The sequence below is a fragment of the Manis javanica genome, chromosome 2 (genome assembly GCF_040802235.1).
Source record: "Manis javanica isolate MJ-LG chromosome 2, MJ_LKY, whole genome shotgun sequence".
Classification (NCBI taxonomy): domain Eukaryota; kingdom Metazoa; phylum Chordata; class Mammalia; order Pholidota; family Manidae; genus Manis; species Manis javanica.
This window is the reverse complement of record NC_133157.1, coordinates 139,769,182-139,907,028: the sequence shown is the minus strand read 5'-3', so window position 1 is coordinate 139,907,028 and position 137,847 is coordinate 139,769,182. Positions and strand designations below refer to the sequence as shown.

At 38.2% G+C, this 137,847-nt stretch overlaps 2 protein-coding genes, 2 long non-coding RNA genes and 2 pseudogenes across 4 annotated transcripts; 4 read left to right on the top strand and 2 right to left on the bottom strand.

Annotated features, from left to right (window-relative positions):
- The first annotated feature begins 20,681 nt into the window (after positions 1–20,681).
- Positions 20,682–22,483, top strand: LOC140845642 (leucine-rich repeat-containing G-protein coupled receptor 6 pseudogene; annotated as a pseudogene).
- Positions 22,484–53,982: 31,499 nt separating this feature from the next.
- Positions 53,983–80,276, top strand: LOC140845640 (ankyrin repeat domain-containing protein 26-like). The gene is made up of 5 exons (XM_073220296.1): positions 53,983–54,112; positions 61,196–61,264; positions 76,103–76,171; positions 78,790–78,854; positions 79,539–80,276. The coding sequence occupies exons 1-5, from the start codon at positions 53,983–53,985 to the stop codon at positions 80,274–80,276; spliced, it is 1,071 nt and encodes a 356-aa protein (XP_073076397.1).
- A 2,080-nt stretch (positions 80,277–82,356) lies between these two features.
- On the bottom strand, positions 82,357–86,612 carry LOC140847896 (uncharacterized). The gene is made up of 3 exons (XR_012128162.1): positions 85,288–86,612; positions 84,757–84,989; positions 82,357–83,965 (listed from the first exon to the last, which is right to left on the bottom strand). It is a non-coding gene; the product is annotated as an uncharacterized lncRNA (long non-coding RNA).
- A 293-nt stretch (positions 86,613–86,905) lies between these two features.
- LOC140847895 (uncharacterized) lies at positions 86,906–114,519 on the bottom strand. The gene is made up of 4 exons (XR_012128161.1): positions 114,416–114,519; positions 88,395–88,560; positions 87,686–87,817; positions 86,906–87,039 (listed from the first exon to the last, which is right to left on the bottom strand). It is a non-coding gene; the product is annotated as an uncharacterized lncRNA (long non-coding RNA).
- On the top strand, positions 87,766–102,270 carry LOC140847894 (ankyrin repeat domain-containing protein 26-like). Its single transcript, XM_073229506.1, has 5 exons — positions 87,766–87,879; positions 88,428–88,636; positions 95,777–95,846; positions 96,885–96,930; positions 98,017–102,270. The coding sequence occupies exons 1-5, from the start codon at positions 87,766–87,768 to the stop codon at positions 98,151–98,153; spliced, it is 576 nt and encodes a 191-aa protein (XP_073085607.1). The 3' UTR covers positions 98,154–102,270.
- A 21,818-nt stretch (positions 114,520–136,337) lies between the features above and the next one.
- The window catches only part of LOC140845639 (leucine-rich repeat-containing G-protein coupled receptor 6 pseudogene), a 1,802-nt pseudogene continuing 292 nt past the window's right edge, over positions 136,338–137,847 (top strand).

Genomic DNA, 137,847 nt, shown 5'->3' with positions numbered 1-137,847 from the left:
AGTCCCCTTCTTCCTCCCCTGAGGTGTACCGGACCTCTGCTTCTTTCCATAGTTGTGACCATATCCAACAGGTTGGCGTGTCCGTTCAAGCTGCTGCCAAAGAACCCATCCATAACCATCTTCGGTTACATGAACATCTAGTTCACAGGGCCTTGGTGAGTCCATTACATTCAAGTTCTGTACGACCTTGACTGCCCACTTGGCAGCACTAAAAGCAGCTGCATGTGTCTCATCCCAGTCCCACCTGATGTCCTTCCGTACCAACTGGTATAAGGGCCTCAGAATTTGCACCAAGTGCTGGATAAACCCTTTTCAGTAGCCCAAAAGACCCCAAAACTCTTGTAATATTGCCACAGTTCTAACAAGATTCTATTGGGCTGCCCATTGAATTTTTCTTTCAGGTCCTGGAGACCTTCACAGGGCCTTGTGCACTTCTCCTTTCAGTCGTAGCCCATACTTTGCTCCATGCCCTTATTGTTTCAACCTCCCGCACATCTGCTAAAGTACAAGTAGCCTCACTTATGGGTTGCCCTAGGTGGGGGGCATTTCCTAGTTCATGTTGTATGTCAACTGAATCCTCAAAAGTATGACAATAACACATTAACTGTGTTTATACTCAGGTTAAATAAAATTATTAGCCTGTGAAATATAGCAGTTTTAGTTGCAAGTTTTATGCAGAATAGCCTAAAAAAGAAAGGAAAAGGCTTTTATTAGAACCTGTTGTGTTATTGATGAGAACGTAAGAGCGATTGGCCTGCCAATATTTCTGGAAAGCAGCAACTGTATTCTACAAAACATTGATGGGCTAAACAAGCTATTAATAACAGTTGCTTTTAACACTTTAAATGGTCAGGCTGTGTTGCCTAACCACAAGGACAAGTAGGTCATCACTCTCAAACATTATGCAATATAAGAAACATAAATGAGACCTCTGTGCAGAGAAAAAACCCACAGCTATGGCTCTAGAGTTCTTTTGCTATTCAACTTTAACAGAAAGCATCCCACTTAAAGTTATAAACATGTGTAACCCTTTTTTACTAAAAGATTTATCACCACTTATTTAATTATCTACCTAAGGCTGAACAAGGTATTATTAGTCCTACTGTCCAGCTCCAGCCCTAAAATACACAACCTAATATCTGGAACCAAAATTAAGAAAAAAATTGTCTCTTTGTTATTCTTACACTGTGAGATGAATAAATTTCTGCCCCCCTACAAACCTGCAGAGTGTCCATCTCTCTGGGTTTATGAACACCTAACCAATCATTCATAAGTTGCCGAACCACATTCAGTAAATACATGGGGAAATATCTAGATTTTTCATCAGATGAAGAAGGCCTTGTTCATTGGCCGCCTGTCTTTCAAGTCAATGACTTTCAATGCACTCTTCTTCCTGGTAGTCACTGGACTGCGAGCATTAACCTCACTTAGGATAAATTTTAAAAAAGAAAATCTAGAATCAGATATTTAAAAAATAAAAACAGAAATGGAAGGGAAAAGATTTCATAAATGAAGAATAAATAATTAGGAGTCCAAGGAAAATATATTTGAATGAAAATTTAATAAGAAATACTGAGTAAAACCAAGAAAACTGAAGGAATAAAAACAAAGTAGGTACAATAGCAAAGAGAGAGAGAGAGAAAGGAACTGAAACAGAAGATAAGCAAAGAAAGATTATACATATACCAGAATTTAAATATATAATTAGAATCCTTGAAGAAAACAAAACAATGGAACAGAACCAATACCACAATCCAAGAAAATTATTGCTAGAAATGAGAAAAGTTAAGTGTACATATGAAGAAACCTAGAAAAATTAGCCAGAAATGATCAACCTTGAGAACTATCCTAGTAAAACTCGAACAATGGAAAATATGTCAATGCTTCAAGGCAAAAAAATGAGGGTAAGAAAATAGCCTTGCACCAGTGATATCAAGAGCAGAATAATATTTTCAAGAAAGTCAAGAAAAAAAAAAACTGTAAGCCAAGGATTTTAGTCAAGCTGTCATTCAAGGGGCCAGACTATAGAAAAACTTCTTAGAATGTGCAAGATCTGTGCCTGTACTGTACACCTGAGCTTTTCTTGAGGAATATACAGGTGGATGAGTTTTATGCAAATGGGAGATCAATGGGGAAATATCAGCAAAAGAACTAATGACAAATATCTAACATATTTAATTTTAGAGTTGATGTGAAAACAAGATGACAGCTTGAGTGGAAGAACAGTATATAAACATTGCATATTTAAACAAAGTAGCAAGAATGAAACAAGAATAAATGGGAAGAAAAGGAAAGTAAAATAGGATTGTTGGCTGTAATAAAGGTAACAATGGAATCAAAGGATGTCAGTTAAAAGGTTATGTATGGGAGGGGAGGAGCCAAGATGGCAGCATGAGTAGGACAGAAGAAATCTCCTCCCAAAAACATATATATTTTTGAAAATACAAAAAATTCAACTATTCCTAAAAGAGAGACCAGAAGATACAGGACAACAGCCAGGCTACATCTACACATGTGAGAACTCAGCACCTCATGAAAGGAGTAAGATACAAGCTGCGGCCCGGCAGGACCTAAGTGCCCCTCACTCCAGCTCCTGGCAGGAGGAGAGGAGTTGGAGCGGGGAGGGAGAGGGAGTCCAGGGCTGCTAAATACCCAGCCCTAGCCATCCGCACCAGAGCGCAGACACACAGTGCGTAGGTTGCTGGATACTAGGGGAACAAGACAGTAAAACCTGCGAGCAGGTCCCCGCAGCTGGGGCACCTCGGAAAAAAGAAAAGCGAATGCTTTTTGAAAGTCTTAAAGGGACAGGGACCTCACAGCTGGACGGCAGCATCCCGGCACAGTCAGACCAGCAGCTGGGAATCCCGGGGCACTCCAGGTGCCCTAACCCCCTGGGCGGCAGCACAGCTCTTAGGCCCCTAACGGCGATAAACAGCCTTCTGACCATTCCTCTCTGGCGCGGCACCACCAGAGCGGAGCAGCAGCCTGAAGGCAGCCATGCCCACAGCAACCACAGAGCTTACTCAACAGTGGCCGGGAAAGAATCAGACCCCATCTGTATGCAGCTGCCCAGCACAAGCCGCTAAGGGTTGCCATTCTCCCAGGAAAGGAAGGCCAGGAGCAAGTGGAAAGGGACTCAGTTTTCCCAGCCCACACACGCACCAAGTGCCTACGACTACCTCCATTGCCATGAAAAGGCAGAAGAATTTGATACAGACCAGACTAACCCAGACATCCTCCCCTGAGAGGGAATCAGAGGAGATACATTAGGCCACTTTTCCTGAAAAAGTATTCAAAATAAAGGTCATAACCATGCTGATGGAGCAGCAGAGAAATATGCAAGAGTTAAGGAGGGAGAATACAGAAATAAAACAATCTCTGGAAGGACGTAAAAGCAGAATGGACAAGGTGCAAGAGGCCATTAATGGAATAGAAATCAGAGAACAGGAATGCAGACAAGCTGACGCAGACACAGATAAAAGGATCTCCAGGAATGAAAGAACATTAAGAGAACTTGGTGTCTCCAATCCAAACGGAACAATATCCACATTATAGGGGTAGCAGAAGAAGAAGAAGAGAGAAAAAGGGATAGAGAGTGTCTTTGAAGAAATTATTGCTGAAACTTCCCCAAACTGGGGGAAGAAATAGCCTCTCAGACCACAGAGGCACAAAGAACTCCCAACACAAGGGACCCAAGGATGACAACACCAAGACACATAATAATTAAAATGGCAAAAATCAAAGACAGGGACAGAGTATTAAAGGCAGCCAAAGAGAGAAGAAAGGTCACCTACAAAGGAACATCCATCAGGTTATCATAAGACTTAATAGAGACCTAACAGGACAGAAGAGAATGGCATACTATATTTAATGCAATGAAACAGAAGGGCCTTGAACAAAGGATACTGTGTACAGCACAATTTTCATTTAAATATGAAGGAACAATTAAACAATCCACAGACAAGTAAAAGTTGAGGGAATTTGCCTCCCGCAAACTACCTCTACAAGGTATTTTAGAGGGACTGCTCTAGATGGAAGCACTCCTAAGGCTAAATAGATGTCACTAGAGAAAATAAAATCAGAGCAAAGAAAGTGGAACAATCAAATGCTAACTAAAGGCAAAAAATGAAATCAACTACTCACAAAAGCAGTCAAAGGAAACTTAAAAGAGCACACACACACACACACACACACACACACACACACACACACAACCACCTAACATACAAAGAATGAAGGAGGAGGAATAAGAAGGGAGACACACAAAAAGAGACTCAAATAAAGAATCATCAGATGGTGTTTATAATAGCTCAATAAGTGAGTGAAGTTAGACACTAAGACACTAAACTTGAACCTTTGGTAACCACGAACCTAAAGCCTGCAATGGCAAAAAGTACATATCTTTCAATAATCACCCTAAAGGTAAATGAACTGAATGCACCAATCAAAAGACACAGAGTAATGGAATGGATAAAAAAGCAAGACCCATCTATATGCTGCTTACAAGAGACTCACCTCAAATGCAAAGACATGCACAGACTAAAAGTCAATGGATGGAAAAAGATATTTCATGCAAACAACATGGACAAAAAAACAGGTGTTGCAGTACTAGTATCAGAAAAAATAGACTTCAAACAAAGAAAGTCACAAGAGATAAAGAAGGACATTACATAATGATAAAGGGGTCAATCCAACAAGAGGATATAACCATTATAAATATATATGCACCCAATTCAGGAGCAACAACATATGTGAAACAAATACTAACAGAATTAAAGGAGGAAATAGAAAGCAATGCATTCATTTTAGGAGACTTCAACACACAACTCACTCCAAAGGACAGATCCAGCAGACAGAAAATAAGTAAGGACACAGAGGCACTAGAACAGATGGATCTAATAGACATCTATAGAACTCTATACCCAAAAGCAACAGGATGCACATTCTTCTCAAGTGCACATGGAACATTCTCCTGTACTAGGCCACAAAAAGAGCCTCAGTAAGTTCAAAAAGATTGACATTCTATCAACCAACATCTCACATCACAAAGGTATAAAACTAGAAATAAATTGTACAAAAAAGGAAAAAGGCTCATAAACACATGGAGGCTTAACAACCTGCTCCGAAATAATCAATGTATCGATGAACAAATCAAAATAGAGATCAAGCAGTAGATGGAAACAAATGAGAACAAAAATACAAAGCCCCAACTTCTCTGGGATACAGCGAAAGCAGCCTTAAGAGGACAGTATATAGCAATCCAGGCATATTTAAAGAAGGAAGATCAATCCCAAATGAATAGTCTAAAGACACAATTATCAAACTTGGAAAAAGAAGAACAAATGAGGCCTGAAGTCTGCAGAAGGAGGGCCATAATAAAGACCAGAGAAGAAATAAATAAAATTGAGAAGAAAAAAACAACAAAAAATATCAATGAAACCAAGAGCTGGTTCTTTGAGAAAATAAACAAAATATATAAGCCCCTAGCCAGACTTATTAAGAGAAAAAGAGAATCAACACACATCAACAGAATCAGAAACGAGAAAGGAAAAATTACAATGGACCCCACAGAAATACAAAGAATTATTAAAGAATACTATGAAAACCTATATGCTACCAAGCTGGAAAACCTAGAAGAAAAGGACAACTTCCGAGAAAAATACAACCATCCAAGACTGACCAAGGAAGAAACACAAAATCTAAACACACCAATTACCACCAAAGAAATTGAATCGGTAATCAAAAAACTACCCAAGAACAAAACCCCTGGGCCAGATGGATTTGCCTCAGAGTTTTATCAGACATACAGAGAAGACATAATACCTATGATCCTTAAAGTTTTCCAAAGAGTAGAAGAGGAGGGAATACTCCCAAACTCATTCTATTAAGCCAACTTCACCTTAATACCGAAACCAGGCAAAGACCCCACTGAAAAAGAAAATTACAGACAAATATCCCTGATGAATGTAGATACAAAAATACTCAACAAAATATTAGCCAACCGAATTCAAAAATAAATATCCCTGATGAATGTAGATACAAAAATACTCAACAAAATATTAGCCAACTGATTTCAAAAATACATCAAAAGGACCATACACCATGACCAAGTGGGATTTATCCCAGGGATGCAAGGATGGTACAACATTCGAAAATCCATCAACATCATCCACCACATAAACAAAAAGAAAGACAAAAACCACATGTTCATCTCCATAGATGCTGAAAAAGCATTTGACAAAATTCAACATCCATTCATGATAACAACTCTCAACAAAATGGATATAGAGGGCAAGTACCTCAACATAATAAAGGCCATGTTTGATAAACCCACAGCCAACATCATACTTAACAGCGAGAAGTTGAAAGCTTTTCCTCTGAGATCGGGTACAAAACAGGGATGTCCACTCTCCCCACTGTTATTCAACATAGTACTGGATGTCCTAGCCACGGTAATTAGACAAAACAGAGAAATACAAGGCATCCAGATTGTTAAAAAAGACGTCAAACTGTCACTATTTGCAGATGATATGATATTGTACATAAAAAACTCTGAGGACTCCAATCCAAAACGACGAGAACTGATATCTGAATATAGCAAATTTGCAGGATACACAATTAATACACAGAAATCTGTGGCTTTCCTATACATTAACAATGAACTAAAGAAAGAGAAATCAGGAAAACAATTCCATTCACAATAGCATCAAACAAAATAAAATACTTAGGAATAAACCTAACCAAGGAAGTGAAAGACCTATACCCTGAAAACTACAAGACACTCAAGAGAAATTAAAGAAGACGCTAACAAATGGAAACTCATCCCATGCTATGGCTACGAAGAATTAATACAGTCAAAATGGCCACCCTGCCCAAAGCAATTCAATGCAATCCCTATCAAATTACCAACAGCATTCTTCAACGAACTGGAACAAATAGTTCTAAAATTCATATGGAGCCACCAAAGACCCCCAAATAGCCAAAGCAATCCTGAGAAGGAAGAATAACATGGGGTGGATCTTGCTCCCCAACTTCAAGCTCTACTACAAAGCCACAGTAATCAAGACAGTTTGGTACTGCACAAGAACAGAGCCACAGACCAGTAATTATGGAAATCTTCCTGTTTGTACCAAATCAAATAAAACAATACTGAAACCAAATGAATAATAAAAAAGGTTAGCTTAATTTACCGTAAAACTACGAAACATTAAAGAAGTCAAAATTACCATGACATAAAAGTGAGAGTTAATATTACCAAAAACATTTTCTGTTAACATGTTACATTTAATGTGCTTTTAAGAATCTGTGAACAACTTATATGCTATTTGTACACTTTAGAATTTGTCTGAAAGAATATTTACATATATATGATCTCAGTTTTCTTGTTACTTTTTCTTCCTTTAATACCTACACACTTGCTGGTTTCTTATTAACACAGAAATGGCATGTCAAGTTTAAGGAAATGACCCAGCATCAAGGGATAATTATGTGAGGCTATAGATTAGGTATTGGTTGAAACAATAATCATTGAAAGATACCTTATATTTGCATGTGACATACAGTTTTCAAAATACTTTGCATGCCTTTTTTTATTGGACAATCATATTTGATAACCACATCAGTCCTGAACTATATGCTGAGCAAACTTTATGTCTGTTTTATGAAAGTGTCAGCAGATATCAAAGAGGTGGTGTACAACTCCTCATGCTTGCCAATTTTATACAACCATAACAGCAAAACTATTATTTTATAACTAGAATACAAGTAAAATGATCAAACAAATAAAATTCAGATTGATGTGTTAAATAATGCTTTCCTGAAGTTTAATATCACTTCCCAAGTTCTGTCTGGCTCAATGAACAGCATTTTGGGTTGTGGCTACCACTATGTGCAGTGTGAAAACGCAATGCTAGCACACAACTTTTTTCTAAATAGACCTTTGGTAGCATATTGTGCACGCAGGTGCCCAGGTCCAGTGACAATAATTGTCTTAAAAAGAACCCACGATTCATGGCACTTTCTACACTTGAGGTTCACAAGTGAAGCATCCCTTCACTTTCAGTCTGTGTTTGTCTTTAGGTCTGAAATGAGTCTCTTGTAGGCAGCATATAGATGGGTCTTGTTTCTTTATCCATTCTGTAATCCTGTGTCTTTTGATTGGTGCATTCAGCCATTTACATTTAAGGTAGCTATTGACAGATATGTTTTTATTGCTATTTTACTGGTTGTTTCCCTAGTTCCTCTCTGTTCTTTTCTTCTTCTCTTACACTCTTCTTTTGTTATTTGATGGTTTTCTTTAGTGTTGTGATTGGATTACTTTTTTGTTAAACTTTTTTGGTATCTATTATAAGCTTGAGGCTTGTGGTTACCTTAAGATTTTTTATAGTTTCCTAAATATACAACAGTCTATATTTGGTTGCTCTTTTTCGAACACAAACTGAAAGTGCTTCTTTTATATTTTTCTTCCTCCTCTACACTTTATGTATTAGATGTCATAATCTGTACTTTTTGTATAGTTAATTTTACTACTTTTGTTTTTAACTTCATACTTCCTTGTAAGTAATTGGTCTACCACCTTTACTATGAGTTTATTTTCACTGATGAAAAATATTTAGCCTTATGAATATTTCCATTTACAGAAAGACCCTTTAATTTATCCCATAAGGCCAGTACAGTGGTGGTGAATTCATTTAACTTTTGTTTATCTGGAAAACTTTTAACCTCTCCTTCAATTCTGAATGACAACCATGCTGGGATAAGATTCTTGGGTGTAGGTGCTTCCCTTTCAATACATTAATTATTCCATGCCATTCCCTCTGCCTGTAAAGTTTATCCTGAAAAGTCTGCTAGTAGCCTGACGGGTTTCTCTTGTATGTAATTTTTTGCCTCTCTCTGGCTGCCTTCAGTACTCTCCTTATCTTTAATCTTTGTCATTTTAGTTATTACATGTCTTGTTGTTTTCTTGGGGTTCCTTTTGTTAGGGGATTTCTGTACTTTCAGGTCTGGGTATCTATTTTCTTCCCCAGATTGGGGAAGTTTTCAGCAATTATTTCTTTAAAGAGACTTTCTATTCCTTTGTCTCTCTCTCTCTCTTCTCTCTCTGGGACCCATATTTTGTGGATATTGTTTCATTTGGAGTTGTCACACAGCTCTGTTATCATCCTCTCATTTCTGGAGATCTTTTTTTCTTTCTGTTCCTCAGCTTCTCAGTGTTCCTCTTGTCTAACTTCCATCTCATTGATTGTCTCCTCTCCTTCCATCTATTATTCATTCCCTCCATTGTATTTTTAATTTCAGTTACTGTATTCTTCAGCTCTGAGTGACTCTTTTTCAACTCTTCCATCTCTATTTTGAAGTCCTCCTCAGCACTGTCAGTACTGTTCCACAGATCAGTGAGCATATTTCTAACTGTTACTTTGAAATCTTTCTTCAGAAGATTGGTGATTTCCTTTTCATTTACCCTCTTTCTGGTGTCTTATTCTGTTCTTTTGTTTAGAGCTTCTTCCTCTGCCTCCTCATTTTATCTGGGTTTCTGTGTTTTTTCCTTTGTATCAGATAGATCTGCTATGCTTCCTGGTCTAGAAAATAATAGTTTATGAAGAACGCATCCTGTGGTTCCCAGAGCTCAAGCTTTGTGCTCACTTCTGCTTGGTTCTCATTTGTGGTGGAGCTGCAATTCCTGTTGGTGGGCTGTGGGTGGGGCCACGTTTACTCCCATCTAACAGCAGTGGTTGATCTCTGCCAGCAGAGTCCCTTTATGATTATGTAGGGGAACCTCAGCTGGGATCATTGTAGGTAAGGCCACCCCTCTGCCCATCTGCCAGCAGTGGCTGATCTCAGTCTAATAGCTTAACTCAGCAGGCCCTTTGTTAGCCAAGCAGAAGTGAGCAGGGATGGTTGTGGGCAGGGCCACCCTCTGCCTGCCTTGCAGTGATGGAAGCCCAGCAGGGTGAGCAGCCTGGACAGGCATGTAGGTGTGCAGAGAAACACCTTGGGACTGAGCTGCCAGTGAAGTGAAAGGGTTGGAGCACTGAGGGTGGCTCCTATGAGCACCTGACCAGTTGGGCTGTGGGAGGGCTGGGGAAGTAACCACCGGCCCTTTCTATGGCAGAGAGTTCATCCAACTTCCACCCCTCTGGTACCCTTCCCATTCCTGGTAACTCTTTCAGGCTGCTCCCTCTGTGTTGGGTCTCAGCAGAACCAATAGAGCATGCCTGTCCTCAATGAGTGTCAGGTGTCTCAGTCCCCCAGAGTGCTCTAACTCTCCCTGGTGCCAAGCCCTGAAATCATCAAAGCCCAGCACAATGTGGACTCATGGTCCTGGAACAGTTCTCCAGGGACAGGGGTGCAGAGTTCCTGAGTGCTTATTCCATCCCCACTCTGTTCCTCTCTCTCCCACTAATGGGCTAGTATGGCAGAAGGACTTGGGTCCTGATTGATTACAGCTCTGCCACTTGACTCTTCTCTGTGTAGTCTTTTCTTCTTCACTGGGTGTAGGTGGTCTGTTCTGCAGTCTTCGGACCATTTTCAGGGTTAGCTGATTTTGTTGTAGTTGCTTTCTTGGAGTGAAGTGGGAGGAGGTTTCTGCCTTACCTTCCTCCTCTGTTGTGTTTTTTTATCCCCTCTCCAATGACATTAATTTTAAATTAAATTTTTGAGGTGGTTTCAGTATTTACTCTTGTTTTCAATAGTACTGAAAAGTTGTTTTGTCTATGTCACATAAATTGTTATTACAATTTTAATAGTCTCAAAAATGAACTCAATAATATGTTGATTATTTTTCTATGGGTTTTAAATATTTACTCATGATCATTTTTATGAAACATTTTTTTTCACTTTAAAGTTAAACTTCAGAAACCATCATCTGGAAAATAATTATATGTTGAAGATTATCAATTCTAAGTGAAAAGCTTCCTTTTCTACAATATTGAATTTCACAGAATTCTCACACATCAAAGAGCTATAGAAACAGCATGAATTATTTTTCACTGAAATTTTGAGTTCAATTCTTACTTTAAGAAATCTCTATAGGGATGTGATAATATTTACTTCATTTTAATGTTTAATATTAAAGCAAGGTGGCTGAAGAGATGACAAAGTGCTAACACACTTGAGTCTTATTTGAACCACTGTTGTAAAAATGAAAATATTTCATGTGGCTTTACTAGATTTGGGAATGTTTTCATTCCCTGAATAATGCTCTTATTGCTGTTGGAAGCTTTGCCTCAGGATAATGACCTATTTCTCTGCAATGGACAGTATCATATGGACACTGTATAATATTTTTATTGTCTTAGAAGTTTTTGTAATGCCATTTATATGACATCATTCCTAACTTCAAGGTCTTTTTGATACTTTTAATAATGAAATTGATTTCTGAAACAATACAGCGTGGATGAGCTGGCAATGCCTTTGTTGAGTCATCCATTCCTGATGCTGTGCAGAAAGTTGACAGTGCAATTAACTCCACACAAAGACATTTGTTTTCAAAGTAAGAATTTATTTTATTTTGATTGCAAAATTATTTTCACTTCAGTTCTACTTAGTTTTTGCAATCTCCATGAATTGCAACAGGGATAGAACATACGATTGCCAAAGCTTATTTTCTTTATGTGCATGTAACAACTCTCTGGGTGAGCCATAACTATCAGTTCTACCTCAAGGAAAAGGAAACTTGCTCCCCTTATATATACATGGTATAAACTTATGTCAACGACCCACTCTAAAGGGTCTCACAAGAGGTATCAGGCAATGGGCTTTGTGATGCCAGCATCCACCCGTCAAACCCAGTGCCTCCACCAGTCTTTGATTTGAGAGTGATTGTCAGGTTAAACATGTCTTGTCATAAACTGGTAGTCCACAAGTGAATATTTTGGTTGGGATTTGTGGTGCTTGATTTATTTTACCTTGGATCAGAATGTCTTTATACAAGCACAGCCTCCTGGTCCTATAAACTCCCTATCAGACCCTAGGAAGCACCTGGGATGTTTTGTAACATTTGAATGTGTTAAAGAAAATGATTGCTGTCTTCAGAATCAATAGATTATATACTCAGTCTTTGCAGTTGTTGGTCATAAAGGAATGCCTTTCAATGCCATAATCAGGTATTGCTCGGCTCCCTGCTTAGCCACAAACAGCATGGCCTATGATCAGGGCTGGGGTTCTAGAGACATACAGTCTATTTACAGTCCTACAGCAATTCTCCAATAAAATGGGTGTGGAAGGAACATACCTCAACCTAATAAAGGCCATATATGACAAACCCACAGCCAACATCATACTCAGTAGAAAAACCTGAAAGCTTTTCCTCTAAGATCTGCATAAGGACATGAATGCGCACTCTCACTACTTTTATTCAACATAGTACCAGAAATCCTAGTCATGGGAATCAGACAAGAAAAAGAAATGAAAGGCATCCAAACTGGTAAGAACTAAAGCTATCACTATTTATAGATGACATGGTACTATATACAGAAAACACTGAAGACTCCATCAAAAAACTGTTAGAACTAACAAATGAATTCAGCAAAGTTGCAGGATAATAAATCAGTACACAGAAATCTATTGCATTTCTGTATACAAATGACGAACTAGCAGTAAAAGAAATCAGGAAAACAATTCCATCTGCAGTTGGTTCAAAAATAATAAAATATCTCGGAATAAACCTATTCCAGGAGGTGAAAGACCTATACTCTGGAAACTATAGTATATTAATGGAAAAAAAAAGGGCACAAATCAATGGAAATCTATCCTATGCTGAAGTATGGGAAGACAATATTTTCAAATGGCTAATCTACCCAAAGTAATTTACAGATTCAATTAAACCCTTATCAAAGTACCAATGACATTTTTCAATGAACTTGAGCAAATAATCCTAAAATTTATATGGAACTATATAAAAGACCCCAAATAGCCAAAGCCATCTTGAGAAAAAACAGAGCTGGGGATAACATGCAACCTGATTTCAAGCCATACTACAAAGATACAGTGATTAAGATAGATGGTACTGGCACAAGAAAAGTCCCATAGGTTAATTGAACATAATTAATAGAAAGCCCACAAATAAACCTATGCATATGTGGTCAACTAATATATGATGGAGAAGTCATGAATATACAATGGGGAAAACAAAGTCTCTTCAGTAAATGGTCTTGGAAAAACTGGATAGCTACATGTAAGAGAATGATCGCTACCTTAAACTACACAAAAATAAAGTCAAAATGGATGAAGACCTAAATATAAGAAATGAAACCATAAAACTCTTAGAAGAAAACATCTCATGTTAGTTGTAGGAATAGAAGTACAACGTAGAGAATATAAGCAATAATACTGTAATATCTTGGTATGGTAATGGGGTTACTGCATTTATGGCAAGCTAGTAGTAATGTATATAATTATTGAATCACAATTTTATATATGTGAAACCAATATAAGATTATATATCATTTTTACTCCAACCAAACAAAAAGAAGTACAAACATCAGTATTTTTATTTAGAATATTACCTATTCATCCTTAAGACTTTCCTTTTATGGTTTTTCCATTTGGTTTTCTCAGTACTTAACCTCTGATCTTTGCTTCTCTTTTTAAACTATCTTTTATTCTGTTAATATATTTCAAAATGTGATCATTTATTCATTTATTTATTTCAAATAGCAGTTATTATATATATATATATATATATATTTGTGTGTGTGTGTGTTTTTCCCTTTTACCCTGTCATTTGCGAGTCAAATAAACTACAAACTGTATTTATCTATTTGCATTATTTTCTTTAGATTTAGGTGTTCAAAAAAATTATATACATATGTAAATAACAGTTAAGAAATTATTCTAGCCTAAATGCAGAATTAATATTTTAATGTATACCATTTACTCATTTGTCTATTTATTTATTTGTTTAATTATTGCCAGAACAATTCCAGCCAACAATATAACTATTCACATAAATATGTAAACATGTATTTTACCTTCAGTTAAGTAATCACTGCTGGCACACAGTGGATGTTTTGTAGTTAGAATTATTAATGAAAAGCTTTACTACCTCAAGTAGAGATAATGAAGGAACAGTGTGTATTAGACAATTGAAAAGGCATTAATCCACGTAGTTAAGGCTCCTTATAGATGCTCCTGAATTTCACTGTACTCAGAACACATGGAGCTGTATTTCAGTGTTTCCTTCCAAAAAGCTTATCTTTTAAAACTTGACTGAAGGGTAACAAAATGTCCTTTTTGGTCAGAAAACACTAAAATACTCTAACTTGTGCTCTTAGACGTTGAGGCCAGTTGGCCGTGCTCCACACTGCTGACAAGCATTGGCTCCCAAGACCCTCCTGCCACTGTGCCTGTGGTACCTGGTAGTAAAATCCTCAGGTCTCCCATGGGGAGGTCAGTGCTACAAAGGTCTGTAGGCAGTATCACTGACAGGCTCCTTGTACAGCATCCGTTTTAATGCTTTATTTACTAACATGCCCCAGTGCTGCAGACTGTGGGCAGCATGGTGTCCCTGGAGCATTAAGCCTCTATGTTCCCTGTCCATGGACACCATTCCTACTCCAATACACCCTCTTCTGGCTGATTCTCCTGTAGGGGTTGTGAATAAAATGAGCTTTTACCTCCTTTTATTTTCTCTACCTTACTAATGTGACCATGTTGAAACTTCTGGAACAAAAATGTGTAGGTGGCTTAGACGTTGAGGCATTACATGCCTCTCCAGTTCAACTCTAGGTCTTTGATTTGATGTCTTTAAAGTCCAAATGGTAGATATGATGTAGTATACACTGAAGATGATTCCCATTTCAAATTTTCCTAAAATTCCAAAAAATAAAAGGAAAACAAATTAAATAAAAATGAGAGAAATATTTTATTAGATTTAACTCTTTTAAGATATTTTAAGATTTAAATAAATTTTTATCCATTTTCTTTTAAAGTTTTGTTGACTTCTCCTCTAACAATTGTTTTTTTTCACCTTGAGAACATTTTCCATTTGCATTACTGGGACAGTCTTATAGGATCTAAGACTCTCCTTTGGAAAGCATCATTGTTATTTTTTTAGATCATGTTTGAAGATGCTAGACCATCAGTTTGGAACACAGTGAGTCATCCAAAAAGTTTTGGCATCAATTACATGGAAAGTTAACATAAGAATCACCTTTAGATTCTTAAAATCCCATCTTTTTATAGCAAGAGTGTTTTACCATTAAGAGGTAGAGACCAATATTACCTAAATATCCCTGTTAATTCTAAATAAGGAAACACACACACACACACACACACACACACACCATAGCACGCATACACACAGTACACCAGGCCCAGCCGTCTGCTGTCCTTAAGTGACTTCTTATCTGCGAGCCCCTAGTCTGATCACAGTCATACTTAAAATAGGGGAAATGCCAGCCAAGCTTTCTGGCCAGAAACACAGGAGCCGCTGCTAGGGCTCTTCACTCTGTTCTCACTCCTGCTCTTTGTTTTCCAGGAAGCCTTGTTCTTTCCTGCAAGCTGTTTTTACTCCTGTGTTGTTTTTTAGAGACATCCCCATATGTGCAACAATTTGTATCTTTTTTATTGACCATTCTTTCGGATTTTTCTTGGCTGTAGTTATTCTATTTTTCTTGATTAATACATCCCTCAGGAGTCACAGAGTTCTGTGTTTTTTCTGTGATTTAGTTTCTGTTTTTGTTTGCCCCTCAGTAAAATGTTAAGGTTTTCTATTTACATTTTTAAATTTCCAAAAAAAATCATTGTCCAAAAACTGATAAAGAATCACTAACCTTTGCACTTGTAATCACATATTTTTCTCTGTTCTTAAGCTGAAACTGCTTCCCGTTGTCAAAGGTTCAGAAGTAATGGAAATAAAACCAATGCACACCAAACTAGTAATTTAATAGTTTATACACACACCAGAGACAGTTTGCAAACTGGTAGCACTGAAAACAAAAGATGGGATGTGGCTGAGGGGTACATGGTTCTAATGCAGTTTATACAGTAGATTCTTCACTTACATAATAGATTCTTTATATAGTAGACTGTTTATCCTATTTGAATTTCCTTAAGTGATAGGGATTGGTTAAGGGTTACCTCATATTAACCTTGGGAAACAGTTCAAGTTTTGCTTATGTTTCCCAGAGACAAAAACAAGAAGTCACTCAGGTCAAGTTATCTTTGCAAAATAAGCGAAATTAAGCCGTTTTGCTTGCCTAAGCTGTTTTTGCCTTCCCAGGGAATTTTCATGGTTGGTCTCCATTGGTTTTTCATTGTAACTCTGTGAAGCTCTCAGATTCACCAGGCTTGCTTGACTTCCCGTGCACACTGATCTTCCCCGCAGCCTTCAGGCCCTGACTAAGTTTTCTGTGAGCTGCACCACCAGTCTGTGGGCACTTTCTGGCTACCATCAAAGATGCCTTATATTATGATAATCAACTTAAAGCCCCTACCAGCTTGACTTTATAAGACTTCTATCATCTGTACTTTTTAAAATACAATACTGTACATTTACATGTTATTAAATCATGCTTCTTATCATTTTTTTTAAAGATCACCTTTTAGAGAAAGGGAGTTTTGAATGTTATTACTAGAAAATTGTTTTAAGGGGTATTTTCCAACAGACACAGCATTTCTAACATAAACAGTAAGTTACCCATGTCCATTTACAAAATGTTTACAATTAAAGACAATTTCTATATGGAAACTTTAACTTTGCAGTAGCCAAAATTATAACTATAACTACCATTCAAATCTTATCATTAAGAAACAATAATTGCTAATATTTATTAACTGCTCTAAGAAACAATAATTGCTAATATTCATTAACTGCTCTTTAAGTACCAGATTCTGAACTAAATACTTTATATTGTGTTTCATTTGGCCTTGAGTATCCAGCAAAGAAGATCAAGCAAACAATTTTTTAGTATCAGGGCTAAATATTACTTATATCAAATTTACCAAACAAGAATTGTGCCTTCATACTAGACATAATAAAGTTCTGTCTTTTATTTTATTAGTGAATTCAGGGTAAAAGTCTTCATCAACCTTTGATGTAACTCTCCTGTGATGAAAGTGCTATACTTATTCTCTACATGACATTTTATTTCTTAATGCACTTTTTTGATTTTTCAACTATTGCTTTCAACCTTCCCAACTCTGTGATATTGAAACAGACTTTCTATGCCATTATTTCAGGGATTTATTTTCTTTTTTTCTGCATATGCTTGGCTTACGTGTTTTTCTGTTTTTTTATATATCTTATTTGGTCAATTAAGCAAACCACTACTACATTATTTTTGCCAAATCACTTAATTCTGTTAATTGTTTAGTGTGTGCTTTTTCACAGAGAGGAATCTAATACTAATTAAGGTAATGCAGATGATCACTTCCCCACCATGCACATGCACACTCTCAATTTTTGTGTCAATTTGTGCAGACAAAGTTTCCTCCAGTCACTTAGCATCCAAAGGGGTCTGTGCTTGGCAAAGAGCAACTTAGCCAGAAAATGGATTATCTGGTTAATCCATTTAATGGAATACTTGATTATCTGGTGTTTGGAACCTTAAACGAGAATTTCTGCAATTGGCAACACTGCTGCGTGTTGAAGGGAATGCCTATTTAAGGCATGACCGAGCTTCATTTGAAAAATGAAAACTTTCAAAATCAATTGCTATTAGTTATTGGATGTCATAGTGAAATTCTAACCAGATGGAAAAATTTCTTCAGAGTGTTATCTACTTAGTAGAGGAATTTCATAAGTTCATTTAAATTCTGTCTGCTATCCATTAACATACTATTCATAACCTGTATTATTTCCTAACTAATATCTAGCTGTAGTGTTTTTTTTTTATATGATATAAAGCACAGTATATGATTTTCTCTTTTTAGGGGGGAGCAGAACATAACATTCCAGTTGTCATTTCAAAAATCTCCAAGGAGCAAAGAGGTAAAGTGTTAAGAGAATTATATAGAAGCCATTCCTTTGTAAATCATGATTATTGAAAAATAAGATGAACTTTAAGAATGATACATTAGCATATGGCCGACTAGCTCCAGGGTCCCCTAGACCAGGCAGTAAGTGGCCGAGTCTGATTCCTTAATCTGTGCCCTTTATTACTCCAGGGGGAGGCTTTTCTCACAGGAAAGCAACAAGGAAAAATAAAGAGCATGTGACTGTGAGTGAACTAGGAACTGCATAACTTTCCAATTGTTTCATTAAAACAACATGTAGACAAATGTAATGATAACAAGTCATGTCAAATATAGGCAACTGCAAATATATATTTTTTTCAGTTTTTATATGCAACTTAACTCAGCCTATCTCATGAAATTTCACTAGGGAATAACTGCAGATGCAAACAACTGTTGCACTGACTGAAGTCAGTAAGACAAATAATGTTTTAAAAAGTTCTTGTAGCTGCTTCCATAGGTTTTGGATTGAAGGTCTAGTTCTCAACCTCTTCACAGACACCTTAAAGTCATATGTACATGGGAAAATTTATCCATTCATCCAGAAGAGTGACTGATTTTTGGCAACTGTTAGATCTGAAACCATAGAATTTAAATAGAAACGTCTCAGCATGTATGTTAATATCAATGCTGAATCATGTGATTGTTTTTGTTCCATTACTTGTTCTTTTAAGATGTGATTTGTATAAAGCATTTAATTTTCTGGACCAGTTTTGACTTTATTTAGTTAAAAAAACTTTTACCTGTGTGAATAAAGTAGCCCATACATAATCAGTTGTCCTTGTCATTATAGCGGAACTTTCAGGACTGCTTTTTATTGGAGACGTGATTCTACAGGTATGTAATTTATCATTTTTCTCTATGTGCAAGCAAAACATAAGGCCAATTCACAATATGCCATGTTAAGCTTTGCTTTTCTTTCACTGCAGATAAATGGAATTAATGTGAGAAAATGCAGACATAAAGAAATGGTGAGTTCTCTTTACTTTTCTCTAATATCACAATTTTTCCCATATGCAAACAAGGTTGCATTGATAAAAATTGTTCATTTTATTAATTAAGAAATTAGGACATTGCTCAAGTATGCTATCAGATTTTCAAATGATCTTAATTTTTTTTAATGTTAGAAACAGATCCATAGCACCACCCAGGATGAAATGTAATTCAAATAAATACCTACAGAGGTCACCTACTATGATTTTTCAGTTTTTCTGTTAATCCCTACCCGTTAATATCCAAGTATATGTCTAGGTAAAAACTATGTCTGAATCATTACAAATATTTAAAACCTTATAAATGGTAACATTTATATACGTAAAATCTCAGTAGCAAGGACATTTGGAAGAGCATGTAAAGACTGTGTGCGTGCGTGTGTGTGTGTGCGCACGCGTGCACGCACGAGACAGAGAGACAGAATTCAGAGGAGCTTGATTTCTAAATTTTGTTTTGGCACTAGGCAGAATTTTACCAGTTTTTAGTGTGGCATTTGCTTGGATGTCAGTAAATGTGCAGATCTGAAGCCCCAGCCTCAGATATGTTAATTTAATCAGTTTACTTGAGCCCAGGAATTTTTAACAACCACTCCACGTGGCTTCTTTGTAGGTAACCTCTAAACTGCACTCTGGGAGAAACTGGAAAGTTGAGGAGCTTCCACTGGGGATGGTGAGATGATGGAAGAAATAGCACAGAAAGGAACAGAACCGTGATTAGTGTTTTGGGAAACATTTGTTATGGTTGATTAACCCCACTGAATTTCTGTATCAGCTTACATAGGAAGGGATAGAGAAGTTACATTTAATAGTTTATATTCAAGGGTCAGACAAGGTGAAAAATACTGTAAACCTTTTGCCTATCGCAACTCTAGTTTATTTGGTTTTTGAATACATTACTCCTCTGTTAAGAGCTATTTGTAGAAAACTTCTGATATGTTTCCACATTTCAAACCTCAAAGAGGCAATCTCAAGTGTCTATAAAAAGTCCTATTCCACAGGTAGTGACAAGAGAGGGTTCTCTGTTGTGAGCCCTCAGAATAACTAATCAAGGTTTGTTACTATTGATGACCTGTCTTTGCTTATCAAGAATCTTACTTAGGCCACCCTATTGCCACTCTGGTGAACATGATATAAAAAATAAGAATTTCAGGTCTCAAGATTGCTACATATATGTACCAAGAAAAGTCATACTTTTGAACAGGTTTCTAGAGAAATGAACAAACAGAAGGACACAGAGCTCCCTGTTCAGCAGACTTGCGTAGATTTGAAATAGAGCCCTGAAAGCAAAGATATTTTAAATTAAGAGTTTTTTTTTTCAAAAGTACAAAGTAATTTTAAGCTCATTATACAGGGAGCAAAACAGTGCATTGTCTTTTAAAGCCACGTGCTGTTAGATGGGTTCAGGTTTGCAGCTGGCCCTTCAAAGGCAGGCAGCATGCTCAGACAAACTGTGATGAAGTTTTGATTAAACAGATCAGTGTGGCATCAAAGATTTGAATGTGCAAATAATGACACTTCTTAATGGTGTTCATCCTGATTCAAAGGAATTTAGGATCGTATGGCAAATAATGTGTAGCCCTTCACGGTAAATTTATTTTTCTGACAGGCTTAATGTTATCAACTTTCAAACATAGGTACTGATATTCTTATTTAGTTCCAACATTTAATTTTCCGATGCTTTAGTCCTCACTGCTAATAATCTAAACAAATAGACTTACTTCCACCTCAGTAGGACCGAGATATTAATTAAGAGTTCAACTTTGACTCACATGGGCAGAAAAAGGCACAAGCTAAGAGGATGTGGGTGACCTTAGAGCATGCTGACTTCCCACAGTCCTTATTCCAAGTCAGTGATTCCCATAGAGCTGTAAATTCAAAAACAATTGGGTACGTGTGACAGAATGTTGATTGTGCATGTAACTTTTCCGTTATTCACCTACACTATTCATTGACAGTGTTAGAAATTATGCATTTGGCCTGATCAGCTTCACTCACAGGATGCCTGCAATGGTATAGTTATAATGTCCATGTTGGAGTTACAAGGTTTGATCTATGTAGAAGGGGGAACCCATGCTGTCCACTGTGGGCACTCTGTAGAATTATTAATGGGGTTCTCAGCCAAAAGCCTAGAATTAGATGATCACAGCCTTTGTGTCTATCAGTTTCTCATATTAACAGTCTGAGTGTGCAGTCAGCCAGTGCTGGGCTTCACCCACCCCACCCAGAGCATTCTTCTCACCAGAGGCTTGCTATGGAAGAGATACTCCCAAAGTTTCCTTATTGAAAAAGACTAGAACAGTGTTGTTTTTCATGTGACATGGTGGGGGACACAGCAGGATAATGAGTGTAGATGGCTCACCAGCTCAGAAACAATTGTATACAAATCCTAGCTCAACCACTCACTAACATGATAATTTCAGGCAAAAGAACTAAACCTCTTCTTTCACCACCAAGACCAGGGCCCCAAGCTACTTTCCTGTCCCCCCTCTCAGATGACCTGGACCTGGACGAGCTCCAGCTAGGGATGGAGGATGCAAAGCCAAAGCCTAGTGTCCAGGGTAGCCCTACTCCAGGCTCCTTCAAGCCCTGTGAGCACCTCTTTGAGAGCTGGGGCATCCGCCTGGCTGTGTGGGCCATCATGCTGCTCTCTGTGCTCTGTAACGGGCTGGTGCTGCTGAGTGTGTTTGCCAGTGGGCCTGGCCCCCTGGCCCCCGTCAAATTCGTGGTGGGTGCAATTCCAGGGACCAGCACCTTGACTGGCATTTCCTGTGGCCTCCTAGCCTCGGTGGACACCTTGACCTTCGGCCAATAAAGTTTGCGGAGTACGGAGCCCGCTGGGAGGTGGGGCTGGGCTGCCAGGCCATGGGCTTCCTGGCCATCCTGGGGTCCGAGGCCTCCGTCCTGCTGCTCACCCTGGCTGCGGTGCAGTGCAGCATCTCCATCACCTGCGTCCAGGCCTACAGGAAGGACCCCTCCCTGGGCAGCGTTCAAGCAGGGGCCCTGGGCTGCCTGACACTGGCAGGGCTGGCGGCGGCCCTGTCCCCCACCTCAGTGGGAGAATACAGGGCCTCCCTGCTCTGCCTACCCTATGCCTCACCGAGGGCCGGCCAGCAGCCCTGGGCTTTGCAGTGGCCCTGGTGATGATGAACTCCCTCTGCTTCCTGGTAGTGGCTGGTGCCTACATCAAACTCTACTCTGACCTGCCGAGGGGCGACTTTGAGGCTGTGTGGGACTGTGCCATGGTGAGGCATGTGGCCTGGCTCATCTTCGCCGACGGGCTCCTCTACTGTCCCGTGGCCTTCCTCAACTTCTCCTCCATGCTGGGCCTCTTTCCCGTCATCCCTGAGGCTGTCAAGTCTGTTCTGCTCATAGTACTGCCCCTGCCTGCCTGTCTCAACCATCTGCTCTACCTGCTCTTCAACCCCCACTTCCGGGATGACCTTACGGTGGCTCTGGTCCTAGTCAAGCTGAGCAGGTTTCTTCAGGAGCCATCTGGGGTGTTGCTGGTTGGTGACGCTGCTGAACAAGTTTGGTGACTGTTCTAAGCACACTGGTTTGACCCTGTTCCCATGGCCCCCTCCGTCCCCACCACCCGGAGTAGGTAGCATGCAAGGAGGAGGCTTGTACACTTTGCTGCAGGCACTGAGGGAACTGAGTTGGCTCTGACAGCCCCAGAATCTTCTGAGGAACTAAAGGAAACCGGGTGAGCCTCGGAAATCTGCTCAGCCCACGGTGGGGGTTGCTTGGCTGCTTTCCTGTACCTTTTTTAACCAAAATAAAGATGTCCCTCTTCTTGCCATAAAAAAAAAATTCAGTAGACACTAGAGAAGAGGAATACAAAGAAGCTGAGGCACAGAGATAAAAAAGGATCTCTAAGAATGAAAGAATACTGAGAGAACAGTGCGACCTATCCAAAAGGAACAATATTTGCATTATAGGGGTACCAGAGGAAAGAGAGAAGAGGATAGAAAGTGTCTTTGAAGAGGTAACTGGTGAAAACTTCCCCAATCTGGGGAAGGAGATAGTCTCTCAGGCCATGGAGGTGCACAGATCTCCCAGCACAAGGGAACAAAGGAAGATAACACCAAGACATATAGTAAATAAAATGGCAAAGATCAAGGATAAGGACAGACTTTTAAAGCAGCCAGAGAGAGAAATAAGATCACATACAAAGGAAAGCCCATCAGGATAACATCACACTTCTCAGCAGAAACCTTACAGGCCAGAAGGGAGTGGCATGATGTATTGATGTATTTAATGCAATGAAGCAGAATGGCCTGGAACCAAGATTACATTATCTGGCAAGATTATCATTTAAATTTGAAGGAGGGATTAAACAATTTCCAGATAAGCAAAAGCTGAGAGAATTCACCTCCCACAAACCATCTCAACACACTGTTTTGGAGAGACTACTATAGATGGAAGTGTTCTTACGGTTTAATAGCTGTCACCAGAGGTAATAAAACCACCGTAAAGAAAGTAGAACAGCTAACTACTAAGCATGTGTAAAATTAAATATTCCCAAAGTCAATCAAGGGATAGACAAAGAGTACAGAATATAATACCTAATATATAAAGAATGGAGGAGAAAGAAAAAGGATGAGAAAAAGAAAAGAACCCTTAGATTGTGTTTGTAATGGCATATTAAGTGAGTTAAGTTAGACTCTTAGATAGTAAGGGTGATAACCTTGAACCTTTGGTAACGATGAATCTAAAGCCTGCAATGACAATAAGTGCATACCTATCAATAATCACCCTAAAAGTAAATGGACTGAATGCACCAATCAAAAGACATAGAGTCACTGAGTGGATAAAAAAGCAAGACACATCTACATGCTGCCTACAAGAGACTCACTTTAAACCCAAAGACATAAACAGACTAAAGGTGAAGGGATGAAAAATAATATTTCATGCAATGAATAGAGAGAAAAAAGCATGAGTTGCATTACTTGTATCAGACAAAATTGACTTCAAAACAAAGGAAGTCACAAGAGGCAAAGGAGGACATCACATAATGATAAAGGGGTTAATCCAGCAAGAAGATATAACCATTATAAATATCTATGCTCCCAACACAGGAACAACTACATATGTGAAACAAATACTCACTGGATTAAAAGGGGAAATAGAATGCAATGCATTCATTCTAGGAGACTTCAACACTCCCTTCACTCTGAAGGACAGATCAACCAGACAGAAAATAAGTAAAGACAGAAAGGCACTGAACAACACAGTAGAACAAATGACCTAACAGACATCTACAGAACCCTACACCCAAAAGCAGCAGAGTAGACATTCTTCTCAAGTGCACATGGAACATTTTCAAGAATAGATCATATACTAGGCCACAAAAAGAGCCTTAGTAAATTCAAAAAGATTGAAATTGTATCAACCAGTTTCTCTGACCACAAAGATATGAAACTAGAAATAAATTAGGCAAAGAAAATGAAAAATCCCACAAACACATGGAGGCTTCACAACATGCTCCTAAATAACCAACGGATCAATGACCAAATAAAAACAGAGATCAAGCAATATATGGAGACAAATGACAACAATAATTCAACACTGCAAAATCTGTGGAGCACAGCCAAAGCCATACTAACAGGAAAGTATATTGCAATACAGGCCTACCTCAAGAAAGAAGAACAATCCCATACAAGCCGTCTAAACTCACAATTAATGAAACTAGAAAAAGAAGAACAAATGAGGCCCAAAGTCAGTAGGAGGAGGGGCCAAATAAAGATTAGAGCAGAAATAAGTAAAATCGAGAAGAATAAAACAATATGAAGAATCAATGAAAGCAAGAGCTGGTTCTTTGAGAACATAAACAAAATAGATAAACCCCTAGCCAGACTTATCAAGAAAAAAAGAGAGTCCACACACATAAACAGAATCAGAAGTGAGAAACGTAAAATCACTATGGACACCACAGAAATACAAAGAATTATTAGAGATTACTATGAAAAATTATATGCTAACAGACCAGATAACCTAGTAGAAATGGACAACTTTCTACAAAAATACAACCTTCCAAGGCTGACCAAGGCAGAAACAGAAAATCTAAACAGACCAATTACCAGCAACGAAATTGAACTGGTAATCAAAAGACCACCTAGGAACAAAATTCCTCTACCAGATGGCTTTACCACTGAATTTTATAAAACATGTAGTGAAGACCTAATACCCATCCTCCTTAAAGTATTCTAAAAAGTAGAAGAGGAGGGAATACTTCCTAACTCATTCTAGGAGGCCAGCATCACTCTAATACCAAAACCAGGCAAAGACACCACAAAAAAAGAAAATTACAGCCCAATATCCCTGATGAACATAGTTGCAAATTTACTCAACAAGAGTAGCAATCCAAATTCAAAAATACATCAAAAATATCATCTATCATGATTAAGTAGGATTTATTCCAGGGATGGAACGATGGTACAATATTTGAAAATCCATCAACATCATCCACCACATAAATAAAAAGAAGGATAAAAACCACACGATCATCTCCATAGATACTGAAAAAGCATTTGACAAAATTTAACATCCATTCATGATAAAAACTCTCAGTCAAATGGGTATAGAGGCCTAGTGCCTCAACATAATAAAGGCCATATATGACAAACCCACAGCCAGCATTATACTTAACAATAAGAAGCTGAAAGCTTTTCCTTCAAGTTTGGGAACAAGACAAGTATTGCCACTTTCCCCACTTCCATTCAACACAGAACTGGAAGTACTAGCCACGGCAATCAGACAGCACAAAGAAATAAAAGGCCTCCAGATTGGCAAGGAACAAGTTCAACTTTCCCTGTTTTCAGATGACATGATATTGTACATGAAAAAACCTAAAGAATCCACTCCAAAACTACTAGATGTAATATCTGAATTCAGAAAAGTTACAGGATACAAAATTAATACACAGAAATCTGTTGCATTCCTATACACTAACAATGAACTAGCAGAGAGAGTAATCAGAAAAACAATTCCATTCACAATTGTATCAGAAATAATAAAATACCTAGGAATAAACCTAACCAAGGAAGTGAAAGACCTATACTCTGGAAACTACAAGACACTCATGAGAGAAATTAAAGACAATACCAATAAATGGAAACACATCCCATGCTCATGGGTAGGAAGGATTAATATTGTCACTGTGGCCATCCTGCTTTAAGCTATCTATACATTCAATGCAATTCCTATCAAAATTCCAACAGCATTCTTCAACGAACTAGAGCATTCATCCTAAAATTCATATGGAACCACAAAAGACCCTGAATAGCCAAAGCAATCCTGAGAAGGAGGAATAAAGCAGGGGGAATTATGCTCCCTAACTTCAAGATCTACTACAAAGCTCCAGTAATCAAGACAATTTGGTACTGGCACAAGAGCAGACCCATAGACCCATAGAACAGACTAGAGCTCTGATGTAAACCCAACCATATATAGTCAATTAATATATGATAAAGGAGCCATGGACATACAATGGGGAAATGACAGCCTCTTCAACAGCTGATGTTGGCAAAACTGGACAGCTACATGCAAGAAAATGAAACAGCTACATGCAAGAGAACAGCTGGTGTTGGCAAAACTGGACAGCTACATGCAAGAGAATGAAACTGGATTAACCCCATACACAAAAGTAAACACGAAATGGATTAAAGACTTGAATGTAAGTCATGAAACCATAGAAGACAACATAGGCAAACATCTCCTGAATATAAGCATGAGTAACCTCTTCCTGAACCTTGAGCAAGGGAAACAAAAGCAGAAATGAACTCATGGGACTACATCACACTGAAAAGTTTCTGTATGGCAAAGGACAACATCAACAGAACATAAAGGCATCCTACAATACGGGAGAATATATTTGTAAATGACATATCCGATAAGGGGTTAACATCCAAAATATATAAAGAAATTAGATACCTCAACACCCAAAAAGCAAATAATCCTATCCACAAATGGGCAGTGGATATGAAGAGACAGTTCTCCAAAGAAGAAATTCAGATGGCCAACAGGCACAAGAAAAGATGCTCCACATCACTAATTATCAGGGAAATGAAAATTGAAACCACAATGAGATATCACCTCACATCAGTTAGGATGGTCAACATCAAAAAGACTAGGAACAACAAGTGTTTGCAAGGATGCAGAGAAAGGGAAACCCTCTTACACTGCTGGTGGGAATATAAACTAGTACAACCATTGTGGAAAGCAGTATGGAGGTTCCTCAAAAAAACTATAAATGGAAATACAATTTGACCTAGGAATTCCACTCCTAGGAATTTACCCATAGAAAACAACTTCTCAGATTCAAAAAGACATATGCACCCCTTTGTTTATTGCAGCACTATTTACAATAGCCAAGATAGGGAAACAACCTAAGTGTCCATCAGTAGATGAATGGATAAAGATGATGTGGTTCATATACATAATAGAATACTACTCAGCCATAGGAAAGAAAAAAATCCTACCATTTGCAACAACATGGATGGAGCTAGAAGGTATCATGCTCAGTGAAATAGGTCAGGCAGAGAAAGACAAATACCAAATGATTTCCCTCATTTGTGGAGTATAACAATGAAGCAAAACTGAAGGAGCAAAATAGCAGCAGACTCACAGACTCCAAATGGGTCTAGGAGTTATCAAAGGAGAGGGGTGGAGGAGAGCCGGTGGGGAGGTAGTGAGAAGGGAATTGTAGGGTATCATGATTAGTGCACACGGTGTGTGGTGTCACAGGGTAGACAGTACAGCACAGAGAAGACAAGTAGGGACTCTGTGGCATCTTACTACCCTGATGGACAGTGACTGCATTGGGGTATGGGGTGGGACTTGATAATAAGGGTGAATGCAGTAACCACACTGTTTTTCTTGTGAAACCTTCAGAAGAGTGCACGTCAATGATACCTTAAAAAAGAAAGAATAAGCTGGGACTTCTAGCAGACTAAGGTAAAAAAAAATAAGGAACTTGGAACATTCTGGCCCTTTAACTGATGTTGAAACATTTGTAATTTTTCGTTTTTCCAGTTGCAATCTATATTATGTGCCTTAATCTACAAGCCATTAATAAATGGCAGTATTGATTTGTTTACTGTATGTGAGGTTGCACATCTTTGTTATCTGAGACCTGAAAGGCACTTTTTTGGATGGATTGTTGATAAAACTGGATACACTGAATTAAAATAAATGTCTAGTACTAACTACACCATTAAGTACCTATGATTTTGGCCAAAAATCAGTTCCCTCATCTTTAGAAGAGACAGAGGAAGCAGATAAAATGTGAGGCTGTCTTTCAGCTAGTGTTTCATGAATCCAACCTTCCCAGTCAGTCTTTACCACCACACCACTGAAATAAATCATCATTGGCAAACAGGATTTCACCGGACACTTCTACTAAGGTTACCTACTAAACATGAAGGGATCTCCTCTTCTCTTCTAAAGTCCTTCATGAATATACCCTACACTTGCATTTCCTTTATAGAAATGAAGTGTGTTACTTGAAATGTATTACTGGTGTGTGTGTGTATGTGTAAAGAGAATTATATATAAATAGAGAAATATCTATGTATATGAATGATTCTGTCCTAAAAGGTTCATTGAAAATTAGTGTAATCTTAAAGAAGAATGTGTGATTACATATTTAGAAAAGTGATATTGTTTAATTTTCAAATGTTTATGGATCTTCCCTATTTCTTTCTGTTTTTCATTTCTAATTTAATATTGACTTAGTCGAAGAATATATTTCACGTGATTCCAGATCTTTAAATTTCATTGAGGTTTATGTTACGGTTTATCCTGGAATATATCACATGTGTGTTTATAAAGAATATGGATATACTCTGTTATTTTGGGGTAGACAATGATTTTCAAGTCTCAGGTATGTAAAACTGGTTGATAGTACTATTTAGAACTTCTTTATTTCTACAGACTTTTAATTGTCATATCAATTATTATGATAGTAATATCTAAATCTCTGTCATTAAGAAAATATTTTTCTTTTAGTTCTGTTATTTGCTCCATTATATATTAGGTTTCTTTTGTTAAGTGTATATACATTTATAACTTAAATATTCATAAGATATGGACATTTTTATCATCATGAGATGTCTGTTTTTTCTCTCTATAACATTTCTTGGCTTAAAGTCTATTTTCTCTAATGTTAATATTGCTGCTCCACCTCTCTTATGGTTCCTATATCCAGTCTGACAATATCTACATTTGATTAAATTCTTCCACACAATCACGTTTAAAATATATATTGATGTGCTTGGATGTACATCTGACATTTTGTTGCTTCTTTTGTAGGGGGTTCATGTCTTTTTATTCTGTTTCTTTTAATTGCCTTACTTATGCTAATCAAGTATTTTTAATGTAGTATTTTAACACCTATGTTGATTTTTTTTAACTGTACACTTTTATTTTTGTTTTTATTTTTTAGAATTTGCTCTTGGGATTGAATTAGGCATCTTTAAATTAATACAGTCCACTTTAACTTTATACTGACTTAATTTTGGTATTATTTAGAAACTTTCCCTCATTTTAATATAGATCCATTTCAACCTCCTTTCTTTCCGCTCTTTCTGTCAGATATACATTACATATATGTTATAAATTGAAAAATACAGCATTATATTTATTGTTTAAGTAGTCATATTATTTCATAAGTTACTGAAAGAAGAAGGGTTTATAATTGCCAACATATTTACTATTTATGGTGCTTTTTAGTCTTTACTATGGAACCAGGTTTCTGTCTGATAGCATTTTTGTCCATATTGTAGGATTTCTTTGAATCTTTCATGGATGGAAGGTCTGTTGGTAGCCATGAATTCTCTCTCACTTCTTGCTTATCTGGGAAACGTTTTTTTGTTGTTGTTTTTTTTGTCCCCTCCCCTGCTCCCACCCCCTTCCTGGGAAAGTTTTTATTTTGTCTTTACTTTGAAGGATAGTTTTGTAGAAATGTTGTTTGACCTTTTTTACCTTTTTTGTTTGTATCTTTTAACACTTTGAATACGTCACTCCACAGTCATTTGACATCATTTCTGATATAAAGTTAGCTCCTAAGCATGCTGATGATTTTTAGTGAAAGTTTTGAGGCTTTTAATATTTTTTCTTATATTTGTCTTTCAGAAGTTTGACTTATGATGTATCTGGGCATAAATCTCTTTGTGTTTATTCTATTTAAGATTGTTGAATTTCTTGAATAATAGGTTAATGTTTTCTTTGAATTTTTTTAAGTTTTCAGCCTTTATTTCCTAGAATAATGTCATCCCTTTCTCTTCTGTCCTTCTTGAACTTTCACCACTTATGTCACTACGCTAATCATTGTCACACAGGCCTCCATATCCTTTTAATTTTCTTCAATAATAATTTTTTTGATAAATTCTATTCATCTATGAGTCTATTTCTTTCTTATTAATTCTGTTTTCAGTTCTTCTCAACTTTTCAAATTCCATCTGGCTCTTTCATTCTAATTTAAATTTCTCTATGGAGGTTACCTATTTGTTGAGATACTGCCATATTTTCCTTAAGAAAGAATTTGAACATATTATAATAGCTTCTTAATTTTTTGTTAACTAAATATATCAACAACTTTGTTCATTCAGAGTCAGTTTCAGTGGACTGCTCCCTGACTGGAATGGGCCATATTTTCCTTTGTGTGTGTGTATGTGTGTGTGTGTGTCTTATAATTTTTGGTTGATAATTAGACACTTTAGATAATTCATTTTATCAGCTCTGGATTTTTTTTTTCTGACGGTTTATTTGTTTTATTTTTTTCCAATATGCCTGGCTGCAGAATCTGTCTGCCCTATGCTGAGCAGTCACTGATATCTTTGTTCAGTTATTTCCTTAATTCTTATTTTTATTTTTTGCCTCACTTCTAAGGGATAACTTCTATATCTTTGTATCTTAATGGCTAGCGAATGATTTGGGAAGAGATTGTGTGAAGACGTCTCAAACCCATAGGCTTCCACTATACCCTGATTATTCTGTTTAGGTTGGAAAAATAGTCGAAATTCAGCCTCCTCTCAAGTTCCCTAGGCTTTTCTTCCACTTCATTTTGGTGGGTCTTCCTTGTCCACAGTTTCCCAGTTAGCCAGGGATGTATGGAGAGCTGATTTAACTATCTCCTTTCCAGGGTCAATCTGTTAAATCTGTCAATTTGACAATTTCCTCAACAGATATCACGATGTCATACTGGCAAACTATGACATCCACCCATTTGTATTTTACCAAGTTTGCTAGTTTAGCTGTCAATGCCAGAAGTTATGCTACCAGCCCCAGTTGATTCTAAGCTTCTGGTATCAAAGATACTGGGTTTAATTTCCAGGCCTACCTGACTAAGGTAATTATTTTCACTGATCACTGAGGATGGAGTTGGAGGATGGAAGCACTGAGGCAGCAATCCCACAGATGCCCAAAATTCTAGCAGGCTTTGAAGAATACCATTTTTCAGTTTTTTATCTGTCTTCAATCTCTAGAGACCTGAAATGGTTGTTTTTGACAACCGTTTCCAGTTTTAGACTTGTTTGATCTAATTATCACTTGTTAACCTTTTCAAAAATCAGTAGTATTAAATGTTTTTTTGTATCATGCACAATTTTGGTAGATGTTATGGTAAAAAATAAAACTTGAAATTTGAGGTATTAAAGCTAAATAAACTATTCACAAAAACATAAGGCTGATTTTGAGAACCTAAAAGGCATGTAGTATATGTACGCTATACCTGGGCCTGAAGAGGCATGAGAAGGACACTTTATACGCATAAGGATGCCTGACAAAGACGTGCTTTGGCAGCCGGTCTTGGTGAACCCTTAGCAGCCTCTGCCAGGACAGGGCTGGGAAATATACACAATCACCTGGTATACTTTCTGCCCTCTTTTCTTTTATTAGTTTCTCTCACAGAACAAAGCAAGAGGGCAAGAGAGTATGTTCATGGAGTAAGTCAGCCTTCCAGTCACAGAACATACTGCAGAAGGATGGAAATTAGGCCTTATCAGGGAAACTGTAGATATACAGCATACTTTTTAAGCAGCTTCCTATCTGACTGGTTTCCATCTAGCATGATAATCAATTTTTTGGAAAATTTATTAGAAGAAAGGCATAAAATAAATGACTATGGTATTCCATTTTACACCATACTAAATGTATTTCTTTTACTTTTGGGCTACCTTTAAATTTCTAAAGCACAAATGAAAACATAATGGGCATTGTAGAAAGTTTACAATGGAAATAAACGCTTAATATTGTATTTTGAAATCATCACATAGAGCTTTGTGCCTTTTAGTAGTTTTAGTAGAATCGGAAAGACAGAGGGATTAATTTAAACTTTGTATTATATGCATGTTTCAATTCTCTATTATGCAGATTCTTTATTACTGAGCTCTAATGAGAGCACTACGGTGCTCTCACTAATAACACTCCAATAAACATCATGGCTCATACAAATTGTTCAGTGTTTCAGATATGAATTTAAATGTATTTTAGAAATGGATTTTTATTTTCACATATGAATATTATCAGTTCTTTTGATAGTAATAGTAAAACTGGGTCCCAAAAAGGATGTTGCAGTCTTACAATTCAGGAGGGTCTCTCTCTGCCTTCATCTCGCGACCAGTATAAGACACATGGCTCACAGTGGGCAGTTCCTTGGGCGGTTGACATTGACTAAACTCCCATTTATCTTTTTCTTTTCATGGGCCCTGGAATTAACCCTTTCCTACTTGAACTGTAGTGACTCATACTCATCAGCCTCCCTTCTAGGTATGTCTGTAGAAATGTAGTATGGTTGTATTAGTTTTCTATTGCTGCCATAGGAAATTGATGCAAAGTTAGCTGCTTAAATATACAGATATATTATCTCACATTTCTGGAGGTGAGCAGTCTCACATGGTCTCATTGACTAAAGCTCAGGAAGAGAATTTGTTTCCTTCTCCAACTTTTCCAAGGTGTAGGCGGAGGACAGTTCCTGCAGTCAAAGATCCGAGATCCCCTGCTCCTTGCTAGCTGTCCAGATTGCTGTATTACTTGTCTGTCTTCCTACATATTCAAAACTCGGAATGGTGGCTTGAGGCCCCTCTCATGCTTTGAATCTCTGTTCTTTCTTGTGCTACATTATTCTGATGGGCTCTTCAGCCTCCATTTGCCACTGTGAAGGATGTATGTGATTAGATTGAGGCCACCTAGATAATCCAGGATAATGTGTGCTCTGAGGCATGAATAATTGTTTTCCTGATTTCTCTCTCTGCTAGTTCATTTTTAGTGTATAGGAATGCCACAGATTTCTTTCTATTAATTTTATATCCTGCAACTTTGCTCAATTCCAATATTAGGTCTAGTTTTGTGGGGAGGAGGCTTTCACCATCCTGAAGTTTCACGCTGCTCTTGCCCCCATACACAGCTTTTCTGTATGGACTAGTCTACCTTCTGCCAATTTCCCAACTCAGCCACACACACACACACACACACACCGCCGCCCAATACTCCTCTCAAGCATCAGCCGAAATGAGCCTTGTCTGGGCCCAGCACATACACTCTCCACACCCTTGGTCTCTGAGTGCCCTGCCCTGTGATGTCATCTGGGCGGGGCACTTGTGTTGCCTGGAGTTATTGTGTGCTAACTGCTGACAGGGGTCTGGGCTGTTGTGGCCCCTAGGTTGGCTTATACAGCACTAGTGCTGTGGAGCGGACGGCAGCAGGGGAGCTGAGGTCTCCTGAAGCCCGAGGCTTTGTTATGATGGAGAGGATATTTGGATCCCAGGGCCTGAAGTGTTGGCCATCTTTGCGCTCCTTCAGAAACCATTCCACTAACACAGAGGTTGACTGCTGGGGAGTCAACTTTCAGGCCCAGTACCATATCCGAAGCAAAGATGTCAGAAAGATCCACATGGCTGCCAGTAAGGGCAAAGTAGCCAGAGTGCAGCAGATTCTGTTTATGGGGAAAAATGGCTTGAATGACACGGACAAGAAGAATAGGTAAGAGGGGCCGGGAGGCCAGAGGCGGTCTGGGAGGAGGTGGGTGGACCTGGGAAAGCGCTCACCTTCCAGGCTCACCTGGGGAGCCGTGCCTCCTGGCACCAAGGCCCCACAGGACCTGGGTCCCGGAAGCCTGACAAAGGGTACCTGGTGCCCATGCCCACAGTATGAGAAGAAGAGACAAAAACAAGCGATTTCAGACTAACTCATAATTATTACAGAGCACTTATGGACAGTTTGGCAGTCATTTAACTAAACATCACTAATAGGAAAACGGAGTATAGATAGCATTTTATTTTTAATGTATACATTTTCATACCATAATATTAGATATTACAGAAAAGTGCATAATGAAATAAAAGTGCCTAACAATACTGCCTAAAAGCACATAATACATAATGAGAAAAATGAAAACTTTTATTTGTCAACTTGTAAAAATTCTTTGGGTAAAATGCAATATCCATTTTATATGGGTGCACACCTATGTATATATCTGCTTTTTACTGATGGACCTGGGAAAGGAATTTTGAAGTGGGAAAATCTATCTGTTAAACAGGAAGATTCATTTTCTCAAAATGTGTGCTCTTCTTATATTTATTAATTTCACATAAACCAAATAAAAAATAATCACACTTTTAAAAATTGGAGGTTTCTTATGCTGTCCCTCTTTTATTGTGATGAAATTTAGGAAAGTCTTGTATATTAAACAAAGGTTTGCCCTTCTAGATATCAAAATGTGCTATAAATTATCAGAGTGTTGAGTTATTAACAACTGAAAAGACAGATAAATGAATGGAACAGAATGGAAAGTGACCTAGAGGCCCAAATAACATTTTCCTATCAGTAGGAAGAGGTGAATCATTTATAAATGGTGGAGAGATACCTGCTAATTATGTGGAGATAAGTGGTCAGATTTTTATCCCACAAAAAATTGTTCCAGGTGGAATTTGTAGTACCAGTGTATTTTTCTTTTTCTTTTTGAAAAATCTGAGTTCTGCAACAAGGAGCAGCATCTATCTCAGAATGAGCCTACTGGGAAAAAAAACAGATAACTTATTTACAGATACAGATTTAAAATCCACTGTGAACTATTCTGCCAATAAATCTCTTTCTATGGAAAAACCAAGATCAGAAAAAAGAAAAAAATTGATGATTTGGTCATAGAAAATGCAGTATTGGAACAGTTATTCAAGAACACATAGCCAGAGTTAGAAATTGCAGTGAAAGTTCCAAAACAAGAGGATGGTGTCAATGTTAGAAAAAGGCCAAGATTGGAAATAGAAACAAATGGCATTTTTAATGATGAAGTAAAAGCAGAAAGTAACAAAGTATCTGAAGAAGATGGAATTGGGAAGAAATGGGAGCTCAAGAAAGATTCACTATGGTCAACTAAAGAACTCTCTAACAATGATGAACTTCTGGATGATGCTCAGATGCTTCCAAGGAAGGTGTTACTGAGTTTACATCACTGGTGGTCAATAACTCTACCTCCAGAAATGCATCTGGTGGAAGTGATGATTATGGTCAACTAAAGAACTTCAAGAAATTCAGAAAGGTCACATTTCCTGGAGCAGGAAAACTTCCACACATCATTGGAGGATCAGATCTAATAGCCCATCATACTCGGAAGAATAGTGAATTAGAAGAGTGGTTAAAGCAGGAAATGGAGGTGCAAAATCAACATGCAAAAGAAGAATCTCTTGCTGATGATCTCTTTAGATATAATCCTGACGTAAAAAGGAGAAGATAACTGAGGATTTTATAAAGAAGCCATGGAAAGACATTCCTATCAAGCATTTACTTCAGGTTTCTTTGATACATGCACATAGTATATAGTTTTAAGTTACAAATATTATGGCCTAAATTGTTAAATAAAACACACAAAACTCCAAAAAAAATACTTAATTCTCCAACAGCAAACAAATTCTACTCAGGATTCTTTCCTTCTTAAAAACTTCATGTTTCCCATGTGAACAAGATGAAAATTTTTAAGTTGAAGTGTTAGGATCTAATCTCAACTGAAGCTTTTCCTACTCTTTCAAACAAAAGCACTTCTGATCATACAAAATTGTAAAAGATAATGTTTGCCTGCCTTCTAGAATGTTTATAATAGTATTCAGTCCTAAGTTGATCATCGCACATATCTAATTTTCTTACAACCTGTAAATGTAAATATTGAATAAAACCAGCTATCCTTATCACTGAATCCTGAATTTCCTTTGGCTTAAAGTTTCATGAAAATCAAAATACTTATTTTTTTTAAATTTCTGCTTCTGTTTTGATATTTCAGAAGAACCACTATTTCATAATGCTTTTTTTATTAGTTTTATTTTGGTATCATTAATCTACAATTACATGAAGGACATTATGTTTACTAGGCTCCCCGCTTCACCAAGTTCCCCCCACATACCCATTCACAGTCACTGTCCGTCGACATATTATGATGCTGTAAAATCACTACTTGTCTTCTCTGTGTTGCACAGCCCTCCTCACGCCCCCCCCACCCCCACACTATACGTATTAATAGTAATGCCCCCTTTCTTTTTTCCCGGCCTTATCCCTCCCTTCCCACCCGTCCTCCCCAGTCCCTTTCCCTTTGGTAACTGTTAGTCCATTCTTGGGTTCTGTGCTTCTGCTGCTGTTTTGTTCCTTCAGTTTTCTTTTGTTCTTAGACTCCACATATGAGTGAAATCATTTGCTACTTGTCTTTCTCTACCTGGCTTATTTCACTCAGCATAATATCCTCTAGCTCCATCCATGTTGTTGCAAATGGTAGAATCTGTTTTTTTCTTATAGCTGAGTAATATTCCATTGTGTATATGTACCACATCTTCTTTATCCATTCATCTACTGATGGACATTGAGGTTGCTTCCATATCTTGGCTATTGTAAATAGTGCAGCGATGAACATAGGGGTGTATCTGTCTTTTTCAAACTGGGGTGCTGCATTCTTAGGGTAAATACCTAAAAGTAGAATTCCTGGGTCAAATGGTATGTCTATTTTGAGCATTTTGAGGAACCTCCATAGTGCTTTCCACAATGGTTGAACTAATTTACATTCCTACCAGTAGTGTAGGAGGGTTTCCCTTTCTCCACAACCTCGCCAACATTTGTTGTTGTTTGTCTTTTGGATGGTAGCCATCCTTACTGGTGTGAGATGATATCTCATTGTGGTTTTAATTTGCATTTCTCTGATGACAAGCGATGTGGAGCATCTTTTCATGTGTCTGTTGGCCATCTGAATTTCTTCTTTAGAGAACTGTCTATTCAGCTCCTCTGCCCATTTTTTAATCATATTATTTGCTTTTTGTTTGTTGAGGTGTGTGAGCTCTTTATATATTTTGGATGTCAACCCTTTATCAGATCTGTCATTTATGAATATCATAATGCTTTTGAGAACTAAAATTTATTTAAATCCAAGTATGTGAACTGCAGTAGATCTGTTGTGTATACCATTATTTCATTTAATGTAATTCAGTGGATTGTCTGATGCTGTACTATTTTATGCACCAATAAGAAACTTTTTAAATGCTGCCAATTAGTTATCAGGCGTTATGAATTATAGTTGCATTCCAATGTGAGATGTTAAAATGTGAGGGAATGAGAATCTTAAAATGATTCAAACACAATGCTCTAATTAAAACATTTTTGTAAAGTAGGCACAATTATATCATTTTACCAAATTGGATTCCCTTTATAAAGGAGTAGTAATAGTAATAATTATAACAATAGTGTAATAATTGCTGACCTGCTGTTTGTGCTAGGAACTGTTCTAAAGCATTTAGCATAGATTCTTATTTAAATATAACAGTAGTATCCCATGAGATAACTTATTTTTATCCCCATTATGTTGATGAGGAAATTGAGGCACCAAAATGCCAACTGATCTCTAAGGTGTAAGATTCAAACCTAAGATGAGCTGAATCCCCAGGTCATGCTATTTCTATCAAGTAGTCTGCACTTTCATTAATGTGGTGAGTAATAAGGCTGATAAATATTGTACCTTCTCCAGAAAAAGTAGATTTGTTTTGAAGACTTAGCTCTTTAATGTTCACAATTACATGAATAATTGTATGTTTTGAGAAGAGTGCATTGTTCCTAACAAGTCCACTCACTTTCCTAGGACTGCTCTGCATTTGGCCTGTGCCAACGGCCATGCAGAAGTGGTAACTGTTCTGCTACAGAGAAAATGTGAGCTTAACCTCCGTGACAACCTAGAGAGGACACCCCTGATCAAGGTATGTAGGAGCTGTCGATGCCAGCCTGAGATGGATTTGATGTAATAGCTGAGAAGATAAATCAATTTCTCTCATTTAAATATAACTCACTGGTGAAACCTGTAGAGTGTCTACTTTGAAATCCTAGAATTTATACTGTGTTTCTTTGTGTAATACCTACAGGCCGTGCAATGCCAGCAAGAGAAATGCGCACATATTCTTTTAAACCATGGTGCCGATCCCAATGTAAGTGACATCTATGGCAACACAGCTTTACACTATGCAGCTTGTGGAGAGTGTGAAACAACAGTGGCACAGCTCCTTTCGCACAACGCAGACCTTGAGGCAAACAATGAGGTATGCACCCACCACCTTTATCTACAAAAATTTGAATAACATGTTTTTAATTTCTTTACTAGCCATTGATGTATAAAATTCTTTTACATATACATCTGTATGTGTGTGTATATGTAGACACATACATATACTGCATACTCGACATCGGGCCCTGTCACCATGGAAACACCTCCAAAGCCAAGTCAGGGAGGGCTAGAGAAAGGATGCCCATACAAAGGGCAGAACTCCTGGCCCTGCTTTCCCCGAGGAGGAGGACCTTCCCTTGACTGCCTGGGAGGGGGTGGTAGGCTCAGAGCCCACAAAGGACTGAAGGCTGAGGGGCTGTGAGGTGATGGTGGAGGCTGACTGCTCTGCAGAGCCTTAGGAAATGGGTGCTGCTGGGGATGGGTGGGAGGAGAGGTGGAGAACTGGTACCAGGCCAGAGGAGCTGGGTGAGTGCATGTGGGATGTGGAAGCGGCACACCACAGGACCTGGGCACTCTGGGACCCCAGGGCTCTGAAGATCCAGTGAGGGGTTTGGGTCACATCTTGACATCAGCAGGGCAATTCCCTTGTACTGGCAGCTGCTCTGCCAGCCGTGTACCACCTTAGGGTTTTCATATCACAAAGTAGCTCCTGCTCAGCCTCATGCAGCTCCTCACCAGCTTATAGCTGCATGTAGGGAACAGGTGATGGTGAAGCTGATCTGCCTGCTGTTTCTTCTGGACGTACGTTACCTCCCATGCGGCAGCCCCAACAGGTTAATATAGTTAGGATCAATTTTACATATTTGGAAAATCAAGCATTTCCTGACTGAAAATATTTTAAAATAACTAAGATTTCACTCAAAATAATGGCTCTTCTAAGAAAGCACTAGAGTACAGCTTTGTTACATGCGTTCATGGCAGATGTTTGTGAAAACACTGAATTTGCTGAAGTACAGCTTTTCTTTCAAATATTTTTTCCGCACCCAAGTTTTTTTCTAATTGGTGTCAAGCAACACAGGAAAGCCAAGTTTGCTTTGGAAATAGGCTTTATCTAAAAAGAAAACAAAAGAAATGCATTTTATAATCTGAAATTGTGGCTACTCTTGACGAGTTTCTATTTTATTAAAAAAACTGACTTACGTAAAAGCGATTCCTCTTTCACTGGCTAAAGTTTCAGAGGCAAAAAGGAAAGGGAAAAGGAGAGAGAGTGCAATCAGAAATATGGAGGCCAATTTGGAATTTGGGCACATGAAGGGAAAGAACAAGACGAGGTTTTTTGTGTTTGCTTTGTCCTTCTTGCTTTTCTCTGTTTAGGCAAGATGTCTTCAGCCTTGAGGGAAAATAATTGTTTGTTTGGGAAAGAGGATGAATGGGTTGTAAACTTGCTTAGAGATCAACATTAGGAGGACTCTGAGGAACCAGACTGGCAGGGAGCAGTTGGTGATGAGGTGGGAAACGAGGGAAGATGATGTAATGAACTGATATATCCCGTTCTCTCAGAAACAGCCACGTAGACGGGAGCTAAACTCTGCCTTCAGATCTAGAACATCTTGATGGGAAGGGAGGAGTTTATGAATAACGAAATCAAGTTACATTTTGGGTTTCCTTACAAGTCCCTGTTCTGCCCCCACCGAGAAAAATTAAATTCAGTTTTGCTAAGTGACTCATCTCTTGTGCTTTCCTTTCTTTGATAAAATCCTCTAGTGATAGCAGGAATTGACCACATATGTGAGAGATGAGAATGACGTGATTGTCCAGTGCACCAGTGCTCAGCTAGGGTTGTGCTGGTTAATCGAATTGCCTGGGAAACTTTAAAAAACCAAGTCCAGTAAGGCCTGGATATGTATGTATATTTGGAAATATTTCCTTGAGGTACTGATACAGCTCTTGCTTAACAACTACTGAATGGATAAGTGTAATATATAAATTTGCAGATCTCACAAACTTAAGAAATCCCTAGAAGAGTTGGAGTTTGATAGGTTACTACTTCCTTCAGCTCTCTCCTTTCTGACAATTTTAGCCTGACTTCCATCTGGCCCTACCTCTGTGACTGAGAAGTTTAAAAAGAATATTACTGGCGATATCTGTTGGCCTAAACAAAACATGTTTTTCCTTCCGGCCATCAGTTATTCCCTAGCACTCAAAGAGTCCTTAGTAATTTGCTTCTGGATAGTCTTAATAAGTAGAGGCTGACCCTTGAAGGATTTTGCATCTTTTGGTATCATTAACGTCATTAGGCCAACAAATTGGTTATCACAAGCAGGGTTCTCCGATGGCAATAGTAGTAAGTCATGGACCTTCTTTTTAGCTGAAGCCGTGTGATAGAGTGTCTCAGTATGTCTGTTAAATTCATAGATCCCTGGCATAATTAGAATTGCAATTTTAAATATCGAAATCCATGTAGTTAGTGACAAAAGTGATGGGAATTTTTTTAATAGTTTAGGTTCAGCAGTCCTAAGAACTAGTTATCCATTTGATTAACAATCTGGGAGAATTAAATAAAAATAGATTGTAGCTTTCATAATCATTGGAAAAATTCTTTGAGGTGGTATTATGAATCATTTTTGGTTTTTATCAAATGTACAGCACGATGGTTCTATAGTACCCCTCCTCCTCCCTCCAACATCCCTGCCTAGTTTGCTCCCCCTTCGTAACCACTAGACGCTTCTCAGTGTCTGTGAGTCTAATACTGTTTTGTTCTTTTTCTTTTTCTTCTTTTTATATTCCACAAATAAGTGAAATCATATGGTATTTGTCTTTCTGCACCTGGCTTATCTCCCTGATCATAATACCCTCAAGATGCATTCATGTTGTTGCAAGTGGCAGGATTTCCTTTTCAGAGCAAAATAATATTCCATTGTATATGTACCACATCTTTATCCAGTCATCTACTGATGGATGCTTAGGTTGCTTCCACATTTTGGCTATTGTAAACGGTGTGACAATAAACATAGGGGTGCATATGTTTTTGAAGCAGGGATTTTGTTTTCTTCAGGCAAATTTCCAGGAGTGGAATTCCTGGGTCAAACGGTATTTCTATTTTTAGTCTTTTGAGGAACCTCCATACTGCTTTCCACAGTGGTTGTACCAATTTGCAGTCCCACCAACAGTGTAGGAGTGATCCTATTTCTGGGTATTATGAATCTTAATAGCAATTTTTATTACATGTTGGGGCCCAGTGTTTTGGTAAACCATATGATACTAAAAAAAGGGAAGATTTTTGCATACACCGATTTGTTTTATACACAACCACTGGGAAATGTGAAAAATGTAAAACAAGTGAACTATAGACTAACTGTGGCCCCTGAATACATTTAATTTGCCCCAATAAATTGAGTCAATATTTAAAATGAAGGGGACTCATGTAGAAATCTGGGCTTCAGGCTTCTCTTAAAGGATCATATCTGCAACGTGGAGCCATGCCTACTCTGAGGTGTGGTGCTGTGCAGAGGGCTTCCCCTTTTTCTGTTCCCCTGTCCCCACCTGGGGTCTTTACTTCCTTGAGTCACCTACTTTGCCTCTATAAACACTGGAGGTTACAATTTGACGTTAGACTATTTTATAGTATTTTTTGATAAATATTCAAGATTTTTGAGATGGTTTGTATTAATTTACAATGTAGAGTTTACGTCATATATTAATCTCAGGAATAGGCTTGACTTAAATTAGAATTTATAAGAGGTTTATATTTACTTATTCCCTTTTTATTTGCTTATTTTTATTTATTCATTCATTTATTTATTGATACATCATTAACATACACCTACATGAACAACATTGTGGTTACTAGATTCCCCCCATTATCAAGTCCCCACCACATACCCCATTAAGGTCACTGTCCACTAGTGTAGTAAGATGTTATAGAATCACTACTTATCTGTGTTAAACTGCCTTTCCCGCGTCGTTCCACCCCCACACACATTATGTATGCTAATCATAATGCCCCTTTTTCCGCTTATCCCTCCCTTCCCACCCGTCCTCCTCAGTCCGTTTCCCTTTGGTAACTGTGACGCCATTCGTGGGTTCTGTGAGTCTGCTGCTGTTTTGTTCCTTAACTTTTGCTTTGATCTTACACTCCACAGATGAGTGAAATCATCTGACACTTGTCTTTCTCTGCCTGGCTTATTTCACTGAGCATAATACCCTCTAGCTCCATCCACGTTGTTGCAAATGGTAGGATTTGTTTTCTTCTTATGGCTGAATAGTGTTCCATTGTGTATATGTACCACATCTTCTTTATCCATTCATCTACTGAGGGACCCTTAGATTGCTTCCATTTCTTGGCTATTGTAAATAGTGCTGCCAAAAACATAGGGGTGCACCTATGTCTTTTTCAAACTGGGTTCCTGCATCCTTAGGGTAAATTCCCAGGAGTGGAATTCCTGGGTCAAATGGTATTTCTATTTTTAGTTTTCTGAGGAACCTCCATACTACTTTCCACAATGGTTGAACTAATTTACATTCCCATCAGCAGTGTAGGAGGGTTTCCTTTCCTCCACAACCTCACCATCATTTGTTGTTGTTTTGTCCTTTCAATGTTGGCCATCCTAACTGGTGTGAGGTGATATCTCACTGAGGTTTTAATTTGCATTTCTCTGATTTGTGTGATGTGGAGCATCTTTTCACATGCCAGTTGGGCATCTGAATTTCTTCTTTAGAGAAGTGTCTGTTCAGATCCTGTGCCCACATTTTAATTGGGTTATTTCCTTTTTGTTTGATGAGGTGCCTGAGCTCTTTCTGTATTTTGGAGGTCAACCCATTATTGGATCTGTCATTTATGAATATATTCTCCCATACGGAAGGATGCCTTTTTGTTAATCTGATGGTGTCCTTTGCTGTACAGAAGCTTTTTAGTTTGATATAGTCCCACTTGTTCATTTTTGCTTTTGTTTCCCTTGCCTGTGGAGATATGTTCATGAAGAAGTTGCTTATGTCTAAGAGTTTTATAGTTTCATGACTTCCATTCAGGTCTTTGATCCATTTCAAATTTACTTTTGTGTATGGAGCTACACAATAATCCTGTTTCATTCTCTTACATTTAGCTGTCCAGTTTTTCCAACATCAGCTGTTGAAGAGGCTGTCATTTCCCCATTGTATATCAATGGCTCCTCTATCATACATTAATTGACCACATATGCATGGGTTAATATCTGGACTCTCTATTCTGTTCCATTGGTCTATGGCTCTGTTCTTGTGCCAGTACCAAATTGTCTTGATTACTGTGGTTTGAGGTAGAGCTTGAGGTTGGGAAGCGCGGTCCCCCTGCTTTATTCTTCCTTCTCAGGATTGCTTTGTCTATTCGGGTTCTTTTGTGGTTCCATATCAATTTTAGAACTCTTCCAGTTCATTGAAGAATGCTGTCGGTATTTTGTTAGGGATTGTGTTAAATCTGTAGATTCAATTAGGCACGATGGCGATTTTAACAATATTAATTCTTCCTCTCCAAGAGCGTGGGATGATTTTCCATTTATAGGTATCCTCTTTAATTTCCCTTAGGAGATTCTTGTAGTTTTCAGAGTATAGGTCTTTCACTTCCTTGGTTAGGTTTATTCCTAGGTATTTTATTCTTTTTGCTGCTTTTGTGAATGGAATTGTTTTCCTTATTTCTCTTTCTGCTAGTTCATCATTACCGTATAGGAATGCAACAGATTTCTCTGTATTCATTTTGTATCCTGCAACTTTGCTGAATTCAGATATTAGTTCTAGTAGTTTTGGAATGGAGTCCTTAGGGTTCTTTACATACAATATCATGTCATCTGCAAACAGTGACAGTTTCAATTCTTCTTTACCAATCTGGATGCAGTTTCTTTCTTTGGGTTGTGTGATTGCTGTGGCTAGGACCTCCAGTACTATGTTGAATAAAAGCACGGAGAGTGGGAATCCTTGTCTTGTTCCCAATCTTAGAGGAAAAGCTTTCAGCTTCTTGCTGTTAAGTATGATGTTGGCTGTGGTTTTGTCAGATATGGCCTTTATTATATTGAGGAACTCGCCCTCCTATACCCATTTTCTTGAAAGTTTTTATCATGAATGGATGTTGAATACTGTTAAATCCTTTTTCAGCATCTACAGAAAGATCGTATGGTTTTGGTCCCTCTTTTTGTTAATTTGGTGGATGATGATGATGGATTTTCTAATGTAGTACTGTCCTTGCATTCCTGAGATGAATCCCACTTGATCATGGTGTATGATCCTCTTGATGTATCTTTGAATTCACTTTCCTAATATCTTGCTATGTATTTTTGCATCTGTGTTCATCAGGGATATTGGTCTGTAGTTTTCTCTCTTTTTTTTTTTGTGGTGTCTTTGCCTTGTTTTGGTATTAGAGTGATGCTGGCTTCATAGAATGAGTTAGGAAGTATTCCCTCCTCTTCTATTTTTTGGAAAACTTTAAGGAGAAAATGGGTATTATGTCTTCTCTAAATGTCTGATAAAATTCAGCAATGAATCCCTCTGGTATGGGGCTTTTGTTCTGGGGTAGTATTTTGATCACCAATTCAATTTCATTGCTGGCAATTGATTTGTTTAGATTTTCTGTTTCTTCCTGGGTCAGTCTTGGCAGGTTGTATTTTTTTAGAAAGTTGTCCATTTCTTCTAGGTTATCCAGTTTGTTAGCATACAGATTTTCATAGCATTCTCTGATAATTCTTTGTATTTCTGTGGGGTCTGTAGTGATTTTTCCTTCCTCATTTCTGATTCTGTTTATTTGTGTAGATTCTCTTTTTTTCTTAATAAGTCTTGCTAGGGGTTTATCAGCTTTGTTTACTTTTCAATGAACCAGCTAGTGGTTTCATTAATTTTTTCTATTGTTTTATTCTCCTCAGTTTTATTTATTTCTTCTCTGATCTTTATTATGTCCCTCCTGTTACTGATTTTGGGACTCATTTGTTCTTTTAACAGTTTCAATAATTGTGAATTTAGACAATTCATCTTGGATTGTTCTACCTTCTTTAAATAGGCCTGAATTGCTATATACTTCCCTTTTAGAACTGCTTTCACTGCATCCCACAGAAGTAGTTGCGTTGTGGTGGTGTTTTCATTTGTCTCCATATATTGCTTGATCTCTGCTTTACTTTAGTCATTGATCCATTGATTGATTAGGAGCATGTTGTTAAACCTCCATGTATTTGTGAGCCTTTTAGTTTTCTTTGTACAGTTTGTTTCTAGTTTTATACCCTTATGATATGAAAAGTTGGTTGGCACAATTTCTATCTTTTTTAATTTACTGAGTCTCTTTTTGTGGCCTAGTATGTGGTCTATTCTGGAAAATGTTCCATGTGCACTTGAAAACAATGTGTGTCCTGCTGCTTTTGGGTGTAGAGTAGTGTAGATGTCCATTAGGTCCATCTATTCTAATGTTTTATTCATGCCTCTGTGTCCTTACTTACTTTCTGTCTGATTAATCTGTCCTTCAGAGTGAGTGGTGTGTTGAAGTCGCCTAGAATGAATGCATTGCATTCTATTTTCCCTTTTAATTCAGTTAGTATTTCTTTCACATATGTAGGTGCTTCTGTGTTCAGAGCATAGATATTTATAATGGTTATATATTGTTGTTGGATTGATCCCTTTATCATTATGTAATGTCCTTCTTTTTTCTTGTGACTTTCTTTAAAGTCTATTTTGTCTGATACTAGTACTACAACACCTGATTTTTTCTCCCTATTAGTTGCATGAACTACCTTTTTCCATCCCTTCACATTTAGTCTGTGCATGTCTTTGATTTTGAAGTGAGTCTCTTGTAGGCAGCATATAAATGGGTCTTTTTTTTTTTCCGTTCAGTGACTATGTCTTTTGATTCGTGCTTTCAGACCATTTTCTTTAAGGGTGATTATCAATAGGTATGTACTTATTGCCATTGCAGGGTTTAGATCTGTGTTTACCAAATGTTCAAGGGTAACTTTCTTACTATCTAAGACTCTAACTTAACTCACTTAGTATGCTATTACAAATACAATCTAAAGGTTCTTTTTTTTCTTTTTCCCTCCTTTTCTTCCTCCTCCATTCCTTATATATTATATATCAGATTCTGTACTTTTTGTCTATCCCTTTTTATTACCTCTGGTGACAGCTATTAAACCTTAGGAGCACTTCCATCTGTAGCAGTCCCTCCAAAATACACTGTAGAGATGGTTTCTGGGAGCTAAATTCTCTCCACTTTTCCTTACCTGGATATTCTTTGATCCCTCCTTCAAATTGAAAAGATAATCTTGCTGGATAAAGTTTTCTTGGTTTGAGGCCCTTCTTCTTCATTGCATTAAATATATCATTCCACTCATTTCTGGCATGTAAGGTTTCTGCTGAGAAATCTGATGAAATCCTGATGGGTTTTCCTTTGTATATTATCTTATTTCTGTCTGTGGCTTCTTTTACTAGTCTGTCCTTATCCTTTATCTTTGCCATTTTAATTATTATATGTTTTGGTGTTTTTGTCCTTGGGTCCCTGTGTTGGGAGATCTGTGCACCTCCATGGCCTGAGAGACTATCTCCTTCCCCAGATTGGGGAAGTTTTCAGCAATTACTTCCTAAAAGACACCTTCTATCTTTTTCTTCTGGTACCCCTATAATCAAATATTGTTCCATTTGTGTTGATCACACAGTTCTCTCAGTATTCTTCCAGTCTTTGTGCCTCAGCTTCTTTGAATTTCTCTTCCATATCCCTAATTTCTATTTCATTTATTGTCTCCACTGTATCTAATCTGCTTTTAATACCCTCCATTGTGTTCTTCAACTATTTGATCTCTGTCCTAAATTCATTCCTGAGATCTTGAATATTTTTCTATACCTCCATGAGTATGTCAATGATTTTTATTTAGAAATATCTTTCAGGAAGATTCATGAGGTCGATTTCATTTCAATCTTTCTCAAGTGTATTCATCATTTTGCTTTCAACCAAGTTCCTTTGACAGTTCATAGTTTGTCTGTGGTGCCCTGTAGTGCCCAGAAGCTCTACTCTCTGGAGCTGTTTAGCGCCTGGAGCAATGTCGGGGGTCGCAGCAGAGCTGTGTTGGTGCCTTGGTGGAGGAAAGAGCTGTTTCCTGCTTCCGGGCTGCTATGCCTGTCTCCACTGCCCAAACCGGTGGGCCAAACACACAGGTGTAAGCCTCTATGCTGTGTGTTTGTAGCTGCCGTAGGCGGAGCTTCCCTCTGGCTGGCCTGATGGCAGGGCAAGTTTTGCTGGTTTGTGATCCTGAGCCAGCTGCAGGCTAGCCAGGCGGGAGTAAGACACAGCAGGCTGTGTATCATGGTGGTGGGGGGGGGCCTTGGAGCTGTGTATGTAGCCAGGGGGATGGAGTGCCTAAAGATAGTTTAAGCTCCCAACCTGCTGGGAAGAGTGCACCCAGACAATTTTGGCTACCTGTCCATTCTCCTGAGCAGTAAGCTCTGCACAATCCTTGTCCCTTTAGCAGCCCTCTCACTTTTAGGAAGTCTCTCAGAGTGCCCACCCACATCAGCCAGATATGAATCCCTGTTTTCCACAAGCAGCTGGAATTTCCATCTCTGCAGTTATTCAGCCTGTCTTAGCTTTCCAACCGCACTAAATCAGAGCAGCGTGCAATGTAGGTTTGTGCTCCCAGAGCAGATCTCCAGGGCTAGGTGTTCAGAAGTCCCAGGCGTCCACTCACTCCCTGCTCTGTTTCTTCCTCTTCTGCTGGGCTGGGGTAGGGGAAGGGGTTGGGTCCCACCGGGTCAGGTATGTTACCATATTCTGTGAGGTCTGCTCTTTTCTCCATGTGTATGCAGTCTGGTGCAGCCTTCTTTCCTGTTGCTCTTTCAGGATTAGTTGTATTAATTATATTTTCATATTATGTGTCATTTTAGGAGTTCTCTGTCTCACCTCTTATGCTGCCATCTTTTCTATAAGTGGCTTTTTAAATGACTTTTTTTTACATGTATTATTGGTAATCCTATCCCCACTGGAATGTCTATAAACCTAATGAGGTTGATCATGGTTACAGTCAGTTAGGTTATCTGTTTAGTGTAGACAATATTATATCTTTTCCCTCAGCATTGTTCCTTAAAAATGCAAGTGATTTAGTTAACTTCCATTATGCTACAAATAATCCATGTAGATCAGTATTAGAAGTTTTATTGATAAGCCATTATATTTTTATTTGATTCATATTTTGCATGGAATACAATTTTAAGTGGCAATTAAAATGGAATCCTAAATAAAAAGATTTTTTAGTGGGCCCAGGGTTATCATTACAGTTGGGATTAAAATTTCATATTGAGCTTACTAACAGCAAAGGTAAAACAAAACTGTCTTCTTATAGGGCAAAACCCATGGACCATTTGGTTATAAGCAATCCTTTCATTCGAAGCGTGTCGCTTTTAATTCAGAGTCCATTTTCTAGTGACCCATTCGAAGCAGTAGTGCCTGACATTGACATCTTGGAACCTGACACCATTGATAGAAGAATCAAGCAATTTTGTACACATGGGAAAAACCCTCATTTTTACTGGAAAGCTGTCAGAACTATCCCTGAAACACTTAATTCCTCAAATGTTAATGTTTGCAACAAAGAAGTATTGGACAGATAGGGAGTAAGCATAGTTAAACAGATTTCCTTAGTACTAGACATATAAAGCACAGCTTTAAAATATTTCTCAAATACAGAACATGGAATTCTCACTGTGGCATAGTCATTAACTTTTGGTAAAGTACATATTCTTTGGAATAATTGTTGTAAGAAACAGTACCCTAGAGAGACTCACTTCGGTTAACTCAGTAAAAATAGTTAAAGCACTTCCTACTACATCTTAAAGCTTGGAGATACAGAGAGATTAAGAAATAGCCCCTGTCCTCAAGAAACTCTTGGTTTATATGGGAAGCAGTAAGGCAAGTACAGCACACCATGGTCAATACTGTGAAGGGAAGCAAAGACTTCCTGGAAGACTTCAGTATTTGCAGTGAGTTGTGGAGAATGCCTTTGCAGGTAGTCTGTCGAAGAGGTGTAGAGGAAGGGCATTGCCAGAGAAGGAGCAGCAGGTGAAAACTGAGGGCTGAGAAGAAAGGGGCCACTTTTTATTTTCCTTCTATATTATATGTTTAAGGGCAGAGGATCTTTCATAACTTTTTTATTCAGTTTAGAAATATATGATTTTCTAAATTGTAAATTGTTTTTGCTGATTTACAGGAAGGCTTCACACCACTTTTGCTTGCTATAAGGCAAAGAAAGTGTGAAATGACAAAGTATTTGTTAACTAAAGGAGCAAATGTACATGCTGTTGATAAGAAAAAAAAGGTATAGTTTTGTTTTCTTAAACCTTATATTTCTCTAGCGTCGTGATAAACACATCAGAAGATTAAGTGTAGGATTAATTGATAATTACGTAGTGGAAAATATCAACACATCATTAGTAGAAAAGCAATGATTCTGACTAGGCAACAGTCTGTACAGCAGGGTTCTTTTACAATATTAGCTGATGACATTTGCAATCTGACTTTTTTGCTCATGATTTTTAGATTAGCTAAAGAGTGGGTTTCATATTTGTTTTTATAAAATACAGGCTTTTTAAGGACACAATTTTGGACTTCTTAATGCTTTTATAGTATTTTTTTTACCTCTAATTTACATACATTTTTTCCTAAAAGATGCTTCTTGAGCTTAAAAAGGAATTGATTTTTGTCTTTTGGAAGTGTCTTTGCTTTAAGTTGCTTTCTTTAAAGAATAATGATGTTACTACATTATTCCTAAGTGAATGTTAATGACTATTACCAGATACTATGGGCTCATGAGTTTTTATCCTTTTTCACTTCTAATATATTTTGATGTTTTTATTTTTCATTGGTATGGTAGAAGGAAGAAAGATAGCTTTAGTTGAACAAACTTTCCATTTACTGAAGACGAGTCATAGGTGGGTGATAAAGAGAAAGGAGGTGGGCTTTAGGTTCTCACAAGACTGAGTGTGATACCTCACTTTCCTGCTTGTTAGGCGTGTGACCTTGGGAACATTACTTATCAGCACCAATATGTTTGATATAAAATAGGATTATAATATATCCTTCAAGAATGGTTGTGTATAAGATTATAGATACATCATTTAGTTTAGTGCCTAGCACATACTTAGCATCCTAACTGCAACTATGAGTACTACCATTATTACTAATATTGTTATAAGCCTGCAAATAGCTTTAATGTATCAGACTTCAGTCTTTTTCAAGTATAATATACTGGACTAAGGAAGAAATGGGGGATTCTTCATTTAAATCTTCACCTATTTCAGAAAAGTGACCTCACTATAGTTTCTTGTCCACCAGAGGACTTGAAAGTAGCAACTTCTACTACATAACAGCCAAGTGGGACAAAAGGCTTCCTTTTTGTCCATTCCTTTTAGTCTTGGAGGTAATTTACAAAGATGAACCCTTGACCATGAGAATGGTCAGTTCTACACAGACAGGCAAGATTTTAACTTGGTAAAGTGTATCAAGTTAGCTATTTAAGTAACAAAGTTCCTAAGGGTGAAGTTATTTCTCTGTCATTTTAGAACAACACTCATGCTTGCTATAGATAATGGATCAACAGTTATAGCCAGGCTGCTTCTTCAGCAAGATATTGATGTCTTTTCGGAAGATACCCTTGGATGGACTGCAGAAAATTATGCTTATAAGAGAGGTTTGAATACGTAAGTATTTACATTAAAATGCTAGCTACCACTGAACTAATGTTTAAAATAACTGTTACTCAATATGTAACAGGTGATTTCATAGTTTGGTTCAGTCAGTTTTGGACTGGCACTACACATAGGGCACATCATCAGCCAGAAACCCTGCAAAAAGCTAGACTGGTAGCAATGGTGCCCAGTTCTTTATCACAGGACTTTTTTTAAGATATAACATTATCCATTTAATTCGATGTATATCAGCTATGCATGAGGCACAAATAATGTCACATCTCCGAATTTTCTACTGTTACCTGGACATGTTCACAATAGCAGAAAATCCTGCTTTTTTCCCTGGGTACTACCCCTATACTCTCCCCCCTGAATTTTCCAAGAACCCAAGGGTTTCCCTAAGACCAAAGAGACAGTGCTCTTTCATAAGTCCCTTGGAGGGGGCGGGAAAGGACACTCTATGTTCTGTTGTTTCCACTGCTTGTACTGCTGCAGCATTGCTACTGAAATGGCCCTATAGGCAGTCCTGATTGACCTTTGCTCCCAGGATGTCCTTGCCTTTCTAGATTCCTGTCTTCATGGTGATCCACACTAGACTGGAAAAGCCACACCTTTTCTCAGTTCACATACATATGCTTGTACGTTCAGCCACTATTCCAGAGCATGAGCTCCCTGTTCTGGCAGCTGGGCCTGCTAGCTTCAGCAACACACTTTTCTGCACACCCTCAAAAGCCTTATGGAGAGCCTGCACCCTAGCCTGAGACCCTCACAATGACTCACCCTTTGAGGATATTGTCTGTCCTGTTTGCCGATATTAGGTGGGACCATTAGCTGCAGATATTAGCAGAGAGGTTCAGATAAGGCTGCAGGAAGAGATTAGACTTGCCTTCTCGTAGGATGTTCTGTACCCACAGGGTAGCAGGTTTCTTAGGTTATGGAACACCCCATATTGCCCTGACCTAAATAGTGGGACCAGTTTGCCTGAGATTCCATAATTAAGGTTCACCCCTTAAGTGGTCTGTTTTCCATAATGATGAAAATTTCCAAAGTGCCTTGAGTGGAGTTCAGGTTTCAAAATACTTTCAGATTCTGCCTCACAAGAAAGCCAGCCACTCAACAGGAATCTCTGAATCTCAAGTAGGTTACTTGGCATTAGGAGAGCTAAGCCCCATCCATGTCCACATGTACAAGAGTAGGGGTAAGTCTTTCAAGTCAACTGGAGATGACATGGAGATGAAACATCATTCAGATAAAGACCTGCTAGTTCAAAGTTTGAGTAGATGGAGAGGAAAAAGTAGCAGTCGGCGCCAGGTTTTGACTTCTATTGTTTTGTGCCGTCGATGTGATTAGCTACAATGATAGGGGACAATGCTGTCATCCAACTTAATGAGGTAGTATATTTATAAGTTACTTATCACCTAAATTACCACAAAGAAAGGACAGTTAACCGAAAATAATTACGTCTTCTGAACACGGCAGCCAACTTGTTAGAACATGTGAAAACCCACTGGGTTTTATTTGGTATTCCAAAATAGTTTCAAGTTGAAGAGCAAATCATTCCATTCCTTGAGTGTTCCTGTGAGCATTTTGGGGGTATAGTAGCTTATGAAACCCTTGCAACAACTTTGTAAAATGAGGCGGCAAGATCCCTACTTTCTAGAGCAAGATCCCTAATTTCTAGAGCAAGACTTTGAATTGAAGAGAAGCAGCTTGTCCAATAACAAAAAGCTGTTGGTTATAGAGCTAGGCCTTCTGAGTTCAAGACACATCCATCCATTATGACACGCTAAGTCTGACTCATTTACTGAGCTATAGTGCCCTCAGTTCATGACTGGTCCACCTTACTATCTTACCGCTTGTCATATTTAATTATTTGCTTGATAAAAAGTTTGTAACACTTAGAAATTTGGAGTATATGGGCTAATTAAGGCTTTGTATTAGCTGTTATTATCCAAAATATTCTTAGGAATGTTATTTGATAAATGTTTTTCAAATCAGTACTAAAGTAGTAATATTATTTGTAACCTTTCTTTACACATAGCATTTGCCAACTAATTGATATGTACAAAGTGGACAAGGGAATTAAAAATTCTTCTCAAAATAATCGAAACTCTTCTCCAGGTAAGAGTTGAGATACTGAATTGCCCTTGGTGGTCTACCATAGATAAAGTAAGAATAAGGGAGTTTTGATAATGAAAGACCAATGAAGAAAAACGGTGTATAAGTTACATGTATATTTTTTCTTTCTTAATTTCTTTCTTAATAGTTCAATATTCAGAATTATTTTTAAAGCTAATGTAACTTAAAATTTGAGATGGTGTTTATTTCAATAGTCTGAAAAGGAATTCATTTAGTCATGACCCCTAAAATCACATATATCTTTGTGTACATAAAAGATTTTTAAGTTAAATGTTGTATCTTTCCTCTATAATCACATTATAACAAATTGAACTTGTCATAATAAAGTAGAAAATAAGGTAAAATATGATAAATAAAAATAGAATATTTTATAACAGTGAATTACATTTAGTACATGAATGTTTCTTATTACATACTGATTTATCTCACTAATAAAAATAACTGTCTTTAAAACTGGGAACACAGCAATACCTTCCTGGAAGAACCATACATAAATGGCAGACACTCAGAACTTCACTGGTGTGCAGCAGTACTGCTGAGACAGGCTCTTAAAGACTCCTGCTGGAAGTACAGGAGTCAGAAAAGCCATGCCTCGTTGAGAAACACAGCTTATTTTACATACTGTTACACTAACATGGCCTGTTACCAGCTTCATACCTCATTAAGTCAAACCTGAATGAGAGAGGCCAGGTGCTGTCACATCTGCTAAGTGGGGCCATAATAGTTTGAAAGCAGTCGTAGACAAGACATAAGTGAATAATAAGCATGACTGCTCCCAGACGACTGTTTCGAAGCCAGATGGCAGACTGGATTTGGCCTGTGGGCCACAGCTTGATGACCCTTCATATAGAGGACACAGTGAAGGAAAACACAGAAGATGACACAGCCAAAGGAAGTTTTTGTTTCTTTGGACTCATATCAGCCCATCTTGAGGTGTTCACCCAATGGTACTGAAATGAACACAGTCCGGGTGCTCAATTTATTCAACTTCCAATGTTGGCCATTTGTGACAGAGAGAGAGAGAGAGGGAGAGAGGTCTTTGATTATTAAAAATGCGAAAAGTAATTATACCCTGATAAATATTGGTAGACTTTTAAAACAGTAATTCTGAAATGTTGTGGTCTTAGGATTCCTCTGTATTATTAAAAATTGCTGAGAATTCCTAGGAAGTTTTAGTTAAATGGGTTGTATCTATTGATAGTCATGACATTAGAAGTTAAAACTGAAACATTCTAAATACAAATGTACATGATCATACATCGCATTAACTATTAGAGCTCTGATGTTATCACATACCATATCTCTGGAACATTACACTGTATGCTTGTAAAGAGAATGAGAATGGAAATGGCAAGTAACATTGAGCTTTATAGCAAAAATACTTGGACCTCTTGGACCCCATGAGCAGATGGATCTTGGGACTCCAGGGACTCCCAGGTGATGTTTCACAACCACCACTTTAAGCCAGGCGGGGCTCATGGATGAAACTTTTAGCAGTCCTTGTGATGGAAGGGCTTCAAAGTTTCCATCCAAATTTCGGGGTTTTTTTTGCTCACTTGCTTAAAATTTAGAGTTTAAATCTGATGATTTTGTCTTAAAGAAAATAATTTTGTTATATATTCATTTCCTAACTCATGGCACTCTATACTCTGGAGTCAACTTGCCCTCTTTTAACTTGGAAACAGGCCACTCAAGGCTGTCTTTTCTCACATAACTGACTGTGCTTATTCCAGGTTTAACAAGTGAATTCTGAAGATCCTGGTGCATACTGTAATTAAAGTGATGCCACTCACTGACAACTTTTATGAAACCTATGTCTTTACAGCACCCAATAACCAGTATGCACGCTTAAACGTAAAATAAGTGGTTACCCATAAATTTCATTAATAATAAAATTCATACCTTGAAGAATCTTAATTCCTCATTAAGCTCTACAGAATATAGAATAGGTAATAGAGATTGATGAGCAAGTCAAAGTAAGTGATAGTAGAAAATATAAAAGTAGAAAAAATGAGGGACCGTGGTTAATTAGGCTTCCCTACGTGGATAGCAGTACAGGGCATGTAAAATGGGAATTAGGAGAAAGAGTAATTTCTTCTAGGCTAGTATTGAGAATATACCTAAGAGTGTATAGCAGGATTGTGTTTAGAGTTTAGAGACTGTTCGGGAAACTAGGTAGATAGCCAAAGACCAAACTTAGTCTCCTAGTTTTATTTTTTATAGCCCTGAATTCACAAGTATTAGTTACAGCTACATTAAGTGTAACTAAAAGAGCACCTTCCAAAGCCAAAAATTAAAACACTCCTTGTATTTTCTATGACTTTATGTAATTTAGAGTTGGCTCGACCAGGAGTAATGGAAAATATTGGGATTGACTACACAGTGCCGCCTCTGATATGTACACAGTCTATCAACTTGTCTTACACTTTTTTTCTTATCATTAATCTACAATTACATGAAGAACATTATGTTTACTAGGCGCCCCCCTTCACCAAGACACCCCTCCCCATACCCCATTACAGTCAGTCCACCAGCATAGTAAGATGCTATAGAATCACTACTTGTCTTCACTGTGTTGCACAGCCGTCCGCATGCCCGCCCTACATTATACATGCTAATCGTAAGGCCCCCTTTCTTTATCCCCACACTTATCCCTCCCTTCCCACACATCCTTCCTAATCCCTTTCCCTTTGGTAACTGTTAGTCCATTCTTGGGTTCTGTGATTCTGCTGCTGTTTTGTTCCTTCAGTTTTTCTTTGTTCTTATACTCCACATATGAGTGAAATCATTTGATACTTGTCTTTCTCCACCTGGCTTATTTCACTGGGAATAATATGCTCTAGTTCCATCCATGTTATTCTAAATGGTAGGAGTTGTTTTCTTCTTATGGCTGAATAATATTCCATTGTGTACCACGTCTTCCTTATCCATTCATCTACTGATGGACAGTTAGGTTGTTTCCATTTCTTGGCTATTCTAAATAGTGCTGCGATAAACACAGGGGTGCATCTGTCTTTTTCAAACTGGTCTACTGCATTCTTAGGGTAAATTCCTAGAAGTGGAATTCCTGGGTCAAGTGGTATGTCTATTTTGAGCTTTTTGAGGAACCTCCATACTGCTTTCCACAATGGTTGTACTAATTTACATTTCCACCAGCAGTGTAGGAGGGTTCATCTTTCTCCACAACCTTGCCAACATTTGTTGTTGTTTGTCTTTTGGATGGTGACGATCCTTACTGGTGTGAGGTGATATCTCATTGTGGTTTTAATTCGCATTTCTCTGATGACTAGCGATGTGGAGCATCTTTTCATGTTTCTGTTGGCCATCTGAATTTCTTTGGAGAACTGTCTATTCAGCTCCTCTGACCATTTGTTAATTGAATTATTTGCCTTTTGTTTGTTGAGGTGCATGAGCTCTTTATGTATTTTGGATGTCAACCCTTTATCGGAACTGTCATTTATGAATATATTTTCCCATACTGTAGGGTACCTTTTTGTTCTATTGATGGTGTCCTTTGCTGTACAGAAGCTTTTCAGCTTGATATAGTCCCACTTATTCATTTTTACTTTTGTTTCCCTTCCCTGGGGAGATATGTCCATGAAGATGTTGCTCATGTTTACGTCCAAGAGATTTTTGCCAATGTTTTTTCTAGGAGTTTTATGATTTCATGACTTACATTCAGGTCTTTGATCCATTTCTAATTTACTTGTGTGTATGGGGTTAGACAGTGACCAGTTTCATTCTCTTACATCTAGTTGTCCAGTTTTGCCAGCACCATCTTTTGAAGAGAATGCCATTTCCCCATTGTATGTCCATGGCTCCTTTATCATATATTAATTGACCATATAAGTTTGGGTTAATGTCTGGAGTCTCTATTCTGTTCCACTGGTCTGTGGCTCTGTTCTTGTGCCAGTACCAAATTATGTTGATTACTGTGGCTTTGTAGTAGAGCTTGAAGTTGGGGAGTGAGATGCCCCCCCAATTCATTCTTCCTTCTCAGGATTCCTTTGGCTATTCGGGGTCTTTGGGTATTCCATATGAATTTTTGAACTATTTGGTCCAGTTCGTTGAAGTATGCTTTTGGTAATTTGATAGGGATTGCATCAAATCTGTATATTGCTTTGTGCAGGATGGCCATTTTGATGATATTAATTCTTCCTAGCCAAGAGCATGGGATGAGTTTCAATTTGTTAGTGTCCCCTTTAATTTCTCTTAAGAGTGTCTTGTAGTTTTCAAGGTATAGGTCTTTCACTTACTTGGTTAGGTTTATTCCTAGGTATTTTATTTTTTTTGATGCAATTGTAAATGGAAATGTTTTCCTGATTTCTCTTTCTATTAGTTCATTGTTACTGTATAGGAAAGCTACAGATTTCTGTGTGTTAATTTTGCAGTGGAGTCATTAGGGTTTTTTATGTACAGTATCATGTTATCTGCAAATAGTGACAGCTTAAGTTCTTCTTTACCAATTTGGATTGGTTGTATTTCGTTGTTTTGTCTAATTGCCGTGGCTGGAACCTCCACTGCTATGTTGAATAACAGTGGGGAGAGTGGGCATCCCTTTCTTGTTCCCGATCTCAGAGGAAAAGCTTTCAGCTTCTCGCTGTTCAGTATGATGTTGGCTGTGGGCTTATCATATATGGCCTTTATTGTGTTGAGGTACTTGCCCTCTATACCCATTTTGCTGAGAGTTTTTATCATAAATGGATGTCGAATTATGTCGAATGCTTTTACAGTACCTATGGAGATGATCGTGTGGTTTTTGTCTTTCTTTTTATTTATGTGGTGGATAATGTTGATGGATTTTCAGATGTTGTACCATCCTTGCATCTCTGGGATGAATCCCACTTAGTCATGGTGTATGATCCTTTTGATGTATTTTTCAATTCGGTTTGCAAATATTTTGTTGAGTATTTTTGCATCTGTGCTCATCAGGGATATTGGTCTGTAATTTTTTTTTTTTTTGGTGGGGTCTTTGGCTTCATAGAATGAGTTTGGAAGTATTCACTCCTCTTCTATTTTCTGGAAAACTTTAAGGAGAATGGGTATTATGTCTTCTCTGTATGTCTGATAAAATTCTGAGGTAAATCCATCTGGGCTGGGGGTTTTGTTCCTGGGTAGTTTTTTGATTAACACTTCAATTAAATTGCTGGTAATTGGTTTGTTTAGATTTGGTGTTTCTTCCTTGGTCACTCTTGGAAGGTTGTGTATCTCTAGGAAATTGTCCATTTCTCCTAGGTTTTCCAGCTTATTAGCGCATACATTTTCATAGTATGCTCTAATAATTCTTTGTATTTCTGTGGGCTCCGTCGTGAGTTTTCCTTTCTCGTTTCTGATTCTGTTGATGTGTGTTGATTCTCTTTTTCTCTTAATAAGTCTGGCTAGAGGTGTATCTATTTTGTTTATTTTCTCAAAGAACCAGCTCTTGGTTTCATTGACTTTTGCTATTGTTTTATTCTTCTCAATTTTATTTATTTCTTCTCTGATCTTTAGTATGTCCCTCCTTCTGCTAACTTTAAGTCTCATCTCTTCCTCTTTTTCCAATTTTGATAATTGTGTCCTTAGACTATTCATTTGGGATTGTTCTTCCTTCTTTAAATATGCCTAGGTTGCTATATAATTTCCTCTTAAAACTGCTTTCCCACAGAAGTTGGGGCTTTGTGTTGTTGTCAATTCTTCCCATATATTTCTTGATCTGTATTTTGATTTGGTCATTGATCCACTGATTATTTAGGAGCTTGTTGTTTAGCCTCCATGTGTTTATGAGCTGTTTTGCTTTCTTTGTACAATTTATTTCTAGTTTTATACCTTTGGGTCTGAGTAGTTGGTTGGTAGAATTTCAATCATTTTTAATTTACTGAGGCTCTTTTTGTGGCCTAGTATATGGTCTATTTTGGAGAATGTTCCATGTGCACTTGAGAAGAATGTGTATCCTGTCCTTTTTGGGTGTTGAGTTCTATAGATGTCTATTCAGTCCATCTTTTCTAGTGTGTTGTTCAATGCCTCTGTGTCCATACTTAATTTCTCTCTGGTAGATCTGTCCTTGGGACTCAGTGGTGTGTTGAAGTCTCTTAAAATAAATGCATTGCATTCTATTTCCTCCTTTAATTCTATATTTGTTTCGCATATGTTGGTGCTCCTGTATTGGTTGCATATATATTTATAATGGTTATGTCCTCTTGTTGGAATGACCCATTTATCATTATATAATGTCCTTCTTTATCTCTTGTGACTTTCCGTGTTTTGAAGTCTATTTTTTCTGATACTAGTACTGCAACACCTACTTTTTTCTCTGTGTTGTTTGCATGAAATATCTTTTTCCATCCCTTGAGTTTTAGTCTGTGCATGTGTTTGGGTTTGAGGTGAGTCTCTTGTAAGCAACATGTAGATGGGTCTTGCTTTTTTATCCATTCTATTACTCTGTGTCTTTTGATTGGTGCATTCATTCCATTTGCATGTATGGTGATTATTGAAAGATATGTACTTACTGCTATTGCAGGCTTTAGGTTCGTGGTTACCAAGGGTTCATGGTTACGTTCTTTACTATCTTACTGTCTAACTTCACTCACTTATTGAGCTATTATAAACACAGTCTAATGATTCTTTATTTCTCTCCCTTCTTATTCCTCCTCCTCCATTCTTTGTACGTTAGGTGGTTTATTTGTGTGCTCTTTTTTGTTTCATTTGACTGCTTTTGGGGGTAGTTGATTTCATTTTTTGCCTTTAGTTAATATTTGATAGTTCTGCTTTCTTAGCTCTGATTTTATTTTCTCTGGTGACATCTGTTTAGCCTTAGGAGTGCTTCCTTCTAGAGCAGTCCCTCTAAAATACCCTTTAGAGGTGGTTTGTGTGAGGCAAATTCCCTAAACTTTTGCTTGTTTGGGAATTTTTTAATCCCACCTTCATATTTAAATGAAAATCTTGCTGGATACAGTACCCTTGGTTCAAAGCCCTTCTGTCTCATTGCATTAAATATGTTGTGCCATTCTCTTCTGGACTGTAAGGTTTCTGTTGAGAAGTCTGATGTTAACCTAATGGTTTTTCCTTTGTAGGTGACCTTTTTCCTCTCTCTAGCTGCTTTTAAAACTCTGTCCTTGTCCTTCATCTTTGCCATTTTATTTATTATGTGTCTTGCTGTTGTCCTCCTTGGGTGCCTTCTGTTGGAAGTTCTGGGTACTTCTGTGCTCTGAATGATTATTTCCTCCCCCAGTTTGGGTAAGTTATCAGCAATTATTTCTTCAAATACACTTTCTATCCATTTTTCTCTCTTCTTCTGGTATCCGAATAATGTGGATATTGTTCCTTTTGGATTGGTTACACAGCTCTCTTAATATTGTTTCATTCCTGGAGATCATTTTATCTCTCTCTGCATCAGCTTCTATGCATTCCTGTTCTCTGGTTTGTATTCCATCAATGGCCTCTTGCATCTTTTCCATTCTGCTAATAAATCCTTCCAGAGATTGTTTCATTTGTGTTATCTCCTTCCAGACATCATCCCTTAGCTCCTGCATGTTTCTCTGCAGCTCCATTAGCACGGTTATAAACTTTATTTTAAATTCTTTTTCAGAGAGATTAGTTAGGTCTATCTCCCCAGATTCCTTCTCAGGGGAGGATGTCTGGGTTGGACTTACCTGTGTCAAATTCTTCTGCCTTTTCATGGCGATAGAGGTAGTTGTGGGGAACTGGCACATGTGGTGGCTGCGAGAACATCCCTTCTTGCTGGTAGGTGGCCTTTGTCTCCTGGGAGAATGGCAACCACTAGTGGCTTGTGCTGGACAACTGTGCGAAGACGGGGTTAGTTAATTAGGCTTACCTACGTGAATGGCAGTACAGGGCATTTAAGCGGTGAGGGAGCAGTGTGTCTCAGTGGGGAGGGGAGGACGTGGGAGTGCTTCTCTGATAAACACGTTGCATAAGTTAGCCATATTTGTATCACTACTTACAGACTAACACATGGAAATCTTGTTTTCCAATTTCTCAGGTTCGGTCTCGCCTGGTATCACTGTCAGTGATGTGTCCAATCAGACACCTGGAGATCTGAAAACTGAAGGTAAGTGTGCATTTGTGTCACTGTCAATGAACAAAAATCAGTCAGCATCCACAGAATTTGGACAGATGACCTACAGAGATAAAGGAAAGATTAATATTGGAGCTGTGTTTCTGTTAGAGGATTATAAACTCTGACCTTTGTGAATCACAGCTTCCAGAGGACAGAGAGAGCACAGAAGTTAAGAAAAAAGCACAGGGAATTCAACCCCTGATCACCTCTGCATGGCTTCATGTAGTTTTGATTTTTCAAAAGTCATTTCGTGACAAAATCTTTGTGGTTACTCTTTCTATGCAACCTACATGCAAACATAATACCTTTTAGCAATGATTGGCATTCTGTCTCTCCCAAAACAATATATAAATAACAGAATTAGGAGAAAGAGTAATTTCTTCTAGGCTAGTATTGAGAATATACTTAAGAGTGTGTAACAGGATTGAGTTTAGAGTTTAGGGACTGTTTGGGAAACTAGGTAGATAGCTAAAGGTTGCCTACTCAGACCAAACGTAGTCTCCTAGCTTTATTTTTATAGCCCTGAATTCACAAGTAATAGTTACAGCTACATTAAGTGTAACTAAAAGAGCACCTTCCAAAGCCAAAAATTAAAATATTCCTTGTATTTTCTATCACTTTATGTAATTTAGAGTTAGCTTTCCCAGGAGTAATGGGAATTATTGGGAATTTACTACACAGTGCTGCCACCGATATGTACACATAGTCTGTCAACTTGTCTTACAATTTTTTAATGAATAAATAATTCACAAGGAGTGTTGGTTATTTTGAGGATTGTATCATTTAAAACTAAAATACAGAAAACCAATTTTAATACTGCTAGGATAACAGCCTGTTATTAACCATATGTAATATGTCTGCTGATTAACCACATGTAATGTGTATTCTAACTTTATGCACCAGTTAATTCAGTGCCCTTTATAAGTCATAGGCTCAGGTATCCACTAAAATGTTATATAATATTTTTCACACCCTTTAGTTTTATCTTCTTTTTCTTTTTACCTTTAGAATTAGCAATGTAGTTCACAAAAGATTTTCAGTTATATCCTAGAGTAGTGATGACATTGAGCGGTCAGCCCAGTTATTTACCTGTACAACTGACTTGTTTGCTCTGTTTCCTCACAAGTTGGGCAGACCCAAAGAGCAGGACATTTAAAACAAAACAGCTACAGAAGTTCCTGCTGCATGGGAAGATGTGAGATAGAAATACTACAGATTTAAATATAAGCAACTTAGACCAGTTCATGTGGACCATTGCTCTTCTTAGCTAATACCTTTTACAAAGTAATGAGCAGAGTTAGTTTTCTAGGGACCTTAATTTTATGATGAGCCCTGGTAATTTTGCATCCTAAATATATTTCCAGAATCTTCTCAGTTCAGGCCTGTATCATCTCTATTTTACATTACTGCTTTATAATATGTCTGCTTCCATTTATTTGCTTGCTCTCCCACCCATATTCATCCTTCCCCTCAGTACTTAGAGTGACCTATCGCAGCTATAAATAACAACCATGAAGCACCCTAAAACACATTTATGTCCAGGCATCCAAAATTACATATAAGGAAGGCTTTGGTAATCTGACTCCTACCTAACTCCCTACCATCAGCCTTTTCTACTGCCCACCCTCTTCTCTGGCATTCTGAACTGCTGGGCATGCCAGCCTAACCAATCCGTGTATTTCAGTCAGATAGTCACCCCATCATGTGCTGCTCTGCCTGTCTTGCAGTGGTCCTGCATGCCCTCCACATTCCTGCCCACTACCGATTTGGTTCTGGCTAACCTCACTGTTTAAGTCAGCACAGGCATTGTCTCTAAAAACCCGTTCCTGATTCCTGTTGTCCGCGGTCTTCTTTAAACCTTTAAGTATTTAGCTGGAACTCAATAAATAACAATTGAGTAAAGTAAATAAAGACTATTTTTACAAAGATGATATAGGAGACTGTCGCCTAGTTTCAGAGCAAAAGGGGATAAACAGTTGATGATAATTCATAGCTCGTATGGTAAAGACATACAAGAAAAATCTTTAAAGAACTAAGGTAGGCCCAAAGAAAGAGACACCTAATCATCTGGGGAGGAAAGACAGTCATACTAAGGGAGTACTTTACATAGCAGTCTGAATCCTTTACCTTCCCCCCTCCACATGTGTCCCCTTTTTCTGTTATCATTGATATACACTCTTCTGAAGGTTTCACATGAAAAACAATGTGGTTACTACATTCACCCATATTATCAAGTTCCCCCCAATACCGCATTGAAGTCACTGTCCATCAGTGTAGTAAGATGCCACTGAGTTGCTAGTCTTCTCTGTGCTGTGCTGTTTCCCGTGACTCCACACACACAATATGTGCTAATCATAATACCCCTCAATCCCTTTCTCCCTCCCTCTCCACTCCTACCCACCCCTCCCCTTTGGTAACTACTAGTCCTTTCTTGGAGTCTGTGAGCCTGCTGCTGTTTTGTTCCTTCAGTTTTGCTTCATTGTTACACTCCACAAATGAGTGAAATCATTTGGAACTTGTCTTTCTCCACCTGGCTTATTTCACTGAGAATAATTCCCTCTGGCTCCATCCATGTTGTTGCAAATGGTTAGGATTTGTTCTCTTCTTATGGCTGAGAAGAAGCCGCATTGTGTATAAGTACCGCATCTTCTTTATCCATCCACCTACTGATGGACACTTATGTTGCTTCTGTATCTTGCCTATTGTAAACAGTGTTGCGAAAAACATAGGGGTGCATATGTCTTTTTGAATCCAAAAACCCATTTTCTTTGGGTAAATTCCTAGGAGTGGAATCCCTGGGTCAAATGATATTTCTATTTTTTGTTTTTTGAGGAACCTCCATATTGCATTCCACAATGGTTGAACAAATGTACATTTCCACCAGCAGTGTAGGAGGGTTGCCCTTTCTCCGCATCCTCCAGCATTTGTTGTTCCTTGTCTTTTCGATGTGGGCCATCCTAACTGGCATAAGGTGATATCTCATTGTGGTTTTAATTTGCACTTCCCTGATAATTAGCTGTGTGTAGCATCTTTTCATGTGCCTATTGGCCATCTCAGTTTCTTCTTTGGAGAAGGGTCTGTTCAGATCCTCTGCCCATTTTTTAATCAGGTTATTTAAGTAATTTGAAAGGGAAGCACTGGCTGTCTTTTCTTAAGATAATCTTTTTGGTAAGATAGTTGCTTCACAAAAATTCTTTAAGGGCTATCATTGTACCCCTCAATCATAATACCCCTCAATCCCTTTCTCCCTCCCTCTCCACTCCTACCCACCCCTCCCCTTTGGTAACTACTAGTCCTTTCTTGGAGTCTGTGAGCCTGCTGCTGTTTTGTTCCTTCAGTTTTGCTTCATTGTTACACTCCACAAATGAGTGAAATCATTTGGAACTTGTCTTTCTCCACCTGGGAGGGGTAATATGAAATGAGAAATGAGGGAGTTCATTCTCTAAATACTAAAATTCTGATTTTTAGCAAATGTTACACTGATTTTGAAATATAAAAATTTTTGATATCTAAAAATTCAGTGGCAATTAAATTTCTTTCTTCCTTTTCAGTAGCCATATTTCATATTGAGACCTTATTATACATTATACATTATCTCTTAGAAGTGTTTTTTATATACCTTCTCACATGAGCGGATCAAGAAATTTAAAGATGGCTAAACTAGAGGATGCAAGAAATGTAGGCATATCAGTAGGCCACACGGGTATTTTTAAAAAAAGAGAGTATTTTTTAAACTATTACACTACAACCTGTATATCCAACTGATCAATTCATGACACTCTCTCTGATGAGAAAGACATCCAATCCCTGAATTTCCATCACAACTCTGTACTTCCTGAATTTCAGAACAAATGGAAGAAATTTACAAATACTTGGATCATAACCCTACAAATGATTCAGCTGTATTGCATTGAAGACACATCATTGCATTCTACCATCAGCTTTTCACATTTATCCCCTCAGGGTCATGATTTGTTCCTCTGACTAATGATCCCTTTTACTTCCATCAGTCAGCATGTTCACTTTCACGTATGTGCATTTTTCTGTGTTAGTTATACTCATGTGAAACATAGTTTTACTTTTGAAATCTTAACTGCATGTTTTGTTAAACCTATATAGTCCTATGTTTTTCTTCAGCATTTACACTGGATTCATATTTCTATCTTATTGCTGTCCTAAACACTCAAATAGCACAAAGCACCAAATCCTAATGTAATAATTTTCATAGCCAAGCATGATGATTCAGCTTAGCACTATATCTGCCATGAATATATAGTTGGCTTTCTTGTTAATGTATCATTTATTACATATCCCTTTTGCTTTTTAGGTTCTCATGAAAAATATCACATTGAGGTAAAATTTACATATTTTTATCTTGATTTAATAACCACAGATTGTATGAAATGTAAGTTATTTATTATTCACCTTGTTTCAAAACCCATTCAGCCTGCCACGGAAGTAAAAGACTCTGTCGGCCATAAAAGAGTAGCAGAGAAGGCAACACAAACATCCAGAGCAGGTAAAGTTTGTAATACATGTTTAACTCTGAAAAGAAGTACACTAAAATATTTGAAATGCTCACAGTGTTCTTATTCCTCATTGTTTCTTTTTTTTAAAGTTTAATTGAAGGGCTGTACGTAAATATGGCAGATGTTATTGTTGGTATCCGTGTTTCAAAAAAAAGGCTTATAACCATTTGAAAAGGAAATTTTTTTTTTTAAGAGGGCATCTCTCATATTTATTGATCAAATAGTTGTTAACAACAATAAAATTCTGTATAGGGGGGTCAATGCTCAATGCACAATCATTAATCCATCTCAAGCCTGATTCTCATCAGTCTCCAATCTTCTGAAGCATAACGAACAAGTTTTTATATGGTGAACGAATTCTTACATAGTGAATAAATTCTTACATGGTGAACAGTACAAGGGCATTCATCACAGAAACTTTCGGTTTTGATCACGCATTATGAACTATAAACAATCAGGTCAAATATGAATATTTGTTTGATTTTTATACTTGATTTATATGTGGATCCCACATTTCTCCCTTTATTATTATTATTATTATTATTATTATTATTTTTAATAAAATGCTGAAGTGGTAGGTAGATGCAAGATAAAGGTAGAAAACATAGTTTAGTGCTGTAAGAGGGCAAATGTAGATGATCAGGTCTGTGCCTATGGACTAAGTATTAATCCAAGCTAGACAAGGGCAGCAAAACATCCACGGATGCAGAAGATTTCTCTCAAAACAGGGGGGGGGGGTGAGGTTCTGAGCCTCACCTCTGTTGATCCCCAATTTCTCACCTGATGGCACCCCTGCGACTGTGCCTGTCTTAGGTTGTTCCTCCCTTGAGGAATCTTACCCGTCTCTGGCTAACCAGTCATCTTCCGGGGCCATACAGGGAAATGTAAAGTTGGTAAGTGAGAGAGAAGCCATATTGTTTGAAAAGGTTAGCTTTTTACTTCTTTGCAGATTTATGCCCTGTGGCTTCTATGCCCAGCACTTGTCTCGAGGTATCTTTACCACCTGGAGGAATTATGATACTCGGTAAATTCGATATGAGGCACGAATTCTATTTAAGGGTTGTAATTAGGAAGGAAGAAGAATAGCTATAGAGGTAGCATATGGAAGAAAACATGGGAGGATTGATTCTTTGACATATCTTCTTGTAGAGTACCTTAAGCATGTATAGGTTTTAAACTACTAACTAACTTGCGCTCACATATTAACATAATAGGAATACGGTGACATAAACAAAGCACATCTATAATTACCATCCATCTCCAGTGAAGCCAAGAAAACCATTTTGGCACCCTAGGCATTTGTGAAAATTTATCTATGATATGATGGATATTGTCCAACTGTACTTGAACCATCAGACAAATTAAAGCAGCCCATTTCTGGGATCTGTTCACATCCCATATGTTCTTTTAACCATAGATAGTCTATAGTCATGAGATTTTGGAGTGCTACAACTTGCACCCCTCCCAACTCCTGGTTGAGTTCCAACAGTACAGATCCGGTCAAATTCGTTGTCTCACTGTATGCACATGCCAGCCTAGACATCTCCCTCCTCATTCCAATGGCAAGTCCAGGAAACGGTGGGGTGGACGCAGCCACAACCGCAGCATCGCCCGGATCCCTGTGGAAGCTTTTTGATGATCATCCCCCGGCACAAGTCCTCCAGAGAGTGCTGATGCCGAAAGCTCCTCCTCATATCGTATCTTAGTTCATTTCCTGGGTAGCCAAGCTAGGCCTAGATCTTCTGCATACAAACAGACCCTTTGCCCACACTTTGACATGCCCTCTATACCACTGTGTACAAATCATTGGAGGTCAGCACACAGGAACTGCTTATTTTTTTTTTAATTAAGAGAAAGGAATATTATCAGAAAAGAGTACCTCCATAGCTGATCATCTGACACCCTTTAAGTGATCAACATTAAGGATATTTGAAGCATGCGTTGATCTTTGATTTACCAATAGTTTTATCCTATCAAGGAGTAATCCCCCTTTTCTTTCTTTCTTTTTTTTTAATTTTTTTAAATTTTTTTTAAATCTTTAATCTACAATTACATGAAGAATACTATGTTTACTATGCTCTCCCCTATATCAGGTCCCCCCTAAAAACCACATTACGGTTACTGTCCATCAGCTTAGCAAAATGTTGTAGAATCACTACTTGTCCTCTCTGTGTTGTACAGCCCACCCTCCCCTTTCTCCCTACCCCCCCATGCATGCTAATCTTAATACCCCCTTTCTTCTTCCACCCCTTATCCCTCCCTGCCCACCCATCCTCCCCAGTTCCTTTCCCTTTGGTACCTGTTAGTCCATTTTTCGGTTCTGTAATTCCGCTGCTGTTTTCTTCCTTCAGTTTTTCCGTTGTTCTTATACTCCTCAGATGAGTGAAATCATTTGGTATTTCTCTTTCTCCGCTTGGCTTATTTCACTGAGCATAATACTCTCCAGCTCCATCCATGTTGCTGCAAATGGTTGGATTTTTCCACTTCTTATGGCTGAGTAGTAGTCCATTGTGTATATGTACCACATCTTCTTTATCCATTCATCTACCGATGGACATTTAGGTTGCTTCCAATTCTTGGCTATTGTAAATAGTGCTGCGGTAAACATAGGGGTGCATCGGTCTTTCTCAGACTTAATTGCTGCATTCTTAGGATAAATTCCTAGGAGTGGAATTCCTGGGTCAAATGGTAGGTCCGTTTTGAGCATTTTAATGAACCTCCATACTGCTTTCCACAATGGTTAGACTAATTTATATTCCCACCAGCAGTGTAGGAGGGTTCCCCTTTCTCCACAGCCTCGCCAACATTTGTTGTTGTTTGTCTTTTGGATGGCAGCTATCCTTACTGGAGTGAGGTGATACCTCATTGTAGTTTTAATTTGCATTTCTCTGATAATTAGCGATGTGGAGCATCTTTTCATGTGTCTGTTGGCCATCAGTATTTCTTTTTTAGAGAACTGTCTGTTCAGTTCCTCTGCCCATTTTTTAATTGGGTTATTTGTTTTTTCTTTGTTGAGGCGTGTGAGCTCTTTATATATTCTGGACGTCAAGCCTTTATCGGATCTGTCATTTTCAAATATATTCTCCCATACTGTAGGGTTCCTTTTTGTTCTATTGATGGTGTCCTACGCTATACAGAAGCTTTTCAGCTTAATGTAGTCCCACTTGCTCATTTTTGCTGTTGTTTCCCTTGCCCGGGGAGATATGTTCAAGAAGAGGTCACTCATGTTTATGTCTAAGAGGTTTTTGCCTATGTTTTTTTCCAAGAGTTTAATGGTTTCATGACTTACATTCAGGTCTTTGATCCATTTTGAGTTGACCTTTGTATATGGGGTTAGACAATGGTCCAGTTTCATTCTCCTACATGTAGCTGTCCATTTTTGCCAGCACCATCTATTGAAGAGACTGTCATTTTGCCATTGTATGTCCATGGCTCCCTTATCAAATATTAATTGACCATATATGTTTGGGTTAATTTCTGGAGTCTCTAATCGGTTCCACTGGACTGTGGCTCTGTTCTTGTGCCAGTACCAAATTGTCTTGATTACTATGGCTCTGTAGTAGAGCTTGAAGTTGGGGAGTTAGAGCCCCCCCACTTTATTCTTCATTTTCAGGATTGCTTTGGCTATTCGGGGTCTTTGGTGTTTCCATATGAATTTTTGAATTATTTGTTCCAATTCATTGAAAAATGTTGCTGGTAATTTTGGAGGGATTGCATCAAATCTGTATATTGCTTTGGGCAGGATGGCCATTTTGACGATATTAATTCTTCCTAGCCATGAGCATAGGTTGAGGTTCCATTTATTAGTGTCCCCTTTAATTTCTCTTAAGAGTGACTTGTAGTTTTCAGAGTATAAGTCTTTCACTTTGGTTAGGTTTATTCCTAGGTATTTTATTCTTTTTGATGCAATGGTGAATGGAATTGTTTTCCTGATTTCTCTTTCTATTGGTTCATTGCTAGTGTATAGGAAAGCTACAGATTTCTGTGTGTTAATTTTGTATCCTGCAACTTTGCTGTATTCCGATATCAGTTCTAGTAGTTTTGGAGTGGAGTCGTTAGGGTTTTTTATGTACAGTATCATATCATCTGCAAATAGTGACATTTTAACTTCTTCTTTACCAATCTGGATTCCTTGTATTTCTTTGTTTTGTCTGATTGCCGTGGCTAGGACCTCCAGTACTATGTTAAATAACAGTGGGGAGAGTGGGCATCCCTGTCTGGTTTCCGATCTCAGAGGAAATGCTTTCAGCTTCTCGCTGTTCAGTATAATGCTGGCTGTGGGTTTATCATATATGGCCTTTATTATGTTGAGGTACTTGCCCTCTATTCCCATTTTGCTGAGAGTTTTTATCATGAATGGATGTTGAATTTTGTCAAATGCTTTTTCAGCATCTATGGAGATGATCATGTGGTTTTTGTCTGTCTTTTTGTTGATGTGGTGGATGATGTTGGTGCATTTTCGAATGTTGTACCATCCTTGCATCCCTGGGATGAATCCCACTTGGTCATGGTGTATGATCCTTTTGATATACTGTTGAATTCTGTTTGCTAATATTTTATTGAGTATTTTTGCATCTACATTCATCAGGGATATTGGTCTGTAATTTTCTTTTTTGGTGGGGTCTTTGCCTGGTTTTGGTATTAGGGTGATGTTGGCTTCATAGAATGAGTTTGGGAGTACTCCCTCCTTTTCTATTTTTTGGAACACTTTAAGGAGAATGGGTATTATGTCTTCTCTGTGTGTCTGATAAAATTCCGAGGTAAATCCGTCCGGCCCCGGGGTTTTGTTCTTGGGTAGTTTTTTGATTACCGTTTCAATTTCTTTGCTCGTTATTGGTTTGTTTAACTTTTGTGTTTCTTCCTTGGTCAGTCTTGGGAGGTTGTATTTTTCTAGGAAGTTGTCCATTTATTCTAGGTTTTCCAGCTTGTTGGCATATAGGTTTTCATAGTAGTCTTTAATAATTCTTTGTATTTCTGTGGAGTCTGTCGTGATTTTTCCATTCTCATTTCTGATTATGTTGATTTGTGTTGATTTTCTTTTTCTCTTAATAAGTTTGGCTGGAGGCTTACCTATTTTGTTTATTTTCTCAATGAACCAGCTCTTGGTTTCGTTGATTTTTGCTATTGTTTTATTCTTCTCAATTTTGTTTATTTCTTCTCTGATCTTTATTATGTCCCTCCTTCTGCTGACTTTAGGCCTCATTTGTTCTTCTTTTTCCAGTTTCGATCATTGTGATGTTAGACTATTCATTTGGGATTGTTCTTCCTTCTTCAAGTGTGCCTGGATCGCTATATACTTTCCCCTTAAGACTGCTTTGGCTGTGTCCCACAGAAGTTGGAGCTTTGTGTTGTTGTTGTCATTTGTTTCTATATAATCCTTGATCTCTATTTTGATTTGTTCATTGATCCATTGATTATTTTGTAGCATGTTAAGCCTCCATGTGTTTGTGAGCCTTTTTGTTTTCTTTGTAGAATTTATTTCTACTTTTATACCTTTGTGGTCTGAAAAATTGGTTGGTAGAATTTCAATATTGTGGAATTTACTGAGGCTCTTTTTGTGAGCTAGTATGTGGTCTATTCTGGAGAAGGTTCAATGTGCACTTGAGAAGAATGTATATCCTGTTGCTTTTGGATGTAGAGTTCTATAGATGTCTATTAGGTCCACCTGTTCTAGTGTGTTGTTCAGTGCCTGTGTGTCCTTACTTATTTTCTGCCCGGTGGATCTATCCTTTGGGTTGACTGATGTGTTGAAGTCTCCTAAAATGAATGCATTGCAGTCTATTTCCCTCTTTAGTTCTGTTAGTATTTGCTTCACATATGCTGGTGCTCCTGTATTGGGTGCATATATATTTAGAATGGTTATATCCTCTTGTTGGACTGAGCCCTTGATCATTATGTAGTGTCCTTCTTTATCTCTTGTTACTTTCTTTGTTTTGAAGTCTACTTTGTCTGATATTAGTACTGCAACCCCTGCTTTCTTCTCACTGTTGTTTGCCTGAAATATGTTTTTCCATCCCTTGACTTTTCATCTGTGCTTGTCTTTGGGTTTAAGGTGAGTTTCTTGTAAGCAGCATATAGATGTGTCTTGCTTTTTTATCCATTCTATTACTCTGTGTCTTTTGATTGGTGCATTAAGTCCATTTACATTTATGATGACTATTGAGAGATATGTACTTATTGCCATTGCAGGCTTTAGATTTGTGGTTACCAAAGGTTCAAGGTTAGCTTCTTTAGTATCTTACTGCCTAACTTAGCTCACTTATTGAGCTGTTATATACACTGTCTGGAGATTCTTTTCTTCTCTCCCTTCTTATTCCTCCTCCTCCATTCTTCATATGTTGTGTGTTTTGTTCTGTGCTCTTTTTAGGAGTGCTCCCATCTAGAGCAGTCCCTGTAGGATGCCTTGTAGAGGTGGTTTGTGGGAAGCAAATTCCCTCAGCTTTTGCTTGTCTGGGAATTGTTTAATCCCGCCTTCATATTTAAATGATAGTCGTGCTGGATACAGTATCCTTAGTTCAAGGCCCTTCTGTTTCATTGCATTAAATAAATCATGCCATTCTCTTCTGGCCTGTAGGGTTTCTGTTGAGAAGTCTGATGTTGGCCTGATGGGTTTTCCTCTATAGGTGACCTTTTTCTCTCTAGCTACCTTTAAAACTCTTTCCTTGTCCTTGATCCTTGCCATTTTAATTATTATGTGTCTTGGTGTTGTCCTCCTTGGATCCTTTCTGTTGGGGGTTCTGTGTAATTCCGTGGTCTGTTCGATTATTTCCTCTCCCAGTTTGGGGAAGTTTTCAGCAACTATTTCTTCAAAGAGACTTTCTATCCCTTTTCCTCTTTCTTCTTCTTCTGGTACCCATATAATACGAATATTATTCCTTTTGGATTGGTCACATAGTTCTCTTGGTGTTGTTTCATTCCTGGAGATCCTTTTATCTCTCTCTTTGTCAGCTTCTATACGTTCCTGTTCTCTGGTTTCTATTCCTTCAATGGCCTCTTGCATCTTATCCATTCTGCTTATAAATCCTACCAGGGCTTGTTTCACTTCTGTGATCTCCTTCCTGACATCTGTGATCTCCCTCTGGACTTCATCCCATTGCTCTTGCATTTTTCTCTGCATCTCATCCCATTGCTCTTGCATTTTTCTCTGCATCTCTGTCAGCATGTTCATAATTTTTATTTTGAATTCTTTTTCAGGAGGACTGGTTAGGTCTGTCTCCTCAGGTGTTGTCTCTGTGATCTTTGTCTGCCTGTAGTTTTGCCTTTTCATGGTGATAGAGAGAGTTTGCAGAGCTGGTACGAGTGACTGCTGGAAGAGCTTCCCTTCTTGTTGGTTTGTGGCCTTCCTCTCCTGGGTTAATAGCGACCTCTAGTGGCTTATGCTTGGCAGCTGTGCGCAGACAGGGCTTCTGCTACCTGACCGTTTGCTATGGAGTTTATTCCGCTGTTGCTGTGGGCGTGGCCTGGCTGGGGCTGCTCCTCCAAAATGGTGGAGCCCCGTTGGAGGGGGAGCGGCCGGGAGGCTATTTATCTCCGTAAGGGGCCTCTGTGCTCCCTGTTGCCCAGGGGGTTAGAGTGCCCAGAGATCCCCAGATTCCCTGCCTCTGGTCTAAGTGTCCTGTCCTGCCCCTTTAAGACTTCCAAAAAGCACTCTCCAAACCAAAACAAAAACAGCAACAACGAAAGAGGAAAAAGAAAAGAGAAAAAAAAAAAAGGAAAAAAACGCACGATTTACTTTGTCCTCAGGCGCCAGTCCCAGGCACCCGCTCACCGGTCCTGCTGCCCTGCCTCGCTAGCACCGGGGTCCCTGCAAGGCCTCCAAAAACCACTCAAAGCGAAAAGCGCGTGACCCTGTCCGTCCCCAGGCGCTGGTCCCAGGCACCTGCTCACCAGCCCTGCTGCCCTGCCTCCCTAGCACCGGGGTCCCCATCCCTGCAGGGCCTCCAAAAACCACTCACCAAAAAAAAAGTGAAAAGCGCGCGACCCTCTCCGTCCCCAGGCGCTGGTCCCAGGCACCCACTCACCGGCCATGCCACCCTGCCTCACTGGCACAGGGATCCCCATCCCTGCAGGGCCTCCAAAAACCACTCGCCAAAAAGAAAGCAAAAAGCGCGCGACCCTCTCCATCCCCAGGCGCTGGTCCCAGGCACCCGCTCACCGGCCATGCCACCCTGCCTCACTGGCACTGGGATCCCTGTACCACTAAGGGTTCCAAAAAGCACTCCCCAAAAAGAAAAAAAAGGGAGAAACGCGCGATTTTCTTTGTCCTCAGGCGCCGGCGCCTGGCCCCCACCCACCAGTCCCGCCACACTGCCTACCTAGTATTGGGAAAAATGCGCGATTTACTTCGTCCCCAGGTGCCAGTCTCAGTCACCCGCCCACCGGTCCCGCCACCCTGCCTCCCTGGCATCCGGGTCCCCATCCCTTTAAGGCTTCCAAAAAGCACTCGCCAAAAAAAAATAAAGGGAAAAACGCACGATATTCTTTGTCCTCAGGCGCCGGTCCCAGACACCTGCTCACCAGTCCTGCTGCCCTGCCTCCCTAGCACTGGGGTCCCTGTCCCTTTAAGGCTTACAAAAAGCACTTGCCAAAAATAAAAACCTCTCCGGTTTCTTTCCACCCACCGGTATCCGGGGGGAGGGGCTCTCGGGTCCCGCTGGGCCGGGGCTTTGTATCTTACCCCCTTCGCAAGGCGCTGGGTCTTGCAGGTGTGGATGTGGTCTGGATGTTGTCCTGTGTCCTCTGGTCTCTATTTTAGGAAGAGTTTTCTTTGTTATATTTTCATACATCTATGTGTTTTTGGGAGGAGATTTCCACTGCTTTACTTACGCCGCCATCCTGGCTGCGCCTCTAAAATAAAACCTTTAATTCAGAAGTTTCTACTTTTATGTTTTGATACCCTGACATTCCCAGTTTAAAATCCCTGTATATCTTAGGGAATTCCCAGAGGTTAATTATTAGACTCTGAGAGTTTTCCAGTGTTTTAGAAAGCTTATTTGAATTCTATGCTTCATGTACCTAGAGTAAAACTTCTTTCTTACATCTCAATTGTTTTTATCACATCTTAACACTAATGATATTAAGCCACCCAGACATTCCAATTAGCAGTATGTGTGTGTGTGTGAGAGAGAGAGAAGTCTTTGATTATTAAAAATGGACAGTGTAATTATACCCTAATAAATATTTGGTAGATTTTTAAAACAGTAATTCTGAAATGTTTTGGTCTTAGGACTCCTCTGCATTATTAAAAATTACTGAGAATTCCTAGGAACTTTTAGTTAAATGGGTTGTATCTATTGATAGTAACAACATTAGAAGTTAAAACTGAAAATGTTTAAATACAAATGTACATGATCATACATCACATTAGCCATTAGAGCTCTGATGTTTCACATACCATACCATTTCTCTGGAGCATTACACTGTGTGCTTGTAAAGAGAATGAGAATGGAAATGGCCAGTAACATTGAACTTTATAGCAAACATACTTGGACCTCTTGGACCCCATGAGCAGATGGATCTTGGGACTCCAGGGACTCCCAGGTGATGCTTCACAACCACCACTTTAAGCCAGGCTGGGCCTATGGATGAAACTTTTAGCAGTCCTTGTGATGGAAGGGCTTCAAAGTTTCCATCCAAATTTCTTTTTCTTTGCTCACTTGTTTAGAAAAGTTTAAATTTGATGATTTTGTCTTAAAAAGAAAGTGTTGTTATTCATTTCCTATCTCATGGCACTCTGGCCTCGACTAGCCCTCTTTTAACATGGAAACAGGTCACTCAAGGCTCTTTTCTCACATAAATTAACTGTTTTTACCTAGGTTAACAAATGAATTCTGAAAATACTGGTGCATACTGTATGTAATTAAAGTGATGCCATTCACTGAAGCTTTTTTGAAATCTATGTCTCAGGAGCACCCAGTACCTTTTATGCATGTTTAAAATAAGTGGTTACCCATAAATTTCATTAATACGAACAAAATTCATACCTTGAAGAGTCTTAATTCCTGATAAACAAAGCTCTACAGAATATAGAATAGGTAATAGAGATTGATGAGCAAGTCAAAGTGATAGTAGAAAACATAAAAGTAGAAAAAAAGACGCACCGTGGTTAATTAGGCTTGCCTTCGTGAATGGCAATACAGAGCATATAAAATGCCCATGTAAGCGGTGAGGGAGCAGTGTGTCTCAGTGGGGAGGGGAGGATGTGGGAGAGCTTCTCTGATAAACACGTTGCATAAGTTAGCCAAATTTGTATCATTACTTACAGACTAACACGTGGAAACCTTGTTTTCTGATTTTTCAGGTTCGAACTCTCCTGGTATCACGGTCAGTGATGTGTCCAGTCAAACACCTCGGGATCTGAAAACTGAAGGTAAGTGTCCATTTGTGTCACTGTCAAGGAACAAAAATCAGTCAGCAACCACAGAATTTGGACAGATGACTCACAGAGATAAAGGAAAGATTAATATTGGAGCTGTGTTTCTGTTAGAGGATTATAAACTCTGACCTTTGTGAATCACAGCTTCCAGAAGACAGAGAAAGCACAGAAGGTAAGAAAAAAAGCACAGGGAATTCAACCCCTGATCACCTCTGCATGGCTTCGTGTAGTTTTGATTTTTCAAAAATCATTTTGTGACAAAATCTTTGTGGCAAACTACAAGCAAACAGAATATCTTTTAGCAAAAATTGGCATTCTTTCTCTCCCAAAACAACATATAAATAACAGAGAATTAGGAGAAAGAGTAATTTCTTCTAGGCTAGTATTGAGCATATACTTAAGAGTGTGTAACAGGATTGAGTTTAGAGTTTAGGGACTGTTTGGGAAACTAGGTAGATAGGTAAAGATTGCCTACTCAGACCAAACGTAGTCTCCTAGCTTTATTTTTATAGCCCTGAATTCACAAGTATTAGTTACAGCTACATTAAGTGTAACTAAAAGAGCACCTTCCAAAGCCAAAAATTAAAATATTCCTTGTATTTTCTATGACTTTATGTAATTTAGAGTTGGCTTTCCCAGAAGTAATGGGAATTATTGGGAATTTACTACACAGTGCCGTGCCGCCTCCGATATGTACACATAGTCTGTCAACTTGTCTTACAATTTTTTAATGAATAAATAATTCACAAGGAGTGTTGGTTATTTTGAGGAATGAATCATTTAAAACTAAAATACAGAAAACCAATTTTAATACTGCTAGGATAACAGCCTGTTATTAACCATATGTAATGTGTCTGCTGATTAACCACATGTAATGTGTATTCTAACGTTATGCACCAGTTAATTCAGTGCTCTTTATCAGTCATAGGCTCAGGTATGTACTAAAATATTATATAATATTCTTCCTACCCCTATAGTTTTATCTTCTTTTTCTTTTTACCTTTAGAATTAACAGTGTAGTTTAGAAAAGATTTTTAGTTATATCTGAGAGTAGTGATGACATTGAGCTGTCAGCCCAGTTATTTACCTGTACAACTGACTCGTTTGCTCTATTTCCTCGCAAGTTGGGCAGACCCAAAAAGCAGGACATTTAAAACAAAACACCTACACAAGTTCCTGCTGCATTGGAAGATGTGAGATAGAAATACTACAGATTTAAATATAAGCAACTTAGACCAGTTCATGTGGACCATTGCTCTTCTTAGCTAATACCTTTTACAAAGTAATGAGCAGAGTTAGTTTTCCAGGGACCTTAATTTTATGATTAGCCCTGGTAATTTTGTATCCTAAATATATTTCCAGAATCTTCTCAGTTCAGGCCTGTATCATCTTTATTTTACATTACTGCTTTATAATATGTCTGCTTCCATTTATTCACTTGCTCTCCACCCATATTCATCCCTCCCCTCAGTTCTTAGAGTGACCTATCTCAGCTACAAGTAACAACCTTGAAGCACCCTAAAACACATTTACGTCCAGGCATCCAAAATTACATATAAGGAAGGCTTTGGTAATCTGAGTCCTACCTAACTCCCTACCATCAGCCTTTTCTACTGCCCACCCTCTTCTCTGGCATTCTGAACTGCTGGGCATGCCAGCCTAACCAATCCCTGTATTTCAGTCAGATAGTCACTCCATTATGTGCTGCTCTGCCTGTCTTGCAGTGGTCCTGCATGCTCTCCGCATTTCTGCCCTCTACCCATTTGGTTCTGGCTAACCTCACTGTTTAAGTCAGCACAGGCATTGTCTCTAAAAACCCGTTCCTGATTCCTGTTGTCCGCAGTCTTCTTTAAACCTTTAAGTATTTAGCTAGAACTCAGTAAATAACAATTGAGTAAAGTAACTAATGACTATTTATACAAAGGTGATTTACAAGACTGTCCCCTATAGTTTCGGAGCAAAGGGGACAAACACGTAGATGATAATTTATGGCTCTTATGGTAAAGACACACAAGAGAAATGTATAAAACACTAAGGTAGGCCCAAAGAAACACCTACTCATAGGGGGAAAGACAGCCATAGTAAGGGAGGGCTTTGTACAGCAGTCTGAATCTTGTAAGAGGAAGAGGAGTTTGTCAATAATAGTGCAGCCAAACATTTCAGGTAAAGGAGGGGTGGTGTATACCCCAATAAAGTCATAGAAAGTAATAATTTTGGTTCCTGAATAATGTAGCTGAAGCCTAGCATGTTGTTAAGATCGTACACTTTTGAGGTAGAAAATAGAGTATCTTGTGGCTTTATATGTTTCTTCTGCATTTTTAAATTTTGGTTTTTTTTCTGATTATTTTGTTTGATGTTAGATGGATGGATTTTTGAATGAGGCTTTTACATGTTTGTATGCATTTATCCTGGCAATTTCTCGTATTTCCCAAGTGTTTGTTGAAGTTGTACATAAGTTAGAAATATTTCCTAAATAAGTATTCAGATAAAGATTAAGCTTAATTTAAACTCTCAATTGATAAAATGTTATTTTCTCTTTTTTTAAGAGTATGGCTTTTATTGAACCATTCTGTTGTAGTTCAATTTAACTGAATATATCAATTTATCAGCAGAACAAGACGTCATAATGATGTCAAAGAAAGAACGGCCTGATGGAAGTGACTATAACCACCAACAGGTATATAAAAAATTTTAATTTCTGGTTTAATATTGTTGACTATTCTTTAATGTTGTAACATAGTTTAAATGAAATTACCTTTTCAACTAGTCCTTCAGAGTGAATAGATAACTTCATAGGGAGTCTAAAATTTTACTACTTGCAAAAATGAATGAGAAATGTCATAGAATACATCTATATATTCAGGTCTTCCTCATGCAAAAGTGTGAGGAAATGTGGATCAAACTAGGCAAATTCAGTAAAAAAAATAATTTAAAACTCATCACAAATGAGTTAAAGCAGAAGTTTGGTGATCTTTAGGAAAAAGAATTTTAGGAAATAAAATATGCCCAAATATATGCTGATCTAAGGCTCTTACTCTAGGGTAACTGAATTGGTTAGATTTCAGACTTTGAAGTCAATTTTTAAGTGTAGCTAGATTCATTATTATTCTATTTTATGCCTTCTGAGTCATAATTCTTCAGTTAAATTTTGAGTAAAGTTTGAGATTTGGATCCAACTTATTTTTTTTTCAGTTGGATATCCGTTAATCACAAAATTTTTCATTGTATAAACATTCAGGTTGTCCCCTATTTTCAGAGGAAATCATGATAAGTCTTTTAATTGAGTACTAGCTGAAAGTCTCCTTTTACTTAGATTTCTGATAGTCATGAACATCTATTGCTTAAAATCTACATGTTGCAGGATAAAATTGCCATGCTAAAACCAGAAACACAAGCAATGAAAAATCAGAAAGAAAAGAAATATCTTGAGGACACTGAAATTATAAAAGAAAAAGATGATCTTCAAAAGAAAACAGTGATTAAGGAAACATCTACAAAAGTAATGTTCCAGTATGGTGGACGGCTTGACTTCCTGACATCTGAGAATACAATGCTACATTCTAAGTTGCAGAATGAAAAAGCAAGCAAAGAAAGATTGGAGACAGAAGTTGTATCAGACAATTCTAGACTGTCTACTGCTACCCGTGATCATGAGCAAAGTCAGGCATCAGAAAGAGAACTAGGATTTGCTTTCCATAGTCTTAGAGCAAGAAAAGAGTGGTTTCTGTCTAGTCAGGAAGAAAACATGAGCATTCTTTCTCGACAGCTTTCTAAAGCTGAAGGTAAAGTCAGTAGCCTGGAAATTGAGCTGAGTCACACCAGAGATGCCCTTAGAGAAAAGACTTTGGACTTAGAAAGTGTGCAAACAGACCTAAGCCACATACCCTGTCAAAAGAAGAACAGTGAACACAAGTATGAGAACAAACAAGATAAACTGAATAAATACATCAGAAAGCAGGAGTTCTTAGAAAACAGATTATCTCAACTACAAAGTGAAAATGAGTTGCTCCGACAGCAACTGAATACTGCTCAGAACAAAGCTAAAAATGAACTCCAAACTGAAAGGGAAAAAATGTCTTACCCTAGAAGGAAGGAATAAAGAATTACTCGATGATTTTAATCGTCTCAAAGAAAGAATGAAACAAGGTGAAAATGAGAAAAGAGAACTAGAAGTAAGTATCCAGGAAAATAAACATTTTTCAAAATTCCTGAAAGAAAATTCAAAGTAATATTTGATTATGGAAAAGTGTTGAGTCTATTGAATATAAAAAGGATATAGACTATAAATATCTTAAAGGCATGCTTGTAGCCAGCAAAAAAATTAATTTGGCAGGTGCTTTGTTTTGAAGAAAGACATTTGTGTTGACTATGTTCATTTATAATTTAGTCTTACACTGCTTAAATAATAATTTTAGTCTTTGTGTCATCACATTTTAATACCGTGATGAAGCAGATAAGTGGAAATGCTCATACTTAAAATGAACCTCTAGATTCAATCAAGTGGATCACCTTGACAGTTATTCCAGATTTCCCAGATGAGATGAAGGGCCGATGCTGTATGTCACAGTCCTTTTCCTTCAGTAGCTTTTATACATTTTCAGTTGGTGTAATTTTATTGTGATTCATGTCAATTTGAATTAAATTTGGAAACATTTTAGTCTCAAATCGTGTATTATGACCTTTTCAAAGGCATCTGCTCTCCAAAACATCATATTTTAAGACAAATGTGGTGACATATAGCAAAAAAACATATTTGATTTTTCCCATTGCTATTTAAAATCTACTTCAAACTTATTTACAAATAGTTTGCTCACAATTCTCATTTCAAGGAGAAATGTAGGTTAGTACATAACAAACTTACTGGATATAATAAGTGTGTCCAGTACAAAGAGAACTGTAACTGTCTGTGATTGGAGCTCTTTTTCAGACTAATGTGCAGTGGCAGCAGGATTTGTCTATAGCAGGAATGGAGTGCATTATAGGAGCCAAGGTCAGGGAGGCAGGTAGAGGCCTGGTTACCTAGGGCCTGAGTCCCACTGACATGACTTCACATTTATTCTCAGATGGGGATCTGTTGCAAGGACTCACACAGAGGATTCAGTATGTGAGGAACTCTGAAGTCAGTTTAAGTTATAAGAAAAAAAGAGGGAAAACCTTTCACAACATATAATTTACCACCTCCAAGTCTCACGTAAATGGTTTTTTTTTTTTTTTTGAGACTTCCCTAGGTGGTAAAGCTCTGCAAATTCTTAGGGGGAGTGGATAGTGGGGCCGAATTCATTGTTTTAAGTATACAATACTGATTAGGCAGGAGGATCACACAAAATTCAGTAAACAGGAATGTGTATGCATGAGGAAAAGGTGAATTGATGAATGCAGTAACATTTTTCAAAACACGTATGTTAGAGTTACATATTAACAACAAATATGTTATTAGGTACTTGTGAGACACAAACTCCAACAAGAATGGGCTGACGTGGAAATACAACGATTTGAGTCAGAGAGTTTGCTAGAAGCTGCCTCCTACTATACCAATGAGAGACAGGACTTAAAGAAGAGATTAAATCAAGCCCTAAGTCAGGTATGTGTGAAATTTAACATACCAACAGTTAATCTATAGCTAATGAAATAATACACAGTGTTTTAGAATATTAATTTCTGTGGACAGCTTTTATATTTTCATTACAACAAATTTATTACAATTCTGTCTTTACAATGCACTTATTAAACTCTGACTTTAGTTCTGCCATTTATATTATGCATTTTTTCTTACAATATTTATCCTTAGGAAAACAGAATTATGCATCACTCTTCACATCAGTTGACGCTTTATTTGTTAGTACCAACCATTGTTTTTTTTTTATAGATCTCTCTTTTGCCATGATGAGGCAATCCAAATAAAATCACAGCATAATGTTTAATGGAATGTTTCAGAAAGTTGTAATTTTTGTTACCTTCACTGTTGCAGATGTAGAATACATTTATTTTGTGGATTTCAGGTTAATTGTACAAAAGGTCATTATATAAACCAGTTGAAATGAGATACTTCCATCATTTCCTTCCTCTTTACATATTCCGTAAAAATGTGGAAAGATTCAGATCATGTATAGTATGTATCCAAACATAGAGAATTAAGAAAATTATCTACATCCAGCTGTTAGTCAGAAAAAATAGATATGAGTGAGGTGGAAAAAGAGTAAGGACAGGAAAAAGCCCACTGAAAAAGACCCAGAGTTAATCAGTTAACGCTCAAAAGGCCAGGAACAACTTGGCCTGGAATGTTTGAATATTCCCCAGATAAAGGAGGGTACCTCAGCATAGCCCATGTCTTTATTGTGTTAATTATGCAGGCCCAATTTATTTTTTCACTTTACCTATCTGCTGGTCTGTTTCTCCTTCACCACTAATCAAATAACTTGCAACCCAGGCAACTAATTTAGCATGCAGGCCCAGCTGTAAACAGCATAGTAAAAGGCAGGAAGTTAAGTAAGATTCTTATCTTACTCTTTCCCAAGTGGTACTTGAGGGTTCTGATGCTTTTCTACATTCTTACCATATCTGTCATCATCTGTCTTTTTTATTGTAGCCATCCTATAGTGGGTATGAAATGGCATCTCACTGTGGTTTTGATTTGCATTTTTCTGATGAATAATGTTTTTGAGCATCTTTTCCTATGCTTATTATCCATTCAGTTATCTTCTTTGAAGAACTGGCTGTTCAATTCCTTTGCCTATTTTAATATTGGACTGTCTTCTTATAAGTGAATTAAAAGAGTTATTTCTATATTCTAGATACAGATCCCTTGTCAGATAAAGGGTTTTCAAGTATTTTCTCCTATTCTATAGCTTGCCTTTTCACTGTCCTGATGAATCCAGTTAATCTGCTTATCTCCTTTGGTGTCATCTAAGTAACCATTGCCAAATCCAGTCACAACGATACACACCTTTGTTTTTTCCTTTGGGTTTTATAATTTTTGCGCTTACATGTTGAGTTGACTTTGTATATATGCTACAAAGTAGAGGTCTGATTTTATTCTTCTGTATATGGATATTCAGTGGCCCCTAGTACCATGGGTTAAAAAGATTATTCTTGACCCATTTAACCTTTTGGCACCCTCGTTGAAAATCAGTTCACCAGAGTTTATTTTGTATTCCCAATTCTAATACGGTTGCAGCATGTCTATCCTTATGCCAGTACCAAATCAAATATTGTGAGGACTCTTTCACGGTCATCTTGAATATTACCAGTTGCTTCTCTCAGCTCATGCAGACACTTTCAGCTTCAGAGAGCCTTTGTCCAGCTTGTGCCCTGCTGGCTGTGCCATGATGGGAAGTCAGGCTAACAACAAAGGTAGAGCCCATTCTCTTTCTTTTCTCCATTCACACCTTTAGTCTCTCACCAGTGTTCCTCCACCTCACTCCCATTTGCATGTCTGGGTCGCAGGATCTGCTGACTCAGTCTGTGTAGTTCATTATGTTTCGGTGACTCACTATAGGGCATAGACTGATCCATAGATTTCACCATCTAGGAAGGAAGAGATGAAGTCTGGGCTTTTGGCTTTCTCTTTGGAAGTCTTGCTAATCTGTCATCTTGCAATTCACAATTAAATCTTCTTTTGACCTGGTTCTTGTGTGTAATCCTGAGGCCAACCTTGTTCTTGGTGCTGATCCTATGTTCTCAGAAACCTCAGTTCTCTGTATCCACCTCCTTTTACTTAAATCGAAAGAGATGGATAGCTATACTTTATAGCTCAGTGCATAATTGACAGAATCCTATTTCTTCCTATCCCTAGAAAAAAAAAAAAAACGTCAAGAGTACAATTCTTAAAAGTGAGGTAATTATTCAACCAAGTCATTGAATAAACAATTGACTTAATCAGAATTTCAAAGCTAAATTGTATGATAGGCAGAAGTACTACGGTGCAACATAAAGATGAGATGGTCTTACCTCCCCATACTGACAACCTTGAGGTAAGATAAAGGAGAAATTGTACTTAAATAGTCCAAAGGACACTGCATTTATTTTACTACTGAGATTAAAAATGATTCCTTAATGTTCTCTTTATTTCCTCACTGAGGAAAGTAAAATGAAGATTGAGTGCTAGACTGACTAATAAATACTCCATGCTGTCTATTAGAATTTCAGTTAATTAAAATCGGACAAAAGGCGTCATTTTTGGCTACGAAAGTATTTCAGTTGTTATTCTTTAAATCCTATGTCTCTCCTTGCTTACCAGTCTTCCCTATCCCCTAACTTGAGGAAAAATTCTGAAGAGGCATGTATGCCTAGGGGTAAGAATTTGTAATTGAAAGGAACCCTAGAAAAACTTCTTAGGTCTTCTAGTCATCTGCTTCTTCTCATTAGCATTGTTTTCCATTAATAAATTAATCTCAACATTTATTATAACCCATTTTAAAGGGGACTCATTTCTACTGTTTGGCACCCTTGTTGAAAATCAGTTCACCACAAATAAGTTAGTTTTCATATTATCCCTTTTTTCACCACTTTTCTGCTTATCTGTTTTACCCTAATAAACTCCCAGGTTCAGTAGCTTAAATAACATTATCTTATTCACAAACCTCCATCAGGAAAGTGTGGCCAGGACAGCTTGTCTCTGCTTCCTTCAGCTTTAGCTGGGACAGCTCGAAGGCTGAGGCTGGAATCATTTGAAGGCTAGTTCACTCACATGTCCGATTGTTGGTGCCAGGCCCTGGCTGGGACTTTAGTTGGGCTGGGCAGCTGGAACACCTGGCCTATCCAGGCCAACCAGCCTTGGAATTCATACAGCATCACCTTCACCATATTCTGTTCACTGGGAGAAAGTCAGTAAGGTTGGCCCATAACCTTCCTTTTTAAAATAAATTAATGGATGTTTTAAAAGTGGAGACACATTTAAAAAGCACAATTTTTCATTACCCTCCCACATGAAAAACATACTCCAATCACTATGTTATATACTTGAAACCAGTGTAATATCATATGTCACCTATACTTAAAAATAAAAAAGCCAAAGAGACAACAACAAAGTATATATCCATGTAGCCAAAACACTGGTCAAGATATATAAAACATTTCCATAAAAAAGGAAAAGGCAAAAAACACACACTCACCCGTACCCTATACCTGCATGCCAAGCCTCAGTGACGATGGCATCCAGTTCAGGCTGGAGTCTGAGATCTTACATCTTCATCAGGTGCAGATGGGACAGGAGCCTGGGCTGTGGTTTCTACAGTTTAGCCCTTGGAGTACAATTCCTCTCAATACAAAGATTGAGAACTGAAGAGCCAAGTCATCTACCACCACCCACAGAGCCAACATTCTGCTGACCTGCTCAAGACTCTCATTCAGAATGGAAAATGGGAGACACATTAGTCCATAGCAATTCTGAAAGTTCTCTGAGGAAGACTTAGTCCTAATCATGGGAATGCCTCTCCGTGGCCCTTTGCTGTGCCTCTGAGCTCTCAGTTCTGTCTTGTTCATAAGAGAGGACCTGTGTTTGCATCTGTTTTTTCAGCCTGCTTCCTCCCTGTAGAACTTCTAAGACCCAAAGGCCTCTTTTCATTTGTATTCTCTCCATCTCTCAGTCCAGGCTACCAGGCAGTGTTTTTGCTAATACTGTTTTTAAACAGTTTCCTGTGAATTTTATTGGGGTTCATGCCAATAGGAAAGGGACCCTCATGAGTCATTTTGAGATAAGCTCTTCACTTTGGGCTTCCTGTGAAGCTGTTGTAGGATGGTGCCTTAAAATGTATAAACTCTGAAGATCCTTAGAAGAAGTTGAGGCACCACCATAAATCTTTCTGAGATCCTAACAAAGGATTTTACAGTCTTGGCTGCAACGTTAGGTTGTGTTTTCTCCTGGCAGCACCCTGGCTTTTATCTCAGTTCAGAAGTCATTTCTTTTAGAATTATTTGGCAATTAGACATGAGGAAAGGCTGTAATTTTGGGAAACAGATATCTGACCCTAGTAAGCCCTAGTTCCTTTATGTGTAAAATTCTTCAGCTTATCTTGCTCACTGATCTTTACTTCCAGCTGCTTTGGAGCAAGAGTCCCCTTTCCTCCAGGTTCCAGTGTCACTGTCTTTCCCTGCCTAGAAGCCCTTGCTGTCAGCCTCTTCAGGGGCCGTCAGGCTTCCACTAACATGCTCCCGGAGGCCCTGCTGGTTTTCATTCTGACTCTTCTCCACCTCCTTCGAGGTTCCATCTATTGCCCTGTTCAAAGGCACTCTTTTTGTGTTTTAGTTGTTTTGTTTTGTTTTTTAATGGCAGCACCCCATTTTTAATATCAGTATCTGTGCCAGTTATTTATTGCTGCATGATGAACCACCTCAAAACCTAGTGGCTCAAAACAGTACTTATTTTGTTCACAAATCTACAGTTTAGGCAAGGCTCAGTGAGGCGAGCTTCTTTCTTCTCCACTTGGCATCATCTGGGATGATACACCACTGGGGGACTAGCATCACCTAAAGGTGCCACATGCACTTGTTTGGCAGTTGAAGTCAGCTTTTGGCTGGCACAGAAGCTACATCAGTCTCAGTTGGCACATCTCTGTGAGGATTCACTAGGTGCCCTGGGTGCTTCACAGCAAGGGGGCTGGGTTCCTAGGGTAAGCCCCCCTAGAGAGAGAATATCAGATGGAAGCTGTATTTACACTTTCTAACCAAGCCTTGGGTTCACACAGCAGTTCCACCATATGCTCTTCACTAGAAACCAGGTAGTAAGGCCCACACATATGAAAGGGGAGGGAATTTCACAGGAAATGTAAAATTTGTAAGAATTTGTAAAAACCACATCCACTCACCTTGTCTTACCAAATAATCACTGTATCTAAACAAAAGTAGTTCTTCCCAGCTCGGTATCGCTGAAATTACAACAGGTTTTCTTTTTGTTAATTATGTTTTCTTATTTGGTGGTAAGAAACAAAAGATAACAAGATAGCACTATGGAGTTGTGGTATTGTTCAAAAAAATGTATGGATCATGTCACTAAAATTCCATATTGCGAGATATGAATTCTCCTTAACTGTGACAACCCTTTCCTTGGAAACTGATTTGAATTAGCATAAAACATTTGTAGTTGAGAAAAAGGCTTATGGCATTAGAATACATATTTATAGATCATTAGAGTCTTATTTTGGGAGGCATTTATTGACTTAGGGCTAAATAACTCAATGTGATAGTTCTGAAACTTTTTTTTAATTATGAAGTGTTAGGATGGGGGACCTTTCCTACTGAGAGGTGACATATAATAACTTTATGGAGAAACAACATGGGAATAAGAGCATAAAACCAAGTGCAAATGTTGTAATGGCAAAAATGACAGCAAAGGGTGTATTATTTTGACTCCTGGTGATTTTAATTTTGTTCTTGATTGTCTGAGTAATTCAAGGTTCAGTGTTCTAAGATTCTACTATGGTATGAGTAACATTTTATTATAACTTAATTTATTTTAATTGATACTGGCTTTGACTTGGGCTATTCTCAGTCTACCTTCATTACAAAACTCACTTATTTCGTTCATGTAGGTTGTTGATCTTTCAAGAAAACTGGAACTTTCATCTTCAGAAGTCAGAAACCTTAAAACTCACATGGCAAGGATGTCACTAGAACACAGTAAGATGGAACAGCACAGACGGGACACTGAAGAAAGAGCAAGACAGAAAGCAGTAGAAAGATTAAAAGAAGTCGATTGGTTTTTACAGGTTAATTTATTAATCTGTAATGTGCCTTAATTCATCTCCCTGCAGATTACATTTTTGATGTATACATTTATCTCTGTTTTCCTCTACTTTTATGCCAGTTGGTTTCATAGATTTCTGGGAGCATGGGAGCATGTGTTTCTCCTAAATATTTCAGTTTCCATCATTATCACAAAATCCATCTTTCAGAATCATTCTCATTAGACAATCACTTAGAACTTTTAAGACTGGTTGACAAGAGGAAAAGGAAATTGTGATTTAAAAAGTATACCATATTCTTGGATTATATTGTTTAAATATTTTAACTATAGATTGTTATTCTTTGAAATGTCAGATTATATGAGTACTAAAATAAGAATGATTCAACCTTATTTTTATAATGCACATTTAATTCAGATGAGGTTAAGGTAAATATATTAAACTTCAAGTCTTTTTTTTCACATTTAAAATTGCTTTCTGAAACACTGAGTCAAAACTAAGGGAAACAAATATGCTATTATTATTCAGATGATACTTACTTAAAAAACGCATTCTTTTAATTTGTTTTAAAGGATGAATCACAAAAGAGATTACAGCAGTGGAGAGAGAAGGATAATTCTTCATTTAGAATGCAAATGGAATTCAGAATTAAAGATCTGGAACTTCAACTCTCCAAAAAAATTTCTCAAGAAGATTCCATTAGAGCTGAATTGGAGAAATATAAACAATTACACCAAGAAGAAGTAAATACCACCCTGTCATTGGCAAAGCAACTAGACAAGTAAGTCAAAACAGAATCATAGAAAATAAATTAAGCTCATTAGTTTGCCTCTAAAGCATTATTTCTATGGAGCCAGGTTTATAAGATTAGTAGGACTGAAAGCTAACTGGATAGTATATTCTGGAAAATGATATTTGTAAATGAACTTACATTTAAAATGTTCCTTCAAGACAGTTTTTGTACCCCTCTCCCCTTTCTTGGTTTTAAATGACTTTATTTTTTCCTTTTAATATTTTCATAGTTAACCTGATCTACTAGTCTTGAAGCTCATTGTTTTTGAAGCTTTGTAACTTAGACAGTGATATTATTATAAAATGACTTCCTAAAGAATTCCACTAAATAGAAATATTAATGAGTTTAACTATTTTTTGGAAGATTACATCTTAAACTCAAAGGGCCAAGTACTACTACTCAGCTGTCTTGCCTGAGGGCTTCAGCCCCAGGCAAGTTCACTATGAATTCAGTGAGATGGAGAAATGACAAGGGAACGTTCCTGGGGTTAAAAGGTTTCTACCTGGCTTTATTCTCCCATCAGTAGTTGGACACTAGAATCACATGCACCCAACACTCTGCAGGTCCGTAATCCACATCTCTGCCTCTGGGAAGGGTTCTTTATATAATGACTCAGCCATTAATAGCTTATTGCCTATGGGTGTGGAAGCAGTGGCCTAGCAGCAGGACAATTAAATTGACCAGTTTAGGTTCTGGTGAGGATCCTGGCAATAGTAACTTCCCTTTTCCTCACATTAGCACATCCGCTGCACGGAAGTTTTGTTTTCCTGATTGTAATCTTTGGTGTTATCACTAGAGGGCTTCATGGAACAAACTATCATAATTTTTCTACTCTACATAAAGGCATTCGTGTGAAATAAAGACTGACATAGGGATGAACAGCACTATAATTCACAAAGTGGTTAAAAATAACACTGTGGGGGGAGGGGGAGACATGATGACAGCGTGAGTAAGGCAGTGGAAATCTCCTCCCAAAACCATACATATTTTTTAAAATAAAAACAAATACAACTATTCATAAAAGAGAGACCAGAAGATACAGTACAACAGCCAGGCTGCATCTACATTTGTGAGAACTCAGCATCTCACGAAGAGGGTTAAGATACAAGCTGCAGCCCGGTGGGACCCGAGCAAGCCCACAATCCCAGCTCCCGAGTGGGAGAAAAGGAGTTGTAACGGGGAAGGAGTGGGAGCCCAGGACTGCTAAACACGCAGCCCTAGTCATCCACACCAGGAGTGAAAACACACGGTACGTAGTGCACTGGAAATTAGGGAAACGGAACAGTAAAATCTGCGAGCAGGTCCCCGCAAACAGTGCCCATTGGACAAAAGAAAAGTGAGTGCTTTTTCAAAAGTCTTAAAGGGACAGGGGCCTCACAGCTGGATGGAAGGATCCTGGCACACTCAGCTCAGCAGCTGGGAACCCCAGAGAACTCTGGGTGCCCTACCCCCTGTAAGGCAGCACAGCTCTAAGGCCCCTCACGGCAATAAACAGCCTCCCGTCCATCCCCCCTCCGGTGCAGCCCCGCCATGGCAGCGAGTAGCTTGGGAGAGGCCAAACCCACAGCAACTGCCCAGAGCCTACTCTGCAGCCATCAGGGGAAGACTCAGAGGCACCATCTGTGCACAACTGCCCAGCACAAGCTGCTAGGGGTCGCTGTTCTCACAGGAAAGGAAGGTGAAAGGACTTTGTTCTCCCAGCTGAAATACACACCAACTGCCCAAGACTACTTCTATCGCCATGAAAAGGCAGAAGAATTTGATCCAGACAAGAATAACCCTGACATCCCCCAAGAGGGAACCTGGCGACATAGATTTAACCAATCTTCCTAAAAAAGAATTCAAAATAAAGGTCATAACCATGCTGATGGAGCTACAGAGAAATGTGCAGGAGCTAATGGATAAGGTTGGGAAGCAGAATACAGAAATAAAACGATCTCGGGAAGGACTTAAGAGCAGACTGGATGAGGTGCAAGAGGCCATTAATATAATCAGAATCAGAGAACAGCAACACAGAGAAGTTGATGCAGAGAGAGATAAAAGGATCTCCAGGAATGAAAGATAATGAAGAGAACTGTGTGACCAATACAAATGGAACAATATTCGCATTAGAAGGGTACCAGAAAAAGAAGAGAGAGAAAAAGGAATAGAAACTGTCTTTGAAGAAATAATTGCTGAAAACTTCCTCAAACTGGGGGAGGAAATAGTCTCTCAGATGACGGAAGCCCACAGAACACCCGGCAGAAGGGACCCAAGAAGGACAACACCAAGACACACAATAATTAAAATGGCAAAGATCAAGGACAAGGACAGACTATTAAAGGCAGCCAGAGAGGGAAAAAAGGTCACCTACAAAGGAAAACCCAGCAGGCTATTATCAGACCTCAACAGAAACCTTACAGCACAGAAGAGAATGGCATGATATATTTAATGTAATTAAACAGAAAGGCTTTGAACCAAGAATACTGTATCCAGCAGGATTATCATTTAAATATGAAGGAGGGATTAAACAATGCCCAGACAAGCAACAGTTGAGGGAATTTGCTTCCCACAAACCACCTCTACAGGGTATTTTAGAGGGACTGCTCTAGATGGAAGTACTCCAAAGACTAATTAGATGTCACCAGAGAAAATAAAATCACAGCGAAGAAAGCAGACCAACCAAATACTAACTAAAGGCAAAAAATAAAATCAACTACTCACAAAAGCAATCAAAGGAAACACAAAAGAGCACAGAATAAAACAGCCAACATATAAAGAATGGAGTAGGAGGAATAAGAAGGTAGAAAAATACAGAAACATCAGACAGTGTTTATAATAGCTCAATAAGTGAGTTAAGTTAGATGGTAAGATAGTAAAGAAGCTAACCTTGAACCTTTGGTAACCATGAATCTAAAGCCTGCAATGGCAATAAGTACATATATTTCAATAATCACCCCTAAATGTCAATGGACTGAATGCACCAATCAAAAGAAACAGAGTAATACAATGGATAAAAAAGCAAGACCCATCTATATGCTGCTTACAAGAGACTTGCCTCAAACCCAAAGACATGCACAGACTAAAAGTAGAGGGATGGAAAAAGACATTTCATGCAAACAACAGGGAGAAAAAAGCAGGTATTGCAGTTTTAGTATCAGACAAAACAGAATTCAAAACAAAGTAACAAGAGATAAAGAAGGACATTACAGAATGATAAAGGGGTCAGTACAAGAGAATATAACCATTATAAATTCTAAAAGGAAAGTATATAGCAATCCAGGCATATTTAAAGAACAATCCCAAATGAATAGTGTAAAGTGACAATTATTGAAATTGGAAAAAAAAGAACACATGAGGCCTAAGGTCAGTAGAAGGAGGGACATAATAAAGGTAAGAGAAGAAATCAATAAAACTGAGAAGAATAAAACAATAGAAAATATCAATGAAACCAAGAGCTGATTCTCTGAGAAAATAAACAAAATAGATAAGCCCCTAGCCAGACTTATTAAGAGAAAAAGAGAATCAACACCCATTAACAGAATCAGAAACGAGAAAGGAAAAATCACAACGGACCCCCACAGCAATACAAAGAATTATTAGAGAATACTGTGAAAACCAATATGCGAACAAGCTGGAAAACCTAGAGAAAATGGACTACTTCCTAGAAAAATACAACCTTCCAAGACTGACCAAGGAAGAAACAGAAAATCTAAACGCGCCTATTACCAGCAACAAAATTGAGGTGGTAATCAAAAAACTACCCAAGGGCAAAACCCCCGGGGCCAGATGGATTTACCACGGAATTTTTATCAGACATACAGAGAAGATATAATACCCATTCTCTCCTTAAAGATTTCTAAAAAAAATTGAGTGGAAGGAATACTCCCAAAACTCATTCTATGAAGCCAGCATCACCCTAATACCAAAACCAGGAAAAGACCCCACCAAAAAAGAAAATTACACACCAATATCAAGGGATGGAACATAGATGCAAAAATACTCAACAAAATATTAGCAAATCGAATTCAGAAATATGTCAAGAGGATCATACACCATGACCAAGTGGGATTCATCCCAGGGATGCAAGGATGGTACAACATCTGAAAATCCATCAACATAATCCACCACATAAATAAAAAGAAAGACAAAAACCACATGATAATCACCATACATGCTGCAAAAGCATTTGACAGAATTCAACATCCATTCATGATAACAACTCTCAGCAAAATGGGTATAGAGGGCAAGTACCTCAACATAATAAAGGCCATATATGATAAGCCCACAGCCAACATCATACTGAAAACGCAAGAAGCTGAAAGCTTTTCCTCTGAGATCAGGAACAAGACAGGGATGCCCACTCTCCCCACTGTTATTCAACATAGTACTGGAGGTCCTAGGCATGGCAATTAGACAAAACAACAAAATACAACCAATCCAAATTGGTAAAGAAGAACTTAAGCTGTCACTATTTGCAGATGACATGATACTGTACATAAAAAACCCTAAAGACTCCACTCCAAAACTACAAGAACTGATATCACAATTCAGCAAAGTTGCAGGATACAAAATTAATATGCAGAAATCTGTGGCTTTCCTATACATTGACAATGAACTAACAGAAAGAGAAATCAGGAAAACAATTCCATTCACAGTTGCATCAAACAGAATAAAATACCTAAGAATAAAACCTAACCAAGGAAGTATAAAAGACCTATACCCTGAAAACTACAAGACACTCTTACAAGAACTTAAAGAAGACACTAACAAATGTAAACTCGTGCAATGCTCTTGGCTAGGAAGAATTAATATTGTCAAAATGGCCATCTTGCCCAAAGCAATCTATAGATTCAATGTAATCCCTATCAAAATACCAACAGCATTCTTCAACAAACTGGAACAAATAGTTCTAAAATACATATGGTGCCACGTAAGACACCCAAATGGCCAAAGCAATACTGACAAGGAAAAATAAAGCTGTGGGGGGATCTCACTCCCCAACTTCAAGCTCTACTACAAAGCCACATAAACAATACAATTTGGTAACAGCACAAGTTCAGAGCCACAGACCAGTGGAACAGAATAGAAACTCCAGATATTAAAACATAAACATATATGGTCCATTAATATATGATAAAGGAGCCATGGACACAGAATGGGAAAACGACAGCCTCTTCAACACCTGGTATTTAGCAAAACTGGACAGCTACATGTAAGAAAATGAAACCGGATCATTGTCAAACCCCATACACAAAAGTAAATTCAAAATGGATCACAGACGCGAATGTAAGTCATGAAACCATAAAAGCTCTTAGAAAAAATTCATAGGCAAAAAATCTCTTGGATATAAACGTGAGCAACGTCTTCATGAACATATGTCCCCAGGCAAAGGAAACTAAAGCAAAAATGAAAAAGTGGGACTATATAAAGCTGAATAGCTGCTGTACAGCAAAGGACACCATCAATAGAACAAAAAGGCATCCTACAGTATGGGAGAAGTTCAAATAGGACAGATCCGATAAAAAGTTGACATCCAAAATATCTAAAGAGCTCACACACCTCTACAAACAAAAAAGCAAATAATCCAATTAAAAAATGGGCAGAGGAGCTGAATAGACACTTCTCCAAAGAAGAAGTTCAAATGACCAACAGACACATGAAAAGATGCTCCACATCGCTAGTCATCAGAGAAATGCAAATTAAAACCACTATGAGATATCACCTCACACCAGTAAGGATCTCCACCATCCAAAAGACAAACAACAACAAATGTTGGCAAGGTTGTAGAGAAAAGGGGAACCCTCCTACACTGTTGGTGGGAATGTAAATTAATTCAACCATTGTGGAAAGCAGTATGGAGGTTCCTCAAAATGCTCAAAATAGAAATACCATTTGACCCAAGAATTCCACTCCTAGGAATTTACCCTAAAACACAGTAGTCCAGTTTGAAAAATACAGATGCACCCCTGTGTTTATCACAGCACTCTTTAGAATAGCCAAGAAATGGAAACAACCTAACTGTCCATCAGTAGATGAATGGATAAAGAAGATGTGGTGCGTATACACAATGGAATATTATTCAGCCATAAGAAGAAAAAAAATCCTACCATTTGCAGCAACATGGATGGAGCTAGAGGGTATTATGCTCAGAGAAATAAGCCAGGTGGAGAAAGACAAGTACCAAATGATTTCACCCATATGTGGAGTAAAAGAACAAAAAAAAATCTGAAGGAGAAAAACAGCAACAGAATCACAGAACCCAAGAATGGACTAACAGTTCCCAAGGGAAAGGGACTGGGGAGGATGGGTGGGAAGGGAGGGATAAGGAGCGGGAAAAGAAAGGGGACATTACAATTAGCATGTATAATGTAGGGGACGCACAAGGAGGGCTATGCATCACAGAGAAGAAAAGCAGTGTTTCTACAGCATCTTACTATGCTGATGGACAGTGACTGTAATGGGGTTTGTGGGGGGTACTTGGTGCAGGGGGTTCCTAGTAAACATAATGTTCCTCATGTAATTGCAGATTAATGATACCAAAATAAAAAAATAATAACAACACTGTGGTCTGCCTGAGGGAGTACGTGGAAAACAGAAAGGATGGATACCTTGGTGACGATGTTACATGCTAACTGCCTCCAGAGCTATTTTATTCTTTGGTCACCCACACCGTTTTTCCTCCCCTAGAGATTGTTGCTCTCAATTATGCCTCAGTGCCTAATGCCTAATTTCTCTGAGATAATGAGTGAGACATAAAGGGTGGTAAAAGCAAATGCTTGAAAATGTCTTTGATGGATGCTTTATCTTTTATCTCTAAACTGGTTTACTAAATAGGTTTAAGTGTCTCCTCATGAATCTTGTAAATACAGCCATTCCAGAAGGCAGGAAGGTCTACTTGTAAGCCCTCTATATCATGAATAGCCGTTTCTCTGCCTTCCCTACTTTGAATTACTTGTTAGCTACTAGTCACCCTAGAAAAACATGTACTTAATTGTATACAATAGATCTTCAGCAGATTTTCAATGCTGAAACACTGTTTTGTAAGAAATTCAATTTACTATTGTGGTAACTTTTTAATGCAAGGCATTTAGGTATCACTTAGGGAAAAATGAAATAATAAGCATTTGTTTACACCACTCTCCACAGGATTACTGTGAAGTTAGCAGAGATCAATAGCAAACATAGAGAGAAGGAAATGGACACATTCTTTGCCAAGGTTAGTTATACTATCCTTTTTCCCCCAGGTTTCAAATTTGTGATGTAATTCTTGTTCTTAATTTGTTGAAATTCTAGTTGTTTAACTGATTAGTGCTCACTATTTAAAAGTCATAATTATTTGTGCTTCTGAGAAAGGAGACAGAAATTTTATTTTTTAAAGTTGTTGGATTTCTCATTTTCAAGAGATACCTAATCTTAACTCTATTCAGTAAGTGAAACTAAACTGACACATTTTAAATTTCGTGAAAAGCTGCATATTGAAAAAGATGCATCAAAACTCCTACTTTCCAGAAAGGCAACAAAATCGTCATTAAAGAATTGAGTATTATTTGCCTTGTTTCTAATTCTAGAAAGTTATGAATCAGAAATTAAGTTTGAAAACTGGCTCTAGCCTCTATTTTTCCTGTCTTCAAGCAGATATTCTGAAATCTTTGCGTCCATATGCAGTAGAGAGAGATTTTGTAGTCATAGTACAGATAGAAAAATGATTTCACTTAACTTTTTGCAGGAATTTTTACATGACATTGTTATGACACTCCCACTTTCTTCATTTTATGTATTTTAGATCCTGTGCTGAAAAATTAATAGCACAGATTATACCTTATCTAAAAGTACAATAATAGAAAGCCCTTTTGAAGGAAAAATTCATTAGAGTAAAAAAACTGATAAAGCTTGTATACAGGATAGTTTTTCTAAGTCTTGCAAAGTAATGCAGTCAGTGTATAATATGACTTGACTTGTTTAAATTTCTTCTTAATAGTAAGATCAAATATTACCTTTCTGAAATCATGTATTTAACACACACCAATATTGTACTTTTTATCAGATTAATCAAAATAACATTGCAGATATGTTATCTAAAATTAAGTAGGAATTTATTTTATTCATGTGATTATTTTTCTGTGTAAGCAATCCCTAAGGTAAGTCTAGTCTCTAAAACTATTAGTTAAAGGCCATACTTCATCAGCTATGTGTCACTCACATGATAATGTCTTGCTTAACTTAAAAATGACAAATAATATTTGACTTATTTCAGATGGAGCAAGAATTTGACAAAAATATAACTAGAGCACAAAAAGAAGGTATGTTGCCAAAATGTATTAATTAAATTTAGATGTCACTGCTTTCTGAAATGAACTCTGAATAGTAAATAGCAACTCTTTCCATTGTTCAGATAATAGGTATTATGTAAATATTTGTTTCTTATACATATCTAATAAGAAAATGTGAGGGCACAGCCATTCATAGTGAAGAATATACTTCTTCCTCATTTATTCAGCATGTTCCATAGATTTTTTAAAATCTCAACACATCCATCAGTCTGTTCTTATTTTTGGCTATACCTTTTCTTTTACTTCTGCTATTCCTTTAGAACTCTTATCCTACACTTCTCAGAACACATGGGCTTTGTCAGCTTCTCATGTTTCTGGTAGTGATTTAAGGCCAAAAAACCAAGACACACCTACTAATAGGCAATTTTAAGTGTCACTTGAAGGATGACATTTAAATCTCTAGCCATTGACTTGGTCATTGGTTTTATCTTTCTACTCTCACGAAAAATTACAAATACCTTAGCAAGGAATAAAAACACCCAAATAAAATTTGGTGCTTGCCAAGTCCTTCAGTCTCATCTCTTGCTACTTACCCTACTCTGCACATTTGCTCTAGCATTTCACTGAACTAGACTACTTACAGTTCCACAAATGTTCTTCCTCACCTCCAGCTCTTTGCAGATGCTTCTTCCCTCTATCTGGCACATCTTTCCCTTTTCCTGCAATATCAGTTTGGATGTCCCCTCTGTGTTTTCTAACAGCACCCTGTTTTATACCTGTCATGGTATACCTGACTGTGTGGGAACTGGCTGTCGGTCTGTTTTTCCCGTTTACAGAATATGGTTGTCACGGTGAACTGTGTCATCTTTATCTTCTATAGTTCCATCTTGTAATAAGAAAACCAGAAGCTCTGATACATAGCCACAATTGGAATTAATTGTGTGTAACTATGGGCAAGTTATATTTCCTAGTAGTCTTGTATTTTGTACCGCAGTTGTGTAGAGATTTTTTTCATTTTTAACACTCTTAAAGGCCCCAACTTCTTTTTATTAACTCATACATGTTAACTCTAAAGTATTTTATATGAAGAGTATAATTGTTTCTGTTTCTTTCCAGATGCTGCTAAATTTGAATTTGAATCCTCTATAGCTGCTCCTCTAGGATCTATGGATGGGTTAACTCCAACTCAAGCTCTACTTTTGAAGACGTCACAGGAATATGCACAGATTTTGAGGAAAAACTATATGATCTGAAAGAAATGTAAAATGTACTTGTCTCATGGAGGGGAAAAAGATGGCTGACAGTGAGAGAACTGAGGCAGAAACCACCTCCCAAAACCACATGTAATGAAAATACAGCAAATACCAGTAACCCTAAAAGAGTGACCCAGAAGACCGCAACACACTGCCTACCTCTGCGGAAAAGAAAAGACCTTAAAAAAAAGGGTAAAGTAGCAAACTCAGCCCAGCAGCTTAGGAACATTCAGGACCATCAGATGCTCCATTCCCCTGGCTGGCAGTGCAGTGCTGAGACCCCCCTCACTGTGATATGCAGCCTGCCACTCATTCTTCCCAGCAGGCATGAGTCCGCACAGCTGATGCTACCACCATTGCACCAGGTCACGTGGAGGGCAGCCCCACCTAGGGTACCTACAGGGACATAACACAGAGGTTCCTACCTCCATTCTCGGCCTACTGGACCTGGCAGTGGATACAGACACTGCAGCCAGGTAGCATTTTCATGCTACCAAAAGAACTTTTCCTCCTGGCAGGCACCAGCGCTGCGCACCTGTGACCCCACCAACCCTCCAGGTGTTGGATGGCTCCAGAGAGTAGAGCTGGGCACTAGAGGGTGCCACCTACACAAAGGTATTGTTCCATAGTCATCATCAGAATGATGAAACAGCAAAAGAATTTTGTACAAACCAGGATACCTCAAACACCTGAAAGAGGGCTCAGTGAAACTGAAGTCACCAATCTTCTTGATAAAGATTTCAAAATAAAAATCATAAACATGTTCACATAGCTACAGAAAAATATTCAAGATCTCAGGGACAACTTCAAGAGAGAGCGAAATATGAAAAATACAGTAACTGAAATAAAACACACACTTGAGGGATTTAAAAGCAGATTAGAAGAGGAGATGGTCAATGGAACAGGAATTAGAGAACAGGAATATAAAGAAGTTGAGGCACAGAGAGAAAAAAGGTTCTAGGAATGAAAGAATAATAAGACAACTCTGCAACCAATCCCAGTGGAATAATATTCACATTACAGGGGTATCAAAAGAAGAAGAAGAGAAAAGAAGAAAATGCAGCTTTGAGGAAATACTGAAAACTTTCCCAGTCTAGGAAAGGAAAGAGTCGCTCAAGCCATGCAAGTGCGAAGATCTCCCAACTCAAGGGACCCTAGGAAGACACCACCAAGCCATATAATAATTAAAATGGCAAAGATCAAGGACATGGACAGAGTATTAAAAGAAGCCAGAGAGAGAAAAAAGATCACATACAAAGGAAGGCCCATCAGGATATCAGCAGACGTCTCAGCAGCAAACTTACACGCCAGAAAGGAGTGGCATGACATATTTAATGAAATGAAACAAGGCCTCCAACCAAGAATACTCTCCTTGGAAAGATTATCACTTAAATTTGAAGCAGGGATTAAACAATATTCAGATAAGAAAAAGTTGAGGGAATTTACCTTCCACAAACCATCTCTACAGAGTATTTTAAAGGGACTGCTCCAAAGGCTAAATAGCTGTCACGAGAGAAAATAAAACCATAGTAAAGGTAGTAGACCAAGTAATCACTAAGCAAATGCAAAATTATATCAGTTACCCAAAAGGTCAGTCAAGGGATACACAAAGAATACAGGATATGACACCTAAAATAAACAGAGTGGAGGAGGATGAAAAAGAGGGGGGAATAAAAGAACCTTTAGATTATGTTTGAACTACTGTAATGAGCAAGTTAAACTTAGACTGTTAGACAGTAAAGAAGCTGCCCTTGAACCTTCGGTAACTGCAGTGGCAATAAGTACATATCTATTGATAATAACCCTAAATGTAAATTGACTGCACCAATCAAAAGACACAGAGTTACAGAATGGATAAACAAGCAAGACCCGTCTATATGCTACCTACAAGAGACTCGCTTCAAACCCAAAGACACACACAGACTAAAAGTGAAGGGATGGAAAAAGATATTTCATGAAAATAATAGGGAGAAAAAAGCATGAGTTGCAGTACTTGTATCAGAAAAATAGACTTCAAAAACAAAAAAAGTAACAAGAGACAAAGACAGACATTATGTAATGACAAAGAAGTCAGTCCAACAATAAGATATAACCACTACAGATATCTATGTACTCAACATAGTATTTGTTTCATGTATTTGGATGTTCCTAACAGAATTAGAGGCTGAAATAGAATGCAATGCATTCATTTTAGAAGATTTCAACACTCCACTCACTCCAAAGGACAGATCAACCAGACAGAAAATAAGTGAGGAGACAGAGGCACTGAACACATCAGAACAGATGGACCTAACAGCTGGGCCTAACAGACATCTAAGGACACTCCACCCAAAAGCAGCAGGATACACAGCTTTCTCAAGTGCACATGGAACACTTTCCAGAACAGATCACATACTAGGCCACAAAAAGAGCCTCAGTAAATTGAGAAGATTAAAAACATGCCAACCAGCTTCTCAGACCACAAAGGTATGAAACCAGAAATTATTCCAAGACAAAAAAAAAACCACACTTCATAATGCTCCTTATCTAAAGCTGATTTGGGTTTTACTTAGAATTGGAATAAAGATCTTACAAGTCTTTTGAGAGAGTTTTTTTTAATTCTTCATTTAAAGCACTAAATATCGCTTATCAAGGCTTCAAATGGTCCTCAATAGCTAGAGGCCTTTCAAAAAACACACCTTTTTTTTTCCTGAGGCCTTTTATGACCTCTATGCCATTTTAAAAAATTATTTATTTATTTATGTATTTATTGTATCACTGATATACAATCTTATGCTCTGGTTTTACATGAGAAATATTGTGGCTACTACCTTCCCCTTATTATCAAGTCCCCACCACATACCCCATTACAGTCACTGTCCATCAGCATAGTCAAATGCTATAGAGTCACTGCTTGTCTTCTGTGTGCTATATATACTGCCTTCCTCATGCCCCCCCTATATTTTGTGTGACAATAATCATGATGCCCCTTAATCCCCTTATCCCTCCCTTCCCACCCACCATACCTAGTCCATTCTTGGGTTCTGTGAGTCTGCTGCTCTTTTGTTCCTGCAGTTTTTGCTTTGTTGTTGTACTCCACAGATGAGGGAAATCATATGGTACTTGTCTTTCTCCACCTGGCTTATTTCACTGACCATAATTCCCCCTAGCTCCATCCATGTTGTTGCAAATGGTAGGATTTGTTTTCTTCTTATGGCTGAATAGTATTCCATTGTGTATATGTACCACATCCTTATCCATTCATCTACTGATGGACACATAGGTTGCCCATAGCTCCGCCATTGTAAACAGTGCTGCAATAAACATAGGGATGCATATGTCTTCTTGAAACTGTGAGCCTGTTTTCTTAGGATAAATTCCTAGAAGCGGCATTCCTGGGTCAAATGATATTTCTTTTTTTAGTTTTTTTGAGGAACCTCCATACTGCTTTCCACAATGGTTGAACTAATATACATTCCCACCAGCAGTGAAGGTGGGTTCCCCTTTTTCCACATCCTCACCAGCATTTGTTGTTTGTCTTTTGGCTGTTGGCCATCCTAACTGGTGTGAGGTGATATCCCATTGTGGTTTTAATTTGCATTTCTCTGATGATTGGCGATATGGAGCATCTTTTCATGTGCCTGCTGGTCATCTGAATTTCTTAAAAAATCACACTCTTAAAGCTGTGTAAATCCTGTCTAATCTTAACCCCAAGGAAAGGGCTGAGTTAGCAGAAGTACTGTCTGAGGATAGACAAGTATTTTGTGCAAGTATTATCAAGTGGTGCAAAAAAAAGTGCCATGTCTCTTCATTTAAAGATTTAAGATTTAAATATTTATTTACTTTGTAACCGATAGTTGCCGGAGTCCAGGGGTGTGTGTGAAACCCAAAAGGATGAGACGGTGTCGGTGCATGGAGAGACAGGACAGAGAGTCAGATGGAAGTGATCTCTCGACAAAGTGTCAATGACAGCTTTATTTATACCATTTTGCACAAGGATATGATTATTTTTTATTGTTCTGTTGATTAATTGGTATGGGCAGTTCATTAATAGGTATAGGCATCTTTCTTCTTTCTAATCTATTCATGGTTGGTCAAGTGTTAGGTGATCATTTTCTGTTCCTTGACCAAAACTTTTCCTAGCAACATGTAGTCTTTCATGGTTTACATTTCTATGCAACACAGTTTCTAAGTAGTGCATGTGACCATAGGAGCGTGCAGTATGTAGCAGTGACTATGGAGTCTATCAGCTCAGGTTGAAATACAGGTCACCTACTGCCACAGTTGGCTATGATTCTTTCCCACAAAAATATTCTTAGAGGCTTTAATAAATTTATAATCAATCTAAAATCATAAACTCATATCTTCATTATACACCCCTTTATAGGGCACAGTGAGCAGCAAACTAAATTTCCCCTTCTTATCTACATTTCTCTTTCTTCTGTGTGGATACCAAAATCTCCCTGACATAATATACAGGTCTCCATGACTCCACTACTGCAGGGTCTAAACAAGTTTTTACATGGTGAACAATGCAAGGGCATTCATGTCATAGAAACTGTTTCTGTTTTAACTACAAATCTTAAACTATAAACAATCAAGTCAAATATCATGTATCATTACTCATTCGATTTTTATACTTTATATGTGAATCTCACATTTTCTCCTTTACATTTCTAATAAAATGTTGATGTAGGTAGATGCAAGATATAGATGGAAAGCATGATTTAGTGCTGTAAGACGGCAAGTGTAGATGATCAGGTTTGTGCTTATAGACTAGGTATTAATCCAAGCCAGACAAGGGCAACAAAACATCCACGGGTGTAGACAATTTCTCTCAAAACTGGGGGGGTGTGGTTCTAAGCCTCACCTCTGTTGGCCCCCATTTCCTCACCTGATGCCCCCCCTGCGACTGTGCCTGTCTTAGGTTGTTCCTCCCTTGAGGAATCTTACCCGTCTCTGGCTAACCAGCCATCTTCCGGGGCCATACAGGGAGATGTAAAGCTGGTGACTGAGAGAGAAGTAATGTTCTTTGAAAATGTTAGCTTTTTACTTCTTTGCAGATTTATGCCCTGTGGCTTCCTGGCCCTGCACTTGTCTTGAGGTATCTTTACTTCTTGGAAAATTATGGTACTTGGTAATTTCACATATAAGGCATGAATTTTAGTAAATGGCTGTAATGACAAAGGAAGAAAAGTTGTACAAGTAGCAAATAGAAGAAAACATGAGAAGATGGATTAAGTGTCAGACAGGGTTATTCTATTCAGTAATCTCTCATAACTCTATTTCTCTAATTTTCCTATAAAACTCTTCATCACTAATTTCACTAGCATTGCAAATGAGGGAGGCATTCCCACTTAAGTGGAGATGGGGTAGTCAATGTTTGACTAACTAACTGCAGGTTTTGGTATTCTATGCCAAGATAGCCATCTGGCCCCTGCGTGTTCTATTCTTCAGGAGCACTGTCCTGAAAAGCTTTGGGGAAGTTTATGTTCTCCTCCTTTCCATGCTGCTTATCAAAGGTTAGCTTAGTCTTTGGCAAAAATGCGAGCAAAAGCAAAGCCAATAGTATAATGGAGAATAACAAAATCAAGGTGGTAATAGGGGGAGCCGGCTGCGAAGGCCGCTGCTTTGCAGGGGTCTTCCTCCAGCCTGAGCTTTGCTACACAGCTGAGTAGCATGGCTCCCGCCATATAGTGACAGAAGACCTGATAACTGACATCACTGAACATGTATGGTTATATCTCTAAGGCAGGAAGAAATGTGAAGGTTGACAAGATTGTTTAAGTTGCCTTTATACAATAAAGAATAACCAGATAAAAACACAGTGAAAAGACTGTTTATTTTTTCTAATGGGATTTTTTCTACTTCAGTTATCATTTCATTATTCTCTTCAACAAGTGGTCTATGCCTGACTTATCAAGACATACTTGCTAAGAACATCAGAATGCCTTATCCACATGAAAAAAAGAAAAAATGGATACATATATAAGATCCATTTATGTACTTCTTGCCAAAAGAATTACCATTACCCTCAAACCAATCTAGTTTTAAGATAAATTGGTAAGGGCAACTGATAAAACATCTCAAAAAAGTATTGTACTAAACTCACATTCTTTAATTTGGGTCTATGGCTTCCATATATCAATGACTCTTAAACTCATTTGCTATTACATCTCCCCTCAACCAGGATTCTGAAGTATAACTATCTAGGTCCTAGAAATAACCCTGAAGTAATTGAAATATCAAGTTAGCAACAACTCTCCAGCAATTTTAGTTTGTGGGAAGGTCACAGTCTTTCACCCAAGTCACTGAACAGTTTTTCTTCTGAAACAAAGTAGATGAGGAGGTACATGAACAAACTGTAAAATTGGCTAGTAGTTCTGTCATATGGTCCCACATAACCTTACATTTTAAAAGTGACTTCACACTTTTAACCAACCAAATCTAGTAGGGGAGTTACAGCTTTTAGTTCAAACTAGCTCTATAATCTTCACCAAATCACACAACTTTTTAAGGCTCTCAGTTCCTACCTATAAAATGACCAGATCAGATTGATTAAAATTTGTTTCCAACCTAAAAATCTATTATTTCATTTCCCTCAGACTTTTTCAAATCCCTTTCAAAAGTGATTAGGGCACTAAAGAGTGAAAGAATATGTGCTTGTCTTTTTCTGACAGCCCACACAGCAAAGATTTCTGAGCTCTTCCAGCATGTTCAAAACCTAGGTATTAATCCAATTCATACCTGATTTCCCTTGTAGTATGATGATTCCTAAAAGTTAATGACACTGTCTGTGGTAACAGCTTCCTTTTTCTGCTAACATTCTCCCTTTAGACTCGTGGTCCCAAAGATATTCTGCTTAGTCAAGATGAGTCTCATAACCCATAAAAAGTGTTAAGATTTTGATTTGTCTATATACCTTTATGGGAAACATCAAGACTTCTGGAAAGTAGTTTTGTACAGCTGGACAATAGCACATAGGATCTCCAGTCACCACATTTACTGAAAAATGTGACAAACTTAGAGGAAAAAATATGAGTTTTAGGTTATCAGTTGACCTTTAAGTAAATTCTGAAGCTGAAATTAATGTTTCTATTTTAAATAGCTGTGAAAGAATTTTTACATTGTATAAAACAACTCCCCCAAAATCTATGCCTTCATCTTCAGCTAAATGTAGTTACGGATAAAGCTGTAAATGGAGTTACGGATAAACTTGGGAGGCCTGAAATAAAAAAGACTAGTCAATGAAAATGTTGAAAATATAAATAGTATAATGCCTATGAATTTGGGTTTTTAGCATGTTAGTGGTTAATCTGGGCTAAATCACCTCCCCAATTTACTCCTCTCGACCCCAAGTTGTTAATATCAAAACCAGTTCCTCTGGTAGAAAACATTTCCTTCTAGTCCAAACTTACTATCTGAACAAATATTTAAATACCTTGATTTCTATGATCTCCAAAGTCAAAAATACTGGACTCTACGTAATACTTATTGAGTTTCAAATTAATATTTCTTTATTAAATCTGTTAAAACAGCAAAAGTTTTAGTCACAAGACTATTGATTCAGCAAAACAAGAAAAAAATGAATTAGTTGCAATTTCCCACAATCCTTGTCTAAAGGGAGTAAGGGTCTTCTCACAAGACACTGAATAGAGCTTTTCTTTTGAAACAAAGAGTATAGGGTACAGTGAACAAACTGTAAAGCTAACTACTTTGGTCATATGGTTCTCTGCAATGTTCTTACAGTTTAACAATTAGCGATTGTTGTTTGCAGCTTCTAATCGATTATAATCAGTAAAGACACAGTAGCTTCTGCCAGTAAAAGTCATGTGAGTCTAAGCATATTCCTAATTTTCAAACAGATTATCAGAACCTAATTCAGAAAGTTTAAAGGATAAAAGAAAGTTCAAGAATTTTCCATTTTTATTAGTATAAAATTTAATTCCCATTAGGTATTAAGTACTTATTGAAGTATGTTTATATTTAAATATTTTATACTTCAGAATTGGTAAAGTTACCAGACTCACAAAAATTTACACAGAAAATATTTTAATACATACTATACACATACCTGAACAAATAAAAGGCCTCATGATAATAACTAATGTGAGGTAATCTAATCTAGTCTACTGATAGGGGGAAAGCTAAATACTTCCAAATACAGTGCCTTAATTTGTCAAGTAATATTCCTGTAACAGTACTTGGATCAAATGGAGACTACAGATACCACCTACTCTACTCTATGTTAATGTATGGAAATCACCGGGCTGGCGAGGCTGCAGGGAAAATTATGAAGATGACAGCAAGTCCACCTACATTCACTTGCACTTTTTCCTCAGAAAGAACTGTCACCCCATCCCCCAATAAACCTCTATAATAAAGATAAATGTGGGGATTATGCCAAGTTGACCCCATGATTTGTTCTCCTCCTCAACACACATCTGATTTGACAAACATTTAGGTCTCCAAAGAGGGAGGTGAAAGTAAAATCATACTTGGGGTATTCATGGGCTCTGTGTCAAAGGTCCTTTAGCAGTATTGCAGCTGCTGCATACGAAGAGTAAAGTGGACAGAGCACAGAGAACCACAAAATGATGGTATATCTGCTCTAAAAGGCATCTTTGAAAATCATCTCCTCCAAACTTTTAATTATACAAACATATTTCATACCATATTTGATTAACTTGTGATTTCCTAAGAGCACTCACTCATTTGTGGGAAAGACACACATACATACACAAACAAAAGGACAAGCAGGCATAAGTATTCAACCACAGAATGATAAATTCCATAAATCAGGTACTTTAATCAGTGCTTTAAATCAATACAATAAATAGTGAAATTAGGTTTAATATAAACCTATAATAAATCACTGGGTTTTCATATTTTTCTGAAAGGAAATAAATCAGGACAGAAATTACAATGCTATTGAAATCTATGAAATTACACGAGAGCCTTTCCGAGCAAATGAAATATGAGATTCAGTAATCTTAAAAATGAACCAGGATTAATTGCTTAGGTTTACTGAAACATCCTGAAAGTGTTCAACTTCATATTAAGTATAGGTTACTGTTGAAATGAATTTTTACTTTTCTTCTGTCACACAATGTATGTAGAAAGAGAGCTCTCAAGAGCTTCTTGAAACAAAAGGATTCAAAAAGATACTTGGAGGAGAAGGAGGGTAAAAGGGCCAGCAAGGGAACAAATGAGGATCCACTGGGCAGTGGCTGAAGATTTAGAAGAGCACATGTATTCTGTTTTTACTATCCTTGGGATGTGTACCCAACCGTTTCCGAACACAGAGGTGGGCCATGCTGCTGCTACAGACACAAAATTCTCTCTACTACTATATAAAAAGAGTGAGGTAGGATTTTTGAAGGGGAAAATGTAACATTTAGAATTCATACCTTAAGTATGGCTGGAGTATCAGGCAAACTTATAAACTTTCATATTTATATTCTGAGTAGTTTTGAAGTCTTCCAAAAGGATAATCCATATCCAGGAGGGAAAAATAAATCATATTCAGCAAGCTCAGCTTATCCAGTCTTTTCAGCAAACCAGATCTAAGCCCAACCTATGTTAAAAACCTGGATTCAAAGAAATAGACATTCATCTATTCTATTTGTTGAATCCCTCCCTGCCTCTGACCCGCAGATAATGGAAGAGACTCGAGATATCGAAGATCTGAAAGGACAAACCAGGGGACTCGAGGCTTAACTGTGCAAGAGTGGTGCTGAGAGTGCACCTCTCATATTTATTGATCAAATGGTTGTTAACAACAACAAAATTCTGTATAGGGGACTCAATACACAATCATTAATCAACCCTAAACCTTAACTCTCAACAGTCTCCAATCTTCTGTAGTATAACGAACAAGTTCTTACATGGTGAACAATGCAAGGGCAGTCATATCATAGAATCTTTTGGTTTTGATCACGCATCATGAACTATAAACAATCAAGTCAGATATAATTATTCATTTGATTTTTATACTTGATTTATATGCAAATCCCACAACTATTCTCTATTGTTCCTCACCTATACATTTCCATGTAATAGCTCCCCACTTACTGAGGACTGCTCATAATCTTCCTCTCTACCTAAACTTTTATTTTAAACCCTAGGAATCTCTCAACATCTACGTATTGTCCCATTGAGCTTCAACAATGAAATATCCTCTGTTCTACTCCAGTCCTAAAACTTGTCCCTTTGTCATCACCCAGAACAACTCCACCTCAAAAAGGTAGAATCCAACACTGCACTCTCTGACCATACTTCCTCCTCTTATCTCTCTTGCCTTCCATTTCTAGGACACCTCGTAGAGATCTCCAGTCCTAGAATCCCAGCTCCCTCTCCTAGACTCACTTCCTTCCCCTACTAGCTCTGCCATTAAGTAGCATAAGTTACATCTTCCACACCTGTAAAATGGGATAATATGTACACTTCGTATCTACTCATTAACAAGTATTCGAGCCCATTCTTTATGCCAGGCACTGGGAATACACAAATAAAAAAATACCTCCTTGCCCTCATGGAATTTACATTCTACAATCTTCTGTGACAACTACAGTTGTTGCGAGGATTAAATAGGTTAATATTTATACAGAATAATACACAGAACATAATATGCAACATTTGCTACAATGGATCGTCTAAACTGCTCTAAATCAATACCTTAGCTTCCCTACACATCATTTTTCACTGTACCAGCCTGGTAAAACCTCAGTCCTTAGATGAATGCTACCTCCTGATCTCCATCACTCATTTAGGCTACAGAGGGCAACTAAAGAAATCACAACTGTACCAACCTGTTTCATTAACAATGCATAGTTTCTCTTCTCACTTTGATCCAATAGTGATCACTCATTACTTCACTTGTCCTTGGTTAGCACTTTCTCTCCTTTGTGGGACTTCCCTTCCTCTGCTTGACTCTGAAACACTGATGGTCCCCAAGCTGCTGTCTTCTGCTCTCTTTTTTCTCCTGAGCCCACATACACGCCCTATATGGTCCCATGGTTTCAGACACTGATTTTTCCAGCCCAGAGCCCGTCACATCCCACAGTATCAAATTCAAAAGGCCAAATGCCCTGTTAGACACCCTGCACTGGATATTTCACTACCATCTCAAACTCACAACATCCCAAACTGACTTCCTGAGCTTCTAAATTGATCCATACAAATTCTCTCTAAGTTTGGTGTCATTACCTTCCATGCGGTCACCCCAGCTAGAACCCAGTTTGGAGTTAAGCTTGTTTACTTCTCCACTGACTACTTGCAAGCATCAAGTCTACTGAATTTCTTACTTACCAACAACAAAGGTAAAGAATCTGAAGTTTGTCCCTCTTCTCCATTTCTATGAACTGAGCCTGAATCTAAACCCTCATCAGCTCTCATTAAGTCCACTATCTTCCAAATGACTTCCCTGCCCTCAAATCTTTTTCCTCTTTCAAATTTATAATCCACAAAAGCTACCAGAGTAATCTGTTAAACCTAACTACAATCAGATCAGGCTCCTGCTTAAAACTCTTTGATGGCTTCCCAAAACATAGAATCGGAGATGAAGGCTAAGTTCCTAAACATGGCATAAAGAACCCTCCACAATCTGCCTCCATACCTCTCCATCACTCTCTGCCCCTTATTTGCAATGTGCTTTTTGCTCTCCTGTTCTCCCTCTCGGTTGGTCCTCTGCTTCCATCCCCCTGTGCCCCTCACTTCGATTCTTACATACACATACACACACACCTTCTCTCTCTCTCTGATCCTTTAATGTTCAGTTTGGGACATTATCTCTCCAGGTAATGCTTTCTTTGACCATTCTTTCCATTTCTCTATATTTTAGTGACTGTACTGTATTAACAGTATCTGTCTCTATGTCCTCTATCCACCATTTGACCATGAGCTCCCATACTGTGCAAAACCAGTTTTTTTCCACCATTGTATCCCTAGCAATTAGAAAGTCCTACAACACATTAGGCAATCATTTAATGTTTGGATGCATTATACTATCTCATCTTTGTACAAAGGATGTCCTCAAGTACCAAACTGTAAAATTATATAAACTGAAAATGAAAAGTAAGGTGATTTACTGTTCCTTTTGGAATGTTAACTGCTATTACTTAAACATTATCAGGTCTTAAAGATTAGCTGCAGCTCCATCGACAAAAAATCAAACTTTAAATTGCCTATAGTTTTATCATACAAATGGTTTCCTGTGTGGTACCAAAAGAATAAGTTAATAATTCATAAAATGAATCCCCCTGTTTTGACTTCTGAAAGAAAGATATGCTTGGTAGGGGGAAGGGAGGAACAACTTGGAGACTTCAAGACACAGATTAAATAATGTAATCAGCCGAGAGAACTCATTTACCCCAATTTTTAAGGCGAAAAAGTTCAGATTCTTATGGTCCTCACAGTAACACACACAAGTGAATTACATAGTAACACAGTAATTTTGCATTATTTTAAAAAATATAATCAAGAAATACTTATTTTCTGTGAAACACTTTATGAAGGTTATACCACAATATCTACCAGGGTATACTTTACTCTCCTGTGCTGTTGAGATGGATTAATCCAGAATAATTTAAAATTCCATATATTTCATGACCTAGTCTCCCTAGCAGAGAAGTGGGTGGGACCTGTCATAATTACCCAGAATTCTTCGTTAACATCCCAAATTATCTGATGGTCAAAGCTATAAACTGCTATATATTTATACATATTCTTAAAAAATAAATGTCTTTATTCAGCTGCAAGAGCTTTTCTTATTTAAAAGTAACATATACAAAATAAGCCAGGTGGAAAAAGACAAGTACCAAATGATTTCACCCATCTGTGGACCATAAGAAGAAAGCAAAAAAATGAAGGAACAAAACAGCAGCAGACTCACAGAACCCAAGAATGGACTAACAGTTACCAAAGGGAAAGGGACTGGAGAGAGTGGGTGGGAAGGGAGGGAGGGAGAAGAGGAATAAGGGGCATTACGATTAGCACACATAAAGTAGGGGGGTGCATGAGGAAGGCAGCATAACACAGAGAAGACAACTAGTGACTCCATAGCATCTTACTATGCTGACGGACAGTGACTGTAATGGGGTATGTGGTGGGGACTTGATAATGGGCGGAATCTAGTAGCCACAATGTTGCTCATGTAATTTTATATTAATGATACCAAAATTTTTTAAAAGTGCAAAAAAACCCACAAAACAAACAAAACAAGTAACATATGTACTTATTAGTCTTACAAAAGAAAAACAGGCCACTCAAGTAAATTAAGGACGGAATACTGTCTCTTTGAAGGTCTCTGAAAGGGAATTAGGCCATATACATAGTTTCAGCTCTAAAGTAAAAATCAGTAACAGTCCTCTGTTTTGCCTGATAAAACCAAGTGCCACTGAAAGTTAAACTACTTGAAGTAGCTAATGAAACAACAGCTGAAATTATGTTAGAGACATTTATCATGAACATACAGCTACAGGATAAAACCTCTCAAGAATCTCTAAAGTACAGGTTCTAAGTGGGAATAGGGTTAGGCGTTGACCCATACATAGAAAGACTTTCATGTAGTTGTAAAACTGTAGAATTTATATGGAAATTTCTGTTAGCTAACGTCAGAGTCTCAAAATAATGTGGCCCTCAGGGGAGGAAGAACCACTGCTCTGAAGGATCCAAGTCTTCTCTCTTTACCCCTGGTGCCTACTCTTGAACAGTACTACTACCTTCTTCACAAATCACTTAAAATTATCCAACGTTCTCCTCACAGTCTATAGAATTTCCCCAAAGTGTCATGTCAACATCCCTGAATCAAATATTGCTTTCCAAAACTTCTACTTGCTACTGTTAAACTTTGACTTTATTTTATGATTCTATCAATTCACCTTTGGAAAAAGAGGTCACTATGACCATTTGTGCATTTATACTTAAGTAAAACATGAAATATTGCAGTTGGTAGCAATGACCTAGATGTACATACATGACCAGATCTCAAAGAATGCTGAGTGAACAAAGTAAAATATATAGCAAAATGGCAGCTTTGCAGATGCAAAACACACAAAAGAACTAGATAATTTTACAAGGACAGAGACATAACCAAGAATATATATAAAGCGCATTAGATGGGGTACAAGTGAGGATTGGGATGGACAGAGTGAATGGCAGTTGAGAATGGGAAAAGTAAAAATTGTAATCCAAATAGGAATATGCCTATAAGCAATACTCTCTACAACTCAAATATTTTGTTAGTCACACCAACTACTAAATTTGATACAATTTTGGCAAGTGGTTAGAAATACTTCTACCTGAAATGACCAAGCATTATAAACATCTTGGTCTGAACTATGATAAATTTGAAAATTCATGGCATCCAGTTCTCAGCTGTTACAAACAGTCTAATAAGAGGAATACTGAGCTCCGAGTATGAAAAGCTATAACCTAGTACTTACTATATATACTAAGTAGTACTAGCACTTGAGCAGTCCTTTTATGTCTTCAATCTGTTTTCTTATCTGCAAAAATGGATTTGGTTTATTCTCCAAATTCTTACAGCTCCAAAATTATTTCATTAATTTTCTTAATCAATATTTATTAATATGCAATTACTTTCTCTCCTCCAACTATCCCCCCAGCAACCCCCACAAAAAAAAGAAGCAAAAAGCAAGAGTATCAAAAGAGTGCTAAAAAAGAAATGAAGGAATAGGAACTTAGTTCCTAAAGGAAGCATTATCGGGACATCAGTTTTGACAAGAAACTTCAGTATGGTATGAGCATGTCTAGATTTTAACCTTGATGGAGGTTAAAAAACGAATGTTTATTACATCAGTAATAGCAACTTTATTACAAAACTAATACCGACTTAGTTTTTTAGGGTAGAAAGGAGAAAACATTAAAGAGAAACAGTGATTTTGTACAGCCTTTTCAAGATCTAAGGCAGAGTAAGTTTATCCTGAGCCCAAGTTAGCACCATCTATTCTTTGAAGAGTATCACTGTGCCCTGTCCCACACGTGACTATGACTCCTCCTCAAAGCCATGTGAAAGCCTCTTCAGCAGCTTCTAACTTGAAAGACCCTAAATTTGAGCTTATCTATATCAGTTTTCAGATAAAAAGGGACGGACCTCTGAGGATGCCTTCCATATTAAAAATGTAAGATTCCAAGAGAATCATGAATTTTCTAATCAAAACTCTTCACACTGAGCATTTAACAAAAAACCCAAACATTCAATTAGAATGTAGACTGAATAGATATAAAGATCTTAGATTAGGAAAATTAGGATATATTGTCCATTGATGACCACGAATAGTAACTGAGCTATCTAAACAACAACAGTATCACATTTTACAAAAAGAAATTTGAAACTGGATTATTTAAGATATCTAAAAACCAAAATTGGAATAAACTTATCTGAAAATTTGAAATTAGAATACTTTAAAAGAGAAAGATCTTTGAACAGTCTTAGAATACAGCAATAAAAATAAGAAATTGACCTAATTCCCACGTTTATCTTCCATTCACATTTAATTTTAAGTATGGATGGGGAAAGAGAGGGAGGGGAGAGGGAATTAAGTGGTCACAAGCATCTGTAACTAGTAATTCCAGCACACATGTAGTTGGTACTGCAAAACAGACGTTGAAGCTTTTCCCACGCCTCCATACTCTACGGTCTCCTACCAATAGCTACAGTTCCTAACTGACACTCGGCCGGGACCCGCGCACACGCGCGCACGGACGAAACGCAGCCCGCAATCCGCCGCCACACGCCGCGCGCCCGCAGCCCCGGCAGGCCCAAGACGCGGGGCCGAGTGACAGCGACCACGACGGCCGGGGCCGCGGGGCGCGGCAAGCACTTTGCAGGGTCCGCGCCAGGCACAAGTTACTTCCCCGGCTCCCGGGGGCCTCCGCGCTGAGGGAGGCTAACACGGACGGGGATGAGGAGACGAGGAGGCGCCGAGGGGCAGCAGAGTGGGGAAACGCGCGGAGAGAAGCAACAGCCGCTCCACCCAGACCAGAAAACTGGCCGGCCGCGTCCCGGCCGCCCGCCCAGCGCCGGGGATGCGGCGGCGGCGGCGGCAGGAGCGGCCGGCGGGAGAGAAACCAGGTAAGAGACTTAACGGGTCAGGACGAGCGGAGGGGCCGCGGCGCGGGTCGGGCAGCTGCGGCGGCGGAGGCGGGCAGAGAGCGCTACCACCCACTTGGCCGTCCCGGCTCCGGCCGCCTCGCCCCCATGACCCCCGGGTCTCCCCGGCTGCCGGACTCCGCCGCTACCGGTCCCTCCCGCTACTCACCGTTACTGCGCCGCGGGCTCGCCTGCAGTCTGCGCTCACACCTGGGGGAATCCGTCTGCTCCTCCTGCGGCCGCCCGAATGTTCGAGCCACTTCCTCCGCTTCTCTCCGCACCAACCCTGGCTAATGACACTCACGGCTTTACGGCACCACCTTCCTTACACCCAGAGCCGCTCGCTCTATGGCGGGAACCTTGTTGCTAGGGAGAGGGTGGTTTGAACCAACCATAAAACATTACTGAGGAAGCGTGGATGGGGAGGGTGGGAGAAGGGAATTAAAGGGCAACACGATTAACACAACATAATGTAGGGCGGTCACGGGGAAGACAGCATAGCACAGAGAAGACAAGTAGTGACACTGCAGCATCTAACTACTCTGATGGACAGTGACTGTAAAGGGGTGTGTGTGTGTGTGTTGCGGGGACTTGATAACATGGGTGAATGTAGTAACCGCAATGTTGCTTATGTGAATCCTTCATAACATTGTTATTAATAACAAAGATTTTTTTAATTCCTGAGAAAAATTAAAGAAGAATAAATGAAGAGAGGTGGCATGTTCAGGGATTCCAAAATTCAACTGGATTTCGGTTCTCCCTAGATCAGCTGTAGATTCAACATAATCCCCATCATAATCCTGCAGCCTTTTTTATTATTATTATTCAGGTGTCACTGATATACACTCTTATGAAGGTTTCACATGAAAAACGTAGTTTCAACATTCACCCATACTATCAAGTCCCCCTCATACCCCATTGCAGTCACTGTCCATCAGTGTAGTAAGATGCCACAGTCACTACTTGTCTTCTCTGTGCTACACTGTCTTCCCCATGATCCCCCCACACCATGTGTACTAATCATAATACCCCTCAGTCCCCTTCTTCCTCCCCTGAGGTGTACCGGACCTCTGCTTCTTTCCATAGTTGTGACCATATCCAACAGGTTGGCGTGTCCGTTCAAGCTGCTGCCAAAGAACCCATCCATAACCATCTTCGGTTACATGAACATCTAGTTCACAGGGCCTTGGTGAGTCCATTACATTCAAGTTCTGTACGACCTTGACTGCCCACTTGGCAGCACTAAAAGCAGCTGCATGTGTCTCATCCCAGTCCCACCTGATGTCCTTCCGTACCAACTGGTATAAGGGCCTCAGAATTTGCACCAAGTGCTGGATAAACCCTTTCCAGTAGCCCAAAAGACCCCAAAACTCTTGTAATATTGCCACAGTTCTAACAAGATTCTATTGGGCTGCCCATTGAATTTTTCTTTCAGGTCCTGGAGACCTTCACAGGGCCTTGTGCACTTCTCCTTTCAGTCGTAGCCCATACTTTGCTCCATGCCCTTATTGTTTCAACCTCCCGCACATCTGCTAAAGTACAAGTAGCCTCACTTATGGGTTGCCCTAGGTGGGGGGCATTTCCTAGTTCATGTTGTATGTCAACTGAATCCTCAAAAGTATGACAATAACACATTAACTGTGTTTATACTCAGGTTAAATAAAATTATTAGCCTGTGAAATATAGCAGTTTTAGTTGCAAGTTTTATGCAGAATAGCCTAAAAAAGAAAGGAAAAGGCTTTTATTAGAACCTGTTGTGTTATTGATGAGAACGTAAGAGCGATTGGCCTGCCAATATTTCTGGAAAGCAGCAACTGTATTCTACAAAACATTGATGGGCTAAACAAGCTATTAATAACAGTTGCTTTTAACACTTTAAATGGTCAGGCTGTGTTGCCTAACCACAAGGACAAGTAGGTCATCACTCTCAAACATTATGCAATATAAGAAACATAAATGAGACCTCTGTGCAAAGAAAAAACCCACAGCTATGGCTCTAGAGTTCTTTTGCTATTCAACTTTAACAGAAAGCATCCCACTTAAAGTTATAAACATGCGTAACCCTTTTTTACTAAAAGATTTATCACCACTTATTTAATTATCTACCTAAGGCTGAACAAGGTATTATTAGTCCTACTATCCAGCTCTAGCCCTAAAATACACAACCTAATATCTGGAACCAAAATTAAGAAAAAAATTGTCTCTTTGTTATTCTTACACTGTGAGATGAATAAATTTCTGCCCCCCTACAAACCTGCAGAGTGTCCATCTCTCTGGGTTTATGAACACCTAACCAATCATTCATAAGTTGCCGAACCACATTCAGTGAATACATGGGGAAATATCTAGATTTTTCATCAGATGAAGAAGGCCTTGTTCATTGGCCACCTGTCTTTCAAGTCAATGCCTTTCATTGCACTCTTCTTCCTGGTAGTCACTGGACTGCGAGCATTAACCTCACTTAGGATAAATTTTAAAAAAGAAAATCTAGAATCAGATATTTAAAAAATAAAAACAGAAATGGAAGGGAAAAGATTTCATAAATGAAGAATAAATGATTAGGAGTCCAAGGAAAATATATTTGAATGAAAATTTAATAAGAAATACTGAGTAAAACCAAGAAAACTGAAGGAATAAAAACAAAGTAGGTACAATAGCAAAGAGAGAGAGAGAAAGGAACTGAAACAGAAGATAAGCAAAGAAAGATTATACATATACCAGAATTTAAATATATAATTAGAATCCTTGAAGAAAACAAAACAATGGAACAGAACCAATACCACAATCCAAGAAAATTATTGCTAGAAATGAGAAAAGTTAAGTGTACATACGAAGAAACCTAGAAAAATTAGCCAGAAATGATCAACCTTGAGAATTATCCTAGTAAAACTCGAACAATGGAAAATATGTCAATGCTTCAAGGCAAAAAAATGAGGGTAAGAAAATAGCCTTGCACCAGTGATATCAAGAGCAGAATAATATTTTCAAGAAAGTCAAGAAAAAAAAAACTGTAAGCCAAGGATTTTAGTCAAGCTGTCATTCAAGGGGCCAGACTATAGAAAAACTTCTTAGAATGTGCAAGATCTGTGCCTGTACTGTACACCTGAGCTTTTCTTGAGGAATATACAGGTGGATGAGTTTTATGCAAATGGGAGATTAATGGGGAAATATCAGCAAAAGAACTAATGACAAATATCTAACATATTTAATTTTAGAGTTGATGTGAAATCAAGATGACAGCATGAGTGGAAGAACAGTATATAAACATTGCATATTTAAACAAAGTAGCAAGAATGAAACAAGAATAAATGGGAAGAAAAGGAAAGTAAAATAGGATTGTTGGCTGTAATAAAGGCAACAATGGAATCAAAGGATGTCAGTTAAAAGGTTATGTATGGGAGGGGAGGAGCCAAGATGGCAGCATGAGTAGGACAGAAGAAATCTCCTCCCAAAAACATATATATTTTTGAAAATACAAAAAATTCAACTATTCCTAAAAGAGAGACCAGAAGATACAGGACAACAGCCAGGCTACATCTACACATGTGAGAACTCAGCACCTCATGAAGGGAGTAAGATACAAGCTGCGGCCCGGCAGGACCTAAGTGCCCCTCACTCCAGCTCCCGGCAGGAGGAGAGGAGTTGGAGCGGGGAGGGAGAGGGAGTCCAGGGCTGCTAAATACCCAGCCCTAGCCATCCGCACCAGAGCGCAGACACACAGTGCGTAGGTTGCTGGATACTAGGGGAACAAGACAGTAAAACCTGCGAGCAGGTCCCCGCAGCTGGGGCACCTCGGAAAAAAGAAAAGCGAATGCTTTTTGAAAGTCTTAAAGGGACAGGGACCTCACAGCTGGACGGCAGCATCCCGGCACAGTCAGACCAGCAGCTGGGAATCCCGGGGAACTCCAGGTGCCCTAACCCCCTGGGCGGCAGCACAGCTCTTAGGCCCCTAACGGCGATAAACAGCCTTCTGACCATTCCTCTCTGGCGCGGCACCACCAGAGCGGAGCAGCAGCCTGAAGGCAGCCATGCCCACAGCAACCACAGAGCTTACTCAACAGTGGCCGGGAAAGAATCAGACCCCATCTGTATGCAGCTGCCCAGCACAAGCCACTAAGGGTTGCCATTCTCCCAGGAAAGGAAGGCCACGAGCAAGTGTAAAGGGACTCAGTTTTCCCAGCTCACACATGCACCAACTGCCTACGACTACCTCCATTGCCATGAAAAGGCAGAAGAATTTGATACAGACCAGACTAACCCAGACATCCTCCCCTGAGAGGGAATCAGAGGAGATACATTAAGCCACTTTTCCTGAAACAGTATTCAAAATAAAGGTCATAACCATGCTGATGGAGCAGCAGACAAATATGCAAGAGTTAAGGAGGGAGAATACAGAAATAAAACAATCTCTGGAAGGACGTAAAAGCAGAATGGACAAGGTGCAAGAGGCCATTAATGGAATAGAAATCAGAGAACAGGAATGCAGACAAGCTGACGCAGACACAGATAAAAGGATCTCCAGGAATGAAAGAACATTAAGAGAACTTGGTGTCTCCAATCCAAACGGAACAATATCCACATTATAGGGGTAGCAGAAGAAGAAGAAGAGAGAAAAAGGGATAGAGAGTGTCTTTGAAGAAATTATTGCTGAAACTTCCCCAAACTGGGGGAAGAAATAGCCTCTCAGACCACAGAGGCACAAAGAACTCCCAACACAAGGGACCCAAGGATGACAACACCAAGACACATAATAATTAAAATGGCAAAAATCAAAGACAGGGACAGAGTATTAAAGGCAGCCAAAGAGAGAAAAAAGGTCACCTACAAAGGAACATCCATCAGGTTATCGTAAGACTTAATAGAGACCTAACAGGACAGAAGAGAATGGCATACTATATTTAATGCAATGAAACAGAAGGGCCTTGAACAAAGGATACTGTGTACAGCACAATTTTCATTTAAATATGAAGGAACAATTAATCCACAGACAAGTAAAAGTTGAGGGAATTTGCCTCTCGCAAACTACCTCTACAAGGTATTTTAGAGGGACTGCTCTAGATGGAAGCACTCCTAAGGCTAAATAGATGTCACTAGAGAAAATAAAATCAGAGCAAAGAAAGTGGAACAATCAAATGCTAACTAAAGGCAAAAAATGAAATCAACTACTCACAAAAGCAGTCAAAGGAAACTTAAAAGAGCACACACACACACACACACACACACACACACACACACACACACACAAAACCACCTAACATACAAAGAATGAAGGAGGAGGAATAAGAAGGGAGACACACAAAAAGAGACTCAAATAAAGAATCATCAGATGGTGTTTATAATAGCTCAATAAGTGAGTGAAGTTAGACACTAAGACACTAAACTTGAACCTTTGGTAACCACGAACCTAAAGCCTGCAATGGCAAAAAGTACATATCTTTCAATAATCACCCTAAAGGTAAATGAACTGAATGCACCAATCAAAAGACACAGAGTAATGGAATGGATAAAAAAGCAAGACCCATCTATATGCTGCTTACAAGAGACTCACCTCAAATGCAAAGACATGCACAGACTAAAAGTCAATGGATGGAAAAAGATATTTCATGCAAACAACATGGACAAAAAAACAGGTGTTGCAGTACTAGTATCAGAAAAAATAGACTTCAAACAAAGAAAGTCACAAGAGATAAAGAAGGACATTACATAATGATAAAGGGGTCAATCCAACAAGAGGATATAACCATTATAAATATATATGCACCCAATACAGGAGCAACAACATATGTGAAACAAATACTAACAGAATTAAAGGAGGAAATAGAATGCAATGCATTCATTTTAGGAGACTTCAACACACAACTCACTCCAAAGGACAGATCCAGCAGACAGAAAATAAGTAAGGACACAGAGGCACTAGAACAGATGGATCTAATAGACATCTATAGAACTCTATACCCAAAAGCAACAGGATGCACATTCTTCTCAAGTGCACATGGAACATTCTCCTGTACTAGGCCACAAAAAGAGCCTCAGTAAGTTCAGAAAGATTGACATTCTATCAACCAACATCTCACATCACAAAGGTATAAAACTAGAAATAAATTGTACAAAAAAGGAAAAAGGCTCATAAACACATGGAGGCTTAACAACCTGCTCCGAAATAATCAATGTATCGATGAACAAATCAAAATAGAGATCAAGCAGTAGATGGAAACAAATGAGAACAAAAATACAAAGCCCCAACTTCTCTGGGATACAGCGAAAGCAGCCTTAAGAGGACAGTATATAGCAATCCAGGCATATTTAAAGAAGGAAGATCAATCCCAAATGAATAGTCTAAAGACACAATTATCAAACTTGGAAAAAGAATAACAAATGAGGCCTGAAGTCGGCAGAAGGAGGGCCATAATAAAGACCAGAGAAGAAATAAATAAAATTGAGAAGAAAAAAACAACAAAAAATATCAATGAAACCAAGAGCTGGTTCTTTGAGAAAATAAACAAAATATATAAGCCCCTAGCCAGACTTATTAAGAGAAAAAGAGAATCAACACACATCAACAGAATCAGAAACGAGAAAGGAAAAATTACAATGGACCCCACAGAAATACAAAGAATTATTAAAGAATACTATGAAAACCTATATGCTACCAAGCTGGAAAACCTAGAAGAAAAGGACAACTTCCGAGAAAAATACAACCATCCAAGACTAACCAAGGAAGAAACACAAAATCTAAACACACCAATTACCACCAAAGAAATTGAATCGGTAATCAAAAAACTACCCAAGAACAAAACCCCTGGGCCAGATGGATTTGCCTCAGAGTTTTATCAGACATACAGAGAAGACATAATACCTATGATCCTTAAAGTTTTCCAAAGAGTAGAAGAGGAGGGAATACTCCCAAACTCATTCTATTAAGCCAACTTCACCTTAATACCGAAACCAGGCAAAGACCCCACTGAAAAAGAAAATTACAGACAAATATCCCTGATGAATGTAGATACAAAAATACTCAACAAAATATTAGCCAACCGAATTCAAAAATAAATATCCCTGATGAATGTAGATACAAAAATACTCAACAAAATATTAGCCAACTGATTTCAAAAATACATCAAAAGGACCATACACCATGACCGAGTGGGATTTATCCCAGGGATGCAAGGATGGTACAACATTCGAAAATCCATCAACATCATCCACCACATAAACAAAAAGAAAGACAAAAACCACATGTTCATCTCCATAGATGCTGAAAAAGCATTTGACAAAATTCAACATCCATTCATGATAACAACTCTCAACAAAATGGATATAGAGGGCAAGTACCTCAACATAATAAAGGCCATGTTTGATAAACCCACAGCCAACATCATACTTAACAGCGAGAAGTTGAAAGCTTTTCCTCTGAGATCGGGTACAAAACAGGGATGTCCACTCTCCCCACTGTTATTCAACATAGTACTGGATGTCCTAGCCACGGTAATTAGACAAAACAGAGAAATACAAGGCATCCAGATTGTTAAAAAAGACGTCAAACTGTCACTATTTGCAGATGATATGATATTGTACATAAAAAACTCTGAGGACTCCAATCCAAAACGACGAGAACTGATATCTGAATATAGCAAATTTGCAGGATACACAATTAATACACAGAAATCTGTGGCTTTCCTATACATTAACAATGAACTAAAGAAAGAGAAATCAGCAAAACAATTCCATTCACAATAGCATCAAACAAAATAAAATACTTAGGAATAAACCTAACCAAGGAAGTGAAAGACCTATACCCTGAAAACTACAAGACACTCAAGAGAAATTAAAGAAGACGCTAACAAATGGAAACTCATCCCATGCTATGGCTACGAAGAATTAATACAGTCAAAATGGCCACCCTGCCCAAAGCAATTCAATGCAATCCCTATCAAATTACCAACAGCATTCTTCAACGAACTGGAACAAATAGTTCTAAAATTCATATGGAGCCACCAAAGACCCCCAAATAGCCAAAGCAATCCTGAGAAGGAAGAATAACATGGGGTGGATCTTGCTCCCCAACTTCAAGCTCTACTACAAAGCCACAGTAATCAAGACAGTTTGGTACTGCACAAGAACAGAGCCACAGACCAGTAATTATGGAAATCTTCCTGTTTGTACCAAATCAAATAAAACAATACTGAAACCAAATGAATAATAAAAAAGGTTAGCTTAATTTACCCTAAAACTACGAAACATTAAAGAAGTCAAAATTACCATGACATAAAAGTGAGAGTTAATATTACCAAAAACATTTTCTGTTAACATGTTACATTTAATGTGCTTTTAAGAATCTGTGAACAACTTATATGCTATTTGTACACTTTAGAATTTGTCTGAAAGAATATTTACATATATATGATCTCAGTTTTCTTGTTACTTTTTCTTCCTTTAATACCTACACACTTGCTGGTTTCTTATTAACACAGAAATGGCATGTCAAGTTTAAGGAAATGACCCAGCATCAAGGGATAATTATGTGAGGCTATAGATTAGGTATTGGTTGAAACAATAATCATTGAAAGATACCTTATATTTGCATGTGACATACAGTTTTCAAAATACTTTGCATGCCTTTTTTTATTGGACAATCATATTTGATAACCACATCAGTCCTGAACTATATGCTGAGCAAACTTTATGTCTGTTTTATGAAAGTGTCAGCAGATATCAAAGAGGTGGTGTACAACTCCTCATGCTTGCCAATTTTATACAACCATAACAGCAAAACTATTATTTTATAACTAGAATACAAGTAAAATGATCAAACAAATAAAATTCAGATTGATGTGTTAAATAATGCTTTCCTGAAGTTTAATATCACTTCCCAAGTTCTGTCTGGCTCAATGAACAGCATTTTGGGTTGTGGCTACCACTATGTGCAGTGTGAAAACGCAATGCTAGCACACAACTTTTTTCTAAATAGACCTTTGGTAGCATATTGTGCACGCAGGTGCCCAGGTCCAGTGACAATAATTGTCTTAAAAAGAACCCACGATTCATGGCACTTTCTACACTTGAGGTTCACAAGTGAAGCATCCCTTCACTTTTAGTCTGTGTTTGTCTTTAGGTCTGAAATGAGTCTCTTGTAGGCAGCATATAGATGGGTCTTGTTTCTTTATCCATTCTGTAATCCTGTGTCTTTTGATTGGTGCATTCAGCCATTTACATTTAAGGTAGCCATTGACAGATATGTTTTTATTGCTATTTTACTGGTTGTTTCCCTAGTTCCTCTCTGTTCTTTTCTTCTTCTCTTACACTCTTCTTTTGTTATTTGATGGTTTTCTTTAGTGTTGTGATTGGATTTCTTTTTTGTTAAACTTTTTTGGTATCTATTATAAGCTTGAGGCTTGTGGTTACCTTAAGATTTGTTTATAGTTTCCTAAATATACAACAGTCTATATTTGGTTGCTCTTTTTCGAACACAAACTGAAAGTACTTCTTTTATATTTTTCTTCCTCCTCTACACTTTATGTATTAGATGTCATAATCTGTACTTTTTGTATAGTTAATTTTACTACTTTTGTTTTTAACTTCATACTTCCGTAAGTAATTGGTCTACCACCTTTACTATGAGTTTATTTTCACTGATGAAAAATATTTAGCCTTATGAATATTTCCATTTACAGAAAGACCCTTTAATTTATCCCATAAGGCCAGTACAGTGGTGGTGAATTCATTTAACTTTTGTTTATCTGGAAAACTTTTAACCTCTCCTTCAATTCTGAATGATAACCATGCTGGGATAAGATTCTTGGGTGTAGGTGCTTCCCTTTCAATACATTAATTATTCCATGCCATTCCCTCTGCCTGTAAAGTTTATCCTGAAAAGTCTGCTAGTAGCCTGACGGGTTTCTCTTGTATGTAATTTTTTTGCCTCTCTCTGGCTGCCTTCAGTACTCTCCTTATCTTTAATCTTTGTCATTTTAGTTATTACATGTCTTGTTGTTTTCTTGGAGTTCCTTTTGTTAGGGGTTTTCTGTACTTTCAGGTCTGGGTATCTATTTTCTTCCCCAGATTGGGGAAGTTTTCAGCAATTATTTCTTTAAAGAGACTTTCTATTCCTTTGTCTCTCTCTCTCTCTTCTCTCTCTGGGACCCATATTTTGTGGATATTGTTTCATTTGGAGTTGTCACACAGCTCTGTTATCATCCTCTCATTTCTGGAGATCTTTTTTTCTTTCTGTTCCTCAGCTTCTCAGTGTTCCTCTTGTCTGACTTCCATCTCATCGATTGTCTCCTCTCCTTCCATCTATTATTCATTCCCTCCATTGTATTTTTAATTTCAGTTACTGTATTCTTCAGCTCTGAGTGACTCTTTTTCAACTCTTCCATCTCTATTTTGAAGTCCTCCTCAGCACTGTCAGTACTCTTCCTCAGATCAGTGAGCATATTTCTAACTGTTACTTTGAAATCTTTATTCAGAAGATTGGTGATTTCCTTTTCATTTACCCTCTTTCTGGTGTCTTATTCTGTTCTTTTGTTTAGAACTTCTTCCTCTGCCTCCTCATTTTATCTGGGTTTCTGTGTTTTTTCCTTTGTATCAGATAGATCTGCTATGCTTCCTGGTCTAGAAAATAATAGTTTATGAAGAACGTATCCTGTGGTACCCAGAGCTCAAGCTTTGTGCTCACTTCTGCTTGGTTCTCATTTGTGGTGTAGCCGCAATTCCTGTTGGTGGGCTGTGGGTGGGGCCATGTTTACTCCCATCTAACAGCAGTGGTTGATCTCTGCCAGCAGAGTCCCTTTATGATTATGTAGGGGAACCTCAGCTGGGATCATTGTAGGTAAGGCCACCCCTCTGCCCATCTGCCAGCAGTGGCTGATCTCAGTCTAATAGCTTAACTCAGCAGGCCCTTTGTTAGCCAAGCAGAAGTGAGCAGGGATGGTTGTGGGCAGGGCCACCCTCTGCCTGCCTTGCAGTGATGGAAGCCCAGCAGGGTGAGCAGCCTGGACAGGCATGTAGGTGTGCAGAGAAACACCTTGGGACTGAGCTGCCAGTGAAGTGAAAGGGTTGGAGCACTGAGGGTGGCTCCTATGAGCACCTGACCAGTTGGGCTGTGGGAGGGCTGGGGAAGTAACCACCGGCCCTTTCTATGGCAGAGAGTTCATCCAACTTCCACCCCTCTGGTACCCTTCCCATTCCTGGTAACTCTTTCAGGCTGCTCCCTCTGTGTTGGGTCTCAGCAGAACCGATAGAGCATACCTGTCCTCGATGAGTGTCAGGTGTCTCAGTCCCCCGGAGTGCTCTAACTCTCCCTGGTGCCAAGCCCTGAAATCATCAAAGCCCAGCACAATGTGGACTCATGGTCCTGGAACAGTTCTCCAGGGACAGGGGTGCAGAGTTCCTGAGTGCTTATTCCATCCCCACTCTGTTCCTCTCTCTCCCACTAATGGGCTACTATGGCAGAAGGACTTGGGTCCTGATTGATTACAGCTCTGCCACTTGACCCTTCTCTGTGTAGTCTTTTCTTCTTCACTGGGTGTAGGTGGTCTGTTCTGCAGTCTTCAGACCATTTTCAGGGTTAGCTGATTTTGTTGTAGTTGCTTTCTTGGAGTGAAGTGGGAGGAGGTTTCTGCCTTACCTTCCTCCTCTGTTGTGTTTTTTATCTCCTCTCCAATGACATTAATTTTAAATTAAATTTTTGAGGTGGTTTCAGTATTTACTCTTGTTTTCAATAGTACTGAAAAGTTGTTTTGTCTATGTCACATAAATTGTTATTACAATTTTAATAGTCTCAAAAATGAACTCAATAATATGTTGATTATTTTTCTATGGGTTTTAAATATTTACTCATGATCATTTTTATGAAACATTTTTTTTCACTTTAAAGTTAAACTTCAGAAACCATCATCTGGAAAATAATTATATGTTGAAGATTATCAATTCTAAGTGAAAAGCTTCCTTTTCTATAATATTGAATTTCACAGAATTCTCACACATCAAAGAGCTATAGAAACAGCATGAATTATTTTTCACTGAAATTTTGAGTTCAATTCTTACTTTAAGAAATCTCTATAGGGATGTGATAATATTTACTTCATTTTTATGTTTAATATTAAAGCAAGGTGGCTGAAGAGATGACAAAGTGCTAACACACTTGACTCTTATTTGAACCACTGTTGTAAAAATGAAAATATTTCATGTGGCTTTACTAGATTTGGGAATGTTTTCATTCCCTGAATAATGCTCTTATTGCTGTTGGAAGCTTTGCCTCAGGATAATTACCTATTTCTCTGCAATGGACAGTATCATATGGACACTGTATAATATTTTTATTGTCTTAGAAGTTTTTGTAATGCCATTTATATGACATCATTCCTAACTTCAAGGTCTTTTTGATACTTTTAATAATGAAATTGATTTCTGAAACAATACAGCGTGGATGAGCTGGCAATGCCTTTGTTGAGTCATCCATTCCTGATGCTGTGCAGAAAGTTGACAGTGCAATTAACTCCACACAAAGACATTTGTTTTCAAAGTAAGAATTTATTTTATTTTGATTGCAAAATTATTTTCACTTCAGTTCTACTTAGTTTTTGCAATCTCCATGAATTGCAACAGGGATAGAACATACGATTGCCAAAGCTTATTTTCTTTATGTGCATGTAACAACTCTCTGGGTGAGCCATAACTATCAGTTCTACCTCAAGGAAAAGGAAACTTGCTCCCCTTATATATACATGGTATAAACTTATGTCAACGACCCACTCTAAAGGGTCTCACAAGAGGTATCAGGCAATGGGCTTTGTGATGCCAGCATCCACCCGTCAAACCCAGTGCCTCCACCAGTCTTTGATTTGAGAGTGATTGTCAGGTTAAACATGTCTTGTCATAAACTGGTAGTCCACAAGTGAATATTTTGGTTGGGATTTGTGGTGCTTGATTTATTTTACCTTGGATCAGAATGTCTTTATACAAGCACAGCCTCCTGGTCCTATAAACTCCCTATCAGTCCCTAGGAAGCACCTGGGATGTTTTGTAACATTTGAATGTGTTAAAGAAAATGATTGCTGTCTTCAGAATCAATAGATTATATACTCAGTCTTTGCAGTTGTTGGTCATAAAGGAATGCCTTTCAATGCCATAATCAGGTATTGCTCGGCTCCCTGCTTAGCCACAAACAGCATGGCCTATGATCAGGGCTGGGGTTCTAGAGCCATACAGTCTATTTATAGTCCTACAGCAATTCTCCAATAAAATGGGTGTGGAAGGAACATACCTCAACCTAATAAAGGCCATATATGACAAACCCACAGCCAACATCATACTCAGTAGAAAAACCTGAAAGCTTTTCCTCTAAGATCAGCATAAGGACATGAATGCGCACTCTCACTACTTTTATTCAACATAGTACCAGAAATCCTAGTCATGGGAATCAGACAAGAAAAAGAAATGAAAGGCATCCAAACTGGTAAGAACTAAAGCTATCACTATTTATAGATGACATGGTACTATATACAGAAAACACTGAAGACTCCATCAAAAAACTGTTAGAACTAACAAATGAATTCAGCAAAGTTACAGGATAATAAATCAGTACACAGAAATCTATTGCATTTCTGTATACAAATGACGAACTAGCAGTAAAAGAAATCAGGAAAACAATTCCATCTGCAGTTGGTTCAAAAATAATAAAATACCTCGGAATAAACCTATTCCAGGAGGTGAAAGACCTATACTCTGGAAACTATAGTATATTAATGGAAAAAAAAAAGGCACAAATCAATGGAAATCTATCCTATGCTGAAGTATGGGAAGACAATATTTCCAAATGGCTAATCTACCCAAAGTAATTTACAGATTCAATTAAACCCTTATCAAAGTACCAATGACATTTTTCAATGAACTTGAGCAAATAATCCTAAAATTTATATGGAACTACAAAAGACCCCAAATAGCCAAAGCCATCTTGAGAAAGAACAGAGCTGGGGATAACATGCAACCTGATTTCAAGCCATACTACAAAGATACAGTGATTAAGATAGATGGTACTGGCACAAGAAAAGTCCCATAGGTTAATTGAACATAATTAATAGAAAGCCCACAAATAAACCTATGCATATGTGGTCAACTAATATATGATGGAGAAGTCATGAATATACAATGGGGAAAACAAAGTCTCTTCAGTAAATGGTCTTGGAAAAACTGGATAGCTACATGTAAGAGAATGATCGCTACCTTAAACTACACAAAAATAAAGTCAAAATGGATGAAGACCTAAATATAAGAAATGAAACCATAAAACTCTTAGAAGAAAACATCTCATGTTAGTTGTAGAAATAGAAGTACAACGTAGAGAATATAAGCAATAATACTGTAATATCTTGGTATGGTAATGGGGTTACTGCATTTATGGCAAGCTAGTAGTAATGTATATAATTATTGAATCACAATTTTATATATGTGAAACCAATATAAGATTATATATCATTTTTACTCCAACCAAACAAAAAGAAGTACAAACATCAGTATTTTTATTTAGAATATTACCTATTCATCCTTAAGACTTTCCTTTTATGGTTTTTCCATTTGGTTTTCTCAGTACTTAACCTCTGATCTTTGCTTCTCTTTTTAAACTATCTTTTTATTCTGTTAATATATTTCAAAATGTGATCATTTATTCATTTATTTATTTCAAATAGCAGTTATTATATATATATATATATATATTTGTGTGTGTGTGTGTGTTTTTCCCTTTTACCCTGTCATTTGTGAGTCAGATAAACTACAAACTGTATTTATCTATTTGCATTATTTTCTTTAGATTTAGGTGTTCAAAAAAAATTATATACATATGTAAATAACAGTTAAGAAATTATTCTAGCCTAAATGCAGAATTAATATTTTAATGTATACCATTTACTCATTTGTCTATTTATTTATTTGTTTAATTATTGCCAGAACAATTCCAGCCAACAATATAACTATTCACATAAATATGTAAACATGTATTTTACCTTCAGTTAAGTAATCACTGCTGGCACACAGTGGATGTTTTGTAGTTAGAATTATTAATGAAAAGCTTTACTACCTCAAGTAGAGATAATGAAGGAACAGTGTGTATTAGACAATTGAAAAGGCATTAATCCACGTAGTTAAGGCTCCTTATAGATGCTCCTGAATTTCACTGTACTCAGAACACATGGAGCTGTATTTCAGTGTTTCCTTCCAAAAAGCTTATCTTTTAAAACTTGACTGAAGGGTAACAAAATGTCCTTTTTGGTCAGAAAACACTAAAATACTCTAACTTGTGCTCTTAGACGTTGAGGCCAGTTGGCTGTGCTCCACACCTGCTGACAAAGCATTGGCTCCCAAGACCCTCCTGCCACTGTGCCTGTGGTACCTGGTAGTAAAATCCTCAGGTCTCCCATAGGGGAGGTCAGTGCTACAAAGGTCTGTAGGCAGTATCACTGACAGGCTCCTTGTACAGCATCCGTTTTAATGCTTTATTTACTAACATTGCCCCAGTGCTGCAGACTGTGGGCAGCATGGTGTCCCTGGAGCATTAAGCCTCTATGTACCCTGTCCATGGACACCATTCCTACTCCAATACACCCTCTTCTGGCTGATTCTCCTGTAGGGGTTGTGAATAAAATGAGCTTTTACCTCCTTTTATTTTCTCTCTACCTTACTAATGTGACCATATTGAAACTTCTGGAACAAAAATGTGTAGGTGGCTTAGACGTTGAGGCATTACATGCCTCTCCAGTTCAACTCTAGGTCTTTGATTTGATGTCTTTAAAATCCAAATGGTAGATATGATGTAGTATACACTGAAGATGATTCCCATTTCAAATTTTCCTAAAATTCCAAAAAATAAAAGGAAAACAAATTAAATAAAAATGAGAGAAATATTTTATTAGATTTAACTCTTTTAAGATATTTTAAGATTTAATATAAATTTTTGTCCATGTTCTTTTAAAGTTTTGTTGACTTCTCCTCTAACAATTGTTTTTTTTCACCTTGAGAACATTTTCCATTTGCATTACTGGGACAGTCTTATAGGATCTAAGACTCTCCTTTGGCAAGCATCATTGTTATTTTTTTAGATCATGTTTGAAGATGCTAGACCATCAGTTTGGAACACAGTGAGTCATCCAAAAAGTTTTGGTATCAATTACATGGAAAGTTAACATAAGAATCACCTTTAGATTCTTAAAATCCCATCTTTTTATAGCAAGAGTGTTTTACCATTAAGAGGTAGAGACCAATATTACCTAAATATCCCTGTTAATTCTAAATAAGGAAACACACACACACACACACACACACACACACACACACACACACACACACACACACACACACCATAGAACCAAGGCCCTCTGAGCACATGGCAGATGTGTTCTGGTGCTGCCTGTGGTGAAGCAGATATCCTGCCAAGAGGGGCGGTCACACACACACACACACCTGACTTCCTTGAACCCATCCTCTGGTTTAGACAAACTGTGTGTCTTCAGCTTCTGAAAATGAATTCTTTACCCCAGGGGAATGTGCCCATCCTGGGATCACAGTTTGGTTCTCTCCTTTCTTGTGGTGTATGTTATCCCCTCGGGTAGCAAATCTAATTAGAATCAAAAGGGTGCATGCAGCAGGGTTCAGAGATGAAACTTGGAGGCACGCATACACACAGTACACCAGGCCCAGCCATCTGCTGTCCTTAAGTGACTTCTTATCTGCGAGCCCCTAGTCTGATCACAGTCATACTTAAAATAGGGGAAATGCCAGCCAAGCTTTCTGGCCAGAAACACAGGAGCCGCTGCTAGGGCTCTTCACTCTGTTCTCACTCCTGCTCTTTGTTTTCCAGGAAGCCTTGTTCTTTCCTGCAAGCTGTTTTTACTCCTGTGTTGTTTTTTAGAGACATCCCCATATGTGCAACAATTTGTATCTTTTTTATTGACCATTCTTTTGGATTTTTCTTGGCTGTAGTTATTCTATTTTTCTTGATTAATACATCCCTCAGGAGTCACAGAGTTCTGTGTTTTTTCTGTGATTTAGTTTCTGTTTTTGTTTGCCCCTCAGTAAAATGTTAAGGTTTTCTATTTACATTTTTAAATTTCCAAAAAAAATCATTGTCCAAAAACTGATAAAGAATCACTAACCTTTGCACTTGTAATCACATATTTTTCTCTGTTCTTAAGCTGAAACTGCTTCCCGTTGTCAAAGGTTCAGAAGTAATGGAAATAAAACCAATGCACACCAAACTAGTAATTTAATAGTTTATACACACACCAGAGACAGTTTGCAAACTGGTAGCACTGAAAACAAAAGATGGGATGTGGCTGAGGGGTACATGGTTCTAATGCAGTTTATACAGTAGATTCTTCACTTACATAATAGATTCTTTATATAGTAGACTGTTTATCCTATTTGAATTTCCTTAAGTGATAGGGATTGGTTAAGGGTTACCTCATATTAACCTTGGGAAACAGTTCAAGTTTTGCTTATGTTTCCCAGAGACAAAAACAAGAAGTCACTCAGGTCAAGTTATCTTTGCAAAATAAGCTAAATTAAGCCGTTTTGCTTGCCTAAGCTGTTTTTGCCTTCCCAGGGAATTTTTATGGTTGGTCTGCATTGGTTTTTCATTGTAACTCTGTGAAGCTCTCAGATTCACCAGGCTTGCTTGACTTCCCATGCACGCTGATCTTCCCCGCAGCCTTCAGGCCCTGACTAAGTTTTCTGTGAGCTGCACCACCAGTCTGTGGGCACTTTCTGGCTACCATCAAAGATGCCTTATATTATGATCATCAACTTAAAGCCCCTACCAGCTTGACTTTATAAGACTTCTATCATCTGTACTTTTTAAAAATACAATACTGTACATTTACATGTTATTAAATCATGCTTCTTATCATTTTTTTTAAAGATCACCTTTTAGAGAAAGGGAGGTTTTGAATGCTATTACTAGAAAATTGTTTTAAGGGGTATTTTTCCAACAGACACAGCATTTCTAACATAAACAGTAAGTTACCCATGTCCATTTACAAAATGTTTACAATTAAAGACAATTTCCTATATGGAAACTTTAACTTTGCAGTAGCCAAAATTATAACTATAACTACCATTCAAATCTTATCATTAAGAAACAATAATTGCTAATATTTATTAACTGCTCTACAGAAACAATAATTGCTAATATTCATTAACTGCTCTTTAAGTACCAGATTCTGAACTAAATACTTTATATTGTGTTTCATTTTGGCCTTGAGTATCCAGCAAAGTAGATCAATCAATCAATTTTTTTAGTATCAGGGCTAAATATTACTTATATTCAAATTTACCAAACAAGAATTGTGCCTTCATACTAGACACTAATAAAGTTCTGTCTTTTATTTTATTAGTGAATTCAGGGTAAAAGTCTTCATCAACCTTTGATGTAACTCTCCTGTGATAAAAGTGCTATACTTATTCTCTACATGACATTTTATATTTCTTAATGCACTTTTTTGATTTTTCAACTATTGCTTTCAACTTTCCCCAACTCTGTGATATTGAAACAGACTTTCTATGCCATTATTTCAGGGATTTATTTTCTTTTTTTTCTACATATGCTTGGCTTACGTGTTTTTCTGTTTTTTTATATATCTTATTTGGTCAATTAAGCAAACCACTACTACATTATTTTTGCCAAATCACTTAATTCTGTTAATTGTTTAGTGTGTGCTTTTTCACAGAGAGGAATCTAATACTAATTAAGGTAATGCAGATGATCACTTCTCCACCATGCACATGCACACTCTCAATTTTTGTGTCCAATTTGTGCAGGACAAAGTTTCCTCCAGTCACTTAGCATCCAAAGGGGTCTGTGCTTGGCAAAGAGCAACTTAGCCAGAAAATGGATTATCTGGTTAATCCATTTAATGGAATACTTGATTATCTGGTGTTTGGAACCTTAAACGAGAATTTCTGCAATGGGCAACACTGCGGCGTGTTGAAGGGAATGCCTATTTAAGGCATTGACCGAGCTTCATTTGAAAAATGAAAAACTTTCAAAATCAATTGCTATTAGTTATTGGATGTCATAGTGAAATGCTAACCAGATGGAAAAATTTCTTCCGAGTGTTGTCTACTTAGTAGAGGAAATTTCATAAGTTCATTTAAATTCTGTCTGCTATTCCATTAACATACTATTCATAACCTGTATTATTTCCTAACTAATATCTAGCTGTCGTGTTTTTTTTTTTATATGATATAAAGCACAGTATATGATTTTCTCTTTTTAGCGGGGAGCAGAACATAACATTCCAGTTGTCATTTCAAAAATCTCCAAGGAGCAAAGAGGTAAAGTGTTAAGAGAATTATATAGAAGCGATTCCTTTGCAAATCATGATTATTGAAAAATAAGATGAACTTTAAGAATGATACATTAGCATGTGGCCGACTAGCTCCAGGGTCCCCTAGACCAGGCAGTAAGTGGCCGAGTCTGATTCCTTAATCTGTGCCCTTTATTACTCCAGGGGGAGGCTTTTCTCACAGGAAAGCAACAAGGAAAAATAAAGAGCATGTGACTGTGAGTGAACTAGGAACTGCATAACTTTCCAATTGTTTCATTAAAACAACATGTAGACAAATGTAATGATAACAAGTCATGTCAAATATAGGCAACTGCAAATATATATTTTTTTCAGTTTTTATATGCAACTTAACTCAGCCTATCTCATGAAATTTCACTAGGGAATAACTGCAGATGCAAACAACTGTTGCACTGACTGAAGTCAGTAAGACAAATAATGTTTTAAAAAGTTCTTGTAGCTGCTTCCATAGGTTTTGGATTGAAGGTCTAGTTCTCAACCTCTTCACAGACACCTTAAAGTCATATGTACATGGGAAAATTTATCCATTCATCCAGAAGAGTGACTGATTTTTGGCAACTGTTAGATCTGAAACCATAGAATTTAAATAGAAACGTCTCAGCATGTATGTTAATATCAATGCTGAATCATGTGATTGTTTTTGTTCCATTACTTGTTCTTTTAAGATGTGATTTGTATAAAGCATTTAATTTTCTGGACCAGTTTTGACTTTATTTAGTTAAAAAAACTTTTACCTGTGTGAATAAAGTAGCCCATACATAATCAGTTGTCCTTGTCATTATAGCGGAACTTTCAGGACTGCTTTTTATTGGAGACGTGATTCTACAGGTATGTAATTTATCATTTTTCTCTATGTGCAAGCAAAACATAAGGCCAATTCACAATATGCCATGTTAAGCTTTGCTTTTCTTTCACTGCAGATAAATGGAATTAATGTGAGAAAATGCAGACATAAAGAAATGGTGAGTTCTCTTTACTTTTCTCTAATATCACAATTTTTCCCATATGCAAACAAGGTTGCATTGATAAAAATTGTTCATTTTATTAATTAAGAAATTAGGACATTGCTCAAGTATGCTATCAGATTTTCAAATGATCTTAATTTTTTTTAATGTTAGAAACAGATCCATAGCACCACCCAGGATGAAATGTAATTCAAATAAATACCTACAGAGGTCACCTACTATGATTTTTCAGTTTTTCTGTTAATCCCTACCCGTTAATATCCAAGTATATGTCTAGGTAAAAACTATGTCTGAATCATTACAAATATTTAAAAGCTTATAAATGGTAACATTTATATACGTAAAATCTCAGTAGCAAGGACATTTGGAAGAGCATGTAAAGACTGTGTGTGTGTGTGTGTGTGTGCGTGCGTGTGTGTGTGCGCGCACGTGTGCACGCCTGAGACAGAGAGACAGAATTCAGAGGAGCTTGATTTCTAAATTTTGTTTTGGCACTAGGCAGAATTTTACCAGTTTTTAGTGTGGCATTTGCTTGGATGTCAGTAAATGTGCAGATCTGAAGCCCCAGCCTCAGATATGTTAATTTAATCAGTTTACTTGAGCCCAGGAATTTTTAACAACCACTCCACGTGGCTTCTTTGTAGGTAACCTCTAAACTGCACTCTGGGAGAAACTGGAAAGTTGAGGAGCTTCCACTGGGGATGGTGAGATGATGGAAGAAATAGCACAGAAAGGAACAGAACCGTGATTAGTGTTTTGGGAAACATTTGTTATGGTTGATTAACCCCACTGAATTTCTGTATCAGCTTACATAGGAAGGGATAGAGAAGTTACATTTAATAGTTTATATTCAAGGGTCAGACAAGGTGAAAAATACTGTAAGCCTTTTGCCTATTGCAACTCTAGTTTATTTGGTTTTTGAATACATTACTCCTCTGTTAAGAGCTATTTGTGGAAAACTTCTGATATGTTTCCACATTTCAAACCTCAAAGAGGCAATCTCAAGTGTCTATAAAAAGCCCTATTCCACAGGTAGTGACAAGAGAGGGTTCTCTGTTGTGAGCCCTCAGAATAACTAATCAAGGTTTGTTACTATTGATGACCTGTCTTTGCTTATCAAGAATCTTACTTAGGCCACCCTATTGCCACTCTGGTGAACATGATATAAAAAATAAGAATTTCAGGTCTCAAGATTGCTACATATATGTACCAAGAAAAGTCATACTTTTGAACAGGTTTCTAGAGAAATGAACAAACAGGAGGACACAGAGCTCCCTGTTCAGCAGACTTGTGTAGATTTGAAATAGAGCCCTGAAAGCAAAGATATTTTAAATTAAGGGTTTTTTTTTTCAAAAGTACAAAGTAATTTTAAGCTCATTATACAGGGAGCAAAACAGTGCATTGTCTTTTAAAGCCACGTGCTGTTAGATGGGTTCAGGTTTGCAGCTGGCCCTTCAAAGGCAGGCAGCATGCTCAGACAAACTGTGATGAAGTTTTGATTAAACAGATCAGTGTGGCATCAAAGATTTGAATGTGCAAATAATGACACTTCTTAATGGTGTTCATCCTGATTCAAAGGAATTTAGGATCGTATGGCAAATAATGTGTAGCCCTTCACGGTAAATTTATTTTTCTGACAGGCTTAATGTTATCAACTTTCAAACATAGGTACTGATATTCTTATTTAGTTCCAACATTTAATTTTCCGATGCTTTAGTCCTCACTGCTAATAATCTAAACAAATAGACTTACTTCCACCTCAGTAGGACCGAGATATTAATTAAGAGTTCAACTTTGACTCACATGGGCAGAAAAAGGCACAAGCTAAGAGGATGTGGGTGACCTTAGAGCATGCTGACTTCCCACAGTCCTTATTCCAAGTCAGTGATTCCCATAGAGCTGTAAATTCAAAAACAATTGGGTACGTGTGACAGAATGTTGATTGTGCATGTAACTTTTCCGTTATTCACCTACACTATTCATTGACAGTGTTAGAAATTATGCATTTGGCCTGATCAGCTTCACTCACAGGATGCCTGCAATGGTATAGTTATAATGTCCATGTTGGAGTTACAAGGTTTGATCTATGTAGAAGGGGGAACCCATGCTGTCCACTGTGGGCACTCTGTAGAATTATTAATGGGGTTCTCAGCCAAAAGCCTAGAATTAGATGATCACAGCCTTTGTGTCTATCAGTTTCTCATATTAACAGTCTGAGTGTGCAGTCAGCCAGTGCTGGGCTTCACCCACCCCACCCAGAGCATTCTTCTCACCAGAGGCTTGCTATGGAAGAGATACTCCCAAAGTTTCCTTATTGAAAAAGACTAGAACAGTGTTGTTTTTCATGTGACATGGTGGGGGACACAGCAGGATAATGAGTGTAGATGGCTCACCAGCTCAGAAACAATTGTATACAAATCCTAGCTCAACCACTCACTAACATGATAATTTCAGGCAAAAGAACTAAACCTCTTCTTTCACCACCAAGACCAGGGCCCCAAGCTACTTTCCTGTCCCCCCTCTCAGATGACCTGGACCTGGACGAGCTCCAGCTAGGGATGGAGGATGCAAAGCCAAAGCCTAGTGTCCAGGGTAGCCCTACTCCAGGCTCCTTCAAGCCCTGTGAGCACCTCTTTGAGAGCTGGGGCATCCGCCTGGCTGTGTGGGCCATCATGCTGCTCTCTGTGCTCTGTAACGGGCTGGTGCTGCTGAGTGTGTTTGCCAGTGGGCCTGGCCCCCTGGCCCCCGTCAAATTCGTGGTGGGTGCAATTCCAGGGACCAGCACCTTGACTGGCATTTCCTGTGGCCTCCTAGCCTCGGTGGACACCTTGACCTTCGGCCAATAAAGTTTGCGGAGTACGGAGCCCGCTGGGAGGTGGGGCTGGGCTGCCAGGCCATGGGCTTCCTGGCCATCCTGGGGTCCGAGGCCTCCGTCCTGCTGCTCACCCTGGCTGCGGTGCAGTGCAGCATCTCCATCACCTGCGTCCAGGCCTACAGGAAGGACCCCTCCCTGGGCAGCGTTCAAGCAGGGGCCCTGGGCTGCCTGACACTGGCAGGGCTGGCGGCGGCCCTGTCCCCCACCTCAGTGGGAGAATACAGGGCCTCCCTGCTCTGCCTACCCTATGCCTCACCGAGGGCCGGCCAGCAGCCCTGGGCTTTGCAGTGGCCCTGGTGATGATGAACTCCCTCTGCTTCCTGGTAGTGGCTGGTGCCTACATCAAACTCTACTGTGACCTGCCGAGGGGCGACTTTGAGGCTGTGTGGGACTGTGCCATGGT

What these genes read in the sequence shown, in the direction of transcription:
- LOC140847894 (XM_073229506.1), top strand. Translation starts at nt 87,766, where the DNA reads ATGGCAAGGATGTCACTAGAACACAGTAAGATGGAACAGCACAGACGG. An exon ending in TTGGCAAAGCAACTAGACAA is followed by an intron (nt 88,637 to 95,776) that starts GTAAGTCAAAAC and finishes CACTCTCCACAG; the next exon opens with GATTACTGTGAAGTTAGCAG. An exon ending in TGGACACATTCTTTGCCAAG is followed by an intron (nt 95,847 to 96,884) that starts GTTAGTTATACT and finishes GACTTATTTCAG; the next exon opens with ATGGAGCAAGAATTTGACAA.
- LOC140845640 (XM_073220296.1), top strand. Translation starts at nt 53,983, where the DNA reads ATGACTGCTCCCAGACGACTGTTTCGAAGCCAGATGGCAGACTGGATT. An exon ending in TCGGGATCTGAAAACTGAAG is followed by an intron (nt 76,172 to 78,789) that starts GTAAGTGTCCAT and finishes ATTTATCAGCAG; the next exon opens with AACAAGACGTCATAATGATG. An exon ending in GTGACTATAACCACCAACAG is followed by an intron (nt 78,855 to 79,538) that starts GTATATAAAAAA and finishes TACATGTTGCAG; the next exon opens with GATAAAATTGCCATGCTAAA.